This window comes from Phyllobates terribilis, unplaced genomic scaffold (genome assembly GCF_046119375.1).
Source record: "Phyllobates terribilis strain yellow unplaced genomic scaffold, ASM4611937v1 Scaffold_838__1_contigs__length_613904, whole genome shotgun sequence".
In the NCBI taxonomy this organism is placed as follows: Eukaryota; Metazoa; Chordata; class Amphibia; order Anura; family Dendrobatidae; genus Phyllobates; species Phyllobates terribilis.
Window position 1 is genome coordinate 1 of NW_027363598.1, and position 142,773 is coordinate 142,773.

At 47.3% G+C, this 142,773-nt stretch overlaps 22 non-coding genes and 3 pseudogenes across 22 annotated transcripts; all 25 read right to left on the minus strand.

The window, feature by feature from the left end:
- Window positions 1-1,059: 1,059 nt before the first annotated feature.
- On the minus strand, window positions 1,060-1,250 carry LOC141240307 (U2 spliceosomal RNA). The gene has a single exon (XR_012305562.1). It is a non-coding gene; the product is annotated as a U2 spliceosomal RNA (small nuclear RNA).
- A 1,115-nt stretch (window positions 1,251-2,365) lies between these two features.
- On the minus strand, window positions 2,366-2,556 carry LOC141240318 (U2 spliceosomal RNA). Its single transcript, XR_012305573.1, has one exon. It is a non-coding gene; the product is annotated as a U2 spliceosomal RNA (small nuclear RNA).
- A 1,112-nt stretch (window positions 2,557-3,668) lies between these two features.
- Window positions 3,669-3,859, minus strand: LOC141240330 (U2 spliceosomal RNA). Its single transcript, XR_012305581.1, has one exon. It is a non-coding gene; the product is annotated as a U2 spliceosomal RNA (small nuclear RNA).
- Window positions 3,860-5,683: 1,824 nt separating this feature from the next.
- On the minus strand, window positions 5,684-5,868 carry LOC141240322 (U2 spliceosomal RNA). Its single transcript, XR_012305577.1, has one exon. It is a non-coding gene; the product is annotated as a U2 spliceosomal RNA (small nuclear RNA).
- A 6,476-nt stretch (window positions 5,869-12,344) lies between these two features.
- On the minus strand, window positions 12,345-12,535 carry LOC141240331 (U2 spliceosomal RNA). Its single transcript, XR_012305583.1, has one exon. It is a non-coding gene; the product is annotated as a U2 spliceosomal RNA (small nuclear RNA).
- Window positions 12,536-13,656: 1,121 nt separating this feature from the next.
- On the minus strand, window positions 13,657-13,847 carry LOC141240317 (U2 spliceosomal RNA). Its single transcript, XR_012305572.1, has one exon. It is a non-coding gene; the product is annotated as a U2 spliceosomal RNA (small nuclear RNA).
- Window positions 13,848-14,968: 1,121 nt separating this feature from the next.
- LOC141240332 (U2 spliceosomal RNA) lies at window positions 14,969-15,159 on the minus strand. The gene has a single exon (XR_012305584.1). It is a non-coding gene; the product is annotated as a U2 spliceosomal RNA (small nuclear RNA).
- Window positions 15,160-25,011: 9,852 nt separating this feature from the next.
- LOC141240319 (U2 spliceosomal RNA) lies at window positions 25,012-25,196 on the minus strand. Its single transcript, XR_012305574.1, has one exon. It is a non-coding gene; the product is annotated as a U2 spliceosomal RNA (small nuclear RNA).
- A 1,121-nt stretch (window positions 25,197-26,317) lies between these two features.
- Window positions 26,318-26,508, minus strand: LOC141240308 (U2 spliceosomal RNA). Its single transcript, XR_012305563.1, has one exon. It is a non-coding gene; the product is annotated as a U2 spliceosomal RNA (small nuclear RNA).
- Window positions 26,509-32,615: 6,107 nt separating this feature from the next.
- On the minus strand, window positions 32,616-32,800 carry LOC141240320 (U2 spliceosomal RNA). The gene has a single exon (XR_012305575.1). It is a non-coding gene; the product is annotated as a U2 spliceosomal RNA (small nuclear RNA).
- Window positions 32,801-33,921: 1,121 nt separating this feature from the next.
- Window positions 33,922-34,112, minus strand: LOC141240309 (U2 spliceosomal RNA). Its single transcript, XR_012305564.1, has one exon. It is a non-coding gene; the product is annotated as a U2 spliceosomal RNA (small nuclear RNA).
- A 1,121-nt stretch (window positions 34,113-35,233) lies between these two features.
- On the minus strand, window positions 35,234-35,424 carry LOC141240310 (U2 spliceosomal RNA). The gene has a single exon (XR_012305565.1). It is a non-coding gene; the product is annotated as a U2 spliceosomal RNA (small nuclear RNA).
- Window positions 35,425-36,542: 1,118 nt separating this feature from the next.
- Window positions 36,543-36,736, minus strand: LOC141240321 (U2 spliceosomal RNA). The gene has a single exon (XR_012305576.1). It is a non-coding gene; the product is annotated as a U2 spliceosomal RNA (small nuclear RNA).
- A 5,564-nt stretch (window positions 36,737-42,300) lies between these two features.
- On the minus strand, window positions 42,301-42,378 carry LOC141240328 (U2 spliceosomal RNA; annotated as a pseudogene).
- A 1,115-nt stretch (window positions 42,379-43,493) lies between these two features.
- On the minus strand, window positions 43,494-43,684 carry LOC141240311 (U2 spliceosomal RNA). Its single transcript, XR_012305566.1, has one exon. It is a non-coding gene; the product is annotated as a U2 spliceosomal RNA (small nuclear RNA).
- A 1,118-nt stretch (window positions 43,685-44,802) lies between these two features.
- LOC141240327 (U2 spliceosomal RNA) lies at window positions 44,803-44,982 on the minus strand (annotated as a pseudogene).
- Window positions 44,983-45,776: 794 nt separating this feature from the next.
- LOC141240329 (U2 spliceosomal RNA) lies at window positions 45,777-45,868 on the minus strand (annotated as a pseudogene).
- A 1,121-nt stretch (window positions 45,869-46,989) lies between these two features.
- LOC141240312 (U2 spliceosomal RNA) lies at window positions 46,990-47,180 on the minus strand. The gene has a single exon (XR_012305567.1). It is a non-coding gene; the product is annotated as a U2 spliceosomal RNA (small nuclear RNA).
- Window positions 47,181-48,292: 1,112 nt separating this feature from the next.
- LOC141240315 (U2 spliceosomal RNA) lies at window positions 48,293-48,483 on the minus strand. Its single transcript, XR_012305570.1, has one exon. It is a non-coding gene; the product is annotated as a U2 spliceosomal RNA (small nuclear RNA).
- Window positions 48,484-49,595: 1,112 nt separating this feature from the next.
- LOC141240313 (U2 spliceosomal RNA) lies at window positions 49,596-49,786 on the minus strand. Its single transcript, XR_012305568.1, has one exon. It is a non-coding gene; the product is annotated as a U2 spliceosomal RNA (small nuclear RNA).
- A 1,118-nt stretch (window positions 49,787-50,904) lies between these two features.
- LOC141240324 (U2 spliceosomal RNA) lies at window positions 50,905-51,095 on the minus strand. The gene has a single exon (XR_012305579.1). It is a non-coding gene; the product is annotated as a U2 spliceosomal RNA (small nuclear RNA).
- Window positions 51,096-57,479: 6,384 nt separating this feature from the next.
- LOC141240325 (U2 spliceosomal RNA) lies at window positions 57,480-57,669 on the minus strand. Its single transcript, XR_012305580.1, has one exon. It is a non-coding gene; the product is annotated as a U2 spliceosomal RNA (small nuclear RNA).
- A 6,167-nt stretch (window positions 57,670-63,836) lies between these two features.
- LOC141240323 (U2 spliceosomal RNA) lies at window positions 63,837-64,025 on the minus strand. Its single transcript, XR_012305578.1, has one exon. It is a non-coding gene; the product is annotated as a U2 spliceosomal RNA (small nuclear RNA).
- Window positions 64,026-70,611: 6,586 nt separating this feature from the next.
- Window positions 70,612-70,802, minus strand: LOC141240314 (U2 spliceosomal RNA). Its single transcript, XR_012305569.1, has one exon. It is a non-coding gene; the product is annotated as a U2 spliceosomal RNA (small nuclear RNA).
- Window positions 70,803-71,911: 1,109 nt separating this feature from the next.
- Window positions 71,912-72,102, minus strand: LOC141240316 (U2 spliceosomal RNA). The gene has a single exon (XR_012305571.1). It is a non-coding gene; the product is annotated as a U2 spliceosomal RNA (small nuclear RNA).
- Between the last annotated feature and the right edge of the window lie 70,671 nt (window positions 72,103-142,773).

The following is a 142,773-nucleotide window of genomic DNA, read 5'->3' on the forward strand; positions in this document are numbered from 1 at the left end:
AGATGAGCTCCTGGACTCCCGTTAAGAAGACATGTTGTCAACCTCTAGATCCCTTATATGCCTGCACTTTTCGGCTTGCTGCTGCTGCAATCCACGCGTTTTAGATCTGCATAACTCCACCTCTTTAAACACAGCACCTTCACCCCCTGCTGTTCCCACCCGCCTCAACACCGTTGGAAGGGAGGAGAACCAATTAAGGCGGGGGGTGGGGTGGAACGAGCAGCTGTCTACCCTTAGCAGGAGGGCTGCTGATTACATACCTCTCCTGCTGCTGCTGCTGCTGCTGGCTGTCCAGCAGCAGACTGAAGGTGGCTGCTGCTGTGCACAGGTATATAAAGGCTCAGAGCCTATTATGACATGCGCAGCCAGCGTTCCATTGCCACATTCCATCTACTGCAGGCAGGATACCTGGCTGGCTGAATGTCGCTGAGAAGCTCACAGAGACCGCCATAAGCAACAGTTTAACAGAATGCCACAGACTAATCAACCAAACTTTTTGGGTTGGGTTCTCTTTTATAGTCTGCAGGCATTAAATGAAAGAAGTCAGTGTTCCAGCAGAGGGAGACAACGTTTCAGAAAAGGCATTGTAGCAAACCAAAAAAGAAATTTTAAGCGCAGCAGAGTAACCAGCGCACATACCTGTTAGCTCAGGTGAGTTTAAAAGGCTGCTGTTGATAACAAGGGCATTTGCTAAATAGATGGTGTGTGTGCAACAATATACTGAAAGGTCAATTATATTGTGCAGCTTATCTCACCACCTGTAGTTATTTAGGTGAAAGCTCCAAAATGCTTGCCTAATATGTCTGTTTATCCAAAAGGAAGTAAAAAGGGAGAGCTAGAAAGATAGCATTTCATTACATTACATGGCAATGCAATGCACAGTTGCTGAAGTTGAACCAAAATGAGCTTGTAATCTGGCTTCTGCAACTTTGAACATGAAAAATCCAATGAGGAGAAGAAAAGCAAAGCCAAAGAGTCCATCCCAAAATCCGACAAACAAGCAAAATGAACAAAAAACATTGAATTCAATTCTTTCTGATTTTAGAAACTGCATTAAAGAAGGGGTGCACCGGTCCTGGAGATACTGCAATACCAGGTCAATGCGTGGAGTGGACAGAGCAAGCTCTTTTTCCATCTCCCTGTTCTAAAAATCCATTTAATATATGGTCCCCAGATAGGGGACGTATCAGATATTAAACTGATAAGAACAGATACTACACTTGATCTTAGCCAAAAGGCCGAGAAGCGATAACCAGAATTGGTTTCAAACTACGGAGCCACCCAAGGATCCTGAAAAGTCCATTTGTGGAGATGAGCTCCTGGACTCCCGTTAAGAAGACATGTTGTCAACCTCTAGATCCCTTACATGCCTGCACTTTTCGGCTTGCTGCTGCTGCAATCCACGCGTTTTAGATCTGCATAACTCCACCTCTTTAAACACAGCACCTTCACCCCCTGCTGTTCCCACCCGCCTCAACACCGTTGGAAGGGAGGAGAACCAATTAAGGCGGGGGGTGGGGTGGAACGAGCAGCTGTCTACCCTTAGCAGGAGGGCTGCTGATTACATACCTCTCCTGCTGCTGCTGCTGCTGGCTGTCCAGCAGCAGACTGAAGGTGGCTGCTGCTGTGCACAGGTATATAAAGGCTCAGAGCCTATTATGACACGCGCAGCCAGCGTTCCATTGCCACATTCCATCTACTGCAGGCAGGATACCTGGCTGGCTGAATGTCGCTGAGAAGCTCACAGAGACCGCCATAAGCAACAGTTTAACAGAATGCCACAGACTAATCAACCAAACTTTTTGGGTTGGGTTCTCTTTTATAGTCTGCAGGCATTAAATGAAAGAAGTCAGTGTTCCAGCAGAGGGAGACAACGTTTCAGAAAAGGCATTGTAGCAAACCAAAAAAGAAATTTTAAGCGCAGCAGAGTAACCAGCGCACATACCTGTTAGCTCAGGTGAGTTTAAAAGGCTGCTGTTGATAACAAGGGCATTTGCTAAATAGATGGTGTGTGTGCAACAATATACTGAAAGGTCAATTATATTGTGCAGCTTATCTCACCACCTGTAGTTATTTAGGTGAAAGCTCCAAAATGCTTGCCTAATATGTCTGTTTATCCAAAAGGAAGTAAAAAGGGAGAGCTAGAAAGATAGCATTTCATTACATTATATGGCAATGCAATGCACAGTTGCTGAAGTTGAACCAAAATGAGCTTGTAATCTGGCTTCTGCAACTTTGAACATGAAAAATCCAATGAGGAGAAGAAAAGCAAAGCCAAAGAGTCCATCCCAAAATCCGACAAACAAGCAAAATGAACAAAAAACATTGAATTCAATTCTTTCTGATTTTAGAAACTGCATTAAAGAAGGGGTGCACCGGTCCTGGAGATACTGCAATACCAGGTCAATGCGTGGAGTGGACAGAGCAAGCTCTTTTTCCATCTCCCTGTTCTAAAAATCCATTTAATATATGGTCCCCAGATAGGGGACGTATCAGATATTAAACTGATAAGAACAGATACTACACTTGATCTTAGCCAAAAGGCCGAGAAGCGATAACCAGAATTGGTTTCAAACTACGGAGCCACCCAAGGATCCTGAAAAGTCCATTTGTGGAGATGAGCTCCTGGACTCCCGTTAAGAAGACATGTTGTCAACCTCTAGATCCCTTACATGCCTGCACTTTTCGGCTTGCTGCTGCTGCAATCCACGCGTTTTAGATCTGCATAACTCCACCTCTTTAAACACAGCACCTTCACCCCCTGCTGTTCCCACCCGCCTCAACACCGTTGGAAGGGAGGAGAACCAATTAAGGCGGGGGGTGGGGTGGAACGAGCAGCTGTCTACCCTTAGCAGGAGGGCTGCTGATTACATACCTCTCCTGCTGCTGCTGCTGGCTGTCCAGCAGCAGACTGAAGGTGGCTGCTGCTGTGCACAGGTATATAAAGGCTCAGAGCCTATTATGACACGCGCAGCCAGCGTTCCATTGCCACATTCCATCTACTGCAGGCAGGATACCTGGCTGGCTGAATGTCGCTGAGAAGCTCACAGAGACCGCCATAAGCAACAGTTTAACAGAATGCCACAGACTAATCAACCAAACTTTTTGGGTTGGGTTCTCTTTTATAGTCTGCAGGCATTAAATGAAAGAAGTCAGTGTTCCAGCAGAGGGAGACAACGTTTCAGAAAAGGCATTGTAGCAAACCAAAAAAGAAATTTTAAGCGCAGCAGAGTAACCAGCGCACATACCTGTTAGCTCAGGTGAGTTTAAAAGGCTGCTGTTGATAACAAGGGCATTTGCTAAATAGATGGTGTGTGTGCAACAATATACTGAAAGGTCAATTATATTGTGCAGCTTATCTCACCACCTGTAGTTATTTAGGTGAAAGCTCCAAAATGCTTGCCTAATATGTCTGTTTATCCAAAAGGAAGTAAAAAGGGAGAGCTAGAAAGATAGCATTTCATTACATTACATGGCAATGCAATGCACAGTTGCTGAAGTTGAACCAAAATGAGCTTGTAATCTGGCTTCTGCAACTTTGAACATGAAAAATCCAATGAGGAGAAGAAAAGCAAAGCCAAAGAGTCCATCCCAAAATCCGACAAACAAGCAAAATGAACAAAAAACATTGAATTCAATTCTTTCTGATTTTAGAAACTGCATTAAAGAAGGGGTGCACCGGTCCTGGAGATACTGCAATACCAGGTCAATGCGTGGAGTGGACAGAGCAAGCTCTTTTTCCATCTCCCTGTTCTAAAAATCCATTTAATATATGGTCCCCAGATAGGGGACGTATCAGATATTAAACTGATAAGAACAGATACTACACTTGATCTTAGCCAAAAGGCCGAGAAGCGATAACCAGAATTGGTTTCAGGCTGTGTGCCCACGTAGCGTTTTTCAAGCGTATATGCTGCGGAATTTCCGCAGCGTAAACGCTTGAAAAACGCATGTAGATCCGCACCCCATGGTCCCCAATGGCATTCCGCAATGTCAATGCCCATGCTGCGGATTTTTCCGCAGCGTATATGCTGCAGTCAAAAATCCGCAGCATGTTCATTAATTTTGCCGAAGCGCTGCGGAATCAATGTGCGGATGGTACCCAAGTCTGGAGGAGAGGAGACTCTCCTCCAGACCTGGGTACCAAAGAACCTGTAAAAAAAAGAGAAAATAAAGTTTATACTTATCTTCTGATGTTTTCCCTCCGTCGCGCTGTTGTCTGAAGGACCTGCCACGTCATTGAGTCATGTGACCCACCACATGACTCAATGACGTCACCGCAGGTCCTGCACACAACAGCGTGAGCCGCTCAAGACTCCGGACGGGGCAGAGAATGCATCAGAAGGTGAGTATAAAGTTTATTTTTTTATTTTTACCATTCTGAACAAGTTGTCAAGCACTTTTCCAAGTGATGCTTGGAGAAGTGCTTGATAACCCGCATGCGGAAATGCATGCAAAGACGCCTCACAAACGCTTCTACCTGGCGGGAAAACCGCATGTAATATCCGCATGCGATTTTCCCGCCAGGGAGAAGCGTAAAAAATATGCTTCAGGTCCGCAACGTGGGCACATAGCCTCAAACTACGGAGCCACCCAAGGATCCTGAAAAGTCCATTTGTGGAGATGAGCTCCTGGACTCCCGTTAAGAAGACATGTTGTCAACCTCTAGATCCCTTACATGCCTGCACTTTTCGGCTTGCTGCTGCTGCAATCCACGCGTTTTAGATCTGCATAACTCCACCTCTTTAAACACAGCACCTTCACCCCCTGCTGTTCCCACCCGCCTCAACACCGTTGGAAGGGAGGAGAACCAATTAAGGCGGGGGGTGGGGTGGAACGAGCAGCTGTCTACCCTTAGCAGGAGGGCTGCTGATTACATACCTCTCCTGCTGCTGCTGCTGCTGCTGCTGGCTGTCCAGCAGCAGACTGAAGGTGGCTGCTGCTGTGCACAGGTATATAAAGGCTCAGAGCCTATTATGACACGCGCAGCCAGCGTTCCATTGCCACATTCCATCTACTGCAGGCAGGATACCTGGCTGGCTGAATGTCGCTGAGAAGCTCACAGAGACCGCCATAAGCAACAGTTTAACAGAATGCCACAGACTAATCAACCAAACTTTTTGGGTTGGGTTCTCTTTTATAGTCTGCAGGCATTAAATGAAAGAAGTCAGTGTTCCAGCAGAGGGAGACAACGTTTCAGAAAAGGCATTGTAGCAAACCAAAAAAGAAATTTTAAGCGCAGCAGAGTAACCAGCGCACATACCTGTTAGCTCAGGTGAGTTTAAAAGGCTGCTGTTGATAACAAGGGCATTTGCTAAATAGATGGTGTGTGTGCAACAATATACTGAAAGGTCAATTATATTGTGCAGCTTATCTCACCACCTGTAGTTATTTAGGTGAAAGCTCCAAAATGCTTGCCTAATATGTCTGTTTATCCAAAAGGAAGTAAAAAGGGAGAGCTAGAAAGATAGCATTGCGTTACATTACATGGCAATGCAATGCACAGTTGCTGAAGTTGAACCAAAATGAGCTTGTAATCTGGCTTCTGCAACTTTGAACATGAAAAATCCAATGAGGAGAAGAAAAGCAAAGCCAAAGAGTCCATCCCAAAATCCGACAAACAAGCAAAATGAACAAAAAACATTGAATTCAATTCTTTCTGATTTTAGAAACTGCATTAAAGAAGGGGTGCACCGGTCCTGGAGATACTGCAATACCAGGTCAATGCGTGGAGTGGACAGAGCAAGCTCTTTTTCCATCTCCCTGTTCTAAAAATCCATTTAATATATGGTCCCCAGATAGGGGACGTATCAGATATTAAACTGATAAGAACAGATTTTTTTAATTTGGCTATCCCCTCACAGGGATAAAACCAGTTTTATTTAAAAATTACACAGATGTACAGAAATAAAAGCAACATTTTACATCATTACAAATTTTTATACATTGTCTCGAAACATACGAGACTTAAAAACATAAATTATTCAAATAGGATAAAAATTTGCATATATTCAAATTAATAAAATGTTACAAAAATTCAAAATGTGTTCCATACATTGACATCCCATTTTAGGGAGATATTTGGATTATTTTTTTTATCTAATAAAAAATATACATACATTTCACTTAAACAAAAACTAAAAACATCATTTAAAGACAATTCATCATGATTAAAAATTAAAATATTTCGGGCTTTCCAGAGAGCTATTTTGGCGCAATTTATTGTCTTCCATGCCATAATTTTTTGGTCTTCTGTTGGGCATTCCATAAGTCCATAAAGTATTGTGGCGTAGTTAAAGTCTTTGAGGTCTGCCACTTTTTCCATCAGAGGGAGCAATTTTCTCCAGAACGCTTTTGCAAAAGGACAAGTCCATAGTAGATGTTTCACTGATTCCTCCTCTTGACATCCGCTTCTTGGGCAAATGGCAGACCTCACGAGTCCTCTTCTATGTTGGAATGCCCGGCACGGAAGACATTGGTGTGCGCAGCTCCAAGCCAAATCTTTCTGTATATTAAAAAGATATTTTGCATTAATGACTTTCCATATATTCAATATTTGTTCATCATCATAGCGCTCAATGTTACATAACTCTTCATTTTTACAAAGACTTTTAATTAATTTCTTACTATTTTGTAGATCTCCCGCTTCTTTACCCCCTAAATTAAAATGAATCACTATTTTTTCTAAAATTAAATAATGCGTTGGCAGTTTAAAAGCATATGGAGATGATAAAACCGTTTCAAACCACCCAAACTTTCTCATAAAAAAACCAGTGTTATAACGCATAAAAAAGGACCAATAGTGATTTTTAAAAAGGGCATTAAAACAGAAGCAAAAAAATTTAATTAAAAGGAATCTACTAAAATCTGGAAAGTCTTTCCCACCTTTGAGCTTTGGTTTTGTTACAATTTCTCTTTTTAATTTCTCCATCTTAGAACTCCAGAAAAAAGTAAAACATGCTTTAGTGATCTTTTTTAAAATATTTACAGGGGGAGGGAAAACCAAACTCAAATACAATAAAAGAGGCAAAATGACCATTTTTATAATTAATACTTTACCCTCCATCGTTAATTTTCTCATATTCCACATACATATTTTCGTATTCACTTTCTGAGCTACCGCCTCCCAGTTATTTAGACCATTATTGGATTCACAGAAAGAAATACCTAAAATATTAATAGAGTCAGTTATTGGAATAAAAACATCGTGTAAAATCATCTCCCCAATATTTAAAATACTACTCTTATTAAAATTAACCTTAAAACCAGAAGCTGTACAAAAGGATTGGATCTGTTTGAGTGAGTTTTGTAGTGATGGTGCATCTCGGCAAAGGACCGCCACATCGTCCATGTAACCCACCACTTTTGCTTCTGTTCCTTTGCTTCCAGGTAGAGGGATACCACATATTTGTCTATCTCTACGGATTGCACATAAAAGTGGCTCAAGAGCACAAATAAAAAGTAGTGGGGACAGGGGGCACCCCTGTTTTACCCCTGATTTTAAAAAAACATCTTGTGTCTTAAAACCATTTACTAAAATCTTACTTGTGCAGTCCTTATAAAACGCTTTAAGAGATAATAAAAACCTTTCTGGTATGCCCATTTTTTCTAAAACCTTAAAAAGATAAAAATGAGAAATCTGATCAAAAGCTTTTTCGAAGTCAATTGATAAAATTGCCATCTTCCCTTTTCTGTTTTTAATGTCTTCAATACAGTCTTTAACAAGGTTTAGATTGTCCCAGATACTGCGCTCAGGCACACCACATACTTGGTTTGAGTGGATTATTTTTCCTATAATTTTTTTAAGGCGGTTTGCACAAATTTTTGCCATTATTTTATAGTCACAGTTTAGTAGGGTTATAGGTCTCCAGTTTTTTAAGTCTGTCTTATCACCTTTCTTATATAATAATGAGACCTCCCCTTTTTTCCAGGATTTTAATAAAACCTTATCATTAAAAACTTCAGTAAAAACATAAAACAGATCCTCTTTTAAAATATCATAAAATTTTACATAAAACTCTATAGGAATACCGTCTGATCCAGGGACTTTTCCAATTTTAAAACTTTTTATGGTTTGTAAAATTTCTTCTTCTGTTATGTTTTGTGATAAAAACTCTTGGGAGGCGGTATCTAAAACAGATGTTATTTCTTCTAGAGAATTTTGCATTATATTTTCATCTATTCTTTTATCATTAAAAAGATTAAAATAGTAACCATGTACCTTTTCCAAAATTTTTCCCATATTTTTCTCTCCATCTATATCTTCAATTACTGTTTTTTTCTCTCTAATTTTTTTAAAAAAATATCTAGAACATTTTTCGTCTTCCTCCACGTGTTTTATTCTGGAGCGGAAAATGAGCTCTTTCCCTTTTTGTTCTAGTGATTTTGTTATTTCTTCTTTCAGTATTTTAATATCTTTTTCTACTTCTAGACCATTTTCTCTAAGTTTATATAAGGTCTGTAACCGGGTATTTAAATTATTATATAATTCTAGCTTTTCTTTTGCTTTATATATGCTTTTCTTAATAAAAAAATCTTTTATTTTTTTTTTCATTTTATCCCACCAGGCACTTATAGGGACATTTACATCTTTCTTCCTCCTGCAGTTTTTATAAAATTCAATAAAATCCGATAAAATCTTAGAATCATTTAAAAGGGATACATTCATTTTCCAAGTTTTTTTCCCACATTTTTTATTAGCATTAATTTTTACACTAAAAGATAAAAATTTATGATCTGAGAAGATATTATCGTGGGTTTCGCATTTATCAGGTAAAATTTGTTCTGAACCGAATATAAAATCTATTCTTGAACTGCAATTTAAATTGCTCCAGGTAAAGCCGGCCTCTACTGAAGTAGTCTTGTTGCATTCTTTATAAATATCAACAAGTCTAAAATCACTTAAAATATTACTTAACATACCGGAAGTTTTATCATAGTTTCTACTTACGGCTGTAGAGCGCCGACTTTCACCCTTTAAAATACAATTAAAATCACCTGCCAAGATAAAAGGTTCAGAGGTATTAATAAATAATGGTAAAATCTCTAACATGTCAGCTCTTTCATTTTTATCTGGGGACCCATAAAAATTTAAAAATTGCCATTTTACACCATTAATAAAAGCTTTAACTAATAACATACGACCTGGTAAAATCTCTTGGATAAAATCAATTTGAACGTTTCCCTTAAAAAGTATAGCTATCCCTGCTGATCCGGTAACATTTGACCCGGACCACACTGATGGGCCACATTTCCAATCCTCTTTGTATTTTTTGTAGGATACTGTGTGCGGGATATTGCATTCCTGTAAAAAGAATACGGAAGCCGTAAGACAAGTTAAAAAATTAAATAATGTTACTCTTCTGGTTTTTGATTTTAGACCCCTCACATTGAGGGAAATGCCCTTAAGTTCTGCCATTGGAGGAAAGTAAAAAAATTATATAAAACAGAAATACGGAACTTACTTCCTATCCGCTGAACCGGCCAGACCACTTACGCTCGAGCTACTTCCCTCGTCCGAATTTATCGTAAGTAAGGACTCCATGGAGGAGGAACTTGACTCACCAAGACAATGACCCAACGCTACATGTGAGTAGCTTGGGAGACAACTAAGCGGAACAGCACCCTGGGTCTCCATGGGCTGGCCATTCAGATCCTTATCAGGTGGGTCCCCAGGTGGCTCCCCTGCACCCAGGGGAGGCCGACACACAGGGGAAGGTTGTGCACAAGGCAATGTACCCAAGCTCACGGAGCTGGCAAGGCCCGGCTCCCCACCGGGGTCAGCAGGGTCCGGGACCTTTGGGGGACCAACGTCCACCTCCCCACCAGGAGATGTGTCCATCTGATCCCCATCAGCCGCTCCATTCAAACCATCTTTCTTCCCTCTTTTCTTTTTATGGGGACCCACCGTAGTCCAGTTAGCCTCAGACTCAGGCCCAGGAAACCCAGTTTTTGCCTCGGGCTCGGTGTCAACCTTCTGCCGGTCTCTTTTGGTTTTACCGATCATGCCCTTTTGTTCCTTTTCTGCCTTTCTTTTAGCCTCCCTGTTGTCTTGGTGCCAACTTTTCCTCACTGCTTGGGAGTTACCCTTCATTACCTCTGAGCTTTCCTCATCACTCGAATCGCCCTCTTTGCTCGCTGAGGCTCCAGGTTGTTGTTCCTCCTCCTGAGGGGTGGTCTGACCTGTTGGTTCATTTTCGGATGTCCTGGCCTTTTCCTTCCGTCTCTGTTCGGCCTCCCAAAACCTATGTGGGCATGAAAAATAAAAATGACCAGGTTTTTGGCAGAAATTACATTTTTTATCATGAGGACATTCTTTGGTGTCATGTTCTGTACTAGCACAGTTTCTACAGGTTGCCTCACAGTCATCCTTAAAATGGCCATATTTTCCACAGTTTCTACAAAAGGGTGGCATACCAGAAAAAAAGAAGTCTCCATTTGAGGAACCTATTTTAAAACGTGCAGGAGGGAGTTTCACACCGCCTGGGAAATTAGGGTCTCTTTCACATGTTACTAGAAATTTCCATTTGGACGTCCATATGTGAAACTCATTAAGTACTTTCCCTATACATTTTACACTTTTAAAGTACATTGCAAGAAAACATGTTAGTTCCACTGAAGTAACGAAAGGAGAAAATACTTTAAGGATTACCATTTTTACCTCATCCAGGACGTGCTCGATAACTTGTATCCCTTTTAGAATAGGATTGTTTTTTGCCTTTCTGGCTCTTACCAGGACATCCTGAAAAATGCCTTCCCCGGTGAAGGTGATGTCATAATCGCCACGCCTCGGATAATCCTGGATAGAGAGAATCTCATTCTTCTGCACATGAAAGAACCCTTCAAGCACGTCCTGGACTACATACCGCAATTTCCTTTCATCACTTCCGCCCTCTGTGAAATGAATACGGATAGTGTTTTTAAGCCTCGCATAGTGAGGCACGAGGTTGGGGTCAACCTCCATGGTAGCGCAACAAGAAAAAGCAAATCGCAAACCGCTTGCAATCTGCGCCTTTCAGAGTTCTGTAAACAAAAACACCTGAGAGGCTGGGGGGGATCGCAACCCGTTACCCTGGGACTAAGCCCTCTCCCAATAGCAGCAGGCAGGGGAGCCCACCGAAGTGGGTCACCCTGCAAGGCCGAGGAGAGGGGTACCCGAGTACCTTCTGGACCACAGTCGCCTGTACAAGACACTTGACCGCAGCCAAAAGGCCGAGAAGCGATGACCAGAATTGGTTTCAAACTACGGAGCCACCCAAGGATCCTGAAAAGTCCATTTGTGGAGATGAGCTCCTGGACTCCCGTTAAGAAGACATGTTGTCAACCTCTAGATCCCTTACATGCCTGCACTTTTCGGCTTGCTGCTGCTGCAATCCACGCGTTTTAGATCTGCATAACTCCACCTCTTTAAACACAGCACCTTCACCCCCTGCTGTTCCCACCCGCCTCAACACCGTTGGAAGGGAGGAGAACCAATTAAGGCGGGGGGTGGGGTGGAACGAGCAGCTGTCTACCCTTAGCAGGAGGGCTGCTGATTACATACCTCTCCTGCTGCTGCTGCTGCTGCTGCTGGCTGTCCAGCAGCAGACTGAAGGTGGCTGCTGCTGTGCACAGGTATATAAAGGCTCAGAGCCTATTATGACACGCGCAGCCAGCGTTCCATTGCCACATTCCATCTACTGCAGGCAGGATACCTGGCTGGCTGAATGTCGCTGAGAAGCTCACAGAGACCGCCATAAGCAACAGTTTAACAGAATGCCACAGACTAATCAACCAAACTTTTTGGGTTGGGTTCTCTTTTATAGTCTGCAGGCATTAAATGAAAGAAGTCAGTGTTCCAGCAGAGGGAGACAACGTTTCAGAAAAGGCATTGTAGCAAACCAAAAAAGAAATTTTAAGCGCAGCAGAGTAACCAGCGCACATACCTGTTAGCTCAGGTGAGTTTAAAAGGCTGCTGTTGATAACAAGGGCATTTGCTAAATAGATGGTGTGTGTGCAACAATATACTGAAAGGTCAATTATATTGTGCAGCTTATCTCACCACCTGTAGTTATTTAGGTGAAAGCTCCAAAATGCTTGCCTAATATGTCTGTTTATCCAAAAGGAAGTAAAAAGGGAGAGCTAGAAAGATAGCATTTCATTACATTACATGGCAATGCAATGCACAGTTGCTGAAGTTGAACCAAAATGAGCTTGTAATCTGGCTTCTGCAACTTTGAACATGAAAAATCCAATGAGGAGAAGAAAAGCAAAGCCAAAGAGTCCATCCCAAAATCCGACAAACAAGCAAAATGAACAAAAAACATTGAATTCAATTCTTTCTGATTTTAGAAACTGCATTAAAGAAGGGGTGCACCGGTCCTGGAGATACTGCAATACCAGGTCAATGCGTGGAGTGGACAGAGCAAGCTCTTTTTCCATCTCCCTGTTCTAAAAATCCATTTAATATATGGTCCCCAGATAGGGGACGTATCAGATATTAAACTGATAAGAACAGATACTACACTTGATCTTAGCCAAAAGGCCGAGAAGCGATAACCAGAATTGGTTTCAAACTACGGAGCCACCCAAGGATCCTGAAAAGTCCATTTGTGGAGATGAGCTCCTGGACTCCCGTTAAGAAGACATGTTGTCAACCTCTAGATCCCTTACATGCCTGCACTTTTCGGCTTGCTGCTGCTGCAATCCACGCGTTTTAGATCTGCATAACTCCACCTCTTTAAACACAGCACCTTCACCCCCTGCTGTTCCCACCCGCCTCAACACCGTTGGAAGGGAGGAGAACCAATTAAGGCGGGGGGTGGGGTGGAACGAGCAGCTGTCTACCCTTAGCAGGAGGGCTGCTGATTACATACCTCTCCTGCTGCTGCTGCTGCTGCTGCTGGCTGTCCAGCAGCAGACTGAAGGTGGCTGCTGCTGTGCACAGGTATATAAAGGCTCAGAACCTATTATGACACGCGCAGCCAGCGTTCCATTGCCACATTCCATCTACTGCAGGCAGGATACCTGGCTGGCTGAATGTCGCTGAGAAGCTCACAGAGACCGCCATAAGCAACAGTTTAACAGAATGCCACAGACTAATCAACCAAACTTTTTGGGTTGGGTTCTCTTTTATAGTCTGCAGGCATTAAATGAAAGAAGTCAGTGTTCCAGCAGAAGGAGACAACGTTTCAGAAAAGGCATTGTAGCAAACCAAAAAAGAAATTTTAAGCGCAGCAGAGTAACCAGCGCACATACCTGTTAGCTCAGGTGAGTTTAAAAGGCTGCTGTTGATAACAAGGGCATTTGCTAAATAGATGGTGTGTGTGCAACAATATACTGAAAGGTCAATTATATTGTGCAGCTTATCTTACCACCTGTAGTTATTTAGGTGAAAGCTCCAAAATGCTTGCCTAATATGTCTGTTTATCCAAAAGGAAGTAAAAAGGGAGAGCTAGAAAGATAGCATTTCATTTCATTACATGGCAATGCAATGCACAGTTGCTGAAGTTGAACCAAAATGAGCTTGTAATCTGGCTTCTGCAACTTTGAACATGAAAAATCCAATGAGGAGAAGAATAGCAAAGCCAAAGAGTCCATCCCAAAATCCGACAAACAAGCAAAATGAACAAAAAACATTGAATTCAATTCTTTCTGATTTTAGAAACTGCATTAAAGAAGGGGTGCACCGGTCCTGGAGATACTGCAATACCAGGTCAATGCGTGGAGTGGACAGAGCAAGCTCTTTTTCCATCTCCCTGTTCTAAAAATCCATTTAATATATGGTCCCCAGATAGGGGACGTATCAGATATTAAACTGATAAGAACAGGTACTACACCTGATCTTAGCCAAAAGGCCGAGAAGCGATAACCAGAATTGGTTTCAAACTACGGAGCCACCCAAGGATCCTGAAAAGTCCATTTGTGGAGATGAGCTCCTGGACTCCCGTTAAGAAGACATGTTGTCAACCTCTAGATCCCTTACATGCCTGCACTTTTCGGCTTGCTGCTGCTGCAATCCACGCGGTTTAGATCTGCATAACTCTACCTCTTTAAACACAGCACCTTCACCCCCTGCTGTTCCCACCCGCCTCAACACCGTTGGAAGGGAGGAGAACCAATTAAGGCGGGGGGTGGGGTGGAACGAGCAGCTGTCTACCCTTAGCAGGAGGGCTGCTGATTACATACCTCTCCTGCTGCTGCTGCTGCTGCTGCTGGCTGTCCAGCAGCAGACTGAAGGTGGCTGCTGCTGTGCACAGGTATATAAAGGCTCAGAGCCTATTATGACACGCGCAGCCAGCGTTCCATTGCCACATTCCATCTACTGCAGGCAGGATACCTGGCTGGCTGAATGTCGCTGAGAAGCTCACAGAGACCGCCATAAGCAACAGTTTAACAGAATGCCACAGACTAATCAACCAAACTTTTTGGGTTGGGTTCTCTTTTATAGTCTGCAGGCATTAAATGAAAGAAGTCAGTGTTCCAGCAGAGGGAGACAACGTTTCAGAAAAGGCATTGTAGCAAACCAAAAAAGAAATTTTAAGCGCAGCAGAGTAACCAGCGCACATACCTGTTAGCTCAGGTGAGTTTAAAAGGCTGCTGTTGATAACAAGGGCATTTGCTAAATAGATGGTGTGTGTGCAACAATATACTGAAAGGTCAATTATATTGTGCAGCTTATCTCACCACCTGTAGTTATTTAGGTGAAAGCTCCAAAATGCTTGCCTAATATGTCTGTTTATCCAAAAGGAAGTAAAAAGGGAGAGCTAGAAAGATAGCATTTCATTACATTACATGGCAATGCAATGCACAGTTGCTGAAGTTGAACCAAAATGAGCTTGTAATCTGGCTTCTGCAACTTTGAACATGAAAAATCCAATGAGGAGAAGAAAAGCAAAGCCAAAGAGTCCATCCCAAAATCCGACAAACAAGCAAAATGAACAAAAAACATTGAATTCAATTCTTTCTGATTTTAGAAACTGCATTAAAGAAGGGGTGCACCGGTCCTGGAGATACTGCAATACCAGGTCAATGCGTGGAGTGGACAGAGCAAGCTCTTTTTCCATCTCCCTGTTCTAAAAATCCATTTAATATATGGTCCCCAGATAGGGGACGTATCAGATATTAAACTGATAAGAACAGATACTACACTTGATCTTAGCCAAAAGGCCGAGAAGCGATAACCAGAATTGGTTTCAAACTACGGAGCCACCCAAGGATCCTGAAAAGTCCATTTGTGGAGATGAGCTCCTGGACTCCCGTTAAGCAGACATGTTGTCAACCTCTAGATCCCTTACATGCCTGCACTTTTCGGCTTGCTGCTGCTGCAATCCACGCGTTTTAGATCTGCATAACTCCACCTCTTTAAACACAGCACCTTCACCCCCTGCTGTTCCCACCCGCCTCAACACCGTTGGAAGGGAGGAGAACCAATTAAGGCGGGGGGTGGGGTGGAACGAGCAGCTGTCTACCCTTAGCAGGAGGGCTGCTGATTACATACCTCTCCTGCTGCTGCTGCTGCTGCTGCTGGCTGTCCAGCAGCAGACTGAAGGTGGCTGCTGCTGTGCACAGGTATATAAAGGCTCAGAGCCTATTATGACACGCGCAGCCAGCGTTCCATTGCCACATTCCATCTACTGCAGGCAGGATACCTGGCTGGCTGAATGTCGCTGAGAAGCTCACAGAGACCGCCATAAGCAACAGTTTAACAGAATGCCACAGACTAATCAACCAAACTTTTTGGGTTGGGTTCTCTTTTATAGTCTGCAGGCATTAAATGAAAGAAGTCAGTGTTCCAGCAGAGGGAGACAACGTTTCAGAAAAGGCATTGTAGCAAACCAAAAAAGAAATTTTAAGCGCAGCAGAGTAACCAGCGCACATACCTGTTAGCTCAGGTGAGTTTAAAAGGCTGCTGTTGATAACAAGGGCATTTGCTAAATAGATGGTGTGTGTGCAACAATATACTGAAAGGTCAATTATATTGTGCAGCTTATCTCACCACCTGTAGTTATTTAGGTGAAAGCTCCAAAATGCTTGCCTAATATGTCTGTTTATCCAAAAGGAAGTAAAAAGGGAGAGCTAGAAAGATAGCATTTCATTACATTACATGGCAATGCAATGCACAGTTGCTGAAGTTGAACCAAAATGAGCTTGTAATCTGGCTTCTGCAACTTTGAACATGAAAAATCCAATGAGGAGAAGAAAAGCAAAGCCAAAGAGTCCATCCCAAAATCCGACAAACAAGCAAAATGAACAAAAAACATTGAATTCAATTCTTTCTGATTTTAGAAACTGCATTAAAGAAGGGGTGCACCGGTCCTGGAGATGACGCGCCCCCTGGGACATATTCCTTTTTGAGGGGAATACCCGGCACCGGATCAGATGGGGGGGTTTGTAGTCTCCGAGCGGCTGTGACCCGGCCCGTGCCCAGGGCGTCAAGCTCAGTGTTATGTGGCAGTCCTACAGATGTTATTAAGAGTTCTTTTGTGTCGACTACGCCACCCGTTGTGATGCGGTCACTGTGGCCGCCGCTGCAGCAGGGTCCGCTGAGGCTGATGGTGGGTGCGCAGCTTGGTGGGATAACCCCCAACGGGAGGGGTATAGCCTCAGAGGGGACAGGCGCAGAGGATGGGGGTTGTGGTGGTGTAGTGCAGACGGCAGTGAAGACAGAGTCGGGTTGTGCAGTTAAGGGTGTTTACTTACTGCAGATGTTGTACTGGTCACTCCAGCTGCTAGTGACCACCCGAGCCGTGCTGCGTCCACCAGGTCCTGGATCCAGCCAACCCCCAAACAAGTCCGGAGCGTGGCCCTGAGCTCTCTTTCTGTCCCGTTCTCTGGCCGTCCCCACCAGTAATCCACCTAGGTCCAGCTCCCTCGGGCCTTCTGTTGGGACACCCTTGGCCCTGGGTTCCCTGACCCTTCATGTGGTGTGCCTTCGGGGTGGATGTGATGGGTGACCGTGGCAGACGCTGCCCACGGTTTCCGGTCTCTGGCTGGGGAATGTTTTTACCCCCACCAGCTTGGGTTCCGGTACCCTGATGCCGACTCTTCACCCGGTGCTTTGAGTTGGGATCTCAGAGTCCTTCTCTTCTGTGCTCTGGGTCTCTCTCTTTTCTCCTCTCTCACTCTGGGTCTTTGTCTTTCTTCTCTCCTCTGCTCCTGACTTGTTCTCTGCAGCTGACTGACTCTCTGCATCTGATCCTCTGCATCTGACCCTGATCTTAGTTGGTGCCCACCTTATATACACCCTCTATGTGTGAGCTCAGGTGACCAGCACCCAATGAGCTCCTATCTTTACCCAGGCTGCTCCCCCTATCTGCCCCTACACTACATGGGATGTACCACCCCCCTCCCACTCCAGCCAGGAACAGACTCGGTCGTACCTGCACATTTCTAAGTGGGAGTACCGTCGGCCTGTTCCCCGGAAATGGGATGTGTGTAGTGCATGCAGCCTACCGAGCTCAGTTCCACACTCCATCCTTACCCGGGAGTGGAATATCACACCTCTGGATTGAGGTGCAATACCCCTGTAGCAGCCGAATCCTCAGGGTGCTACATTCCCCCCTGGTAAATCACAGCACGTCCTCGGGCTGTAAGACATAAATAACACCAAAACATACAAAATTTTTATAAACATATAAAACATATAAAACATTATATATATAAAACTTTTCATATAAACATTCTCGTCGTCTCTTGTTTCAGGTTCCTCCTCCGGACACTGTGCAACGTGTGTCCGGGAAAAGTGCGACAGTCTCTTAGAAAAACTGGTTTTCCTATAAAACCGGTAGGGGGCGCTTTAGGAAGCGCAACTATATACAGGGGAAGTTGGCCGCTCTCAGTCCTCGGCCAGGTAGAGGGAAGGGAATGGCTGCTCACAGTCCTCAGCCTGTGGGATTAAGGGGTAAACGGGTAAACAGTTCACTCAGCTGGTCCCAACGGGGACTATATATATATGTATCAACAGTTTCTTTGGTACCCGGTCGGGTAACTATTTACATCACTTGCTCTGCCGCACCCAACGGCGTCTTCCTCCTGCTCTTTGCTTACAGCTGGTTGTTACTTCAGACCCGTCCGGGTCCTCTTGCTCCTCCTCCTCGCACCGCAACTCCTCCTCCGTCAGGCGGTGTACGTGGATGGCATAAGGTCCCTTGGCACACTTGTGCCGGGTAAAGGTGACCTCATCTCCGATGTAGAGGTCACGACCCCTGTGCCCCTCCGGCAGATGGGACTCCACGTCTCTGCGCGTGACAAAGACGTCGCCGGGGGTGTTGTTGTCTCGAATGAAGCCCCACCCATGCTGCTGGTTGAACTTGATTACAGTCCCGGTGGTACGGGGACTGTGCGCTGCACGGGGGTCCCTCCTGGTCCGGCTCTTTTGCTCGGCGCTCCTTATTTGGGCCTGTTGTTCCCGGACCCGCCTCTCTCTCCGCTCCCTCGCAAACTCCTCGAGCTGTTGGCGGCAGCACTCCGCACGCTCTGCTGCAGCTGCCCTAGTTTCCTGAGTGAACCCCATTAGATCTTCTCCGGTGGGGTCCCACTCAAACTGTGCTTCCGCTAGCGGGGGCGAGATCCTTATTACGGGCTTCGGAGCCGGAATCAGGGGTGCACACATGGCCCCAACCCTCCTCTGGTGCTCCAGTTCGTAATACTTCTGGGGCCAGACGAAAGGCTGCCCGTCCGGCCACGTGTGCTGGGCAAACAAGTCCTCTCCCAGACGCGGCACCCTTGGTTTTACGGGTGCGGGCGCGGTGGTGGTGGCGCCCGGGTTGCCCAGGCCTTGCGGCCAGGCCTGGGGCACCTGGAAGGTGAAGGGCACCGTTAATACGGCGGCGCCCTGGGCTACCTGGCCTTGCGACCAGGCCGGAGGCTCCGCAGAGGTAGGGGGCGCTGTTGGTGTTGCGGCGCCCGGGAATTCTAGGCCCTGCGACCAGGCTGGTGGTACTTCCTGCTTGGTCACGCTCGGGGTCGAGGCGTGTGACGTCACAGGGGTCGCGGCGGCGGCTTCCGGTTGGGGCCTAGTCTGCGTCGGTGACATGGCGTTTTCGGGCACAGCAGGGGGACTTTCGGGCTCTGCGACGGGGAGCTGGGGCAGGTAAGCGGTGTCACGGCTTGGGGTATAGGCGTCCCCTTTACCTGCCTCCATGCGTTCGGCTCCCTCCTCGGCGCCGTCTCCGGCCTTGGGTCCTCCCGCGCCATCCTCAGAGGCGGTCTCCTTCCTCATCTCGGCTGGCGTGCTCCGGGTCTTGGTTTCAGCTTGCGTCTTGGTTTCAGCTTGCTGGGCCATCTCCCGGCTCCATTCCGCCAATATCTCGCGCTGTACCCGGGCCATCCTCCGTGCGAGGCCCTCCAGGGCAGTCTGCGCACACTCCCGGTCTCGGGGGAGCTGTGCAAGGACCTCCACTAGGCCTAGTGGGGTCGTGGTGTCCAGCAGGCTCCTGACCAACGGGTCGGTGCTGCTCTGCTCTTCTTCCAGCAGGCTCCTGGCCAGCGGGCCGGTGCTGCTCTGCTCTCTGGACATCTCCGGGTGAGCTTCTCTGCTACTCCTCTCCAGACTTCTTGTCTCCGGGTGCGCTCGCTCCAGACTGCTCCAGGCGGCACCCATCTTTGTTCTTTTCTCTCGTCTCCTCCCACTTCGAGGGCGGTCCCGGGGCAACTCGGTGACTGTCAGCTCCAGGGGTAGTTCTTTCACGCTGACAGACACCTCCAGCATCACAGTCTCTGTTGGTGGGGGCGGTTTCCACTTTTGGCGCCATTTTCTGTCCTGGCCCACGATGGGAGGTGGCCTCTTGCCCTCCTTTGGCACGCCCATAATGGCGTCCGCTGCTCTTCCAAGGCGGGAAATCTGCGGTTTTGGCGGGAAGCGTCGCCCAGTGGCGGGAAACTCTGCAGATGGCGGGAACAAGGTGGAAATGGCGGACAATCGGCGGAAAACGACTGGTGATGGAGTCCGATGGCGTGGACCCTCCGGAACCGGCGGGAGACTTCTTTCTGAGGTAAACTTGCACTTTTCTTCAGGCACGCAGTACCCGGGTGTTGCGGGCACGTAATCCTGCCGACTACGCCAAAGTTGACGCGCCCCCTGGGACATATTCCTTTTTGAGGGGAATACCCGGCACCGGATCAGATGGGGGGGTTTGTAGTCTCCGAGCGGCTGTGACCCGGCCCGTGCCCAGGGCGTCAAGCTCAGTGTTATGTGGCAGTCCTACAGATGTTATTAAGAGTTCTTTTGTGTCGACTACGCCACCCGTTGTGATGCGGTCACTGTGGCCGCCGCTGCAGCAGGGTCCGCTGAGGCTGATGGTGGGTGCGCAGCTTGGTGGGATAACCCCCAACGGGAGGGGTATAGCCTCAGAGGGGACAGGCGCAGAGGATGGGGGTTGTGGTGGTGTAGTGCAGACGGCAGTGAAGACAGAGTCGGGTTGTGCAGTTAAGGGTGTTTACTTACTGCAGATGTTGTACTGGTCACTCCAGCTGCTAGTGACCACCCGAGCCGTGCTGCGTCCACCAGGTCCTGGATCCAGCCAACCCCCAAACAAGTCCGGAGCGTGGCCCTGAGCTCTCTTTCTGTCCCGTTCTCTGGCCGTCCCCACCAGTAATCCACCTAGGTCCAGCTCCCTCGGGCCTTCTGTTGGGACACCCTTGGCCCTGGGTTCCCTGACCCTTCATGTGGTGTGCCTTCGGGGTGGATGTGATGGGTGACCGTGGCAGACGCTGCCCACGGTCTCCGGTCTCTGGCTGGGGAATGTTTTTACCCCCACCAGCTTGGGTTCCGGTACCCTGATGCCGACTCTTCACCCGGTGCTTTGAGTTGGGATCTCAGAGTCCTTCTCTTCTGTGCTCTGGGTCTCTCTCTTTTCTCCTCTCTCACTCTGGGTCTTTGTCTTTCTTCTCTCCTCTGCTCCTGACTTGTTCTCTGCAGCTGACTGACTCTCTGCATCTGATCCTCTGCATCTGACCCTGATCTTAGTTGGTGCCCACCTTATATACACCCTCTATGTGTGAGCTCAGGTGACCAGCACCCAATGAGCTCCTATCTTTACCCAGGCTGCTCCCCCTATCTGCCCCTACACTACATGGGATGTACCACCCCCCTCCCACTCCAGCCAGGAACAGACTCGGTCGTACCTGCACATTTCTAAGTGGGAGTACCGTCGGCCTGTTCCCCGGAAATGGGATGTGTGTAGTGCATGCAGCCTACCGAGCTCAGTTCCACACTCCATCCTTACCCGGGAGTGGAATATCACACCTCTGGATTGAGGTGCAATACCCCTGTAGCAGCCGAATCCTCAGGGTGCTACATTCCCCCCTGGTAAATCACAGCACGTCCTCGGGCTGTAAGACATAAATAACACCAAAACATACAAAATTTTTATAAACATATAAAACATATAAAACATTATATATATAAAACTTTTCATATAAACATTCTCGTCGTCTCTTGTTTCAGGTTCCTCCTCCGGACACTGTGCAACGTGTGTCCGGGAAAAGTGCGACAGTCTCTTAGAAAAACTGGTTTTCCTATAAAACCGGTAGGGGGCGCTTTAGGAAGCGCAACTATATACAGGGGAAGTTGGCCGCTCTCAGTCCTCGGCCAGGTAGAGGGAAGGGAATGGCTGCTCACAGTCCTCAGCCTGTGGGATTAAGGGGTAAACGGGTAAACAGTTCACTCAGCTGGTCCCAACGGGGACTATATATATATGTATCAACAGTTTCTTTGGTACCCGGTCGGGTAACTATTTACATCACTTGCTCTGCCGCACCCAACGGCGTCTTCCTCCTGCTCTTTGCTTACAGCTGGTTGTTACTTCAGACCCGTCCGGGTCCTCTTGCTCCTCCTCCTCGCACCGCAACTCCTCCTCCGTCAGGCGGTGTACGTGGAGGGCATAAGGTCCCTTGGCACACTTGTGCCGGGTAAAGGTGACCTCATCTCCGATGTAGAGGTCACGACCCCTGTGCCCCTCCGGCAGATGGGACTCCACGTCTCTGCGCGTGACAAAGACGTCGCCGGGGGTGTTGTTGTCTCGAATGAAGCCCCACCCATGCTGCTGGTTGAACTTGATTACAGTCCCGGTGGTACGGGGACTGTGCGCTGCACGGGGGTCCCTCCTGGTCCGGCTCTTTTGCTCGGCGCTCCTTATTTGGGCCTGTTGTTCCCGGACCCGCCTCTCTCTCCGCTCCCTCGCAAACTCCTCGAGCTGTTGGCGGCAGCACTCCGCACGCTCTGCTGCAGCTGCCCTAGTTTCCTGAGTGAACCCCATTAGATCTTCTCCGGTGGGGTCCCACTCAAACTGTGCTTCCGCTAGCGGGGGCGAGATCCTTATTACGGGCTTCGGAGCCGGAATCAGGGGTGCACACATGGCCCCAACCCTCCTCTGGTGCTCCAGTTCGTAATACTTCTGGGGCCAGACGAAAGGCTGCCCGTCCGGCCACGTGTGCTGGGCAAACAAGTCCTCTCCCAGACGCGGCACCCTTGGTTTTACGGGTGCGGGCGCGGTGGTGGTGGCGCCCGGGTTGCCCAGGCCTTGCGGCCAGGCCTGGGGCACCTGGAAGGTGAAGGGCACCGTTAATACGGCGGCGCCCTGGGCTACCTGGCCTTGCGACCAGGCCGGAGGCTCCGCAGAGGTAGGGGGCGCTGTTGGTGTTGCGGCGCCCGGGAATTCTAGGCCCTGCGACCAGGCTGGTGGTACTTCCTGCTTGGTCACGCTCGGGGTCGAGGCGTGTGACGTCACAGGGGTCGCGGCGGCGGCTTCCGGTTGGGGCCTAGTCTGCGTCGGTGACATGGCGTTTTCGGGCACAGCAGGGGGACTTTCGGGCTCTGCGACGGGGAGCTGGGGCAGGTAAGCGGTGTCACGGCTTGGGGTATAGGCGTCCCCTTTACCTGCCTCCATGCGTTCGGCTCCCTCCTCGGCGCCGTCTCCGGCCTTGGGTCCTCCCGCGCCATCCTCAGAGGCGGTCTCCTTCCTCATCTCGGCTGGCGTGCTCCGGGTCTTGGTTTCAGCTTGCGTCTTGGTTTCAGCTTGCTGGGCCATCTCCCGGCTCCATTCCGCCAATATCTCGCGCTGTACCCGGGCCATCCTCCGTGCGAGGCCCTCCAGGGCAGTCTGCGCACACTCCCGGTCTCGGGGGAGCTGTGCAAGGACCTCCACTAGGCCTAGTGGGGTCGTGGTGTCCAGCAGGCTCCTGACCAACGGGTCGGTGCTGCTCTGCTCTTCTTCCAGCAGGCTCCTGGCCAGCGGGCCGGTGCTGCTCTGCTCTCTGGACATCTCCGGGTGAGCTTCTCTGCTACTCCTCTCCAGACTTCTTGTCTCCGGGTGCGCTCGCTCCAGACTGCTCCAGGCGGCACCCATCTTTGTTCTTTTCTCTCGTCTCCTCCCACTTCGAGGGCGGTCCCGGGGCAACTCGGTGACTGTCAGCTCCAGGGGTAGTTCTTTCACGCTGACAGACACCTCCAGCATCACAGTCTCTGTTGGTGGGGGCGGTTTCCACTTTTGGCGCCATTTTCTGTCCTGGCCCACGATGGGAGGTGGCCTCTTGCCCTCCTTTGGCACGCCCATAATGGCGTCCGCTGCTCTTCCAAGGCGGGAAATCTGCGGTTTTGGCGGGAAGCGTCGCCCAGTGGCGGGAAACTCTGCAGATGGCGGGAACAAGTTGGAAATGGCGGACAATCGGCGGAAAACGACTGGTGATGGAGTCCGATGGCGTGGACCCTCCGGAACCGGCGGGAGACTTCTTTCTGAGGTAAACTTGCACTTTTCTTCAGGCACGCAGTACCCGGGTGTTGCGGGCACGTAATCCTGCCGACTACGCCAAAGTTGACGCGCCCCCTGGGACATATTCCTTTTTGAGGGGAATACCCGGCACCGGATCAGATGGGGGGGTTTGTAGTCTCCGAGCGGCTGTGACCCGGCCCGTGCCCAGGGCGTCAAGCTCAGTGTTATGTGGCAGTCCTACAGATGTTATTAAGAGTTCTTTTGTGTCGACTACGCCACCCGTTGTGATGCGGTCACTGTGGCCGCCGCTGCAGCAGGGTCCGCTGAGGCTGATGGTGGGTGCGCAGCTTGGTGGGATAACCCCCAACGGGAGGGGTATAGCCTCAGAGGGGACAGGCGCAGAGGATGGGGGTTGTGGTGGTGTAGTGCAGACGGCAGTGAAGACAGAGTCGGGTTGTGCAGTTAAGGGTGTTTACTTACTGCAGATGTTGTACTGGTCACTCCAGCTGCTAGTGACCACCCGAGCCGTGCTGCGTCCACCAGGTCCTGGATCCAGCCAACCCCCAAACAAGTCCGGAGCGTGGCCCTGAGCTCTCTTTCTGTCCCGTTCTCTGGCCGTCCCCACCAGTAATCCACCTAGGTCCAGCTCCCTCGGGCCTTCTGTTGGGACACCCTTGGCCCTGGGTTCCCTGACCCTTCATGTGGTGTGCCTTCGGGGTGGATGTGATGGGTGACCGTGGCAGACGCTGCCCACGGTCTCCGGTCTCTGGCTGGGGAATGTTTTTACCCCCACCAGCTTGGGTTCCGGTACCCTGATGCCGACTCTTCACCCGGTGCTTTGAGTTGGGATCTCAGAGTCCTTCTCTTCTGTGCTCTGGGTCTCTCTCTTTTCTCCTCTCTCACTCTGGGTCTTTGTCTTTCTTCTCTCCTCTGCTCCTGACTTGTTCTCTGCAGCTGACTGACTCTCTGCATCTGATCCTCTGCATCTGACCCTGATCTTAGTTGGTGCCCACCTTATATACACCCTCTATGTGTGAGCTCAGGTGACCAGCACCCAATGAGCTCCTATCTTTACCCAGGCTGCTCCCCCTATCTGCCCCTACACTACATGGGATGTACCACCCCCTTCCCACTCCAGCCAGGAACAGACTCGGTCGTACCTGCACATTTCTAAGTGGGAGTACCGTCGGCCTGTTCCCCGGAAATGGGATGTGTGTAGTGCATGCAGCCTACCGAGCTCAGTTCCACACTCCATCCTTACCCGGGAGTGGAATATCACACCTCTGGATTGAGGTGCAATACCCCTGTAGCAGCCGAATCCTCAGGGTGCTACAGAGATACTGCAATACCAGGTCAATGCGTGGAGTGGACAGAGCAAGCTCTTTTTCCATCTCCCTGTTCTAAAAATCCATTTAATATATGGTCCCCAGATAGGGGACGTATCAGATATTAAACTGATAAGAACAGATACTACACTTGATCTTAGCCAAAAGGCCGAGAAGCGATAACCAGAATTGGTTTCAAACTACGGAGCCACCCAAGGATCCTGAAAAGTCCATTTGTGGAGATGAGCTCCTGGACTCCCGTTAAGAAGACATGTTGTCAACCTCTAGATCCCTTACATGCCTGCACTTTTCGGCTTGCTGCTGCTGCAATCCACGCGTTTTAGATCTGCATAACTCCACCTCTTTAAACACAGCACCTTCACCCCCTGCTGTTCCCACCCGCCTCAACACCGTTGGAAGGGAGGAGAACCAATTAAGGCGGGGGGTGGGGTGGAACGAGCAGCTGTCTACCCTTAGCAGGAGGGCTGCTGATTACATACCTCTCCTGCTGCTGCTGCTGCTGCTGCTGGCTGTCCAGCAGCAGACTGAAGGTGGCTGCTGCTGTGCACAGGTATATAAAGGCTCAGAGCCTATTATGACACGCGCAGCCAGCGTTCCATTGCCACATTCCATCTACTGCAGGCAGGATACCTGGCTGGCTGAATGTCGCTGAGAAGCTCACAGAGACCGCCATAAGCAACAGTTTAACAGAATGCCACAGACTAATCAACCAAACTTTTTGGGTTGGGTTCTCTTTTATAGTCTGCAGGCATTAAATGAAAGAAGTCAGTGTTCCAGCAGAGGGAGACAACGTTTCAGAAAAGGCATTGTAGCAAACCAAAAAAGAAATTTTAAGCGCAGCAGAGTAACCAGCGCACATACCTGTTAGCTCAGGTGAGTTTAAAAGGCTGCTGTTGATAACAAGGGCATTTGCTAAATAGATGGTGTGTGTGCAACAATATACTGAAAGGTCAATTATATTGTGCAGCTTATCTCACCACCTGTAGTTATTTAGGTGAAAGCTCCAAAATGCTTGCCTAATATGTCTGTTTATCCAAAAGGAAGTAAAAAGGGAGAGCTAGAAAGATAGCATTTCATTACATTACATGGCAATGCAATGCACAGTTGCTGAAGTTGAACCAAAATGAGCTTGTAATCTGGCTTCTGCAACTTTGAACATGAAAAATCCAATGAGGAGAAGAAAAGCAAAGCCAAAGAGTCCATCCCAAAATCCGACAAACAAGCAAAATGAACAAAAAACATTGAATTCAATTCTTTCTGATTTTAGAAACTGCATTAAAGAAGGGGTGCACCGGTCCTGGAGATACTGCAATACCAGGTCAATGCGTGGAGTGGACAGAGCAAGCTCTTTTTCCATCTCCCTGTTCTAAAAATCCATTTAATATATGGTCCCCAGATAGGGGACGTATCAGATATTAAACTGATAAGAACAGATACTACACTTGATCTTAGCCAAAAGGCCGAGAAGCGATAACCAGAATTGGTTTCAAACTACGGAGCCACCCAAGGATCCTGAAAAGTCCATTTGTGGAGATGAGCTCCTGGACTCCCGTTAAGAAGACATGTTGTCAACCTTTAGATCCCTTACATGCCTGCACTTTTCGGCTTGCTGCTGCTGCAATCCACGCGTTTTAGATCTGCATAACTCCACCTCTTTAAACACAGCACCTTCACCCCCTGCTGTTCCCACCCGCCTCAACACCGTTGGAAGGGAGGAGAACCAATTAAGGCGGGGGGTGGGGTGGAACGAGCAGCTGTCTACCCTTAGCAGGAGGGCTGCTGATTACATACCTCTCCTGCTGCTGCTGCTGCTGCTGCTGGCTGTCCAGCAGCAGACTGAAGGTGGCTGCTGCTGTGCACAGGTATATAAAGGCTCAGAGCCTATTATGACACGCGCAGCCAGCGTTCCATTGCCACATTCCATCTACTGCAGGCAGGATACCTGGCTGGCTGAATGTCGCTGAGAAGCTCACAGAGACCGCCATAAGCAACAGTTTAACAGAATGCCACAGACTAATCAACCAAACTTTTTGGGTTGGGTTCTCTTTTATAGTCTGCAGGCATTAAATGAAAGAAGTCAGTGTTCCAGCAGAGGGAGACAACGTTTCAGAAAAGGCATTGTAGCAAACCAAAAAAGAAATTTTAAGCGCAGCAGAGTAACCAGCGCACATACCTGTTAGCTCAGGTGAGTTTAAAAGGCTGCTGTTGATAACAAGGGCATTTGCTAAATAGATGGTGTGTGTGCAACAATATACTGAAAGGTCAATTATATTGTGCAGCTTATCTCACCACCTGTAGTTATTTAGGTGAAAGCTCCAAAATGCTTGCCTAATATGTCTGTTTATCCAAAAGGAAGTAAAAAGGGAGAGCTAGAAAGATAGCATTTCATTACATTACATGGCAATGCAATGCACAGTTGCTGAAGTTGAACCAAAATGAGCTTGTAATCTGGCTTCTGCAACTTTGAACATGAAATATCCAATGAGGAGAAGAAAAGCAAAGCCAAAGAGTCCATCCCAAAATCCGACAAACAAGCAAAATGAACAAAAAACATTGAATTCAATTCTTTCTGATTTTAGAAACTGCATTAAAGAAGGGGTGCACCGGTCCTGGAGATGACGCGCCCCCTGGGACATATTCCTTTTTGAGGGGAATACCCGGCACCGGATCAGATGGGGGGGTTTGTAGTCTCCGAGCGGCTGTGACCCGGCCCGTGCCCAGGGCGTCAAGCTCAGTGTTATGTGGCAGTCCTACAGATGTTATTAAGAGTTCTTTTGTGTCGACTACGCCACCCGTTGTGATGCGGTCACTGTGGCCGCCGCTGCAGCAGGGTCCGCTGAGGCTGATGGTGGGTGCGCAGCTTGGTGGGATAACCCCCAACGGGAGGGGTATAGCCTCAGAGGGGACAGGCGCAGAGGATGGGGGTTGTGGTGGTGTAGTGCAGACGGCAGTGAAGACAGAGTCGGGTTGTGCAGTTAAGGGTGTTTACTTACTGCAGATGTTGTACTGGTCACTCCAGCTGCTAGTGACCACCCGAGCCGTGCTGCGTCCACCAGGTCCTGGATCCAGCCAACCCCCAAACAAGTCCGGAGCGTGGCCCTGAGCTCTCTTTCTGTCCCGTTCTCTGGCCGTCCCCACCAGTAATCCACCTAGGTCCAGCTCCCTCGGGCCTTCTGTTGGGACACCCTTGGCCCTGGGTTCCCTGACCCTTCATGTGGTGTGCCTTCGGGGTGGATGTGATGGGTGACCGTGGCAGACGCTGCCCACGGTTTCCGGTCTCTGGCTGGGGAATGTTTTTACCCCCACCAGCTTGGGTTCCGGTACCCTGATGCCGACTCTTCACCCGGTGCTTTGAGTTGGGATCTCAGAGTCCTTCTCTTCTGTGCTCTGGGTCTCTCTCTTTTCTCCTCTCTCACTCTGGGTCTTTGTCTTTCTTCTCTCCTCTGCTCCTGACTTGTTCTCTGCAGCTGACTGACTCTCTGCATCTGATCCTCTGCATCTGACCCTGATCTTAGTTGGTGCCCACCTTATATACACCCTCTATGTGTGAGCTCAGGTGACCAGCACCCAATGAGCTCCTATCTTTACCCAGGCTGCTCCCCCTATCTGCCCCTACACTACATGGGATGTACCACCCCCCTCCCACTCCAGCCAGGAACAGACTCGGTCGTACCTGCACATTTCTAAGTGGGAGTACCGTCGGCCTGTTCCCCGGAAATGGGATGTGTGTAGTGCATGCAGCCTACCGAGCTCAGTTCCACACTCCATCCTTACCCGGGAGTGGAATATCACACCTCTGGATTGAGGTGCAATACCCCTGTAGCAGCCGAATCCTCAGGGTGCTACATTCCCCCCTGGTAAATCACAGCACGTCCTCGGGCTGTAAGACATAAATAACACCAAAACATACAAAATTTTTATAAACATATAAAACATATAAAACATTATATATATAAAACTTTTCATATAAACATTCTCGTCGTCTCTTGTTTCAGGTTCCTCCTCCGGACACTGTGCAACGTGTGTCCGGGAAAAGTGCGACAGTCTCTTAGAAAAACTGGTTTTCCTATAAAACCGGTAGGGGGCGCTTTAGGAAGCGCAACTATATACAGGGGAAGTTGGCCGCTCTCAGTCCTCGGCCAGGTAGAGGGAAGGGAATGGCTGCTCACAGTCCTCAGCCTGTGGGATTAAGGGGTAAACGGGTAAACAGTTCACTCAGCTGGTCCCAACGGGGACTATATATATATGTATCAACAGTTTCTTTGGTACCCGGTCGGGTAACTATTTACATCACTTGCTCTGCCGCACCCAACGGCGTCTTCCTCCTGCTCTTTGCTTACAGCTGGTTGTTACTTCAGACCCGTCCGGGTCCTCTTGCTCCTCCTCCTCGCACCGCAACTCCTCCTCCGTCAGGCGGTGTACGTGGAGGGCATAAGGTCCCTTGGCACACTTGTGCCGGGTAAAGGTGACCTCATCTCCGATGTAGAGGTCACGACCCCTGTGCCCCTCCGGCAGATGGGACTCCACGTCTCTGCGCGTGACAAAGACGTCGCCGGGGGTGTTGTTGTCTCGAATGAAGCCCCACCCATGCTGCTGGTTGAACTTGATTACAGTCCCGGTGGTACGGGGACTGTGCGCTGCACGGGGGTCCCTCCTGGTCCGGCTCTTTTGCTCGGCGCTCCTTATTTGGGCCTGTTGTTCCCGGACCCGCCTCTCTCTCCGCTCCCTCGCAAACTCCTCGAGCTGTTGGCGGCAGCACTCCGCACGCTCTGCTGCAGCTGCCCTAGTTTCCTGAGTGAACCCCATTAGATCTTCTCCGGTGGGGTCCCACTCAAACTGTGCTTCCGCTAGCGGGGGCGAGATCCTTATTACGGGCTTCGGAGCCGGAATCAGGGGTGCACACATGGCCCCAACCCTCCTCTGGTGCTCCAGTTCGTAATACTTCTGGGGCCAGACGAAAGGCTGCCCGTCCGGCCACGTGTGCTGGGCAAACAAGTCCTCTCCCAGACGCGGCACCCTTGGTTTTACGGGTGCGGGCGCGGTGGTGGTGGCGCCCGGGTTGCCCAGGCCTTGCGGCCAGGCCTGGGGCACCTGGAAGGTGAAGGGCACCGTTAATACGGCGGCGCCCTGGGCTACCTGGCCTTGCGACCAGGCCGGAGGCTCCGCAGAGGTAGGGGGCGCTGTTGGTGTTGCGGCGCCCGGGAATTCTAGGCCCTGCGACCAGGCTGGTGGTACTTCCTGCTTGGTCACGCTCGGGGTCGAGGCGTGTGACGTCACAGGGGTCGCGGCGGCGGCTTCCGGTTGGGGCCTAGTCTGCGTCGGTGACATGGCGTTTTCGGGCACAGCAGGGGGACTTTCGGGCTCTGCGACGGGGAGCTGGGGCAGGTAAGCGGTGTCACGGCTTGGGGTATAGGCGTCCCCTTTACCTGCCTCCATGCGTTCGGCTCCCTCCTCGGCGCCGTCTCCGGCCTTGGGTCCTCCCGCGCCATCCTCAGAGGCGGTCTCCTTCCTCATCTCGGCTGGCGTGCTCCGGGTCTTGGTTTCAGCTTGCGTCTTGGTTTCAGCTTGCTGGGCCATCTCCCGGCTCCATTCCGCCAATATCTCGCGCTGTACCCGGGCCATCCTCCGTGCGAGGCCCTCCAGGGCAGTCTGCGCACACTCCCGGTCTCGGGGGAGCTGTGCAAGGACCTCCACTAGGCCTAGTGGGGTCGTGGTGTCCAGCAGGCTCCTGACCAACGGGTCGGTGCTGCTCTGCTCTTCTTCCAGCAGGCTCCTGGCCAGCGGGCCGGTGCTGCTCTGCTCTCTGGACATCTCCGGGTGAGCTTCTCTGCTACTCCTCTCCAGACTTCTTGTCTCCGGGTGCGCTCGCTCCAGACTGCTCCAGGCGGCACCCATCTTTGTTCTTTTCTCTCGTCTCCTCCCACTTCGAGGGCGGTCCCGGGGCAACTCGGTGACTGTCAGCTCCAGGGGTAGTTCTTTCACGCTGACAGACACCTCCAGCATCACAGTCTCTGTTGGTGGGGGCGGTTTCCACTTTTGGCGCCATTTTCTGTCCTGGCCCACGATGGGAGGTGGCCTCTTGCCCTCCTTTGGCACGCCCATAATGGCGTCCGCTGCTCTTCCAAGGCGGGAAATCTGCGGTTTTGGCGGGAAGCGTCGCCCAGTGGCGGGAAACTCTGCAGATGGCGGGAACAAGTTGGAAATGGCGGACAATCGGCGGGAAACGACTGGTGATGGAGTCCGATGGCGTGGACCCTCCGGAACCGGCGGGAGACTTCTTTCTGAGGTAAACTTGCACTTTTCTTCAGGCACGCAGTACCCGGGTGTTGCGGGCACGTAATCCTGCCGACTACGCCAAAGTTGACGCGCCCCCTGGGACATATTCCTTTTTGAGGGGAATACCCGGCACCGGATCAGATGGGGGGGTTTGTAGTCTCCGAGCGGCTGTGACCCGGCCCGTGCCCAGGGCGTCAAGCTCAGTGTTATGTGGCAGTCCTACAGATGTTATTAAGAGTTCTTTTGTGTCGACTACGCCACCCGTTGTGATGCGGTCACTGTGGCCGCCGCTGCAGCAGGGTCCGCTGAGGCTGATGGTGGGTGCGCAGCTTGGTGGGATAACCCCCAACGGGAGGGGTATAGCCTCAGAGGGGACAGGCGCAGAGGATGGGGGTTGTGGTGGTGTAGTGCAGACGGCAGTGAAGACAGAGTCGGGTTGTGCAGTTAAGGGTGTTTACTTACTGCAGATGTTGTACTGGTCACTCCAGCTGCTAGTGACCACCCGAGCCGTGCTGCGTCCACCAGGTCCTGGATCCAGCCAACCCCCAAACAAGTCCGGAGCGTGGCCCTGAGCTCTCTTTCTGTCCCGTTCTCTGGCCGTCCCCACCAGTAATCCACCTAGGTCCAGCTCCCTCGGGCCTTCTGTTGGGACACCCTTGGCCCTGGGTTCCCTGACCCTTCATGTGGTGTGCCTTCGGGGTGGATGTGATGGGTGACCGTGGCAGACGCTGCCCACGGTCTCCGGTCTCTGGCTGGGGAATGTTTTTACCCCCACCAGCTTGGGTTCCGGTACCCTGATGCCGACTCTTCACCCGGTGCTTTGAGTTGGGATCTCAGAGTCCTTCTCTTCTGTGCTCTGGGTCTCTCTCTTTTCTCCTCTCTCACTCTGGGTCTTTGTCTTTCTTCTCTCCTCTGCTCCTGACTTGTTCTCTGCAGCTGACTGACTCTCTGCATCTGATCCTCTGCATCTGACCCTGATCTTAGTTGGTGCCCACCTTATATACACCCTCTATGTGTGAGCTCAGGTGACCAGCACCCAATGAGCTCCTATCTTTACCCAGGCTGCTCCCCCTATCTGCCCCTACACTACATGGGATGTACCACCCCCCTCCCACTCCAGCCAGGAACAGACTCGGTCGTACCTGCACATTTCTAAGTGGGAGTACCGTCGGCCTGTTCCCCGGAAATGGGATGTGTGTAGTGCATGCAGCCTACCGAGCTCAGTTCCACACTCCATCCTTACCCGGGAGTGGAATATCACACCTCTGGATTGAGGTGCAATACCCCTGTAGCAGCCGAATCCTCAGGGTGCTACAGAGATACTGCAATACCAGGTCAATGCGTGGAGTGGACAGAGCAAGCTCTTTTTCCATCTCCCTGTTCTAAAAATCCATTTAATATATGGTCCCCAGATAGGGGACGTATCAGATATTAAACTGATAAGAACAGATACTACACTTGATCTTAGCCAAAAGGCCGAGAAGCGATAACCAGAATTGGTTTCAAACTACTGAGCCACCCAAGGATCCTGAAAAGTCCATTTGTGGAGATGAGCTCCTGGACTCCCGTTAAGAAGACATGTTGTCAACCTCTAGATCCCTTACATGCCTGCACTTTTCGGCTTGCTGCTGCTGCAATCCACGCGTTTTAGATCTGCATAACTCCACCTCTTTAAACACAGCACCTTCACCCCCTGCTGTTCCCACCCGCCTCAACACCGTTGGAAGGGAGGAGAACCAATTAAGGCGGGGGGTGGGGTGGAACGAGCAGCTGTCTACCCTTAGCAGGAGGGCTGCTGATTACATACCTCTCCTGCTGCTGCTGCTGCTGCTGCTGGCTGTCCAGCAGCAGACTGAAGGTGGCTGCTGCTGTGCACAGGTATATAAAGGCTCAGAGCCTATTATGACACGCGCAGCCAGCGTTCCATTGCCACATTCCATCTACTGCAGGCAGGATACCTGGCTGGCTGAATGTCGCTGAGAAGCTCACAGAGACCGCCATAAGCAACAGTTTAACAGAATGCCACAGACTAATCAACCAAACTTTTTGGGTTGGGTTCTCTTTTATAGTCTGCAGGCATTAAATGAAAGAAGTCAGTGTTCCAGCAGAGGGAGACAACGTTTCAGAAAAGGCATTGTAGCAAACCAAAAAAGAAATTTTAAGCGCAGCAGAGTAACCAGCGCACATACCTGTTAGCTCAGGTGAGTTTAAAAGGCTGCTGTTGATAACAAGGGCATTTGCTAAATAGATGGTGTGTGTGCAACAATATACTGAAAGGTCAATTATATTGTGCAGCTTATCTCACCACCTGTAGTTATTTAGGTGAAAGCTCCAAAATGCTTGCCTAATATGTCTGTTTATCCAAAAGGAAGTAAAAAGGGAGAGCTAGAAAGATAGCATTTCATTACATTACATGGCAATGCAATGCACAGTTGCTGAAGTTGAACCAAAATGAGCTTGTAATCTGGCTTCTGCAACTTTGAACATGAAAAATCCAATGAGGAGAAGAAAAGCAAAGCCAAAGAGTCCATCCCAAAATCCGACAAACAAGCAAAATGAACAAAAAACATTGAATTCAATTCTTTCTGATTTTAGAAACTGCATTAAAGAAGGGGTGCACCGGTCCTGGAGATACTGCAATACCAGGTCAATGCGTGGAGTGGACAGAGCAAGCTCTTTTTCCATCTCCCTGTTCTAAAAATCCATTTAATATATGGTCCCCAGATAGGGGACGTATCAGATATTAAACTGATAAGAACAGATACTACACTTGATCTTAGCCAAAAGGCCGAGAAGCGATAACCAGAATTGGTTTCAAACTACGGAGCCACCCAAGGATCCTGAAAAGTCCATTTGTGGAGATGAGCTCCTGGACTCCCGTTAAGAAGACATGTTGTCAACCTCTAGATCCCTTACATGCCTGCACTTTTCGGCTTGCTGCTGCTGCAATCCACGCGTTTTAGATCTGCATAACTCCACCTCTTTAAACACAGCACCTTCACCCCCTGCTGTTCCCACCCGCCTCAACACCGTTGGAAGGGAGGAGAACCAATTAAGGCGGGGGGTGGGGTGGAACGAGCAGCTGTCTACCCTTAGCAGGAGGGCTGCTGATTACATACCTCTCCTGCTGCTGCTGCTGCTGCTGCTGGCTGTCCAGCAGCAGACTGAAGGTGGCTGCTGCTGTGCACAGGTATATAAAGGCTCAGAGCCTATTATGACACGCGCAGCCAGCGTTCCATTGCCACATTCCATCTACTGCAGGCAGGATACCTGGCTGGCTGAATGTCGCTGAGAAGCTCACAGAGACCGCCATAAGCAACAGTTTAACAGAATGCCACAGACTAATCAACCAAACTTTTTGGGTTGGGTTCTCTTTTATAGTCTGCAGGCATTAAATGAAAGAAGTCAGTGTTCCAGCAGAGGGAGACAACGTTTCAGAAAAGGCATTGTAGCAAACCAAAAAAGAAATTTTAAGCGCAGCAGAGTAACCAGCGCACATACCTGTTAGCTCAGGTGAGTTTAAAAGGCTGCTGTTGATAACAAGGGCATTTGCTAAATAGATGGTGTGTGTGCAACAATATACTGAAAGGTCAATTATATTGTGCAGCTTATCTCACCACCTGTAGTTATTTAGGTGAAAGCTCCAAAATGCTTGCCTAATATGTCTGTTTATCCAAAAGGAAGTAAAAAGGGAGAGCTAGAAAGATAGCATTTCATTACATTACATGGCAATGCAATGCACAGTTGCTGAAGTTGAACCAAAATGAGCTTGTAATCTGGCTTCTGCAACTTTGAACATGAAAAATCCAATGAGGAGAAGAAAAGCAAAGCCAAAGAGTCCATCCCAAAATCCGACAAACAAGCAAAATGAACAAAAAACATTGAATTCAATTCTTTCTGATTTTAGAAACTGCATTAAAGAAGGGGTGCACCGGTCCTGGAGATACTGCAATACCAGGTCAATGCGTGGAGTGGACAGAGCAAGCTCTTTTTCCATCTCCCTGTTCTAAAAATCCATTTAATATATGGTCCCCAGATAGGGGACGTATCAGATATTAAACTGATAAGAACAGATACTACACTTGATCTTAGCCAAAAGGCCGAGAAGCGATAACCAGAATTGGTTTCAAACTACGGAGCCACCCAAGGATCCTGAAAAGTCCATTTGTGGAGATGAGCTCCTGGACTCCCGTTAAGAAGACATGTTGTCAACCTCTAGATCCCTTACATGCCTGCACTTTTCGGCTTGCTGCTGCTGCAATCCACGCGTTTTAGATCTGCATAACTCCACCTCTTTAAACACATCACCTTCACCCCCTGCTGTTCCCACCCGCCTCAACACCGTTGGAAGGGAGGAGAACCAATTAAGGCGGGGGGTGGGGTGGAACGAGCAGCTGTCTACCCTTAGCAGGAGGGCTGCTGATTACATACCTCTCCTGCTGCTGCTGCTGCTGCTGGCTGTCCAGCAGCAGACTGAAGGTGGCTGCTGCTGTGCACAGGTATATAAAGGCTCAGAGCCTATTATGACACGCGCAGCCAGCGTTCCATTGCCACATTCCATCTACTGCAGGCAGGATACCTGGCTGGCTGAATGTCGCTGAGAAGCTCACAGAGACCGCCATAAGCAACAGTTTAACAGAATGCCACAGACTAATCAACCAAACTTTTTGGGTTGGGTTCTCTTTTATAGTCTGCAGGCATTAAATGAAAGAAGTCAGTGTTCCAGCAGAGGGAGACAACGTTTCAGAAAAGGCATTGTAGCAAACCAAAAAAGAAATTTTAAGCGCAGCAGAGTAACCAGCGCACATACCTGTTAGCTCAGGTGAGTTTAAAAGGCTGCTGTTGATAACAAGGGCATTTGCTAAATAGATGGTGTGTGTGCAACAATATACTGAAAGGTCAATTATATTGTGCAGCTTATCTCACCACCTGTAGTTATTTAGGTGAAAGCTCCAAAATGCTTGCCTAATATGTCTGTTTATCCAAAAGGAAGTAAAAAGGGAGAGCTAGAAAGATAGCATTTCATTACATTACATGGCAATGCAATGCACAGTTGCTGAAGTTGAACCAAAATGAGCTTGTAATCTGGCTTCTGCAACTTTGAACATGAAAAATCCAATGAGGAGAAGAAAAGCAAAGCCAAAGAGTCCATCCCAAAATCCGACAAACAAGCAAAATGAACAAAAAACATTGAATTCAATTCTTTCTGATTTTAGAAACTGCATTAAAGAAGGGGTGCACCGGTCCTGGAGATACTGCAATACCAGGTCAATGCGTGGAGTGGACAGAGCAAGCTCTTTTTCCATCTCCCTGTTCTAAAAATCCATTTAATATATGGTCCCCAGATAGGGGACGTATCAGATATTAAACTGATAAGAACAGATTTTTTTGATTGAATATATCTTTTATTAGCACAAAAAATAAGTTAACAGACAGTGTACAGTGCCGCAGCCCAGTACACACAGAATTCTACATCATATTTACATAGCATGAGGATACGACGCACTAACTAGACACATCACACCCCTATGCTACACAAAACACTCAATCTGAAAGAAAAAGCATATCAATCAATACAGTACAACGAACCGTGATAAGGGATGGGGATTGGGAAAAAGGGGATGGGGAGGGGAAAATCACAGGCCCGAAGCTTTATTGAAAGACAAGACACATAAGGGGAGAGGGGGAGGAGGGATTTAGTCCTCGTCCTCGTCCTCCGGACCGTCCATGATGGAATAGTCTCTGAGCAGGCTGTGGATCAGCCTGCGGCAGTCCTGGATGGACATCCTCTCCCTCCTCAAGATGAGCCGGTTCCTGGCGACCCAAACGGCATCCTTGAAGCAGTTCATAAGGCGCCAAGCCTCCTGGATGGCTCCGACGGTATGAACCCCAGGGAAGAGTCCGTAAAGCACAGAATGGTGCGATAGGCTCGCCCTGGGGACAGAGTTCCTCAGGTCGTCCTCAAGTGCAGTCAATAGGCGCTGTGCAAATCCGCAGTCCCAAAAAGTGTGCAAAGATGTTTCCTCCACGAAGGGGCACTTTGGGCAGTACCGGGTCTTGCACAGGTTCCGGGCATGCATGAATGACCGGACGGGCAGTCCGCCCTGAATCGCCATCCACGACAAGTCCTTGTGCCCGTTGGTCAGCCTGTCAGACGACACATTTGTCCACACAGTCTCCAGCGTGTCCTGGTGAAGTCCTGTGATGTTCTCCACGTCATCCTTGGCTCTGATTAGCTTGTGGATAGTTTTGGGCTTCCACAAGTCGGGCTTGAGTCCCTCCAGTTGATGCTCCCCCACAAATCGAACGACGTCTCCGTAGAACCATGGCGTCGTCCAGTTGTAGGGGAAGGAGCTGTCCCACTTGTCCCAGCCGAGTCGCCTCCAAAGAGGAAGCAGGAAGAAGCGAGACATGGACCTGCCCGCGGAGCCATTCTTGACTTGCAAAGTCCGGCGGACACAATCACACACAAAAGAGGATCGCAGGAGGGTGGGGATATCTGGAACGCCCTTCCCACCCTTGCGAGGCTCCTTGTACATGACGGCCCGCCTGACTCTGTCCATCTTGGATCCCCAGACAAAGTGAAACACTGTCCTGGTAATGGCCCTGCACACAGTGACGTGTGGGGGCCAGGCCTGCGCCGTGTACTGCAAGACGGGCAGGACCTCATTACGCAGGACGAGTGCCTTACCCTCACAAGTGAGGTGTCTGAGGCTCCAGAGTCCGATCCGTTGCTTCACCTTGGCCAAGCGTTCTTGCCAGGACTTGAGGGCCGCTCCTTCCTTCCCGAACCAGACTCCCAGCACCTTGAGGAAATCCGGTTGAATGTTGAAGGGGAAGGGGGCGGAGGAGGCCGGCTGCCAATCCCCGAAGAGCATGGCTTCCGACTTCCTGCAGTTGACTTTGGCCCCTGAAGCCCGGCCGAACCTCTCACACGTCTGGACGAGGGCGTCGACTGAACCACGATCAGCGCAGAAGACGGTGACGTCGTCCATGTAGAGCGAGCACTTGACCTCGTGTCGTCCCGGACCCGGTGCGGTGATCCCTCTGATCTCTCCATTCTGCCGGATAGCCTCTGCGAAGAGTTCTATAACACAAACAAAAAGAAGAGGTGATAGAGGGCAGCCTTGTCTGACCCCAGAGAGGACAGGGAAGGGGTCAGTCTTCCAGCCGTTCACCAACACCGAGCTGTGGATATCAAAATACATCAGACGGACATACGAACAAAACATGTTACCCAAACCTAACCGGTGCAGAGCTCGGCCCATGAACTCGTGGGAAACCCGGTCGAAGGCCTTCTCCTGATCCAAGGAGACCAGGGCCGCGTGTGCGCGGCGGACCTTGATGTACTCGACCGTGTCCCGCACGAGAGCGAGGCTGTCTGCGATGCGACGTCCAGGGATGCCGCAGGTCTGGTCCGGGTGGATGATCCGTCCGATGACCGTCTTAAGTCGTGTCGCCATCGTCTTGGCCAGGATCTTGTAGTCCACGTTGAGCAGAGTGATGGGACGCCAATTCCTCAGGTCGCACCTCTCTCCCTTCCGCTTGTACAGGATCGTGACCATTCCTTCCCTCAAAGATGGAGGCATTCTACCCTCCACCACCATCTCCTCGTACAGGTCCAACAGGTCCGGACAGATGAGGTCTCCCAGCGCTACATAGAGCTCCGCTGGAAGACCATCACTGCCCGGGGTCCTGCCGGTCCTAAAGGATTTAGCGGCAGAGAGCAATTCGCCCACCATCAGAGGTTTGTCCAAGGCTGCCGTGCCTGCAGGATCAAGATGGTTAGTGATACCTGACAGGAACTTATCAGCAGCGTCGGGGTCGGTAGTCTTGTGGGAGTAGAGTTCGCTGTAGAAGTCGCTGACGACCCTCATCACGTCCTCCTTCCCACGTCGCATGTTTCCGCTCTCGTCTCGCAGCTCGTTCAGGGGCGTGTGACCGGCATGAAGTTTCCTGAAAAAGAATGAGTTACATTTCTCACCCTTCTCCAGATTCTCCACTTTGGAACGGAAGATGATTCGCTTGGACTCCTCCTCAAAGTGCCTTTTCAGGCTCTTCTTGGTCTCCTCCAGCTCCTCCCTCACGTCCCAGCCGCAGTGAAGAAGGTCCTGCAGCGACCGCAGCTCGCGCTGCAGCCCTCTGAAGTCCCTCCTCTTCTCACACTCCTGTTGTCGACCCTTGGCCTGAAAGAAACAGCGAAACTCAAGTTTAACATATTCCCACCAATCAGAGACTGTTTGGAAGCTACCCTTGTAGGACTGCCACATTGCGTAGGCTGCTCTCAGCTCCTCCACGACTTCATCCTGAGCCAGCAGAGCACAATTCAGCTTCCAGGAGCCGGGGCCGGACGGAAAACCGTCGCCGAGGACACCTTGTAAGTGAATGGCTCTGTGGTCGGAGAAGAAGCAGGAGACCATCGAGTGCCTACTCTGCCTGACTGCCCGAGAGGTGAACACAAAGTCAATCCTGGAGCGGAGTGAGCCATCAGGTCGGCTCCACGAATAGTTCGTGGAGCCTCTCCCCATGGAGCCCACCACGTCCTGAAGAGAGGCCTCGGTTACCATCTCGATGAGCAGCTTGGACGTGATGTCCAACTTGGCAGATGTGCCAGAACTACGACCGTCCTCCTCGATGGGGCAGTTGAAATCCCCGGCCATCACTAAGGTCCTGGTGGTGGCAAGCTGAAGCCGCAGGGTCTGGAAAAGCTCCAAACGCTCATTCTTCAGTGGGGACGCATACACGTTGATGAACCTGACAGGTTCTCCCGCCCAGTTGCCATCTACAACAAGAGCCCTGCCGCAGATGAGCTCCTGGACGGACTCAAGCGTGAATGCGCCCCCCCTGATCAGAATTGCGACCCCCGCAGACTTGCAGTCACCCCCACCGGACCAGTAGGATGGACCGTGGGACCACTCCCTGGCCAGATGTTTGAAGGACCTAGAGGAGGGAAGGGAACATTCCTGCAACATATAAACATCACACAACTGGGAAGTAAGGAAGGCATAAATAGTCTGACGTCTGAACTTGTCCTTGATGCTCCTGACATTAATGGAAAATAAGTTAATATTAGCCATCATGTAGGGAAAAAAGAAAAAGTTAGCGCAGGCAATACACCTTAGTTACCACTCCGGTCGGGTGGTCCCTCGTCGGTGTTGACTGCTGGTGACGGGATCACCAGCAGGCCCTCTTCCTCCATCTGGTCAAGCAGCGCGGCCTCAATTTCGGCGACCACCAGTTCCTCCTCTTCTGGCTCGGCCACCAGGGTCTCAACCATGTGCTCCATCTCTTCTGGCTCAGGGAGGGTATCTTCCTTTTCGCCTACGAAATCCAGAATCTTCTTTTTGGAGGATTCAGTAGCAGGGCTGTCCTCCACCTTCCTCTTTCCCCGGGTTGGAACTGGGGAGACAAGAAGGGGAAAATCCTCCTCGGAATAGATAGCGGCGGGTGGAGGAAAGGTTAATTCCACCGCTACCATGGTCTGGGGAGGGAGAGTGGCTGCCGGGGCAGGGGAAAGGACACCTGCTGAGGAGTAGGGGAAGGAGGAAGAGGAAGTGGAATCCTCAGCAGGGGTGGCCGGGGTGGGGGGGGATTGGACGGGGGTGGCAGGGGGAGGGATCGAGAGAGGGGTGACAGAACTCTTACCCTCCTTTGACTTTTTCTTCTGCTTCGGAGCTGCTGGGACCATCGCTGGGGCTTTGGCCACCGACTCCTTGACCGCTTTGGCCTTGGTCGTCTCGGCCTTGGCCGCTGGGGCCTTGGTCGTCGCGTCCTTGACCTTCACAGGCCTGGTCGTCGGGGCCTTGTCCTTCGTAGCTGGGGTCGTCGCAACCACCGATGCCCAGGATCTCTCACGCCTGGGGCAATCCTTGTACAGATGAGCCGCCAGCCCACACAGGTTGCAGGACGTCTTCTTCGGGCAGTCCTTCGAGCTGTGTCCCGTCACTCGACAAATCCTGCAGGCATCCTCCTTGCAGTCCTTCATCTCGTGGCCGTTCTTGCCGCATCTCCTGCAGTTCCGCGGCATGTCCGGGTAATAGATGAGGCCGTAGGAGTTGCCCAGGGAGAATGTCGGGGGCAGGTGCCGAAGTCCGTCTGAGTACGCCAGGTCCCTGTGAAGTCTAACGGTCACCGACCACTTACCTGTCCAGAAGCCGAGTCCATTCAGGATGTGAGAGGGTTCCTTCACAACCAAACAGAAGCGTCTCAGGAAGGTACAGATGTCTTGGCCTGGGGTGTGCGGGTTGCGCATGGAGACCGTGATCCTCCTTTCATCCCTCTGGATAGGGCAGCTACCTGTAAAGGCAGAGAAAGAATTATCCGGTCCTTTTGCGCTTACCATTTCCCAGAACCTCCTGCAGGTGTTCACAGTGGCGAAGGTGACGAAGAAGATCCCCGTCAAGAAGGTCTGGATGCTGAGGGTGTCCGACCTGGAGAAGCCTCGATCCAGCAGCATCTTCTGGCAGAACACGTCCGAGGACATGTCCGGCACCCTCCCATCCACTTCCTTCAGCTTCAGGGCCACCGTCTGCCGCATCCATGGCTCCAGGGCTGGAGCTTCGTGGCGGGGCTTCTGGGGTCCCTTCTGCTGGCCAGTCGTGGAGGCAGAGTCCTTGGGGTCAGAATCGGCTCCTGGCTGGGCCCTCCTGGCTGTCCCCAGCTCCAGGCTCTTCTTTTCGGCCTTCCTCGCAGCGCTTGCCATGGCTTTCCTCCTGCAGTTACTTCTTGGAGCTGGATCTGGAACTCTTCCCGGAATGGGTGGAGCTATGCAGATTCTTCTCCCGTCGTGTTCTGGACAAATTCCCCGAAAGGTCTTTGTCTCTATGATTTTCTTCCTCGAAGATTCCACAGGACAGCCCGATTCTTCTCCGAGTCTTCGTCTTCTTCTGGATTCTTTAGAGCTTCTTCCTCCCACCGATATCCGCCTTCGTTCTCTGATGTCAGCTGGGCTCCGAAGCTCTTCTCCTTCCGAGTTCGATCGCTCTCGTCAAGTGTAGATCGTAGCTCTTGTGTTCTTAAAAGAACAGATACTACACTTGATCTTAGCCAAAAGGCCGAGAAGCGATAACCAGAATTGGTTTCAAACTACGGAGCCACCCAAGGATCCTGAAAAGTCCATTTGTGGAGATGAGCTCCTGGACTCCCGTTAAGAAGACATGTTGTCAACCTCTAGATCCCTTACATGCCTGCACTTTTCGGCTTGCTGCTGCTGCAATCCACGCGTTTTAGATCTGCATAACTCCACCTCTTTAAACACAGCACCTTCACCCCCTGCTGTTCCCACCCGCCTCAACACCATTGGAAGGGAGGAGAACCAATTAAGGCGGGGGGTGGGGTGGAACGAGCAGCTGTCTACCCTTAGCAGGAGGGCTGCTGATTACATACCTCTCCTGCTGCTGCTGCTGCTGGCTGTCCAGCAGCAGACTGAAGGTGGCTGCTGCTGTGCACAGGTATATAAAGGCTCAGAGCCTATTATGACACGCGCAGCCAGCGTTCCATTGCCACATTCCATCTACTGCAGGCAGGATACCTGGCTGGCTGAATGTCGCTGAGAAGCTCACAGAGACCGCCATAAGCAACAGTTTAACAGAATGCCACAGACTAATCAACCAAACTTTTTGGGTTGGGTTCTCTTTTATAGTCTGCAGGCATTAAATGAAAGAAGTCAGTGTTCCAGCAGAGGGAGACAACGTTTCAGAAAAGGCATTGTAGCAAACCAAAAAAGAAATTTTAAGCGCAGCAGAGTAACCAGCGCACATACCTGTTAGCTCAGGTGAGTTTAAAAGGCTGCTGTTGATAACAAGGGCATTTGCTAAATAGATGGTGTGTGTGCAACAATATACTGAAAGGTCAATTATATTGTGCAGCTTATCTCACCACCTGTAGTTATTTAGGTGAAAGCTCCAAAATGCTTGCCTAATATGTCTGTTTATCCAAAAGGAAGTAAAAAGGGAGAGCTAGAAAGATAGCATTTCATTACATTACATGGCAATGCAATGCACAGTTGCTGAAGTTGAACCAAAATGAGCTTGTAATCTGGCTTCTGCAACTTTGAACATGAAAAATCCAATGAGGAGAAGAAAAGCAAAGCCAAAGAGTCCATCCCAAAATCCGACAAACAAGCAAAATGAACAAAAAACATTGAATTCAATTCTTTCTGATTTTAGAAACTGCATTAAAGAAGGGGTGCACCGGTCCTGGAGATACTGCAATACCAGGTCAATGCGTGGAGTGGACAGAGCAAGCTCTTTTTCCATCTCCCTGTTCTAAAAATCCATTTAATATATGGTCCCCAGATAGGGGACGTATCAGATATTAAACTGATAAGAACAGATACTACACTTGATCTTAGCCAAAAGGCCGAGAAGCGATAACCAGAATTGGTTTCAAACTACGGAGCCACCCAAGGATCCTGAAAAGTCCATTTGTGGAGATGAGCTCCTGGACTCCCGTTAAGAAGACATGTTGTCAACCTCTAGATCCCTTACATGCCTGCACTTTTCGGCTTGCTGCTGCTGCAATCCACGCGTTTTAGATCTGCATAACTCCACCTCTTTAAACACAGCACCTTCACCCCCTGCTGTTCCCACCCGCCTCAACACCGTTGGAAGGGAGGAGAACCAATTAAGGCGGGGGGTGGGGTGGAACGAGCAGCTGTCTACCCTTAGCAGGAGGGCTGCTGATTACATACCTCTCCTGCTGCTGCTGCTGCTGCTGGCTGTCCAGCAGCAGACTGAAGGTGGCTGCTGCTGTGCACAGGTATATAAAGGCTCAGAGCCTATTATGACACGCGCAGCCAGCGTTCCATTGCCACATTCCATCTACTGCAGGCAGGATACCTGGCTGGCTGAATGTCGCTGAGAAGCTCACAGAGACCGCCATAAGCAACAGTTTAACAGAATGCCACAGAATAATCAACCAAACTTTTTGGGTTGGGTTCTCTTTTATAGTCTGCAGGCATTAAATGAAAGAAGTCAGTGTTCCAGCAGAGGGAGACAACGTTTCAGAAAAGGCATTGTAGCAAACCAAAAAAGAAATTTTAAGCGCAGCAGAGTAACCAGCGCACATACCTGTTAGCTCAGGTGAGTTTAAAAGGCTGCTGTTGATAACAAGGGCATTTGCTAAATAGATGGTGTGTGTGCAACAATATACTGAAAGGTCAATTATATTGTGCAGCTTATCTCACCACCTGTAGTTATTTAGGTGAAAGCTCCAAAATGCTTGCCTAATATGTCTGTTTATCCAAAAGGAAGTAAAAAGGGAGAGCTAGAAAGATAGCATTTCATTACATTACATGGCAATGCAATGCACAGTTGCTGAAGTTGAACCAAAATGAGCTTGTAATCTGGCTTCTGCAACTTTGAACATGAAAAATCCAATGAGGAGAAGAAAAGCAAAGCCAAAGAGTCCATCCCAAAATCCGACAAACAAGCAAAATGAACAAAAAACATTGAATTCAATTCTTTCTGATTTTAGAAACTGCATTAAAGAAGGGGTGCACCGGTCCTGGAGATACTGCAATACCAGGTCAATGCGTGGAGTGGACAGAGCAAGCTTTTTTTCCATCTCCCTGTTCTAAAAATCCATTTAATATATGGTCCCCAGATAGGGGACGTATCAGATATTAAACTGATAAGAACAGATTTTTATTTTTTTTTCGAAAGCCCGAATTCGTGTACAAAACCCGAGTGCGCTTAAAAAAGTGACAAGTGCCACAAAAAAAGTGCACTAGGATGCTGGTCTTCTTGGAACCCTCTCCAAAAGGAGAAGGGTCCCCCCAACCATTCCCCGTCCCTCCGAGCCAAAAGGCCACAGCGAGGAACAGGGACAAAAAGCCACCTCCAGCCGAAGCCAGAGGCGACCCAATCTTACCCCCAGCACCTGCCCGAGTTCTCACCTGAGCAAGACACTGGGAGCCAAAGACTGTGCTCCCCTCCCGGAAGAGGGGAGCCAACAACGCTCTCCTCCCGAAAGAGGAGAGCCAGGGGGGTTCAGGGGGGAGCGGAACCTGATGGCCACACACTCCCCCCCTAGACCTGCCAAGAGAGGAACCCGTAAGGGAACCGCATCCCGACAAAATCCTAGTAGGACGTGACACACGTGAATAAGTGGACACACAGTGACAAAGAAATTAAATAAATAGTGAAGGTTTCACAGTATAATACTGCCCGGACCTTCGACCGGCAATTGAAAAATTCTCCATCCTAAGGCCAGAAGGCCCGGAATAAGGGTGTGTGCGAAGAAAGAAAATTTGAAGTGCTTGTGCAAATGTGCCATAAACTCAAGTGGGGTTCCCAATCCCAGTGAGTTAAGGCACCCCAGGGTCACCACTCCTGGGGCACTTAACACTTCGGGCTTTCGATCTTCCCCGGCCCAATGGCGTCGATCCTGGGGGGCCATGCTTTCCACCAGATGACTATATTTGCCACCTGGCGTACTAACAAGCGCCTAAACCCCAGTGTGCATAATGTATCAATCTACTAGGGCGGCCAACATCCAAAACCGCCTTTTCGAAAGATACTACACTTGATCTTAGCCAAAAGGCCGAGAAGCGATAACCAGAATTGGTTTCAAACTACGGAGCCACCCAAGGATCCTGAAAAGTCCATTTGTGGAGATGAGCTCCTGGACTCCCGTTAAGAAGACATGTTGTCAACCTCTAGATCCCTTACATGCCTGCACTTTTCGGCTTGCTGCTGCTGCAATCCACGCGTTTTAGATCTGCATAACTCCACCTCTTTAAACAAAGCACCTTCACCCCCTGCTGTTCCCACCCGCCTCAACACCGTTGGAAGGGAGGAGAACCAATTAAGGCGGGGGGTGGGGTGGAACGAGCAGCTGTCTACCCTTAGCAGGAGGGCTGCTGATTACATACCTCTCCTGCTGCTGCTGCTGCTGCTGCTGGCTGTCCAGCAGCAGACTGAAGGTGGCTGCTGCTGTGCACAGGTATATAAAGGCTCAGAGCCTATTATGACACGCGCAGCCAGCGTTCCATTGCCACATTCCATCTACTGCAGGCAGGATACCTGGCTGGCTGAATGTCGCTGAGAAGCTCACAGAGACCGCCATAAGCAACAGTTTAACAGAATGCCACAGACTAATCAACCAAACTTTTTGGGTTGGGTTCTCTTTTATAGTCTGCAGGCATTAAATGAAAGAAGTCAGTGTTCCAGCAGAGGGAGACAACGTTTCAGAAAAGGCATTGTAGCAAACCAAAAAAGAAATTTTAAGCGCAGCAGAGTAACCAGCGCACATACCTGTTAGCTCAGGTGAGTTTAAAAGGCTGCTGTTGATAACAAGGGCATTTGCTAAATAGATGGTGTGTGTGCAACAATATACTGAAAGGTCAATTATATTGTGCAGCTTATCTCACCACCTGTAGTTATTTAGGTGAAAGCTCCAAAATGCTTGCCTAATATGTCTGTTTATCCAAAAGGAAGTAAAAAGGGAGAGCTAGAAAGATAGCATTTCATTACATTACATGGCAATGCAATGCACAGTTGCTGAAGTTGAACCAAAATGAGCTTGTAATCTGGCTTCTGCAACTTTGAACATGAAAAATCCAATGAGGAGAAGAAAAGCAAAGCCAAAGAGTCCATCCCAAAATCCGACAAACAAGCAAAATGAACAAAAAACATTGAATTCAATTCTTTCTGATTTTAGAAACTGCATTAAAGAAGGGGTGCACCGGTCCTGGAGATACTGCAATACCAGGTCAATGCGTGGAGTGGACAGAGCAAGCTCTTTTTCCATCTCCCTGTTCTAAAAATCCATTTAATATATGGTCCCCAGATAGGGGACGTATCAGATATTAAACTGATAAGAACAGATACTACACTTGATCTTAGCCAAAAGGCCGAGAAGCGATAACCAGAATTGGTTTCAAACTACGGAGCCACCCAAGGATCCTGAAAAGTCCATTTGTGGAGATGAGCTCCTGGACTCCCGTTAAGAAGACATGTTGTCAACCTCTAGATCCCTTACATGCCTGCACTTTTCGGCTTGCTGCTGCTGCAATCCACGCGTTTTAGATCTGCATAACTCCACCTCTTTAAACACAGCACCTTCACCCCCTGCTGTTCCCACCCGCCTCAACACCATTGGAAGGGAGGAGAACCAATTAAGGCGGGGGGTGGGGTGGAACGAGCAGCTGTCTACCCTTAGCAGGAGGGCTGCTGATTACATACCTCTCCTGCTGCTGCTGCTGGCTGTCCAGCAGCAGACTGAAGGTGGCTGCTGCTGTGCACAGGTATATAAAGGCTCAGAGCCTATTATGACACGCGCAGCCAGCGTTCCATTGCCACATTCCATCTACTGCAGGCAGGATACCTGGCTGGCTGAATGTCGCTGAGAAGCTCACAGAGACCGCCATAAGCAACAGTTTAACAGAATGCCACAGACTAATCAACCAAACTTTTTGGGTTGGGTTCTCTTTTATAGTCTGCAGGCATTAAATGAAAGAAGTCAGTGTTCCAGCAGAGGGAGACAACGTTTCAGAAAAGGCATTGTAGCAAACCAAAAAAGAAATTTTAAGCGCAGCAGAGTAACCAGCGCACATACCTGTTAGCTCAGGTGAGTTTAAAAGGCTGCTGTTGATAACAAGGGCATTTGCTAAATAGATGGTGTGTGTGCAACAATATACTGAAAGGTCAATTATATTGTGCAGCTTATCTCACCACCTGTAGTTATTTAGGTGAAAGCTCCAAAATGCTTGCATAATATGTCTGTTTATCCAAAAGGAAGTAAAAAGGGAGAGCTAGAAAGATAGCATTTCATTACATTACATGGCAATGCAATGCACAGTTGCTGAAGTTGAACCAAAATGAGCTTGTAATCTGGCTTCTGCAACTTTGAACATGAAAAATCCAATGAGGAGAAGAAAAGCAAAGCCAAAGAGTCCATCCCAAAATCCGACAAACAAGCAAAATGAGCAAAAAACATTGAATTCAATTCTTTCTGATTTTAGAAACTGCATTAAAGAAGGGGTGCACCGGTCCTGGAGATACTGCAATACCAGGTCAATGCATGGAGTGGACAGAGCAAGCTCTTTTTCCATCTCCCTGTTCTAAAAATCCATTTAATATATGGTCCCCAGATAGGGGACGTATCAGATATTAAACTGATAAGAACAGATACTACACTTGATCTTAGCCAAAAGGCCGAGAAGCGATAACCAGAATTGGTTTCAAACTACGGAGCCACCCAAGGATCCTGAAAAGTCCATTTGTGGAGATGAGCTCCTGGACTCCCGTTAAGAAGACATGTTGTCAACCTCTAGATCCCTTACATGCCTGCACTTTTCGGCTTGCTGCTGCTGCAATCCACGCGTTTTAGATCTGCATAACTCCACCTCTTTAAACACAGCACCTTCACCCCCTGCTGTTCCCACCCGCCTCAACACCGTTGGAAGGGAGGAGAACCAATTAAGGCGGGGGGTGGGGTGGAACGAGCAGCTGTCTACCCTTAGCAGGAGGGCTGCTGATTACATACCTCTCCTGCTGCTGCTGCTGGCTGTCCAGCAGCAGACTGAAGGTGGCTGCTGCTGTGCACAGGTATATAAAGGCTCAGAGCCTATTATGACACGCGCAGCCAGCGTTCCATTGCCACATTCCATCTACTGCAGGCAGGATACCTGGCTGGCTGAATGTCGCTGAGAAGCTCACAGAGACCGCCATAAGCAACAGTTTAACAGAATGCCACAGACTAATCAACCAAACTTTTTGGGTTGGGTTCTCTTTTATAGTCTGCAGGCATTAAATGAAAGAAGTCAGTGTTCCAGCAGAGGGAGACAACGTTTCAGAAAAGGCATTGTAGCAAACCAAAAAAGAAATTTTAAGCGCAGCAGAGTAACCAGCGCACATACCTGTTAGCTCAGGTGAGTTTAAAAGGCTGCTGTTGATAACAAGGGCATTTGCTAAATAGATGGTGTGTGTGCAACAATATACTGAAAGGTCAATTATATTGTGCAGCTTATCTCACCACCTGTAGTTATTTAGGTGAAAGCTCCAAAATGCTTGCCTAATATGTCTGTTTATCCAAAAGGAAGTAAAAAGGGAGAGCTAGAAAGATAGCATTTCATTACATTACATGGCAATGCAATGCACAGTTGCTGAAGTTGAACCAAAATGAGCTTGTAATCTGGCTTCTGCAACTTTGAACATGAAAAATCCAATGAGGAGAAGAAAAGCAAAGCCAAAGAGTCCATCCCAAAATCCGACAAACAAGCAAAATGAACAAAAAACATTGAATTCAATTCTTTCTGATTTTAGAAACTGCATTAAAGAAGGGGTGCACCGGTCCTGGAGATACTGCAATACCAGGTCAATGCGTGGAGTGGACAGAGCAAGCTCTTTTTCCATCTCCCTGTTCTAAAAATCCATTTAATATATGGTCCCCAGATAGGGGACGTATCAGATATTAAACTGATAAGAACAGATACTACACTTGATCTTAGCCAAAAGGCCGAGAAGCGATAACCAGAATTGGTTTCAAACTACGGAGCCACCCAAGGATCCTGAAAAGTCCATTTGTGGAGATGAGCTCCTGGACTCCCGTTAAGAAGACATGTTGTCAACCTCTAGATCCCTTACATGCCTGCACTTTTCGGCTTGCTGCTGCTGCAATCCACGCGTTTTAGATCTGCATAACTCCACCTCTTTAAACACAGCACCTTCACCCCCTGCTGTTCCCACCCGCCTCAACACCGTTGGAAGGGAGGAGAACCAATTAAGGCGGGGGGTGGGGTGGAACGAGCAGCTGTCTACCCTTAGCAGGAGGGCTGCTGATTACATACCTCTCCTGCTGCTGCTGCTGCTGCTGGCTGTCCAGCAGCAGACTGAAGGTGGCTGCTGCTGTGCACAGGTATATAAAGGCTCAGAGCCTATTATGACACGCGCAGCCAGCGTTCCATTGCCACATTCCATCTACTGCAGGCAGGATACCTGGCTGGCTGAATGTCGCTGAGAAGCTCACAGAGACCGCCATAAGCAACAGTTTAACAGAATGCCACAGACTAATCAACCAAACTTTTTGGGTTGGGTTCTCTTTTATAGTCTGCAGGCATTAAATGAAAGAAGTCAGTGTTCCAGCAGAGGGAGACAACGTTTCAGAAAAGGCATTGTAGCAAACCAAAAAAGAAATTTTAAGCGCAGCAGAGTAACCAGCGCACATACCTGTTAGCTCAGGTGAGTTTAAAAGGCTGCTGTTGATAACAAGGGCATTTGCTAAATAGATGGTGTGTGTGCAACAATATACTGAAAGGTCAATAATATTGTGCAGCTTATCTCACCACCTGGAGTTATTTAGGTGAAAGCTCCAAAATGCTTGCCTAATATGTCTGTTTATCCAAAAGGAAGTAAAAAGGGAGAGCTAGAAAGATAGCATTTCATTACATTACATGGCAATGCAATGCACAGTTGCTGAAGTTGAACCAAAATGAGCTTGTAATCTGGCTTCTGCAACTTTGAACATGAAAAATCCAATGAGGAGAAGAAAAGCAAAGCCAAAGAGTCCATCCCAAAATCCGACAAACAAGCAAAATGAACAAAAAACATTGAATTCAATTCTTTCTGATTTTAGAAACTGCATTAAAGAAGGGGTGCACCGGTCCTGGAGATACTGCAATACCAGGTCAATGCGTGGAGTGGACAGAGCAAGCTCTTTTTCCATCTCCCTGTTCTAAAAATCCATTTAATATATGGTCCCCAGATAGGGGACGTATCAGATATTAAACTGATAAGAACAGATTTTTTTTTTTTAATTTGGCTATCCCCTGCAGAGGGATAAAACCGTTTATTAAAACTTTACCAAATTACAAGCATAATTACACAAATACCTAACGTTAAAAGACAAATGAAATTTACAAAACAAAAAAATACAAAGATTTTAAATAATTAGGTTCCATTGGTCAACAAGCCATTTTTTGGAAATATGTACATTCTTCTTTTTGTCAATTAAATAATAAGTATACATTTCACATAAACATAAACTTAAAACATCATTCACTGATAAAACATCTTGTTTAAAAATAGCAATGTTGCGCGCTTTCCAGAGAGATGACTTGGCGCAGTTCACTGTCTTCCAAGCCATTGTGTACTGGTCCATTGTGGGGCATTCCATAAGTCCGTATAGCACAGTTTTATATGTAAAGTCCTTGAGGTCTGCCACCCTTTCCAGTAGGGGGAGCAGTCTTCTCCAGAAATCCTTTGCAAAATTACATGTCCATAATAGATGTTCCACCGTTTCCTCGTCTTGGCATCCGGCTCTTGGGCAGATGGCAGACCTCACAAATCCTCTTCTGTATTGGAATGCCCGGCAAGGAAGACAGCGGTGCATGCAACTCCAAGCCAGATCTCTCTGTTCATTAAAAAGATAAAAAACGTTAATCATTTTCCAGATAGACATAGATTTGTCATCATCATATCTGTCAACATTACATATTTCCTCACTTTTACGTATTTCTTTAATTAGTTTCTTACTATTTCTTAATTCCTCTATTTTCTTAGTCCCTAAATTAAAATCGGACACTATTTTCCTTAAAATCTCATAATGCGTCGACAAATTAAAAGCATGGGGCACAGATATATTAACTTCATACCATCCAAACTTTCTCATAAAAAATCCTGTATTAAAACGCATAAAAAAGGACCAATAGTGATTCTTAAAAAGGGCATTAAAACAGTAAACGAACAGATGGATTAAAAGAAACCTATTAAAATCTGGAAAATCTTTACCACCTTTTACTTTTGATTTCATCACGATTTCTCTTTTCAGCTTTTCCATTTTTGAGTTCCAAAAGAAGGTAAAACAGGTTTTGGTTATCTTTTTTAAAACATTAACAGGCGGGGGGAAAACCATGCTAAGATACAATAAAAGAGGTAAAATCACCATCTTTAAAACCAATACTTTACCCTCCATTGTAAGTCTCCTCATGTTCCACATACATATTTTCATATTTACTTTCTGTGTAACTGTTTCCCAACTATTATAACCATCATTATTTTCAGTGAATGATATACCTAAAATGGAAATGGATTCGGAGACATTAATTGGTACATCACGTAAAATCATCTCCCCAACACTTAAAATGTTACACTTATTAAAATTGATTTTAAAACCAGAAGCTAGACAAAAGGATTGCACTTGATGGAGAGTGGCCGTAAGTGATGGTGCATCTGTACACAAGACCGCCACGTCATCCATGTAGCCTACAACCTTGGCCTCCAAACCACCGCTTCCAGGCAGAGGGACACCGCATATCTGTTTATTTTGGCGTATTGCACATAACATTGGTTCCAGTGCACAGATAAACAGTAGGGGGGACAGAGGGCATCCCTGTTTCACCCCTGACCGTAAAAATACCTCTTGTGTCTTAAAACCATTCACTAAAATCTTACTTGTACAATCCTTGTAAAATGCTTTAAGCGATAGTAAAAACCCTTCTGGTATGCCCATTTTCTCTAAAACTTTAAAAAGATAAAAGTGTGAGACACGGTCAAATGCTTTTTCAAAATCAATAGATAAAATCGCCATTTTCCCCTTTCTGTCTTTCACATCCTCAATACAGTCTTTCACTAAATTCAGATTGTCCCATATACTGCGCCCCGGCACCCCACACACTTGATTAGAATGAATAACTTTGCTGATGACTTCTTTTAGACGATTTGCACAAATTTTAGCCATTATTTTATAGTCACAATTTAAAAGTGTTATTGGTCTCCAGTTTTCTAATTTTGATTTATCGCCTTTTTTGTATAGGAGGGAGACTTCACCTTTCTTCCAGGAATTTAATAAAACCTTATTATTAAAAACCTCAGTAAACAAATAAAACAAATCATCTTTTAAAATATCATAAAAACATACATAAAATTCTGTTGGGATGCCATCAGGACCAGGGACCTTTCCAGTTTTAAAACTTTTAATAGTTTTTAACACTTCTTGTTCCGTTAAAACTTGGGATAAAAACTCTTGGGATGCGGGATCTAAAACAGCTGTTAGTCCTTGCAGCGAATCATCCATTAATTTATTATCTATATTTTTTCCATTAAAAAGATTAGAAAAAAAAACCTCAACTTTACCCAGCATATTTTTTATATTATTCTCACCATCTATATGGTCAATTATCACTTTTTCTTTTTTATTTTTCCTAAAAAAATATCTGGAACACTTTTCATTTTCTTCTATATGTTGTACTCTAGAACGAAAAATTATCTCTTTTCCTTTTTGTTCTAGCCATTTTGAAATCTCTTCTTTTAAGTTTGAAATATCAAGTTGTACATCTATCCCATTGTCTCTGAGCTTAAATAATGTTTGTAGGCGGGTATTTAAAATTCTATATTCTTCATATTTTTCTTTGGCTCTACATATACTCTTTTTAATAAAAAAGTCTTTTATTTTTACTTTCATTCTATCCCACCATACACTCATAGTCTCATTTGTTTTTTTCCCTTTTCTACATTTCCTATAAAACTCAATAAAATCTGATAAAATCTGCGGGTCGGTTAAAAGGGATACGTTCATTTTCCAGCTTTTCTTACCACATTTTTTGTTGTCATTTACTTTTATGGTAAAGGATAAAAGTTTATGGTCTGAAAATATATTAGTTAAAACTTCACATTTGGCAGGTATTGTTTTATCTGAACCAAAAATAAAATCAATCCTAGAGCTACAATTAGCATTGCTCCAAGTGAAACCGGCGTCCTCTGGGCTGTCACTATGACACTCTTTATATATGTCTATCAATTTAGCATCTTTGACTATATCATGTAGCATACCTGAGGTTTTATCGTAGTTCCTGCTTACAGAGCTGGAGCGCCGGTTTTCACCTTTTAAAACACAATTAAAATCCCCTGCTAAGATAAAAGGTTCAGAGTTATTAATAAATAATGGTAAAAGATCAAGCATTTCGGCTCTTTCATTTTTCTCTGGGGATCCATAAAAATTTAAAAACTGCCATCTAATACCATCAATAAAAGCTTTCACTAATAAAATACGACCTGGTAAAATTTCCTGAATAAAATCAATTAAAACGTTCCCTTTAAAAAGTATGGCTACACCCGCTGATCCTGCAGCATTCGATCCGGACCAGACAGATGGCCCACACTTCCACTCATCTTTATATTTTTGATATGACATTTCATGTGGGATATTACATTCTTGCAGAAAAAATACAGATGCAGTAAAACACGTAAAAAAATTAAAAAGAGCAGTTCTTCTCGTGTTAGATTTTATGCCTCTCACGTTGAGGGAAATACCTTTGAGTTCAGCCATCATTAGAAAATGTAGAAATTTTACTTAGGTAACTAAGAGCAACGCATTTACCTGTCCGATGAACCTGATCAGACCACTGGGCTTGCGCCTCCCTCCTCATCTGATAGTATCGTCACGAGAGTCTCCGTGGAGGAGGAAAGATTACCACATTTATATAAACCCGACGCTACACTGGCATAGCTCGGAGGGCTGGCTGGCAGAACCCGCTGGGTCTCCATTGGCTGGCCATGCAGTTCCTCATCAGGTGGGTCCCCGAGGGGTTCCGCCGCCCCTGTTTGACCTGTAGAAGGTCGTCCTAAAGGAGGAGGTTGCGCACAAGGCAGAGCCTCTGACTCTTCAGAGGCAGCAAGATCCCGGTCCCCACCTGTAGCAGCGGAGACCGAAACCCCTGAGGGTCCAGCATCCACGTCCCCTTCTGGAGAAGTGTCCATCTGTTCACCTCCTGCTGCCTCCTCCGAACCACCCTTTTTCTTTTTCTTAGGACCCACCTTTATCCACTCAGCGCCCTCAGCACTAGGAGACCCAGACTGGGCATGGGCTTCTGTGTCAGCCTTTTGCCGGTCCCTTTTGACCTTACCAGTAGTGCCCTTCTGCTCCTTCTCAGCCCTCCTTTTGGACTCCCGCAGGTCCTGCAGCCAGGTTTTGGGATTTGGTATTTTACCTGTCATAGACTCTGGAGACACTTCACTATTTGGTACGCCCTTATTGTCTCCAGAGGCTCCAGGTTGTTGTTCCTCCTCCTGAGGGGTGGTCTGATCTTTTGGTCCTTGGTCGGACGTCTTGGACTTCCCCTTTTGCTCATCTTCCCGAAATCTGTGAGGGCAAGAAAAATAAAAGTGACCTGGAGTCTGGCAAAAACTGCATTTCTTTTCCTTAGGGCATTCTTTTGTCTCATGTTCTTCACTAGCACAATTTCTACATGATACATGACAGTTTTCTTTTGAATGACCATAGCGCCCACAATTTCTGCAATATACTGGCATCCCAGAAAAGAAGAAATCCCCATTTGTTTGCCCAATTTTGAAACGGGCAGGGGGGAGCCGTATACCACCTGGTGTATTTGGATCTCTTGTACACTTCACAAGGAATTTCCACTTAGATGTCCATATGTTATATTCGTTTAATATCTTCCCAATACATTTAACACTTTTAAAATAAATTGCTAGAAATGACATTACTTCTGGAGCAGAAACAAAGGGCGAAAATATTTTTACAATAACCAGTCTTACCTCATCCAGGACGTGCTCAACAATTTGTATCCCTTTCAAAACAGGACTATTTTCAACTTTTTTTAACTTTTCTAGTACATCTCTAAAAATACCTTCTCCGGTGAATGTGATGTCATAGTCACCTCTTCTGGGATAATCCTGGATGGAGAGAATTTCATTCCTTTGTACGCCAAGAAGGTTCCTGAGCACGTCCTGGACTACATACCCTAATTTCCTCATATCCGAGCCACCCGCCGTGAAGTGAACTCGGATAGAGTTTTTTAGCCTCGCATAAAGAGGCACGAGGTTAGGGTCAACCTCCATGGAAAAAGGCAACAAGGTTGCAAATTGCAGCCGCTTGCAATCTGCGCTCCCAGTGTTCTTGCAGCGAAAAACACCTGGAAGCTGGGGGATCGCAACTCGTTACCCTGGGACTAAGCCCTCTCCCTAATAGCAGCAAGCAGGTTAAGTCCACCAAAGTGGACGATCCTGCCAGGCCAAGGAGAGGGGTACCCGAGTGCCCTTCAACCACAATCTCCTGCAATAAAGCACTTGATCGTAGCCAAAAGGCCGAGAAGCGATAACCAGAATTGGTTTCGAACTACGGAGCCACCCAAGGATCCTGAAGAGTCCATTTGTGGAGATGAGCTCCTGGACTCCCGTTAAAAAGACATGTTGTCAACCTCTAGATCCCTTACATGCCTGCACTTTTCGGCTTGCTGCTGCTGCAATCCACGCGTTTTAGATCTGCATAACTCCACCTCTTTAAACACAGCACCCTCACCCCCTGCTGTTCCCACCCGCCTCAACACCGTTGGAAGGGAGGAGAACCAATTAAGGCCGGGGGTGGGGTGGAACGAGCAGCTGTCTACCCTTAGCAGGAGGGCTGCTGATTACTTACCTCTCCTGCTGCTGCTGGCTGTCCAGCAGCAGACTGAAGGTGGCTGCTGCTGTGCGCAGGTATATAAAGGCTCAGAGCCTATTATGACACGCGCAGCCAGCGTTCCATTGCCACATTCCATCTACTGCAGGCAGGATACCTGGCTGGCTGAATGTCGCCGAGAAGCTCACAGAGACCGCCATAAGCAACAGTTTAACAGAATGCCACAGACTAATCAACCAAACTTTTTGGGTTGGGTTCTCTTTTATAGTCTGCAGGCATTAATTGAAAGAAGTCAGTGTTCCAGCAGAGGGAGACAACGTTTCAGAAAAGGCATTGTAGCAAACCAAAAAAGAAATTTTAAGCGCAGCAGAGTAACCAGCGCACATACCTGTTAGCTCAGGTGAGTTTAAAAGGCTGCTGTTGATAACAAGGGCATTTGCTAAATAGATGGTGTGTGTGCAACAATATACTGAAAGGTCAATTATATTGTGCAGCTTATCTCACCACCTGTAGTTATTTAGGTGAAAGCTCCAAAATGCTTGCCTAATATGTCTGTTTATCCAAAAGGAAGTAATGAGGGAGAGCTAGAAAGATAGCATTGCGTTACATTACATGGCAATGCAATGCACAGTTGCTGAAGTTGAACCAAAATGAGCTTGTCATCTGGCTTCTGCAACTTTGAACATGAAAAATCCAATGAGGAGAAGAAAAGCAAAGCCAAAGAGTCCATCCCAAAATCCGACAAACAAGCAAAATGAACAAGAAACATTGAATTCAATACTTTCTGATTTTAGAAACTGCATTAAAGAAGGGGTGCACCGGTCCTGGAGATACTGCAATACCAGGTCAATGCGTGGAGTGGACAGAGCAAGCTCTTTTTCAATCTCCCTGTTCTAAAAATCCATTTAATATATGGTCCCCAGATAGGGGACGTATCAGATATTAAACTGATAAGAACAGATCAGGTTTCAACATATTTCATTATGTGCGTAAAAGATGGTTTACAATCAAAAAACAGCAACACAAATACATTAATAAAACACAGAATTCCACCCATAAAAACCCCATATACGATTAGCATCCCTCCTCCCAATACATTTGACATCCCTCAAGTAATAAATATACATCTGACTAAAAGCAATTTTAAGACAATCCTTCACAGAAATAGCATCACGTTTAAAAAGTAAAATATTGCGTGCCTTCCAAAGGGCGTCTTTAAAACAGTTAATCATACACCAACATATACAATACTGTTGAGGGGTCGGACATTTAAAAAGGCCATATAAAACATATTCATGGTTAAAATCTCTTAAACCGCAAGTCCATTTTAAAAGAATCCCAACTTTGTGCCAAAGTTCCTGTGCAAACGGGCAATTCCACATAAGGTGCAAGGTGGTTTCGTCATTAACACATGAGTCTCTGGGGCATTTGGCTCTGGCAACCAGGCCTCTCCTGTGTTGAAACTCTCTGGTGGGGAGGCACTGGTGGACCACCATCCATGCGATGTCCTTATGTCCATTTGCTAAAAATTTTCCGAAGACATTCTTCCAAACTTGCTTCGACCTCTCTTCTGAGAAATTTACTATGGGGGTCACATCTTCATTCCTCCTCAGAAAAGATAAAAGCTTCTTGCGGTCTTTAAAAATGTCCATTTTAAAATCACCAAGGCTATAAAATCGAACAGTCTTTTCTAAGATTGCTTGGTGTTTGGGGGGGCATAGTAAAACAGGGGAATTCAACGACAACTTAAACCATCTTTTAAAAATCATCCCACAGGTATATTTTAAAAAATAACTTAGCGCACTATTACCATTAAAATGTTTGAAACAAAAGCAGAAATAATTTAAATACAAATAAATATGTAAGTCGGGGACATCCCTTCCGCCGTTCATTTTATTCTTCCTCATTATTTCTCGCCTTAATTTTTCCATTTTGGAGTTCCATAAAAACATAAAGATCATCCTAGTCATTTTTTTAATTAAAACATCAGAGGGGAGGTACACCATAGCTATATACAGTATGAGGGGTAACAACACTGATTTTATAATTAAAATTTTCCCCTCCATTGTTAGGGACCTCAAACCCCAAAATGATATTTTCTTTGACATTTTTTCTATGACATTCTCCCAGCTTTGAGTTCCCACATTCTCCTCGTTAAAAACAACTCCAAGAATTTTTACATTGTCTCGTTTTATAGTGAGCTGCGGGAGTTGGGCGGTGTCCCAGGATCCCAAAGTCAGACATTCAGATTTATTTAAATTAAGTTTAAACCCAGATGCCTGGGAAAAAAATTCAATGCGCAACACCGCCCTCCGGAGGGAAGCAGGGTCCACGCACACAACCGTCACGTCATCCATGTAGCCAAAGACTCTCACATCACTGCCACCTCCGCCAGGAACAGGAACCCCTCTAATCACTTTGTCTTTCCTTATTGCGCTCAGCAGGGGCTCCATGGCGCAGATGAACAGGATGGGCGACAAGGGGCATCCCTGCTTCACTCCGGACTCAAGGGGAACTCCATCTGTTAAAAAGCCATTAAGAGAAATTTGACTAAAACAATTTTTATATAAAATCTTAATACAATTTAAAAGCATATTAGGGATACCCATTCTTTTTAAAACTCTAAAAAGAAATCTATGAGAGACTCTATCGAAAGCTTTTTCAAAATCTAGGGCTAAAAGAGCTACATTTTGACCCCGGTCTCTGGAATACCAAATTACATCCCTTAATACGTTTAAAACCTCTGAAATACTTCTGCCTGGTACACTACAAACCTGCTCAGGCTGGATTAGTTTGGCAATGACATTCCTGAGCCGGTTTGCAACCACCTTAGCAAGTACCTTGTAATCGACGTTTAGGAGAGTTATGGGTCTCCAATTCGCTAGAGTACTGCGATCACCTTTTTTATATATCAAAGACACCACTCCTCTCCTCCACGAAAATGGCAACTGTTCACAAATAAAAACTTCTTTAAAAAGCATAAAAAGGTCCTCTTTTAAAATGTCCCAAAAAGTAAGATAAAACTCTACAGGTAGTCCATCACACCCAGGTGCTTTGCCCTTAGAGAAACTTTTAAAAACATAAAATAATTCCTCTAAAACAATATCGCGTTCTAAAAACTCCTGGTCTGTAAAATTTAACTTAAAATCGAGATCATTAAGAGCATCAGATAAAAAGGACTCATCTATACACTTTTTACTAAAAAGATGCTTATAAAAGTTAAAAGTAGCATTCAACATTCCCTGCATAGATGTTTCACCCTCTAGATTTGTGATCACTTCTCTTTTATCCATGACTTTTTTGAAGAAGAAGCGAGAGCACTTCTCCCCCTCCTCCAAGTGCTGCACTCTAGAGTTAAAAATAATCTCTTTCCCCTTTGTGTCTATGCAGTTCTGAATTTCAGTTTTTAGGCCAGCAATATCATCTCCCACCTCCACCCCTAGCTCTTTGAATTTAAAAAGTGTTTGTAGTTTGGTGTTAAGATCACTAAAACATCTTTTTTTCTCTCTAGCTTTACGTCTCCCTGCTTTTATAAAAAACATTCTGACTTTTTTTTTCAAATTTTCCCACCAGGTTACCATAGGGGCATCAGAAGGTTTTTGTCGCCGCCAGGCTTGATAGGCTTTACAAAAGTCTTGTCGAATCAGAGGGTCCTCCAGCAGGTAAGTACTTAGACGCCAGAGGCCCCTGTTGACCCTCTGTTCATCCCGGTATTCTAGGTGCACCTCCAAGCCCTTATGGTCAGAAAATATATTTGATGTTAAAACACATTTTACAGGGTTAAAATCATCTGATAGGAAAATAAAATCGATCCTGGAGGACACCCCTCTTCCGGACCACGTATAACCAGGGTCCGTCGGCAGGAGTGACCTCCACGCATCGCATAATTTAAAATCAGTTATAAAATCTTTCAATAGATGACATGACTTATCCAATTTGCGTAAAGGGTCACCCCCCGCTCGTTGTTCACTAGCACAAAGACAATTAAAATCACCCCCTACGATCAGGGGAGATGACCCAGTACAGTACAATGGCAATATCCCAAATAAATTAATTCTCTCTTGCTTATCAGGGGAAGCATAAACATTCATTACACGTAGGGTAAAACCATTAAATTTAAAATGCACTAAAACCACTCTGCCTGGTACTATTTCTGTGACAGTATTTATAGCAATATTTCTCCCACGACAGAGGAAGCCCACCCCCGCTGACTTGTTGTCATTGGAGCCAGACCAGATGGAGGGCCCCAGTCTCCAATCTGTCTTGATGTCATTATAATTTAGTGCATGTTGTATCCCGCATTCCTGTAATAAACATATGTCAAAGTCAGTGGTTTCTAAGTACTTAAATAGAGCAGCCCTACGAACTGGGCTCTTTAATGACCTCACATTCAGTGAGACAAGTCTTAATGTGGGCATTCATAGGTCAGGGTGGTGGATCTTCCATGAGGACACCTGACTCAAAGCCCTGTATGCCAAATTTCTCCAGGACATCCGGGCTAGAGGACCCAAATGACTCGATATTCTGTGAGCCGGCGGTTGCCCCCTCGTAGGTCACGGTTCCCAGCCACATTCCAGGAGACGCTGGGGCTTCGACATTCCGTCTCTTTTTCGGGGCAGACTCCACTAGGTCACTGGTGCAGTCCTCCTCTTCCTCCACCTCCTCCAGGGGGAGAGACTGGTCCATCAGGATAAGATCACCAACACAGATTCCCTGATGTTCGCCACCTAGAAGCAAAGCCCCCTCATCTGGCTGGCTAATCGCCCTGGAAGATCCTGAGGCCATCGCTGCGTGGTCCCCTGTAGCCAACCGCACAGGGGCACCACCCTCCAGCCCAACAGGATCGGTATCGGGAACCATCGACACGGAGGATACCCTCCCAGAAGGAGGACCCCTCCGCTCCGGTCCATGCGAGGTCCGCCCATCGTTAAGGGACTTCGATGCAGGGGCCGCCCCAGAGGGGCCTCCGGCTCCCTGCTCCATCCCAGCCTTCTCGCCCTTCGAACCGCCCTCCGACGCCGGCCCGCCAGTGAAGACCGGCGGGCGCATCGGCTCAGCTGCAGAAGATGCAGCTTCTGCGTAAGTCCTGGTCCTGGTCCTGTTGGGGCATCCTCGGAACATGTGCCCCGCCTCACCACAAAGATTGCATTTCCTCCCAGCGGGACAGTCCTTCATTAAATGTCCGTAACAGCTGCAATTATTGCAGCGGTCTACTTTCCTGCCCGTGCAGGACGTTTGGGTATGACCCATTTGTCCACAGTTCCTGCAACATACCGGCATTCCAGGGTAAAATAAGTAGCCTCTGCTCTTACCGATCACAAATGTTGAGGGAGGGTGTAGCATTCCTCCCACTCCGCTTGGGTCCCTCTTTAGACGGGCCATGTACCTCCTCTTGCCGCACCAGAAGCCTACCGCGTTCTTCACAGTGCCCAGGTATCTCAGATCATCACAATAACGGATAAGGTAGGTCGAGATGTCTGCAGCCTCCACAAAGGGGTTCGGGAAATGCACCACGATAGGGATCTCGTCATAGGCATACAAGAGACAAAAGGTTAGTCCATCCAATTCATCTAAGTAGTTTTTCTCATTTACCTTTTGTACGAGTTGGTGACAGCATCCCTGGCTCTTGAAGGTGATGGTGTAAGTCCCCTTGTACTCATTGTCCTGGAAGCAGAATATGTCTTCCCGCCGAAACTCCAGAACTCCAAGCAGAATCCTATGGCAGATGTAGTCCAAGTTCTTCTCCGTCCTCGATCCTGCTCCAACTTCAATCCTCACGGTGTTCCGCATCCGGGCATCACCCGATGAATATGTGAGCGTTGCCGGCATCCTTCACTCAGGAACGTACCGACTCTTCTCTCTGAAAGGCGCAAGCCTTCATGGGATCCCTTCCCGTTGCTCCCGGACTAATCCTTCCTCCCAATAGCAGCAGGGGGGTTAAGTCCCTCCGAAGAGGAACGATCCCCCCAGGCCGAGAGAAAGGGTACCAAGAGCACCTCACAGGCAAGACCACACAGGTAAACCTGATAGATCGTGCAAAAAGGCCGAGAAGCGATAACCAGAATTGGTTTCGAACTACGGAGCCACCCAAGGATCCTGAAGAGTCCATTTGTGGAGATGAGCTCCTGGACTCCCGTTAAGAAGACATGTTGTCAACCTCTAGATCCCTTACATGCCTGCACTTTTCGGCTTGCTGCTGCTGCAATCCACGCGTTTTAGATCTGCATAACTCCACCTCTTTAAACACAGCACCCTCACCCCCTGCTGTTCCCACCCGCCTCAACACCGTTGGAAGGGAGGAGAACCAATTAAGGCGGGGGGTGGGGTGGAACGAGCAGCTGTCTACCCTTAGCAGGAGGGCTGCTGATTACTTACCTCTCCTGCTGCTGCTGGCTGTCCAGCAGCAGACTGAAGGTGGCTGCTGCTGTGCGCAGGTATATAAAGGCTCAGAGCCTATTATGACACGCGCAGCCAGCGTTCCATTGCCACATTCCATCTACTGCAGGCAGGATACCTGGCTGGCTGAATGTCGCTGAGAAGCTCACAGAGACCGCCATAAGCAACAGTTTAACAGAATGCCACAGACTAATCAACCAAACTTTTTGGGTTGGGTTCTCTTTTATAGTCTGCAGGCATTAATTGAAAGAAGTCAGTGTTCCAGCAGAGGGAGACAACGTTTCAGAAAAGGCATTGTAGCAAACCAAAAAAGAAATTTTAAGCGCAGCAGAGTAACCAGCGCACATACCTGTTAGCTCAGGTGAGTTTAAAAGGCTGCTGTTGATAACAAGGGCATTTGCTAAATAGATGGTGTGTGTGCAACAATATACTGAAAGGTCAATTATATTGTGCAGCTTATCTCACCACCTGTAGTTATTTAGGTGAAAGCTCCAAAATGCTTGCCTAATATGTCTGTTTATCCAAAAGGAAGTAAAGAGGGAGAGCTAGAAAGATAGCATTGCGTTACATTACATGGCAATGCAATGCACAGTTGCTGAAGTTGAACCAAAATGAGCTTGTCATCTGGCTTCTGCAACTTTGAACATGAAAAATCCAATGAGGAGAAGAAAAGCAAAGCCAAAGAGTCCATCCCAAAATCCGACAAACAAGCAAAATGAACAAAAAACATTGAATTCAATACTTTCTGATTTTAGAAACTGCATTAAAGAAGGGGTGCACCGGTCCTGGAGATACTGCAATACCAGGTCAATGCGTGGAGTGGACAGAGCAAGCTCTTTTTCCATCTCCCTGTTCTAAAAATCCATTTAATATATGGTCCCCAGATAGGGGACGTATCAGATATTAAACTGATAAGAACAGATAAGGTTTCAACGCAATTTTATTGATTCAAAAGTATATTTACAAAGGTTTTAAAAAAGAACATTTATAACATTACAATAAAATGATAAAACATGATAATAATCAATTCAAGTTTTTTGTAAAAACAATTTACCATCATAAAACCATTGTAACAATTAAGAAAATCATAATTACAGATGTACTTGGGTTTATTTAATTACCACTAATTGTGTTCCATAATTGTACACACCACATAGATGCCGCTTCTTTTGCTCCATACAGTTTTTTATCTCTGAGATAGTAAATATACATTTCACTTAAAGCAATTTTTATACAGTCTGTTGAATCAATATGATCATGTTTGAAGAGTAAAATATTTCTAACTTTCCACATGGCATTTTTAAAACAATTAATAATAATCCAGGCAACTCGGAATTGTTTAAAATTTGGACACTTAAAAAGACCATAAAAGACATAAAATCTTTCAGGCCACATGCCCATTTTAAAAGTGGGCCTACCTTTCTCCAAACCTCCTGTGCAAAATGACAGTTCCAAAAGAGATGCAATACAGACTCACTTTCCCCGCATATATCTCTTGGACATTTGGCTCTCGCCACCAGCCCCCGCCTATGTTGAAACTCACGGGTAGGGAGGCACTGGTGGACGATAGCCCAGGCAAGGTCCTTGTGTACATTTGCAAGATATTTCCCGTACACATTTCGCCACACCGTTTTGGACCTTGCCTGTGAAAAATTGGAGACAGGAATTGTGTCCTCAGAGTGTCTGCAAGCAATAGATACCTTCCTTTGGTCCCCCAATATATCGGGCTCCAATTCCTGGAGACCTAAAAGTCTGACCGTTTTCTCAAGTATCACATACTGTTTAGGTGGGCACAGGAGCACAGGAGAACTTAAAGGTAGGCTAAACCACCTTTTAAAAATCATTCCTGCTGCATATTTTAAAAAATAACTAAAAATGCCATCAGATTTAAAAACCTTAAAACAGAAGCAGAAATACTTTATATGGAAAAAGGTAAAAAAATTGGGTACATCTTTACCTCCATCAGATTTACATTTGTACATCAGATCTCTTTTTAACTTTTCCATTTTTGAACCCCATAAAAACATAAAAACAATTCTTGTTACTTTCTTGATTTGTAAATTGGAAGGGGGAAACACCATTGCAACATACAACATAATGGGAATTAAAACGGCTTTAATAATTAAAATTTTACCTTCCATACTAAGGTTCCTTAAATTCCACAATGAGATCTTTTTTTCTATTTTATCCATTGCAGAGTCCCAGTTAGGGTCTCCCTCATTGGCTTGGTTAAAAATAATTCCTAAAATTTTTATGTGATTTTTCTGTATCACTATCCCAGGGGTCAAAGAGGAGTCCCATCCCCCCACATTAAAACAGTCACATTTATCTATATTTAATTTAAAACCTGAGGCTTCACAGAAAAATTGTGTGTTTCTCAATACCCTCCTCAGAGATGTGGAATCTGGACAAAGTATGGTAACATCATCCATGTAACTTAGGGCTTTAAGTTGCATACCCCTACTCCCGGGAATAGGTACCCCTTTAATTACTTTATCTTTTCTCAGTATGGTTAATAGTGGTTCCATAACACAGATAAAGAGCAGTGGTGAGAGAGGGCACCCTTGTTTCACCCCTGATAATAGAGGAACCCCCTTCGTTAAAAACCCATTTACAGAAATTTGACTAAAACAAGAATGATATAAAAGCATAATGCGGGTTAAAATTTTCTCTGGAAACGCCATTTTTTAAGAACCATAAAAAGAAATTCATGCGATACCCTGTCAAAAGCTTTTTCAAAGTCTAAGGATAAAATAGCAAGGTTTTGACTTCTCTCTTTTGAATACCATATGGTATCCCTAATTATGTTGAGGGACTCAGCTATGGTTCTTCTGGGAACACCACATACCTGGTTAGGGTGAATTAATTTGGCTATAAAGGGTTTTAAACGGACTGCAATAAGTTTAGCTAAAATTGTATAATCAAGGTTTAAAAGCGTAATAGGCCGCCAGTTTTTAAGTTGGCTCCTATCCCCTTTTTTATATATTAAAGATACCAGACCTCTCCTCCAAGATGGGGGTAATTTATTAGTATTAAAAGCTTCTTTAAACAATAAAAACATATCGTTCTTTAAAATTCCCCAAAAAGTCAGATAAAACTCAATCGGTAGACCGTCTTCCCCAGGGGCTTTCCCACTGGAGAAACTTTTAAAAATCTGTAAAAGTTCCTCACTGGTGAGATCCCTAGATAAAATACCCTGGTCTAAAATATCTAACTTAAAATCAAGGGAATTAATAGCATACTCTAAAAAGGATGGATCTATAACTTTAGTGTTAAAAAGAAGTTGATAAAAATTAAAAGCTTTTCCTAACATACCCTTAATATCATTTTCACCTTCAAGATTTAGGATTGCGTCCCTCCTCCCCATTACCTTTTTGAAGAAGAATCGGGAGCATTTCTCTCCTTCCTCCAGGTGCTGTACATGGGAGTTAAAAATTATTTGTTTTCCTTTTTCATTAAGAGCATTTTTTATTTCAGACTTAAGATTTGCAATATCATCATCCACATCAATACCAACTTCTTTTAGTTTAAAGAGTACTTGTAATCTCATATTAAAAACATAAAACCATTGCTTTTTCTTTTTTGCTTTCATTTTCCCTGCCTTAATAAAAAATAATTTAATCTTAGGTTTAATGCTCTCCCACCAATCCAGCATCGTGGCGCGGGGGTCTCTCTTTGATTGCCAGCACTGGTAGGCCTGCACAAACCTCTTTTGAATATCAATATCCTCTAGGAGAGTTGTATTTAATCTCCATGGGCCTCTTGAGGTATTTTGTTCCCCTGCTAACTCTAAAAACACAGATAAAACTTTATGATCAGAGAATAAATTAGATAAAAGAAAACATTTACAAGGTTTAAAGGCAGTAGAAGCAAATATGAAATCAATTCTAGAAGAAACTCTTCCATTGGACCATGTAACACCTGGATCCGCCGGCAAGAGTTCCTTCCAGCAGTCCTGTAATCTAAAATCATCAATTAAACTTTTCAACAAATAGGAGGTACGGTCTTTACGATTCACATCCCCACCCTGCCGGGATTCCCCATCACGTAAACAATTAAAATCTCCTCCCACTAGCAGGGGGGTTGACCCAACACAAAATAATGGCAATATTTCAAGTAAATCCGCCCTTTCCTGCTTCCCAGGGGGAGCGTACACATTTAATAAACGTAAAGAAAGTCCATTAAAAACAAGATGTATTAAAATAGCTCTGCCAGGTATAATTTCAGTCACAGATTGAATGATGGTAGAATGTCCACGGCAAAGTAGTCCAACTCCGGCAGCACGACAGTCATTAGCACCGGACCACACAGAAGCGCCCAGTTTCCAGTCTTCTTTTAAGTTCTTATAATTTAAATTACTCTGTATACCACATTCTTGTAGAAAGCAGAAATCAAAGTCCAATGTCTCTAAATAAGAAAATAAAGCAGCCCTACGTGTAGGGCTCTTTAGGGACCTCACATTTAGTGAGGAGATTTTAAGAGGAACAGACATTAAGAAGAATCAGGATCTGAAGATGGGAAGAAGTCAATACACGGCACCTCCTCCTCCGCATCTCCAGGGGTCAGGATTTGTTTAATATTACCGGGATCTGAAGCAGGCAAAAAGGCATCATCCACTTTTGGCTCCTCATCTGGACCTCGACATCCGTGTTTTCTTTGGATATCAGGTTGCTTTACGTCCTCCCGTTGCCTTTTCAGAGGCTGGGAGCTGTCCATCTTTTCCAAGTCCTGTGCATCTGCAGTCCTCATGGCGGTCTGGTCTATGGAACGGGTGTCATCCCTCTGGGTCGTCTTGTCCTCTGGTCTGGTCACGGAACTACTGCGACTTCTGGTTCGAGGACCAGGGCTCGACTGGGTCTTAGCCGGGTCCTTTTTACTTCGCGCCCTAGAGGTCTCTCTTTCCGACACACTGGTTGATCGATTAAGGAGCGTACCCTTTTTGCCCTTACCCAAGATCACTGATGATGGTGTGGCGAATCTGGGTGCTTGCTTAATCGGGGTACTAGAGGTCTCCTCAGTTCCACATAATGCCGGTGGTGCATTCATGCTGGATGAGGACCCTTCCTCTTGACTCTGAGATACGGCAACATCTAGAGCCAGAACATCGATCAATTCCACAGAGAGCGAACCCTCGGTTAATCTTATGGAACCCCTACGACCGTCCTTCTGTGGAACTACCAGCGGGCCCTCTGGCGGAGCCGTTGAAGGATTTGGTCCGGACCCGTCAGCGTGCGCCAACCCAGGTCCAGGGGCAGGTGTAGTAATACTCCCTCCGAAGTATTCTTGGATAGTCAGTTGACCTGACTTAAACATGTCATATGTTTTTGACTTTTTGCTCGGACAATTCCTGAAGGCGTGACCTGCCTTCCCACATAGGTTACATACGATCTCAGAGTCACACGTAGCGGAGGTGTGCCCACTCTTACCGCACTTGTTGCAAAAGACTACATGAGCCCTTGTACAATTTTCTCGTGTATGCCCATATTCATGACAATTCCGGCATTGAAGGGGCATTCCTGGGTAGCGTAGGAATCCCCTGACATTACCAATGGCAAAATTAGCAGGCGGGTGGTGAAGACCACCAATGCCGCTCTGATCTGGATGGAACTTCACCAGGTATTTCCTATTCCCATTCCAGAAGCACTGGGAGTTGAGGATATCATGTGAGAAGCGCACTGACTTGCAGTAACGCTTCAAAAAGGTTTCGATATCGCCCTCAGAGACGAATGGGCTGTACATGAAGATCACCAAGGGTACTTCCTCTTCACCGTACAGGAAGTCAAAGCTCAGCCCGTTCAGTCTCTCATCGTCCTTGTCCGCAACCATCAGTGCTGCATGGATATTATCACAGCATGATTTAGCCATAAAGGAAATGGTATATCGCCCACGGAATTCCTGATCGTAAAGACACAGGATCTTATCTCGCTCCAGGTGGAAGAACCCAAAAAGAATCTCATGCACGATGTACTGCAGATTCTTCTCATGGCGCTGGCATTCATCCACCATGATTCTAATGGACTGTCGCAGTGGAGTCTCCCCCACCGCAAATCCAAAAGAAAAAGGCATTTTCGGCCCTCAGGGACTAAGCCCTCCCCCAATAGTAACAAGGGAATGAATCCCACAAAAGCAGGAACAAACCCAAGACCGAGGGAGGGGTACCCCAAGAACTTACACAGCCCACTAAGCGATAAAGCTCAGCAAAGGAAAACGCCCTTATTTCCTCGGGTCGCCCCGAAGACAAGACGCGATCGCTCCCCGTTGTCCGGGGACTAAGCCGACCTGCCAATAGCTGCAAGGGGGTGAAGCTCCCTCCGTTAAGAGAGAGCGATCCCCCAAGGCCAACAAGTCAGGTACCCCAGGCACCTCCTAGCCGAGACCAAGGCAGCAACCGTTAGATCACTGCACCTGATCCTAGCCAAAAGGCCGAGAAGCGATAACCAGAATTGGTTTCGAACTACGGAGCCACCCAAGGATCCTGAAGAGTCCATTTGTGGAGATGAGCTCCTGGACTCCCGTTAAGAAGACATGTTGTCAACCTCTAGATCCCTTACATGCCTGCACTTTTCGGCTTGCTGCTGCTGCAATCCACGCGTTTTAGATCTGCATAACTCCACCTCTTTAAACACAGCACCCTCACCCCCTGCTGTTCCCACCCGCCTCAACACCGTTGGAAGGGAGGAGAACCAATTAAGGCGGGGGGTGGGGTGGAACGAGCAGCTGTCTACCCTTAGCAGGAGGGCTGCTGATTACTTACCTCTCCTGCTGCTGCTGGCTGTCCAGCAGCAGACTGAAGGTGGCTGCTGCTGTGCGCAGGTATATAAAGGCTCAGAGCCTATTATGACACGCGCAGCCAGCGTTCCATTGCCACATTCCATCTACTGCAGGCAGGATACCTGGCTGGCTGAATGTCGCTGAGAAGCTCACAGAGACCGCCATAAGCAACAGTTTAACAGAATGCCACAGACTAATCAACCAAACTTTTTGGGTTGGGTTCTCTTTTATAGTCTGCAGGCATTAATTGAAAGAAGTCAGTGTTCCAGCAGAGGGAGACAACGTTTCAGAAAAGGCATTGTAGCAAACCAAAAAAGAAATTTTAAGCGCAGCAGAGTAACCAGCGCACATACCTGTTAGCTCAGGTGAGTTTAAAAGGCTGCTGTTGATAACAAGGGCATTTGCTAAATAGATGGTGTGTGTGCAACAATATACTGAAAGGTCAATTATATTGTGCAGCTTATCTCACCACCTGTAGTTATTTAGGTGAAAGCTCCAAAATGCTTGCCTAATATGTCTGTTTATCCAAAAGGAAGTAAAGAGGGAGAGCTAGAAAGATAGCATTGCGTTACATTACATGGCAATGCAATGCACAGTTGCTGAAGTTGAACCAAAATGAGCTTGTCATCTGGCTTCTGCAACTTTGAACATGAAAAATCCAATGAGGAGAAGAAAAGCAAAGCCAAAGAGTCCATCCCAAAATCCGACAAACAAGCAAAATGAACAAAAAACATTGAATTCAATACTTTCTGATTTTAGAAACTGCATTAAAGAAGGGGTGCACCGGTCCTGGAGATACTGCAATACCAGGTCAATGCGTGGAGTGGACAGAGCAAGCTCTTTTTCCATCTCCCTGTTCTAAAAATCCATTTAATATATGGTCCCCAGATAGGGGACGTATCAGATATTAAACTGATAAGAACAGATACTACACTTGATCTTAGCCAAAAGGCCGAGAAGCGATAACCAGAATTGGTTTCGAACTACGGAGCCACCCAAGGATCCTGAAGAGTCCATTTGTGGAGATGAGCTCCTGGACTCCCGTTAAGAAGACATGTTGTCAACCTCTAGATCCCTTACATGCCTGCACTTTTCGGCTTGCTGCTGCTGCAATCCACGCGTTTTAGATCTGCATAACTCCACCTCTTTAAACACAGCCCCCTCACCCCCTGCTGTTCCCACCCGCCTCAACACCGTTGGAAGGGAGGAGAACCAATTAAGGCGGGGGGTGGGGTGGAACGAGCAGCTGTCTACCCTTAGCAGGAGGGCTGCTGATTACTTACCTCTCCTGCTGCTGCTGGCTGTCCAGCAGCAGACTGAAGGTGGCTGCTGCTGTGCGCAGGTATATAAAGGCTCAGAGCCTATTATGACACGCGCAGCCAGCGTTCCATTGCCACATTCCATCTACTGCAGGCAGGATACCTGGCTGGCTGAATGTCGCTGAGAAGCTCACAGAGACCGCCATAAGCAACAGTTTAACAGAATGCCACAGACTAATCAACCAAACTTTTTGGGTTGGGTTCTCTTTTATAGTCTGCAGGCATTAATTGAAAGAAGTCAGTGTTCCAGCAGAGGGAGACAACGTTTCAGAAAAGGCATTGTAGCAAACCAAAAAAGAAATTTTAAGCGCAGCAGAGTAACCAGCGCACATACCTGTTAGCTCAGGTGAGTTTAAAAGGCTGCTGTTGATAACAAGGGCATTTGCTAAATAGATGGTGTGTGTGCAACAATATACTGAAAGGTCAATTATATTGTGCAGCTTATCTCACCACCTGTAGTTATTTAGGTGAAAGCTCCAAAATGCTTGCCTAATATGTCTGTTTATCCAAAAGGAAGTAAAGAGGGAGAGCTAGAAAGATAGCATTGCGTTACATTACATGGCAATGCAATGCACAGTTGCTGAAGTTGAACCAAAATGAGCTTGTCATCTGGCTTCTGCAACTTTGAACATGAAAAATCCAATGAGGAGAAGAAAAGCAAAGCCAAAGAGTCCATCCCAAAATCCGACAAACAAGCAAAATGAACAAAAAACATTGAATTCAATACTTTCTGATTTTAGAAACTGCATTAAAGAAGGGGTGCACCGGTCCTGGAGATACTGCAATACCAGGTCAATGCGTGGAGTGGACAGAGCAAGCTCTTTTTCCATCTCCCTGTTCTAAAAATCCATTTAATATATGGTCCCCAGATAGGGGACGTATCAGATATTAAACTGATAAGAACAGATACTACACTTGATCTTAGCCAAAAGGCCGAGAAACGATAACCAGAATTGGTTTCGAACTACGGAGCCACCCAAGGATCCTGAAGAGTCCATTTGTGGAGATGAGCTCCTGGACTCCCGTTAAGAAGACATGTTGTCAACCTCTAGATCCCTTACATGCCTGCACTTTTCGGCTTGCTGCTGCTGCAATCCACGCGTTTTAGATCTGCATAACTCCACCTCTTTAAACACAGCACCCTCACCCCCTGCTGTTCCCACCCGCCTCAACACCGTTGGAAGGGAGGAGAACCAATTAAGGCGGGGGGTGGGGTGGAACGAGCAGCTGTCTACCCTTAGCAGGAGGGCTGCTGATTACTTACCTCTCCTGCTGCTGCTGGCTGTCCAGCAGCAGACTGAAGGTGGCTGCTGCTGTGCGCAGGTATATAAAGGCTCAGAGCCTATTATGACACGCGCAGCCAGCGTTCCATTGCCACATTCCATCTACTGCAGGCAGGATACCTGGCTGGCTGAATGTCGCTGAGAAGCTCACAGAGACCGCCATAAGCAAGAGAGAAGCACAAGAGGGGGGCTCCGAGGGGGCTCCTACCGGCCGGGCCCCATACTGGAGTCAGGGCAGTCATGCCCTGATGGCGGCCCTGCTGGAGGCTGGAGGGGCCCCCTCTCCCCGCGGACCGGCTGAAAAACCCCAACGGCCCGGTCCTGGTCCGCGGACCGGCGGTTGGGGACCTCTGAACTAATTGACAACTCTGGAGTTGTTTGCACAAAAAACAATGAATGGGAACCGAGCAGAGCTGAGTGGCCAAACTGTGGTATTAGCCCAAAAGTATTGACTGGGTTAGATGCAGAAAAAAATTATTTTGAATTTGCAACCTGGTGGAGGTTAGTATAGATGGACTAATAGAACAAGTCCCACACACTGCTACAAGCCGAAGCCAAACATTTTTTTCAGAGCTAGATGCAGATAAAAATTATTTTGAATTTCCAACCTGGTGTAGGTAAGTATAGATGGACTAATAGAATGATGCTATGCCCAAAAGGTTTTCCTTCACTAAGTGCAGTAAAAAAATTTGCATTCTATACACAGGTGGTGTAGCTTGCAACACAGATAGGCTACTCCACTGACTAACACACACTGCAAGAGGCCAAAAAGGATTTGCTTTGCTAGATTTAGCCAAATGCTGTGAAAAAAACTTGCACAGCACTAGTACAGACCTGCCTGGCAAAAAGTGATAGGAACTGATGTAACCTAGTCCTCAAAAGGACTGCAATCACAACTATTCCCTACTCCCAAGCTATCTGTAGATTTGTGCGAAAATTGGCTTGAAATTAACACAAAGTATAGCGCACACAGCAACAGCAGTGCCGTCTAACACGCAGCTGCAGCAGTGAGAAAATGGTGGTGACGGGGAAAATGGCTGGGTCTTATAGGGCAAGGACATGTGACATACACTGCCAATGACACATGCCCTTGCTTGTGTGAAAAAAAGCAGTTCGCTCCGTGTGTGCGCTGCTGATAGGCTGACAGATTGCACCTCCCTACTGTAAATGCGGGAAAGAGAAAAAAAAATGGAGATCTTCATTATTTATGCAGAGATCCATCCCCTGCCCCTCCCCCCACCCCACTGTACACTCAAACTGCGTATTTACATTAATTTTCAGCATTACTGAGAAAAAATCCAGTTATGATTTTGGTGCACGAACAGTTATCGAACATAACCTCGAACAGCCGAATTTTTCTCAAATTGTTCGTGTTCGCCGAACGGCTCGAACACCGCCCAAAACAGCTCGAAGTTGAGATTGGCGAACAGTTCGAGTCGAACACCGCTCCTCTCTACTGAAAAGGAGTCAGCCAAGTCCTTGTGGCATAGCTGTGGCCTGGCCATACACTATTTGGCTAGCAGCCATCTCTCCCAACATACAGATGAGTTCTCATGTGTTCTGTGGGGAGGAGGGTAATCGCCTGCCTCTAAGCAATTTGTGCCTAGAGAACAAGGAGCGGGTATTTGAACTGAACATTTGTTAGGGCAGCTAGATTAGCCAGATATTAGCCCACTTTAATCAAACAGAAAACAATGGGACTTGTAATAGTGGTGCCCCTGATGGTTCAGTCACCACAGAGATAGTGCACCTCACCCAGAGGTGTGGAGTCTCCTTCTCTCAGGTGAGGAGTGTTAGAACCTTGCTCTTAGGTTTTTTCCTTTGCTGGTCACATGACCTTGTTGGCCTATATTATCCTGCTCCGCCCTTCTGGCTTTGCTGGACTTCATTGTATAACTACTTTCTAGCTAGCCTGTGCTCTGTATCTAACTCTGTTAGTTTGCTTGGTCTACGGACCTCTATGTTCTATATATTTTGTTTGTTCGTCTGTCTGCTACTATTTCTGTTAGGAGGTGTCCCATTTTCCTCCCAGTCCTTAGTACTTGTAGGGATTCCTTCCCCACATCTATAGGTCTCCGTACAGACTAGCTTAGGACTTTAGCAGGTCTGATCGCAGGATCAGGTTCCCTGTTACATCGTAGGGATTCAGCTGAGTTCTATCGTAGGGACAGATCTCCTCTCTTTCCTTAGCTCTGGTAGCAGAACATAACAAGGAGGGAGTGCTGCCCAGAACCCCAACACCCGCATTCAACACTACACTGCTCCAGGCCGGCTGGAGGGGCAACATGCATGAGCGCAACTGCTGAGCCCTGTCCCAGGCTGGAGTAGGGGGAACCCAGAGGTAGGGGGAACCAGTAGTGGGTGTGGGTGGAGGAAGTAGTTTAAGGGAGCACTATAGTAGTAGGTATATAAAGGGGAGCCATTTTAGGGTGGCAGGAGAGTTCGGTAGAGGAGTCAGTGGAGAACAGTCAGGGATCAGAGTCTCTTTAGGAGCTCTGCTCCACAAGCAGGGCCCAGTGCTAGAGGCCCAGGAGGGGAGCAGAGGAGTAGGCTCCGATCTAAGGAAGGGATCCTAGGGGGTACGGCGAGTGCAGGACGGCACCCGTATGCCCCGCATCTGTCAGAAGACAGGGATCGTAAGCCGCAGGAAGGGGACGGACCCCTGGTCCAGCCGTGTAACTCCAGGTCTTAGCTGGGAGGCTTCTGGCTTATATAGTCATTTGCTGAAGCCTCATTCTAATCCCCGTGAGGGACAAGCAGGTCCGGGAACTCCAACGTACAGGAGGGGCTTCAGAGCACCCAAATGGGATTGAGAGTGGGAAGCACAGGGCAGGAGGGAGACAGACCCAGTGTGAAGACTGTCTAGCTAGGAACACAGAAAGTGGAGTTCTGTCAGGTGCTCCTAATCTACCTGAGGAAGTGCTGAACCCCTGCCTGGTGAACGCAGCGCGACGTGGGGAGGCTGACAACTGTACAGTGCACCAATGGAACTGTCATAAGAACTGTGAGAAAAGACTCGGATGACTGCATCACACTGCCTCCGTCCATTCTTTATCTGCGCCATCTTTCCCTCCCTGCACTACAACGCCCAGTGCAACTTTCACCGCCTTACACTGCCCAGGAGCAAGCTCTACCTGTGGAGAGCCACACCATCCCTGCTGCCGTAACATCAGCTCCAGAGGACTGCTCCGCAGCGGCAGCTCCCTTTGGCTGCATTCCACAGGTGGCGTCACAAACACTTTCCCCAGATCCTCCAATATCTTCCCCTTTTTACTGACCGCCCTGGGTCACGGACCGGGCCAGCCACGGTGATATCCCCTATACCGGCATCCATAGGCCCAGCTGCCAGGGGGCGCGTTAGCTCTGGAGTCATGAACAAGATAAGTGACCAACCCGTTATCGGTGAGTGAAGTGTGCCTAAAGAACTGTGTAATGATACTGAATGTGGTGCCCGCCCCAGAAGAACGGGCGCCATTATGTGCGTGATCAAAGACAACAGTATGGAACCTCCCATCGTGGGCCAGGTCCCAGAATGGCGCCAAAAGCATACCCTGCCCCTTGCAACTGTGACTGTCCGCATAGATGTGTCCGTCAAGGCAGGGAGGCCGTCACAAGGAGTGACCGACAGCAGATTGCCATGGGACCGCCCCCGAAAGAGGAGGAGGAGGAGGAAAGAAGGAATGGAGACAGGGTGTGGTCTTAACCAGTCTAGACAGACCGCACCCGGCAGACAACATGGACGGAAGTCAGGATCAAGCCTCCGCCTCTGGCCTGCTGCCGTGGCAAGCGACCCCCCTCACCCTGGAGGGAGAAGCCAGTAAGTTATCCCCGGAGGACGCGGAGTTCCTCCAGAGTGAGATTCTGGAGCTGAGCCAACAAGTGGACCGGGCCCAGCAAGCAGCAGTTACCAAGTGGAGGAGCGAGCTGTTGGAGAAGTTTGCAGCACGGTGTAGAGCAGCACAGGATGCCAGCAGCGGCAACCCAGCGGAACCCGCTGAATACCAGGAGGCCGTGTGCAGCACAGGAGCAGGTGGGAAGAAATCCCCTGTCTCGGGCGCTGCAAGCGCCGACCTGCTCCTGGGCTTCCTACACCAACACTCTCCGTACCCCGCCATGCCCTCCCTGGAGCAGCTGCTCAGCCCGGAACCTCCACCCCCGGGCACTGACTGAGGACCTTCCACTTGTTGCCCTCCCGGAACCTCCACTCCCGGGCACTGAAGTCAGGAACCTTCTGCTGGGTTCCCTCGCGGAGCCTCCACCTCCGGCACCTGAGTGGGTGTACGGCGCGCCAGGCTTCGATTGGTCCACCCGGTTTGAGGACCAGCAGCCGTGCACGCTAGTGTTGATCGAGCACTAAAATGCTCGGGTGCTCAAATCTCGGGCCGAGCTCGCCGTGATACTCGGGTGCTCGACCCGAGCAACGAGCCCAATGTTAGTCTATGGGAGACCTGAGCATTTTTGGCGCGGCACTGACGGCAGTCTTTTAAAACATTCAAAAATGAAACTGAAACTGCTTTACTGTGAAATATGTTAAGGAACTTCCTTTCCAGGGTAAAGACTTGTGTATAAGGTAAAATAAATAACCCCCCCCAAAAAATACTCCTCCACACCTTGGGCTATGTTAACAAGTAGCATTTTTTAGACGTTTTTGCACTTTTGTATTGCTTTCAACCGTGACAAATGCATTCACCGGAAATGTCATTTTAACATTTTACAACCTTATCTGACCATGTGCTGTGTGACACATGCATACAGTGCTGAAAATACATGGGAACAGCATGGGGAATACCCCTGGAAGCATCTCGGACACCCAGGTCACTGCCTAAAAGTGTGCCCATCAGAAATGATCCTTGCCGCGTCAGAAGATGCAGACTAGCAACTATCCCCGTGCAAGTTCTTGTCCCAGGGTATTGTTCAATTGTACCTCCCCCATTCCTTGCAATGCAAGCGCAAGTATGCAGCCTGCCACCCACCCACCCCCAGGCTGCAATACCATACTGCTTGCTTGATTTCACTTGAAATTGGGCCTTTTAGGCATATGGAGGCGAAATCTGGCCACCACGTCATGGCTGCGTTGGCGGCCTGGAATCCATACTCAGTCCCCAGCCGCCAGGTAGCCGGGCATCCACACTGGGTCCCCAGCCGCCCCGCAGCCGGGTGTCCACACACGGTCCCCAGCCGCCTGGGGGCAGCCGGGTGTCCATAAACGTTCCCCAGCCGCCCCTATTTCTCCTGTCAACTTCCCCCCACACACTTTTCTTAGCCCAGCCTGCTTTAGGGCAGCATTGGACTAGACCACCAGAGAACCAGACTCCTCTGGTAGGCCCTGGCTTCTCCATCAGGGGAGTTGAGAGTGCCAAGGTGAGGAGCAGGATGATGATGAAAGTTAGCATCTGCTTTGTTTTCTTGGAATGCAAGCATAAGTGTGCAGCCTGCCACCCACCCACCCCCAGGCTGCAATGCCATACTGCTAGCTTGCACTTGAAATGGGGCCTTTTAGTTTGGAGGAGGCCGAAGCTGGCCACTACCTCATGGCTGCTTCGGCAGCGAGGTATTCAAACTCAGTCCCCAGCCGCCCCTATTTTTCCCTCTGTGCCTTATACATAAGATTAAGCGCGTATACCAAAACATTACCTGTGCCCTCCCCAGTGCATTTAGTGGGAAGGACAGCCTATTCCGCTGTAGTGTGTGCATGCCAAACCCCTGTTCATGGTACATGCGAAGATGCCTCCCACCCTGCACCTGTCGTTGCAGACTTGCAACTATACCCGTTCAAGTCCTTGTCCCAGGGCAGTGTTCAATTGTACCTCTCCCATTCCTTGCAATGCAAGCGCAAGTATGCAACCTGCCACCCACCCACCCCCAGGCTGCAATACCATACTGCTTGCTTGCATAAACGGTCCCCAGCCGCCCCTATTTCTCCTGTCAACTTCCCCCCACACACTTTTCTTAGCCCGGCCTGCTTTAGGGCAGCATTGGACGAGACCACCAGAGAACCAGACTCCTCTGGTGGGCCCTGGCTTCTCCATCAGGGGAGTTGAGAGTGCCAAGGTGAGGACCATGATGATGATGATACAAGTTAGCATCTGCTTTGTTTTCTTGGAATGCAAGCGCATGTATGTAGTAGCGGCTAGGCCTGAGGTGGTCAGCGTTTTGGCGCATATCCTACCTCCTCCGAGGATTTCTGGATGTTTTCCTGCTACTATCACAGTTCTATGACTCCCATTAAAACAAAGCTTCAGGTGATAAATGATGGATGAGGTAGTGGCAAAGGAGAAGGAGCAGGAGGAACAGGGACTATTCACATCAATATCAGGCCAGTCAACCACATATGTCTTGTAGGATATGTTTCTGTAACAAAAAGGAGCAGTTCGGCTACACAGTTATAGGGCATACAGTGAGTGCAATGCCTACCAAAAATTTTGAGGCACTCCAATGCCCCTTGGAAATGACATGGAGGTCAGAGGGCCTTAACTAAACAGTTTTTTCCATTTATACCAACTGGGTCTCCTGTACACTGTTAGCCTAAGCAGTGAATGGAAGGCTTTCCAAAAATTATGAGGAACTTGCAATGCCCCTTACAAGAGCCATGCAGCACAGCATATTACAAACATAAGTCCCATTATTGGGGAGTGGGTCTCCCATAGTATTTGCTTATGCCTTCCAAGCAAAAGCTTCAAAAAATTAGGAGGAAATGCAGAGCCCGTTCAAAGACTCGTGGAGGTCCCAGTAGCTTAACCAGACGGTTTTAATGCCCCTTACAAGAGACGTGGAGGTCAGAGTGGTATAACAAGACGCTGTTAATGCCCCTCAGAAGAGACGTGGAGGTTAGAGTGGTATAACAAGATGCTTTTAATGCCCCTTACAAGAGCCAGACAGTACAGCATCTTAAAAATAGTATTCCCATTATTGGGGAGTGGGTCTCCCACAGTCTTTGCTTATGCCTTCCAAGCAAAAGCTGACAAAAATAAGGACGGAGGAACTTTCAATAATGGCAACACGGACCACGGTCACCCTGGTGGTATAGTGGTGGTGGAGGCTGAGGATAAGGAGAACATAAAACAGCCGAAATGAGGAAGCGTATACCCATGTGTGGGTGTGAAGTGGTGCATGGGAATACACCTCCCGAAATAACACCATGGATTTGACTTTATGTTACTCTGCTGTCATTTGGTGGTGATGAGAAGTCTGGCCCAATCTTGTTCATTTTGATAAGGGTCAGCTTGTCAGCATTGTTAGTTGACAGGAGAGTGTGCTCAGTTATAATTCCCCCAGCGGCACTAAAAACAAGCTCCAATAACATGCTAGCGGCAGGGCAGGCCAGTACCTCCAAGGCGTACAGAGCGAGTTCATTCCAAGTGTCCAGCTTGGATACCCAATAATTAAAAGGCACGAAGGACGCTGGTACGGTCGGCAAGGTACTCCCTCACCATCTTTTGAAACTTTCCACTCCTTGTGAGAGTACCCCACGCCTCAGGGTCTGAGAAAACTGTCCCAGAACGTTGACAGTGTTCCCCTGCCTCTACTAGATTGGAGTTGCCTCTCTCTTGCTTGTACGCTTTGGTTGGTCAACGAACTGTGACCTCTGCCGCTAGCGTGTTCAGATGGGAATTTTTTTTTTTTTTAACAGTTCTGCAGCAAGGGCCTTCTGGTACAGGCCCATTTTTGTAGACCTCTCCACCTCAGAAATAAGACAGTGAAAGTTCTCCTTGTAGCGGGGGTCTACAAGTGTCACCAACCAGTAATGACTGTCACCCAACATTTTGACAACGCGAGGGTCACAGTTAAGGCAGCGCAACATAAAGTCAGCCATGCGTGCTAGACTGGTAATGGGCAAGATTTCCTTGTCCTCACCAAGATGACGACGGACCATGCTCTCCTCCTCCCCCCTGTCCTCAGGCCACCCACGCTAAACCAACGGTATAACACTTGTACAGGTACTACCATCTACAGCGCTTGATAGCAGCTCCTGTTCCTCCTCTCCCTCTGTCCCCCAATGCACGTTGGGATGAGATGAGGCTGGGCTGTGTGTAATCGCCCACTACGGCTTCTTGATCCATCTCATCATACTCTGGCTGCAATGCCTCCTCTTTAATTCTCTGCAGAGAGCGTTGCAAAAGACAGACAAGTGGGATGCTGACACTAATGATGGCGTCATCGCCACTCACCATCTTGGTGGCCTCCTCAAAGTTTGTCAGGATGGTACATATGTCAGACATCCAGGTCCACTCCTGAGGTCTTATGTGTGGAGTCTGACCTGAACATCGACGGCCTTGTTGTATCTGGTACACCACAACTGCTCTCTTCTGCTCACAAATCCTTTGCAACATGTGGAGGGTAGAGTTCCAACGTGTGGGGACATCACACACCAGTCGGTGTGCTGGAAGCTGCAAACGCTGCTGCAACACAGCAAGGGCGGCGGAAGCTGTAGCAGACTTGCGAAAATGAGCTGACAGGCGGCGTACTTTCACGAGCAGATCTGGCAACTCGGGGTATGATTTAAGAAACCGCTGAACCACGAGGTTAAGCACATGAGCCAGGCATGGTACGTGTGTGATCTCACCTCAGAGCCGCCACCAGGTTACGGCCATTGTCACACACGACCATGCCGGGATGTAGGTTCAGCAGTCTCAGCCACAGATCTGCCTGCTCTTTCACAGCTGTCCACAACTCACAAGCAGTGTGAGGTTTATCACCTGAGCTTATGAGTTTCAGCACAGCCTGTTGCCACTTGGCGGAGGCAGTACTGCAGTGCTTCCAGCTTGTAACTGATGTGGTGATATCTGAGATGGAGATGGAGGCTGAACAGAAGGAGGAGATGGAGATGGAGATGGAGGCTGAACAGGAGAAGGAGATGGAGATGGAGACTGAACAGGAGGAGGAGATGGAGATGGAGGCTGAACAGGAGGAGGAGATGGAGATGGAGGCTGAACAGGAGGAGGAGATGGAGATGGAGGCTGAACAGGAGGAGGAGATGGAGGCTGAACAGGAGGAGGAGGAGGAGGAGAAGGAGGAGGAGGCGGAGATGGAGGAGGAGGCTGAACAGGAGGAGGAGATGGAGATGGAGGAGGAGGCTGAACAGGAGGAGGAGATGGAGGAGGAGATGGAGGAGGAGGCTGAACAGGAGGAGGAGATGGAGGAGGAGGCTGAACAGGAGGAGGAGATGGAGGAGGAGGAGATGGAGGAGGAGGCTGAACAGGAGGAGGAGATGGAGATGGAGGAGGAGGCTGAACAGGAGGAGGAGATGGAGATGGAGGAGGAGGCTGAACAGGAGGAGGAGATGGAGATGGAGGAGGAGATGGAGGCGGAGATGGAGGAGGAGATGGAGGCGGAGGAGGAGCTATACACTATGGGGGCAACTATGACTGACATAGGGCCCGCAATCCTCGGTGTGGGGAGGATGTGTTCCGTCCCAAGGTCCGACTGGGTCCCAGCTTCCACTATGTTTACCCAGTGTGCCGTCAGAGAGATGTACTGTCCCTGGCCACAAGCACTTGTTCATGTGTCTGTTGTCAGGTGGACTCTCCCAGTAACTGCGTTGTTGAGGGCACGGCAGATGCTTTGGGACACGCGCTTGTGTAGTGCGGGGATGGCACACCGGGCAAAATAGTGTCGGCTGGGGACCGAGTACCGAGGGACGGCCACCGCCATAAGATTGCGGAAGGATTCCGTCTCCACCAGCCTAAAAGGCAGCATTTCCAACGCAAGCAGTCGTGAAATGTGCGAATTTAGGACTGTGGCCTGTGGGGCGTTAGCTGCGAATTTCCGCTTTCGTTCAAAGGTCTGGGATATGGACAACTGAACGGTGCGGTGGGACGTGGACGTGGATGCTGTTTCTTGAGAAACTGCCATAACAAGTGAAGACTGAGAGGAGGGGGAATCTTTACATGCAGTATGGACAAGGGATTGCCTTGCACACACAACAGTAGAAGAAGCAGTGGTGACACCCGCTGACACTGGTCGTGGACCCTGGGTTTCGCCCCACAAAGTCGGGTGCTTTGCTGCCATGTGCCTGATCATGCTGGTGGTGGTCAGGCTGGTAGTTTTGTCACCCCTGCTGATGCTGGCATGGCAGGTGGAACATATGACCTTTTTGGGGCTATCAGCAGAGTCTTTAAAAAAATTCCAGACTCTGGAAGACCTACCGCTTGTACTGGCAACGTCCCTCGTGTTGGTGTTACGGGGAACGGTTGCCTGCCTTCTGTCTGCGGCCACCACACTGCTTCTTCCTGCCTGTTGAGGTACTCTGCCTCCCTCCTCCTGTGTGCTGCTGGCCTCACTCTGCATGTCCTCCTGCCACGTTGGGTCAGTTACTAGATCATCCACCACCTCCTCCTCTTCCACTTGCGCACCACAATGCTCCTCCTCACTTCCTGGCAATTGTGTCTCGCCATCGTCCACCTCTTGTGACAAATTGGCAGCGTCGACTTCCTCTGGCCGTGGCTGTTCAAATATTTGGGCATCGCTACATGGGATCTCCTCTTCCACCACAAGCGTATCAGGTGAGGGGCACAAATATGGAAATGGACCAGTGAACAGCTCTTCAGAGTGTCCAAGTGTGGGATCAATTGCTGTCTGACGACACTCAGCATGGTGGGAGGAAGGAGCATCAGGGTGAGGAGGAGTATGCGGTCGAGACTCACGGCTACTAAGAGCTGACCGTGTGGAAGACAGAGCGGAGGTGGTGGTGCCCATGTAACTGGAAGTATTATCTGCTATCCAATTAATAACCTGTGCACACTGATCAGTTCTCAATACTGGTGTTGTTCTGTGCTTCATTAATAATTCGGTCAAGAAGTGGGAGCGAGAAGATGTGGCGTTGGTTGTGGCACGTTTTCACCTTGGCCACGGCCCCGTCCTCTGCACGAACCATCACCAGAATGTCCAGTTCCACGTCCCTTGCCACGCGCCTTGCCCATTGTAAAGGAAGTAAAATAGCTTACACTCACACTATCAATGGAAAAAGGGTAATAAAAAGTAGATTAGATCCGTGGAAGAGGAAAACCACAGTTCTATTTCTCTGGCCTACACCCAACTCTTTTAAACAATCTGAACAATCAGGGAGAAACTATTACTGTTTTTCTTTACGTAAAAACTACTAAAACCTGAATAATAGAGATTTTTTACCGTGGGATGGCAAAACCACAGTTATTGTTTACTGGGGTATACCAGACTTTTTTAAATAGATATAATTGCGGCTGAACAGTGAGCGACACACTCAAACCATGTTTTTTTTTTAGATACAAATGGGCCAAAGTGGATAATACAGAGGTTTGAACCGTGGAAGTGCAAAACACCACTTCTGTTTCTCTAGCCTACACCTGACTATTTTCAACAGATATATTTGTGTCTGAAAAATCAGACACGCTTTTTTTTTGGGGGGGGGGGGGGGAACAAAAGGTTAATAAGATGGGTATTTGTACAGTGTGAAGGAGGAAAAAAAAAAAAGTATTTTTCCTGTCCCCTGAGACCTGGAGCTAAGTCCAGCAATTTCAGCAACAGGAGCACACAGGACTGTAATGCAGCGTTTGCTGGTATAACCACTGTGTCTCCTATACAGCCTGCCTGCCTGGTATCTGGGATGGATATTAGTCCTGAGAAGGACTGTTTGTTTGCTTTTGCAGGCTTTACAGACCCTACACTAACTATTTCGCAGTTTATATCTCTCCCTAAATCAGCAGCGCTGTCTCTACACTGTCTGATCCGGAGCGACTGTGTCCAAGATGGCGGCGCCCGGTTTTAAATACTCGAGGTGACGCTGTGCGGCCAACCAATCACTGTAATGCCCACAAACAACATGGCTGCGGCATTACAGTGACTGGCTGGCAATCCCTGCATGTTCATTGGCTCTGTAAAGAGCGCCAAACATACAGGGCGGAGACCCGAGCTCCCGCCCGAGTAACCCGGAAATGCTCGGTGCTCGCCGAACATCCCGAGTAGTGAGATGCTCGGGCGAGTACTGAGCAGTGTCGAGCATGCTCGCTCAACACTAAAAATGACCTCTTGAACAAATTGAAGTTCAATAACAATAGGACAAATTTCATCAGAATTTCTTCCTTTGTTTTTATATTATAAAATACTCATCTGAAGACTTAATAATACAGATACATCGATACAATCAGACACTGATACAATCAGAATAAAAGTCATCCCAATGTCTATTATTATGGACATATTGATACGATCAAATGAAATGAACTTTGAGGAAATAGACGTCCGCAAGCGTTTGCTGGTGCGGAAGCAGTGACATAGCCAGATGGCATTTGTCACGATGAAAGGAAGTTCTGCATCGATCTAAGTGTAGGTGGGACGAGGTAGTACATGAAACAGGCAGATCTGTCTGTAAACCAAACAAATGACAAACTACGAACAAACACTATTAACAACTCATATCGCAACAAACTCGTAGAGACGACATTATAAGATGCAATGCAATATACCAGTCTCCTTCCCTAGATATAAAAGACATATTAATACTGTGAGATCGCAGTGCAGCCAAGACATCTCTGTGAGAAAAAGATCCTACTGGAAGAATGAGACGAGTCCCTGCATGATTATATGATCGCAACATGATACGCCTGAAACGCACCCGAGTCACTCGATTGGATGACAGAAGGGGGGGCGCACAAGAGGGGGCACCAACTTTCCTATAAAGTCACGCTGGTTTAGCCGCCAGACGCTGCCGGCAACCCTGCCGATAGTTTTGTAATAAACTTATCGTACTATCAAACCAAAAAAAGATCATAGACTGTGAGCCCCTGATGACCATGAGAGTCTCATATAAGAATGATGAAACGCGTAGGGCTGAGCATTTCTATAGAAAGTCCTACAAGAGATGATTAGCCAGGCTACCTCAATATAAAGCTCCTAGATCAGGAGAAACAAGCACCGCACCGGTATATGACGGCAGCACTATAAAGCCGTTCTGAAGAGAATAGCACAGGACATGGTAAAATGAATATTATTAATGCCATTATCAGACTGCAGACTCACAATGCGGAGAAATGAGATGGCATGATTTCTAATAGCCAGAGGCCAAATTGAAAAGGGAGTTATACATATAAATAAAGAGATACCCCTAGGAATTTTGACTAATCCCTGGCCTCCCAACAAGACAATATATATAAATGGTTAGCCGGTGAGATAAATTAAAACCATTCACAATAGTCCTATGTTTAGGATAATTTTAGGAAATTTGTGACGGATTTTGGACACTTAAAATCTTTTTAAAATATTGAATAAAGGTTATTTTTTATATTTTACTCCCATTGGATTTGACTGTGAAATACTGCAGAATTATCTTGGAGCATATTTATACTACACTGCTCAAAAAAATAAAGGAGACACTCAAATAACACCTCCTAGATCTGAATGAATGAAATATTCTCATTGAATACTTAGTTCTGTACAAAGTTGAATGTGCTGACAACAAAATCACACAAAATTCATCAATGGAAATCAAATTTATTAACCAATAGAGGCCTGGATATGGAGTCACCCCCAAAATTAAAGTGGAAAAACACACTACAGGCTGATCCAACTTTGATGTAATGTCCTTAAAACAAGTCAAAATGAGGCTCAGTATTGTGTGTGGCCTCCACGTGCCTGTATGACCTCCCTACAACGCCTGGGCATGCTACTGATGAGGTTGCGGATGGTCTCCTGTGGGATCTCCTCCCAGACCTGGACTAAAGCATCCTCCAACTCCTGGACAGTCTGTGGTGCAACGTGACGTTGGTGGATGGAGCCAGACATGATGTCCCAGATGTGCTCAATCTGATTCCGGTCTGGGGAATGAGCGGGCCAGTCCATAGCTTCAATGCCTTCATCTTGCAGGAACTGCTGACACTCCAGCCACATGAGGTCTGGCATTGTCCTGCATTAGGTTTCACCCAGGGCACCAGCATAAGGTCTCACAAGGGGTCTGAGGATCTCATCTCGGTACCTAATGGCGGTCAGGCTACCTCTGGCGAGCACATGGAGAGCTGGTAGGTCCTTTCACAAGCATTTTGGTCGTACTATCACTTCTGGTTGGCCTGGGCTCGCGTCATTGTCGTGCACCAGCTGTGCCAAGGCCTGCATTTTGTCATGGAAGCGTAAGACATTCAATGACTGACACTCCAGGGGAGGCCAAGTCCCCTTCCCAGACCTCCTTCACCAGAGCCAGGCGCCCCGCGCACGCCAGTCGTACAGGAGCTCAAAAGGGAGAACCCCGTTGAGGCCCGTGGAACCTCCCGGTAGGCAAGGAGCAGGTGTGGGAGGTACCGCGCCCAGTCGTGCCCCTAGGAGTCAACCAACATCTTAATCATCTGCTTCAGAGTGCCAGTTCGCACAGGCCATTGGTCTGTGGGTGCTATGGGCTGGTCACCAGATTTTGCACCTGTATTTGCTTACAGAGGGTCTCCATCAGCTGCGACATGAACTGGGTTCCCCGGTCGGTGAGCATTTCCTGGGGAAAACACACTCGGGAGAACATCTTCAGTAAGGCGATAGCCACCTTGTCTGCCCGAATGGATGACAAGGCTACCGCTTCCGGGTACCGGGTGGCATAGTCTACTACCATCAGTATGAAGCGTTTCCTTGAGCTGCTGGGAGTGGCCATCGGGCCAGCCAAATCCACAGCCACCCTCCTGAAAGGCTCTTCGATGATGGGCAGAGTTACCAGTGGGGCTTTGGGCCACCGCCCCACCTTCCCCACCCTCTGACAGGTGTAACACGAACGGCAGTAGACAGTTACCTCAGCCCCCAACCTTGGCCATTAGAAATGCTGGGCTAGCCTGGCCTTGGTCTTATGGATCCCTAGATGTCCAGCCATCGGAATTTCGTGTGCCATCTGCAACAAACTCCACCCTGAACGGATAGGGTACCACTAACTGTCGATCCCTGGGCCACGCCTCCGGTGAGCCTCGCTGGACTGCTACCCGGTATAGCCATCCTTGGTCCCAGACCACCCACTGGAGGACCGAGTTCGAGGGAGGCTGTGCCGCCCGCTCCTCACGAGGCTTCAGGCTGTCAGTCTCTAGCGCCACCTGAAACCCCTGACTGGACATGGCCAGAATAGACAAACCTGCCACGTCTCCTGGCCTCCGTCTGACCCGGCAGCCACTTGGTCGGAAGGGGAGAAGCAGTCGGACTCCCGAGGGGCCACTAGGGCCCGGGTGCCGCCACTGCAAGCAACAGTGGCTACGGCCGCTGAGACCGCGGGTAGCGCCCGTTTCTCCTCTGCTTCTGACCAAGCATCTGGTCTAAAAGGACTACCCTGGCCCTCTAACATCCTGGTTGTGGAGGAACCCTACCATGCGGCCTTACCTGGGAGCCCTATCTCTCCTGGAACTGCCCCGCCCTCCATGGCATGCTCCCCCTCTGCAGCTGTTTGCCCCTTGTCTGCCCCCTCTGCAACAACCTCACAGGACAAATTTCTCCAGCCTGCCGTATGGCCACATTCTGAGGCCTCATCACAGCTGACTTGATTGATCTCGTCCCCCATGGGGAGAGAGGTGTTAGGGGCTCAGGGTGGTAGTTGTGGTGAGGGGCTGCTGTGTTCCCACACTCTGGCTCCCTGATAAAGACACATGTCCCAATTCTCCTGTGCTCTGTATGTGGTGTGTAACACTCACGTTTTGGTCGCAGATCTCTGCTGTCTTCGGTTCTTCCACCTCAGGAACCACCGCACACACATTAGGGAACTTCCACTCCATTTTATAAAAAAGAACTTTACTTGAACGTTTGAATACAACTTCATACAGCATTGATCACATACACCTTGGCGATGGACAGCGCCGGCTTGATGCCTCCAATCCCGGAGCCGGCAAAAGTTTTATCAGGTATCAAATCCTAGGGTGACAACAGTTCGGGCCGCACAAGGGTCATCTCAGCACCAGTGTCTCACAGTCCCATTGCTCTGGCGTGGCCTATGGTAACAGTCTGAAAGTTGTCAAGGGACCTCCCACCACCCCCACTCACACACAAAACAGTGGACAGATTCTGGGACGAGGATCAACTGCTCTCATTAGGGCCCACATGTGATCGACCCAGCAGTCTGCAGGACACCACTGCATACTCTGGAGCTTCTTCCGGTATGACTCAGGAGTCAAGTTGTACTGCCAGACCAGAGCCTGCTTGAAGTCCTCATAGCTCAGGGTGGTCTCACTGTGCAAGTACCCAAAGATTTCCAGGGCCTTACCCCTAAGCTGAGGGGTTAGGAACCGGACCCACTGTTCCTCAGGCAGATGGTACTGATGGCAGTTTTTTTCAAATGCCAGCAAGAAAGTGTCCAAGCCCCCTCCTTTGTGCAGAAGGGAGAAGTCATTCGTCCATAGCTTCGGGACTCGGATCTCAGGGGACTTGTGACTGGCTGGGGCCTGCAGTTGGAGCTGGAACACATCTTTCTGGTGCTCGTGCTCCCGCTGACGTTCTGCCATGAGGGTCTCATAGGTGGCCCTGTCTCCAACCTGGAGACTCGCTAGGGAAACTTGTATGAGGGGGTCAGGTGGTGGGTAGCCCACTGCGGGACCGACCACTGGTGAATCTCTCTCTGGGGGGCCTAAGTTGGACTCCCCTTCTCTTAGAGTAACATGGTCTTCCACCTCCTCAACACCATATGGTGCATTGGCCATCTCCTTGGTTTTGGCCCTGGTGCCACTGGCCATCCTTGCACTCTATGGTCAGTGACACCGAACTGCCACCTGATGCACCCACACACACCTTACAGTATTTGCACTCGGACTGTCTAGTGCTGAGCTGATCTTAAGTGTCTGAGTAGGCGTTACACACACACACACTATTATCTTGATCCCACCGCTTGCCACCAATGCAAAGAAATTGGCAGCAGGAGGGACCCCGCAGAATCCTACCACTGCCGGAACTGATGAATCCACACCCCACCACCTGCCTGACGTCACAATTACGTGAGACGGAGCACGTGGTACGGATCTGTCATTTGCACCATCGTGACATTCCGCACCCCCTCGAGGACGTGTAAGGTCAGATTGGTACAGTTCTACACAGACAATGGGACCTCTGCTTATAAAATATATAATTCCCGGCATGACTATATTCTCAACTACAGCTGGAACTTTTATGCTGAAAGGGGCCCTGCCCACACATTCCCCTGTCATGACTTCACTGTGGGCTTGGCACCACTTCATGGTTTTATTAAGATCTCTAACTTCCACAATAACTCCTCGCTGGTTGATCGCAGAAGTTTCCATGTAATATCACATTTCTTATTACAAATTTACCTTTCTTTAGAGACTAGACATGACATATCTTCGGTTGGTCATTCCTGCCTTCTTGCATCATAGCGCACCCGTACTGTTCTCAGATAAGGAAAAATATGTATATTGTTCCTTAGCTAACCCTGCCACTAAAAATATGTATCCTATCACAATCAGTGTTATAGAAACTCTGATATTCCATATTTCATTTCAGTGCCTACCAGACTGCAGCTTGAATACATGTGCAAATGTAGATGAGCTAAGCTTCCAAGGAATTCTAGGAGCTGTATCCTTTTCACCCAGGTGTCAATTCATCACTCCTGTCTCCATTTTATATGGTGATTAGCCTGAACACTTGGTGGATCCCGTTATTTGCATATGGGCAATTGGGAAGAGTGTAAGCTCTTGCTCCTTTGACAAATGGTAGATAGGGGAGGAGGGAAGAGTGAGTGGGATTTCGGAGGGGGAGAAAGAGATTCTCAATATTTCTATGACCGTGACATTTCCCATTCTCTTGGGATCTCGAAAATCTAGATTATGAATAACTAGGACATGCTATAATTCAATACCGAGTTATGGGAATACTGTATCTGACACAAAGGGCATGCTGCATGGCTGGGGTCCAAAGGGGGTCTTGCTGTGGCAGCTTCTTGGCTGAGAGCTGCTGTGAGACATTTGTCACTCGCTGCCTCTCTGCCCCCTCCCTTCTTAGCTGCAGAAGTGTCCAGTTACAACTGTATGCTGTAGACCTCTATAATCCCACCAAACAGGGCACAATGATTGACATGGGGTTAAATTTTCAATATTCTTCTCAAGGCAAAATCACATTAAAAAAAGATGGCATCACTTGCTAACTTCTGTGATCAACCAGTGAGAAGTTATTGCAGAAATTATAGATTTCATAAAACCATGATGGACAGAGATGAGCCCACGTGAGGTCATCACAGGGGAGTGTGTGGGCAGGGCCACCCCTTCAGCATAAAAGATCCAGCTGAATATGGGTCTATACTCATGCCGTGAGATACATATTTGTAAGCACAGGTCCTGCTCCATAACAGTCCATTGGAGCACCTCTCCTCCAGGTAAATTGAATAGTCTCTGATCTGTCTAGTAAGTTCTTCCATTAATACCTTTTATTTTGTGTAACTGTATATGTATTGTACTGTCCCTCTTTGTAAAATCCTTTGTATATTTTTTCATAAACCCTGCCTCCTTTTGGATTAAATATAAAATGTATTAGTCCTGTTTCTTCTGTTCTGTAATCGTTCCTCCCCCGAAGCCATATGCTACCAGAAAGCAGGAGTCCGATCAGGCCTGTATTTAGAACTGATCGGTGGTGGCAGTGAATACTATTAATTGGGTTATCGTGAAGCTGGCAATGATCGTATGGGGGCATATACACATTCAATGCGTTGAAATTCGGAGGCGTGTACGCCATACGCTCATGGCTTGCTTGCCGGTAACTACATAGTGAGTAATCAGGATAGTCTGTGTGTGCAAATCCCTGACAAATTGGTGGCAGCGGTGGGATATTGTAAGATCTCGCCGATGCCTTCCCCCATAGTTCACTATCCAGCTACATCTAATTTTCCTACTTGTCAACTGGGCATTCTGCATATGGGCTGCTTAGATTGCCCTCTTTTGTCCTATTGCAGAAGAGGAGGTGAGAGGGGTGAAGGAATGCTCCTTTACTAGTGGCTTCAGAAATTGCAATATTTTCTATGACACGGTGCAATACCACATTATTATGCTATATAGTGAAAATACCAGTTTCCTTCAAAGCTCTGATTCAGATCAGTTCAAATATAGTCGAGACAGGGACCTTCAGCATGCCACCAGCTTTCATTTTAACTCATCGGCCTCATCCCAGAGCGCCAATGGGAGCCAGCGGCATTTAAATGGTTAAGAGCTGCGGCCGAAACGAAGCTCTGACTGCGACTGTTAGAGATAAAATGTCAGCTATATAGAAAGGGTTGTCCACTACTCAAACAGCTCTCAATCACAATATTTCCTACATATAAAACAGCTATAATCACCTTTTGTGCTGTTGCTGTTCTACCCAAGTCTGCGCTTAGTCTCCCAGGACTCGAGTGACCTCATATCACGCAGTCAGTAGCCATTTCACTCTCACTTCCTTCAGACGAAAGGGACACCCTAAAGAAGTGTAATCTGCTGCTGCTCTCTGGCTGTCAGTTCTGTTCAAAGGATGAGAGAGTGATGCAGTTGTAGCGCCCAGAGGGTTCGGTCGCTACAGGGGTATTGCACCTTAACCAGAGGTGTGATATTCCACTCCCAGGTAAGGATGGAGTATGGACCAAGGCTCAGTTAGCTGCATACACACACTCCTCATTTCCGGGGGACAGTTCGCAGATGCTCCCATTTATTGCGGGCACAACTGACCATGTCCCTGGCTGGAGTGGGGAGGGGGGAGAGAACCCGGTGATGCAGGAGCAGAAGGGGACGGTTTCTGGAGCATAGGAAGGAGCTCATTGGTTGCAGGTCACCTGAGCTCAGACACAGTGAAGCAGATAAAAGGTGGGGGCCATCTTAGGAGAGTGTTCAGTCGGTTAGTTCAGAGAGGGAAGAAGTTCAGCCAGAGAGGGCTGACAGGGAGCTGAGGCTCAGCTTGGGCTCAGCTCCACGAGGCAGGCCTAGAGAAGAGGCCGGGGCCAGGAAGGAGAAGAGGAGAAGGAGAAGGAAGGTGGAGAGAAAGAGGAGTAGAAAGGCTCCAGAAACAAGAAGGCAGAAGGGACCCTGAGAGAGAGAACTACATAACCGGACACTGGGATCCGAGGCTGTCAGGGTTGCAAGCCCGGCAGCAGATAACCTACCTGCGAGGGATTTTAGATCCCTGGGCCTGAGAAGCCTGGAGGCTCCGCCACACAGAGGGACTGGTACAGCACAGAGAAGCAACAGGTACCTAAGGCCCAAGTTGCAAGCCATACAGGCGTAGTACACGGCCAGCTCAGGGACGTGGGCTATCACACCACTAAAGGGGGAGATAGTCAGCAAGGGCAGAGAGAACGGTAGGCCTACCCACTCACCCTGACCAGTGGGGCTCGCCTGAATGTTCTCAGACACCCAGGCCCATTCCTACCCTGTACTCCTGTTGGGTCATAAGTACCACCTACAATAAAGACCCTGGACTGTTTGAAGTAGACTCTGGACCTTTATTATTGCGGCCTGCACCATCACCCCCAGCATCCTATTACCTGCTCTGAGGCTACACTCTTCCCGTGGGGAGTTATCCTATCCCTGTGCTGCATATCTACATCAGCCTCAGCGGTCTGCCTTGCAGCGGCGGTCCTCCCTGACCGCAATCCACAGGTGGCGTAGTCTGACATTCAAAACCCTACAAATAGATTGTCACAACATTTGGTCTGACCACCCTGAGCCACGGGATCAGGTTGCCACTACTACCCCCATCATCACACTGAAGCCCGGTTCCAAGTGCCCCACGGCCCAGGGGGTGAGTCACAGTCACTGATTGGCTGCAGGGATCCTATGATTAGTCATGCATGTGACTCGCCCCCTGAGCCGTGGGGTACCCGGAACTAGGCCTTCTAGTGTACGGTGCTGATGGGGGTAGTAGTGGCAACCCGATCCCGTGGCTCAGGGTGGTCAGACCAAATGCTGTGGCAGTCTATTTATAGTTTTGTGAATGTCCAACTACGCCACCCGTGGATTGCGGTCAGAGATAACCGCCGCTGCGAGGCAGACCGCTGAGGCTGGTATTAGTGTGCAGCACAGGGATAGGATAACTCCCCATGGGAAAAGTGTAGCCTCAGGGCAGTGAAAGTGAATGCTGGGGGTGATGGTGCAGGCGCAGCATAAATCACACAGAGTCCAATGATTCAGTCCAGGGTGTTTTACTCACAGTTGATATCCAAGTCACTTCTGTCAGCAAGGACTGCCCGAGCCGTGCTGTGTCCACCAGGTGAGGAGCTCGGTCAACCCCCAGGCAATTCAGGAGTATGGCACAGGACCCCCTTCTGTCCTTTCTCTGGCCTCTCGTGCCCCACCAGTGTCCTGACTTCTGTCCGGCTACCGCGGACCGTGTCGGGTAAGCATTGGCCTTCACTTCCCGCTATCCTATATGGTGCCTCCCTAGCAGGTTTAGCGGGGGGTCACACCAATAAATGGTCACAACCTCCGGTTCTTGGCTGAGGGTAGATTCGCCTCCACCAACTTAGGGATCCGGTACCTTTCCACGGCCTGACCCTTTCACCCGGTATAATGGGGTTTGCAATGGTTGCTGGCCGTTCTGCACTCTTAGGATCCCTCCTGCCTTCTTGTTTCTGGAGCCCTTCCACTCCTCTGTCTCTTCTCCTTCCTTCCTTCTTCTCTTCTTCTCTCTGGCCCCGGCCTTCTCTCTAGGCCTGCCTCATGGAGCTGAGCTCAGGCTGAGCTGCTGCTCCCTGTCAGCTCTCTCTCTTACTACTCCTACTATTCTCCTAGACTTGAGATGGCTCCCACCTTATATCTGCTTCTCTGTGCTGAGCTCAGGTGACCTGCACCCAATGCGCTCCTTCCTATGCTCCAGAAACCGTCCCCTTCTGCTCCTACACCACTGGGTTCTCTACCCCCTCCCCACTCCAGCCAGGGACATGGTCAGTTGTGCCTGCAAAAATGGGAGCACCATCGAGCTTTCCCCCGGAAATGGGGAGTGTGTGCGTGTGCAGCTAACTGAGCCCTGGTCCACACTCCATCCTTACCTGGGAGTGGAATATCACACCTCTGGTTGAGGTGCAATACCCCTGTAGCAACCGAACCCTCGGGGTGCTACACATGCCCCAGGAGACCAGACACAGACATCACTGGAATGGCGTTGGCTGCAGGGTTCCCGTGATATGTCATGCATGCTCCAGGAGACCAGACGCCGACATCACTGGAATGGCGCCCGCACCAGAGGAGAGCATAGCTGCTATTTCACATGATTGAAACCGTAATTAAGAAGGGGTTGTCTGAGTAATGGACAACCCCTTTATTTCAGTCTGCATCAGACACGTGTGGAAGGAGTTCAGCTCCTGAGCCGCCTCCACATGCAGTCACCTCAGCGCGGACGTACAGTTACGCCCATATATGCAAAGGGGTCAAATTCATATAAAACATTAAATGTTATTCTGAATTTATCTGCCTTTCATTCATTTCTAACAGTAAATCCTCATAGTAGTTGGTGCTCAGTTTTTCAGATTCAGAGCTCCAAATTTTCATAAGCAAAATTAAAGGGGAGGCATCATAAAAAAAGTTTTGTTTAAATGCATTCAAAAAAGTTGGCAATATTTTCCCATATCAAAATTTATATTTAAAATTAGAAATCTTAGAATTTTTTACACTGACCACTGAGGCTATTCTATGTTCATATGTCCTGTTCTTTCAGGAAATCTACATTAACAGCAATAAACTCACTTAGACACTATGGGCCTCATTCAAAGCCAGAATACTAGTGTAAAAAGCTTTGAAAAGTCACAAAGTTTTAGCGCAACTCGAAGCTGGGCTGAAATTGTGACTTTTTAGCGTTCACACTCCATTTTCACCCAGCCCTGATAAAGTGGGCACCAGCAAAATTTTATAAGCTGTGGCATTCTCTGTGCGACATATCTTACTCCAGTCACTGACTGGAGTAAGATTATTGGCAAGGCACACATGGAGACACACAAGGCGCTCGCTAGTTCTCGGATAGTCCTGATTCATTGACCTCTGCATGACTCTAGCACACCGACCTCATCAAGATTAGCATGAACACCACCGGTCTGAAGTCAGGGCCTCTGTTTTGCATTGAAGCGTCCAATGAGCTTGTACAAAGATCATTGGGTGAAGGGGAGTAAGGTCAGGTGTGACATCAACTGTGATTGGTGGAACCTGCGTTATCAGCTGTATGTTACCGGTCATTGTAATCCGGCCTCTGATAAAAAGCTTTGCTGAAAATTCTTCCAGAAAGGACAGAAGTAAATGTCTAAAATAGCCCTGGTGGCCAGTGTGAGAACTGCAAGATTGTGAGAAGAAAGTATGAAAACATTAAAAAAACACACGGAAAACAAACTAATTTAAACATTTTCTGATGACTAGATCTGAGCGAATCGATTCAACGGGAATCAAATTCATGTTGAATTTTTGTGCCTAAAATGAATGTCACCTTTTGAGACATTGCAGAAGATTGCATCAGTCAGAGAAGACGGGCTTTCCCAGAATGCCTTGCTGCCATCATATTAGGTCTCATCTGCAATGCACGCACGAGTTGTAGCAGTTTTAATGGATAGAACGTGTACTCAATGTATGGTGCTATTCACACACCAGTGTTTTTACACACCCCTTGTTTCCATACAGAACACACAGAGCCATGTCCATTTTTTTTCCGGCAGCACAGATGACACGGAGGTCCAATAGTGGTCTATGGGTCTGTCAGTGTGCCATCAGTGTCCTGTACAAGTTTAACATTGTATAGGAGAAGCTTTGTAATTTCTTTATCCATCGGTGAAAAACACTGATCGAAAGCTGAGGACACCGGTACCATTTTTTCACGTACATGTTTAAACCCTGCACATGTGAATGAGGCCTAACATAGTATAGCTCAGACAATTAAGAAGGACTATTATAGCAAGTATAAAAGCAGAAGCAGGAAAGGAAGCAGCCATTTTGTGGTGAACCTGGATAGAGAAAAGTACATCACAGCTCACAGCCTAGCCATAGAAATAGGGAGAGAAAGCCATGAAACATGATAGAAAACAGACAGAGAGAGAGGGCGACATCAATGCAGTGAAGGGGATTAGTGTGTTAAGGAAAAGAGGGAATGGCGTCATACATGTTTTTCAGGGCAAGTAGAGGCTTTGGAAGACATTTGCAGAGAATGGAATTTCCTGGGAAAACTCTGCAAATGTAAGTTTCAAAAGTCTTGCTCATCTTTACTGATCGGTCATTATCCATTGGTGGCAGTTTTACCTATAGTACGTTCCCCTCCATACAGGGCAGTAACTCCCCTGTGGGCCTCATTGTTCCAGTTACCTTACACATCTTCCTTCCGTGTAGTGCACATTCCCATCATCTTCATGCTTTCCCATCCTGCACAGCCGGCTGCAGCGGAGGAGGATCAGGACAAATTCCTATCCTCCTCCTTGAGGGATAAGAGGGAATGTGGAGCCATCACCCTGCTCCATGCTGCTCTGCTCCTCCAAGCTAATTACTCTAAAGGCAAACCTGTGACTGAGCTTTATATTAACTCTTCTCCTCCCGCCTTCTGGATGCTACATAGCTAATCTGTTGGGTTAACCCTGTAGTGTGTAAAGTGCTGAATTATACAACAGTGATATGTCTTCTACTCACAAAAATGGTGTAAGTGTGATGAGTGTTTTTGATCAGTTTCATCACAGTTTGGTCAGGGTTCATTAGCTTTTCTCAGCTGAAAATAAAACTGATGAATGTTTCTCCCCCTTCTCATAACCAACAGTCCATTTCATGACTGGCACACAGATGACATCCAAATGCTGTCCACATTTTTTGCGGCCTAATAGACTTGCATTGGTGATACTGTATATAATTTTGTGTGGACCACTTAGGCCTCATTCAGACATCAGGTTTTTTCATGTACGAGAAAAATGGAGCGAGTTTAATCAGTGATTTTTACCTTAGGTTGGTCAGAATTACATCAGTACTTTTCCCATCGGTCAGTCAAAAACGGACAAACTTCATCCGAGTTCTGGCCCATCTTTTAACAGACCCGGACACTTTCATTGATGAATTTGATCTGACACTTGAATCAATATAAAACATATCTCAATGAAAAATCATGGACATGTGAGCATCCCCATAGACTGTCATAGGTACACATGCTACCTGTGAAAAAAATAAAAAATAGCACAGAAACTAACAGATGAATGAGCCCCAAGACTGAAAATACACTGGCATGGAAACAGGCCCATAGACATGGGTGTACATAGAAATCATGGGATCCCATAGCAGAAGTGCTAGTTGCCCCCCACCCAACAAAAAAAATAACATTCGACGGGGTCACAGAAGAGCATATCTCACAACTTTCCAGCCTTTAGAAAGTAATTTTCCTCCTACTGAAGCCCCAGATTCCTCTTTCATTGCATGTTTAAAGTATGATACCAACAAAAGTGCCCAACAAACACAGTATGTGAATTCTTTCACAGTACCCTGGACATGCACATAATGATGACCCTACTGTACTCGACTTCAACTCCCCCGGCAAAGTATGGTGACCGTGACACAGTGTGATCCCCCAGCTTTGGCCCCCACACAGCCCTCTATAAAGTATAATAGGTCATCATACAGTATAATGGCCCCACACCTCGCCATGCTGTATAATGGCCCCCACTAGCTCTCCAAACAGTACAACCAAACAGTGCAATGACCCCCACGGCCCTCCACATGGTATGATGGTCCCCACTCAAACCTTCACACTGTATAATTGCTTGCATACAGTATATTGGCCCTCACATAGCCCTCCACAAAGTATAAAGGCTCCCACATAGCCCTCGAAATATTATAATAGCCCCCACATAGCCCTCTATATACTATAATGGGCCCCATATTCCTCCATATTGTATAATGCAAAATCATAATCTTTTATATAGTGTGCTGAACCCTATAGTCCTCCATATAGTATCATGCACTCCCCATAGTCTTCCATATAGTATAATGCACTCCCCATAGTCCTGCATATAGTATAATGCAATCCACACAGTCCTCCATACAGTATAATGCACCCCATATTCCTCCATATACTATAATGCACTTCCCATAATCCTCCATATAGTATAATGCACTCCCCATTGTTCTCCATATAGCATAATGCACTCTCCATAGTCCTCCATATAGCATAATGCACTCCTCCATATAGTAAAATGCACTCCTCATAGTGCTCCATACAGTAAGATGCACTCCTCATAGTCCTCCATATAGTATAATACACTCCCCATAGTCCTCCATACAGTATATGGCACTGCCGATAGTCCTCCATGTAGTATAATGCACTTCCCATAATCCGCCATATAGTATAATGCACTCCCATAGTCCTCCATATAGTATAACACACTCCCCATAGTCCTCCATATAGTATAATGCACTCCCCATGGTCCTATATAGTCCATACAGTATAATGCACTCCTCATAGTCCTCTATACAGTACTATGACCACCACAATGTGTTCATTGATTTAAAAAAAAAATACTCACCTCTCCTCCATGTTCTCCGCTGCTCAGGTCTATGCAGCAAGCATTCTGAAGTGCTTGCACATCTCAGGGCAGTGGATGCCATGTAATGATGTCATAGGGCCCGCTGTACTGAGACGTCAGATGCTGAGGAAGAATGACGAAGTAGGAAGTCACAGGCCCCATAGTACTCGCGTGGCCTATGTTCCAACAATGAGCTTTTGGTTTGCTTTTGACACTAATTATTTTCTGTGGCAAAAACTGAGTGTTTTACAATTCAAGCAAAGTGGATGGAATTTATAGAAACCTCATGGCCACTGTGCTTTAATTTTATTCAGCGTAAACTGAGCTGCGGTGTGTGTATCAAATCCACATCATGTCAATTTCTCTTGTGAGTATGCTGAGTTTTATGTGTGGATTTTCCCCATAGATTTTCATTAGATGCCGAAAATCTGCAGGTAAAAACGCACATACATAGTCCTGCATATAGTATAGTGCAATCCACATAGTCCTCCATACTGTATAATGCACTCCACATAGACCTCTATATAGTATAATGCACCCCATATTCCGCCATATAGTATAATGCACTCCCCATAGTCCTCCACATAGTATAATGCACTCCCATAGTCCTCCACGTAGTGTAATGCACTCCCCATAGTCCTCAATGTAGTATAATGCACTTCCATAGTCCTCCATATTGTATAATGCACTACCCATAGCCCTCCATACAGTATAATGCACTACCCATAGTCCTCCATATAGTATAATACACTCCCCATAGTCCTCCATATAGTATAATGCACCTCCATCGTCCTCCATACAGTATAATGAATTCCCCATGGTCCTCTATACATTACTATGACTACCAAAATGTGCTCATTGATTTAAAAAAAAAAAAATACTCACCTCTCCTCCTTGTTCCCCGCTGCTCCGGTCTATGCAGCATGCATTCTGAAGCGCCTGCACATCTCAGGGCAGTGGGTGCCATGTAGTGATGTCATCAGGCCCGCTGTGCTGAGACGTCAGACGCTGAGGAAGAATGATAGAGGAGGAAGTCACAGGCCCCATAGTACTCTTGGGGGTTATGTTCCCACAATGAGCTTTCGGTTTGTTTTTGACAATATTTATTTGCTGTGGCAAAAACAGAGTGTTTTGCAGTTCAAGCAAAGTGGATGGGATTTTATAGAAACCTCATGGCCACTGTGCTTTAAAGGGGTTGTCCACTACTTTCACATTGATGCCCTATCCATAGGATAGGGCATCAATTTATGTTTGCCCGGGGTCCCGCACACAGCACCCCCGCCATCAGCTGTTATCGGTGCCGGCGGTGGCCGCCGGCCGGAAGTGCTTACCTTCCGGTGACTGGTCGCCATGTTGTAGTGGTCGGCACTTGTTAGTGCACATCAAACTGCCATTCAATTGAATGGGAGGCGGATGTGCAGTACCCCGCGGCGGCCACTACAGATGGATGGCCAAACACCGCAGGCAAGTACTTCCGGCCGGTGGCCGCCGCCGCCAGCACCGATAACTTCTGATCGGCAGGGGTGCTGCGTGCAGGACCCCGGCCGATCATACATTGATGCCCTATCTTATGGATATGACTCGCCCCCTGGGCCGTGGGTTACCCGGGACCGGGCAATAGGGCAATAGGGCAATAATGGTGGTAGTAGTGGCAACCCGGTCCATGGCTCAGGGTGGTCATACCAAATGTTGTGGCAGTCTATTTGTAGGGTTTTAAATGTCCGACTACGCCACCCGTGGATTGCGGTCAGGGTTAACCGCCGCTGCAGTGCAGACCGCTGGGGCAGATGTAGGTGTGCAGCACTAAGTAGTATAACTCCCCACGGGAGGAGTGTGGCCCCAGGGCAGTATATAGATGGATGATGGAGGGGATGATTCTGACCGCAATAGCCAGGAAACGGAGGCCTCTTAAACAGTTCAGGGTCTTTATTAGAACAGGTGAGACGACCCAAAAACAGTCCCGGCTAGGAGGGGGCCTGGATGTCTGAGAACAAGTGGGAAGCTGGCCCTGGTCAGGGTGAGGGTGAAGGCCTACCATGCTCTCTGCGCTCTTTCTGGCTATTTCCCTCCTTGTGGTGTAACAGCCCACGTTCCTGAGCTCACCGTGTCTTCTCGCCCGTATGGCTTGCAACTTGGGTCCCTTTCTACTCTTGGCCTGGTGCAGCTTTGCTGGTCCCTTCTGCTGTGGCGGAACCTCCGGGCTTCTTAGGCCAAGGAACATACAGTCCCCTGCGGGCTGGTTATTTGCTGTAGGACTTGGATTCCTAACAGCCTCGGACACCAAGTCCGGTAGATCAGTTTCTCTCTCAGCCAGGACAGGCTCTCCTCGCCTTCCGTCCCTGGCTCGTGGCTCCTCTACTGCCACACGACCTCCTCAGCTTCAGCTGAACTGGCTCTCCCTTCTCTGGGACACCTCTCACTCCAGAGACAGGTCGTCCAGAACTCTCTAACCCTGCCCCCAGTTCCAGCTTTTATAGGGTCAGCCTGCTCCCCCTACTGACTTGGGACAGGAGGTGCTGCATGCTAATGGTCCCTGACCAGAGAACCTCCCCCTTGCTCTCAGACACAGCTTTATTATACATTTGTGGCATCCAGGCCAGGGTGACACATTCCCCCCTAGTAAAACTTAGTACTCCGGGACTAACAGGAAACACAAATATAGGTTATAAACAACAACATAACATATGTACAAGTGCATTTTGTCCTTAAGGAAACGGCGCTTCCGCGACCGGGTGTCCATTTCACCCAACAAGGCGAAGTCTTTGAGCGATGTGGGGACCTGTCCAAAGCAAACCCCAAACGTTGGGCGTGGCTGCAAGGCAAAACTACCTACTTTGGACCACACGGGGCCACGCCAGACAGGTTTTTCTTCCGTGGCCGTCTTCGCAAGAGGCACCAACTGCAACTATCTACATGATAGTTCCGGTTATTCATCGTCCATAACCTGTCAGTCCATGAGCTAGAAAAACTAGAAAAACATAATTAATAACCAGGGTACAACATAACACATTAAATACATACATTATCCACTTAGATCTTCCAGCGAGCTGGCATTTGCCCCTTAGTGCTTCGGGTTGACCTACGTAACCCACTGTCTGGTGGTGGTCTAACCTGGTTTTTCTCACTAGCGCTCGCGGTGCAGTCACTGGCTAAACTTACAGGCAGGGCAGGCAGCTGTCTGCGGGTCCTCTGGCTTACCGCAGGCATGGCAGGCTCACTGTCAGCAGAGGGTTGACTCTCCTGGGCTGCTGGTACAGGCCCTTCTGCCTCTGGAACTGCTTGTTCTTCTCCACCTTCCTGCTCTGGTGTAGGTTGTTGCTGAGCCGGTTGCAGGAAATGCAGGACGGGTACCACTATGGCACCGTTTATTCGAGTCCAGGACTGAGGGAATTCTCCGAGAATGGTGCTGATCATTTCTTCCTTGTCCTCTGCGGGTTCAAGGTCACTTTGATCCTCTTCTGCACTACGGAGTTGCTCGGGGCACATTTTTAGGTGGTCTCTGGAGACGGTACTAGTGGTTTCTCCTCCATCCTTAGTGACCACGCACACCTTCGGGTTGTCGTGATCAGACTGCAGTACTGTGTAGGGTTCCCTTTCCCACTGGTCATCCAGCTTGTGTAGCCTTCTCTTTCGCTTCAGAACCTGCTCACCAGGTTCCAGGGGACAAGCAGGGACGTGTTGGTTGAAGAGCCTCTCTTGCTTTTGTCTCGCCTGGGCCAGGCTCTTCTCCACACTCTCCTGTACCTTCTTGTACTGCAGTCGCCTTTCCGTATCCCAGTCCGCATCTGGGGAGGTGTCCTTGGGTGTTAGGACTCCCATCTCCAGGTCTATGGGCAGCTTACCTGGTCTGGCTCTCATCAGGTAAGCCGGGGTGCAGTTTGTAGCATTCACCGGGATATGGTTGTATAAGTCTATCAGGTCCGGCAGTTTTTCTGGCCACAGGCTGCATTCCTCCAGGGGCAACGTCTTCATGAGATCAATGACTATATTGTTCATTTTCTCACACATCCTGTTGGTTTGTGGGTGGTAAGGCGTTGTCCGAATCTTCTTACAGCCATAGAGGTTGCAGAACTCTTGGAAGATTTTGGCCTCGAATGCAGGACCTTGGTCTGTTAGGACCTGTTCTGGATACCCGTGTGGGTGGCAGAAGGTTTGCTGGAAGGCTCTGGCCGCCGTTTGAGCTGTCAAGTCTTTTACCGGGACCACCACTAGAAATCGGGAATAGTGGTCCATGATTGTCAGGGCATAAACGTATCCTGACCGGCTTGGAGCCAATTTGACGTGGTCCAGAGCTACCAGCTCAAGAGGCTGCTTGGTGACGATGGGCCTCAAGGGTGTCTTCTGGCTGGTGCGGTCCTTCCTCCTTAGATTACAAAGGCCACAGTCTCTGCACCACTTCTCTACAGCCCCTCTCATGCTGATCCAGAAGAACCGTCCTCTTAGCAGGAACTCCAGTTTCTTCCAGCCGAAGTGCCCCGCTCTGTCATGGTAAGCCTCCAGGACCATAGCTGCATCTCGCCTTGGGACGACTTGCCAGGTCAGCTCGTGCGTCCGGTGGTTGACGAGTCTTCTGCACAGCTTACCTTCATAGAGGAACAGCCTGCTCTTCTCTTTCCATAGCTGCTTGGCTTCCTCTGGGGCATCCGGATCTAGACGGACGTCTTCTCGGGTCAGCAGGTCTTTCACCATGCGGACTGCAGGGTCACTATCTTGGGTCTTGGCCCAGCTGTGGTGAGGTAGGGGATTGATCATGATGGTTGTTAAGTCTTCCTCCTTCACGCGGTGGGAATATTGAGTGGCCCCATACCGGTGGAATGCAGGGAGCTGTTATGAACTGCTACAAACACTAAGGAAAGAAAGGAAAACTGTCCCTACCATAGGACTAAGCTGATTCCCTACGATGCAGCGGGGGACCTGTTCCTTGTGAACAGACCCGCCTAAGTCCTCGGCTAGTCCGAACGCTGACCTATAGATATAAGGGAGGGGTCCCTACAAGAACTAAGGACTGGGATATAGTTGGACACCTCCTAGCAGAAATTGTAGCAGAGCAAAGACAAACAAACAAACAGAAGTACTAGTGGTCAAAAGACCAAGCAAACTACAGAGTAAGGTACAAGGCACCTGGCTAGCTTAAGAGTAAATGTAACACTGAAGTCCTGCAAGGCCAGGAGGGCGGAGCTGGATTATATAGGCAAAAAGTCATGTGACCAGCAAAATAGAAAAAACTAACAGGAGGGTTCTAACAGTACCCCCTCTTCAATGAGGATCCTCCGGATCCTCCAGGCCCAGGTCTATCACCTCCTGTGAAACGCTCCGACAAGTCTAGGAGCAGAGACATCATCCGCCCTTACCCAGGAGTTATCCTCGGGACCGAAACCCTTCCAAGCGACGAGATACTGCAATCTCCCTCTATGCCATCTAGAATTAAGAATGCGAGAAATTTCATATTCACCTTCTTCCTCCACCGGAGGAACAGAGACAGTGGCGTCCCTATCAGAAACATCAGCTTTTTTCAATAAGTAAACATGAAACACCGGATTAATCTTCCAGGAGGTAGGAACCTCCAACCTAACAGCAGATTGGTTAACTACCTGAAGCACCTTAAACGGACCTACAAACTTCGGGCCCAATTTCTTAGAAGGAATCCTCAACCGCAGATTCCTAGAGGACAACCAAACCATGTCACCAACAGTAAACAAAACCTCTTGACGTTTCCTGTCAAAGTACCTCTTGGATTTTTTGTTGGCCTCTTGAAGGTTACGACGTACATCAGTCCAAACTCTCTCCAAATCATCGGAAAAATTCTCCTCCTCCGGCACAGCCGATACCAATTTGGAGAATGACCCAAACGACGGATGTCTCCCAGTACAACAAAAAAAAGGAGAACACCCAGCAGAAGAGGATGTATGGTTGTTAAGAGCAAATTCAGCCAGTGGCAGAAACTCAGACCACCCCTCTTGATTGTCAGCCACAAAACAACGCAAAAACTGTTCAACATCCTGGTTCTTTCTTTCTGTCTGTCCATTAGACTCAGGATGATAACCAGACGAAAATGACAAATGGACTCCCAACCTGTCACAAAAGGCACGCCAAAAACGAGCCACGAACTGAGGTCCCCTATCGGAAACAATGTCGGAAGGAACGCCATGGAGCCTGACAATTTCTTTAACAAAAGCCTTAGCGAGTGTCCTGGCGAAGGGCAGTTTGATGAAGGGAACCAAGTGACACATCTTGCTAAAACGGTCCACGACCACCCAGATAACAGTGAAACCCTCAGAGGCAGGAAGGTCAGTAATAAAATCCATAGCAAGATGCGTCCAAGGAGCACTAGGAACCTCCAGAGGGCAAAGCAACCCCGCAGCAGGAGCATGTGAAGACTTAGATCTAGCACACACAGTACATTGACGCACCCACTTAATGACTTCCTTCTGCCACCCAGGCCACCAAAAACTGCGACCTACAAGTCTCTTAGTCTCCGAAATTCCTGGATGACCTGCCAACCGAGACTTATGACACTCCACAAACAAATCTCTCATAAAGTTCCTAGGCACAAACAACCTTCCATGGGGAGTGTTAGATGGGGCATACTCCTGGGCTTTCAGAATCCCATCTTCCAAAACGGAGTCCAATGCTGCTATCACAACATCTTCCTGTAAAATGCTCTCCTCCTCCTCGGTACCAACCATGGGAGAAAAACTGCGAGATAAAGCATCAGCTTTTACATTCTTGGTACACGGGATGTAAGTAACAGAAAAATTAAACCGCGAAAAAAAAAGTGCCCACCTAGCTTGACGGGCATTCAAGCGCTTGGCAGCATCAAGATAGATCAGATTCTTACGATTAGTAAAAACCTGAATGGTAAATTTAGCACCTTCCAAGAGATGACGCCAATGTTCAAATGCGAGTTTAATCGCCAGCAATTCCCGATTACCGACATCGTAATTAAGTTCGGTCTCAGAAAATTTTTTTGAAAAAAAAAGCACAGGGATGTACTCCATCCTTGTTTTCCTGAGACAAAACAGCACCGACCCCCACCGAAGAAGCATCAACCTCGACCAAAAAAGGCTTGGTCTCATCAGGCTGCATAAGGATGGGGGCAGAACTGAACCTCTCCTTGAGATACACAAAAGCTTCAATGGCCTCAGTAGTCCACTGAACCGTATTCGCACCTTTCCTGGTGAGATCGGTCAGCGGCTTAACAATTATAGAAAAATTCTTAATGAATTTTCTGCAATAATTGGCGAAACCCAAAAATCTCTGTATAGGCCTAGGCCATTCCTGCACCGCCTGAACCTTCACCGGATCCATCTCAAAGCCCTCACTGGAGATAATGTAGCCCAAAAAACTAATTCTCTGCACAGCGAACTCACATTTCTCCAGCTTAGCAAAAAGTGAATTGTCGCTTAACAACTGCAATACCTCACGTGCGCTCTGCCAATGAGACTCCAGATCCGGCGCAAAAATCAAAATGTCATCCAAATACAACACCACATTCTTACCGATCAACGGTCTTAGGATGTCATTAATAAGGTTCTGAAAAAAAGCTGGTGCGTTGGTAAGACCAAAGGGCATAACCAGATTCTCAAAATGACCCACTGGAGTGTTAAAAGCAGTTTTCCACTCATCACCTTCCTTCATACGTAACAAATTGTATGCCCCCCGGAGATCAATCTTAGAGAACCACTTGGCCCCCACTAACTGGTTGAACAAGTCAGGAATTAATGGCAGTGGGTAGGAATTGCGTACTGTAATTTTATTAATTTCGCGAAAGTCCAGACATGGACGTAAACCGCCGTCCTTTTTTTTTCCAAAAAAAAATCCAACAACCACAGGTGACTTAGAAGGTCTAATGTGACCGGCGGCCAAGCTTGTCTGTATGTATTCCTCCAAGGCCTTTCTCTCAGGGATAGTAAGATTAAATAAGCGACTCTTGGGAAGAGTTGCTCCAGGGACAAACTCAATAGTACAATCATAGTCCCTATGAGGAGGCAAAACTTGCAACTCCTCCTCTGAAAAAACCTTCCAAAAATCCTGAATAGGTACAGGTAATTCCCCTCTTTCCACAGCAGCAATGCGACCGTTACAACATCTATCATAACACTTAGGACTCCAAGACTTAATTTCATTGGTAGACCAGTCCAGTACAGGATTGTGCAATTTTAACCAAGGTAACCCCAAAACCACTGGAGCAGGCAAATTATTTAACCGGTTCCCGACCGCCCACTGTAGATAAACGTCGGCGCTTGCTGGGCTCTGTGCAGCGCCGACGTTTAAAAACGGTGGGTGGTCTCGCAGCGCTCAGGACCCCCAGGGTCCTGCAAGCGCTGCGATTCCGGTGCAGAGCGTTAGCTCTGACAGGGGACATCATCGGGACCTGATTGGATCAGGTCCCAGTGATGTTAACCCTTTGCTATGTTCTATATGCCGCGATCTATAGTGATCGCGGCATATAGAAGATAGACAGAGGAGAGGGGGTCGTCTTACTTACCTCTCCGACGACCCCTGATACCTTCCAGGACCTGGGGTAGCTATGGCAGCTGGAGGTCACATGACCACCTCCAGATTTGCCATATATGGTGTCCTGCCTGGCTCAGCCTGCAGCTGAAGCCTGGCAGGAGACACGGTGTGAAACAGTCAGCAAAGATCTCATGTAATGTAATACATGTCTATTACATTACATGAGATCAGTGATCAGAAAAATAAAAATTAATGTCCCATACAGGGACTAAGTAAAAATGTAAAAAAAAGTTTAAAAAAAGTTTTTAAACTGTTAAAAAAAAATCACAAAATAAATAAAAAATAAATAAAATATTAAACCAATAAATCCGTATATTTTTACAAAACCAAAAAAAGTACACATATTTGGTATCACCGCGTCCGAAACAACCCAAGCTATAAAAGTGTCACACTAATTAACTCCTTCTGTGCACACCGTAAAAAAAATAAATAAAAAACGGGGCAAAAAAATATGCTTTTTCATCATATCGCCAAACAAAAAGTGGAAAAAAATGCGATCAAAAAGCAAAATAGAAATAAAAATGGTACCGCTGAAAACGTCATCTTGTTCCGCAAAAAAAAAGCCGCCATACAGCTCCATCAGCCGAAAAATAAAAAAGTTATAGCGCTCAGAATAAAGCATAAAATTGTTTTATTGTGTAAAAGCGCCAAAAAATAAAAAAAATACAGTAAGTGTAGCATCGCTGTAAATGTACTGACCCGAAGAATAACGCTGCCTGATCACTTTTACCACACGCAGAACGGCATAAAAAAAAACCCTCAAAAAACAATTCCTGAATTGTTGGTTTTTGTTAATTTTACCTCCCAAAAAACGGAATAGAAAGCGATCAAAAAATGTCACGTACCCAAAAATGGTACCAATAAAAATGTCAACTCGTCCCGCAAAAAACAAGCCATCACATGACTCTGTCAGCCAAAATATGGAAAAATTATAGCTCTCAAAATATGGTGATGCAAAAACTAGATTTTGCAAAAAAAAGCGTCTTTTAGTCTGTGACAGCTGTCAATCATAAAAACCCGATATGATTCTGGTATCGCTGTAATCACACCGACCCGAAGAATAAAGTAATCTAATCAGTTATATCACACGAGGAAAGGAGTAAAAAATAAATAAAACCAATTCTTCACCGGCTACTGATTTGTTTATTATGTCTCCCAAAGATCGCAGTAAGGCTCTGCCCACATTTATCCTGCGCTCTGCGCTGAGCGCTTACACAAGAGTTTCCGTGTAAATCTCTGAAATACGTGATTCAGACAAAACCCATGACGGAAGATTCCCTCTAATGAGGCAGATATAGGCCACTGTGGATGCCGTCTGGCCTGGGATCCCACGGTGTCATTTGTTTTAGGCGTGCATAAAAGTGCGGTTGGCCACAGTTTTGTGCACTTCTGAAAAAAAGGACACCGCTAAACAGAGGCCAGACGGAGTCCAGAGTAACTCTGCTGCCTCATTATAGTGAATGGATCCCGCAGGGGTTTCATCTGAATTACATCACTTGGAAATTTAGATGGAAACCCCGATGTAAGTGCTCAGCCTAGAGCGCCGGATAAATGTTACGTAAAATGTTCCCAATAAAAGCTTCAACTCAGTCCTCAAAAAAAGCTAGTCCCCACTCAGGTCCGTCATCTGTTAAAAATATAAGGGACTTCCAAGTTACTGGTAGCAGAAAGGCTCTGGAAAAGCGAAATGGCCCTTGCCCCCCAAAAGAAATTCAGAAAATGTTGTGCTCCCAAATTCAAATGCCTATTCTACAATAATTTGTTCTCCAATTGTCAAATAGCACTCCGTCCCCCCAGATCTCGCCGTATGGCTGAGCGGTACAATACAGCCACATATGGGGTATTGCCACTTTTAGTAGAAATTGTGTGACACATTTCGGCACCATTTTTACCCATTGCCCTGTGTGAAAATGTAAAATCTGAGGGTAAAACATTTTTTTGTGGTAAAAATATAATTATGCTTTTTTCACTGCCCAATGGTATAAATTTAAAAATTAAAAAATACTCACTACTTCCCTAGATGAATTCCTTGAGAGATGTAGTTTACAAAATGGGGTCACTTGTGGGGGTTTCTGCTGTTTTGGCATGTCAGCGACTCTTCAAATGTGACATGGTGTCTGCCACCTATCCCAGCCAACATAGCGCTCCTTTCTCTTCCGAACCCTGCCGTACACCAAAGCAGTGCTTTTCCCCCACATATGGGGTATCGGCGTACTCAGTGCAATTTATCCTGTTACCCTTATGATAATGCAAAATTAGGGAATGAAAAACATTTTTTGTGGGAAAAATGTGAAAATTGTATTTTTACGGCTCAATATTATAAACTTCTGTGAAGCACTTGGGGTGCAAGGTGCTCACCACACATCTAGATAAGTTTCCTAAGGGGTCTAGTTTCCAAAATGGTGGCACTTGTGGGGGGTTTCCACTGTTTAGGCACATTAGGGGCCCCCCAAATGCGACATGGCGTCTGCTAATTATTCAAACAAATTTTCCATTCAAAAAGTCAAATGGCGCTCCTTCCCTTTCAAACCCTGCCATGCGCCCAAACAGTAATTTGCCTCCACATATGGGGTATCGGCGTGTTCAGGAGAAACTGCACAATAAATTTCATGGTGCAATTTATCCTATTACCCTTATGATAATGCAAAATTAAGGGATGAAAAACGGTTTTGTGGGAAAAATGTGAAAATTTTATTTTTACAGCTCAATATTATAAACTTCTGTGAAGCACCTTGGGGTTCAAGGTGCTCACCACACATCTAGATAAGTTCCCTAAGGGGTCTAGTATCCAAAATGGTGTCACTTGTGGGGGGTTTCCACTGTTTAGGCACATCAGGGGCTCCCCAAATGCAACATGGCGTCGGCTAATTATTCAAACAAATTTTACATTCAAAAAGTCAAATGGAGCTCCTTCCCTTTCAAACCCTGCCGTGCGCCCAAACAGTGGTTTGCCTCCACATATGGGGTATCGGCGTGTTCAGGAGAAACTGCACAATAAATTTCATGGTGCAATTTATCCTATTACCCTTATGATAATGCAAAATTAAGGGATATAAAACGTTTTTGTGGGAAAAATGTGAAAATTTTATTTTTACAGCTCAATATTATAAACTTCTGTGAAGCACCTTGGGGTTCAAGGTGCTCACCTCACATCTAGATATGTTCCCTAAGGGGTCTAGTTTCCAAAATGGTGTCACTTGTGGGAGGTTTCCACTGTTTAGGAACATCAGGGGCTCTCCAAACGCAACATGGCGTCTGCTAATTATTCAGACAAATTTTACATTCAAAAAGTCTAATGGCGCTCCTTCCCTTCCGAGCCCTGCAGTGCGCCCAAACAGTGGTTTTCCCTCACATATGGGGTATCAGCGCGCTCAAGAGAAATTGCACAAAAAATTTTGGGGTCCATTTTTTCCTGTTACCCCTGTGAAAATAAAAAAAATTAGGTCTAAAGTAACATTTTTGTGAAAAAAGTTAAATGTTAATTTTTTTCTTCCACATTCCAAAAATTCCTGTGAAGCACCTGAAGGGTTAATAAAGTTCTTGAATGTGGTTTTGAGCACCTTGAGGGGTGCAGTTTTTAGAATGGTGTCACTTTTGGGTATTTTCTGTCATAAAGACCCCTCAAAGTGACTTCAAATATGATATGGTCCCTAAAAAAATGTTTTTGTAAATTTTGTTGGAAAAATGAGAAATCGCTGGTCAACTTTTAACCCTTATTGCTCCCTAACAAAAAAAAAATTTTGGTTCCAAAATTGTGCTGATGTAAAGTAGACATGTGGGAAATGTTATTTATTAACTATTTTGTGTGACATATCTCTCTGATTTAAGGGCATGAAAATTCAAAGTTTGAAAATTGCAAAATTTTCAAAATTTTTGCCAAATTTCCGATTTTTTCACAAATAAACACAAGTGATATCAAAGAAATTTTACCACTATCATGAAGTACAATATGTCACGAAAAAACAATCTCAGAATCAGGGGAATCCGTTGAAGCGTTCCAGAGTAATTACTTCATAAAGTGACAGTGGTCAGAATTGAAAAAATTGGCCCGGTCACGAAGGCAAAAACAGGCTCTGGAGCGAAGTGGTTAAAACATTATCTTTCTTATTATTCTAACATTTGGCAAATATTAAAAATTATGGTAATCCTAATTGACCTAAAACGGGAAAGGTTTATTCTTATTTCATGTCAGATTTTGAGAAAAACATGCATATGTGTCTTTTTATATAGTGTATGTAAACTTCTGGTTTCAGCTGTATATATGTATATATGTGCACATCTCATTGCTATAGCAAATCAGTGGGAGTCATCAACAGTGATAAAATAATAGAAAAAAAGGAAGAAAATTGAATCCTTAGAGGAAAAGTAAGATGATTTGTCTAAAAAATGCCAGTGTAAGGAGGCTCGTAAGCTCCCCGGGGAGCCATTGCATGGTTTATAAGCCTCCTTACTCTGGCATTTCACTCTCCTCACTAGGATCTAAGGGGTAAAGTTTTTCCTTCTGAAGTCTCTCACACAGCTAAATCAGATCTCATGCTTTGCACTGCTGAGGGGCAACACCCCGAAACACCATGGCTGCAAATTGAGATTCTAGTTTCCCATTTATCCTAAATCATGTGGAAAGGCTTGTTAAAAGGTTGATATTGACTTTTAGGATTGCTACTTCCAATAGGTGGCACTGGAAGAGACAGTTTGCAAGTTTTGGGTAGAATTTCTCTTCAATAAAAATACTTTTTGATTACACCAGTGATTTTTTTCCTTTCTTACAGACTGGACCAGTCATTGGGGAAGCCCTCGCTGTTTCTTTCTGGATAGATTCCACTTCCTACCACTATGAAATGGAATAAATGCTATGTTTTAGAGAAATTAACAATAGTAATGGTAATAATCTGACACCATATGATGGCAAATCCAAGCAACATGCCGTCATTTGTAACAATGGGAAAGCCTTTTTTTAAGAGGTTGTCCAGAATAAGGATGCCATATTTCATCGCTTTGTGGAAGAATAGGTAAATCGTTTCTCATGTTATATTCTCTGAACTGTAAATCGTAAACGGCTTCACAAATTTGGTTGAATGCCAGTGGACCCAAAAAATGCTAATTTCTAATAGTAAATTTAAAAATGACTTTTTTTTACTTTTATTTATTTCCAGATAAAGTGAAAGATCGAGGCTCTAATACAATTGGGTCAAGATTGAACCGTGTCGAGGACAAGGTAAGAAAATAAGATAAAACCATATATATTTATATTATGCACAGCTACTACTTACACATACACACATGGAGTACAGGATATACAGACAATTACCACATACTACATACAGAATATTCCTCACTCTCTGAAAAAGTGTAAAATACATAATGGTGCATCCAGACACCAATTCTACAGCGCTGCTCATACACTGCAAAGAGTCTAAATACCTGTGGTCATCTGTGACTTGCACACACAAGTTAAGGTGGCCACACACAATAACTGAAAGTTGATTGCTGGTTCGGCCGTCCACTACCTCTCCCAACTCTCATACACGAGAAGGTTTGGCTTGGTTAAATGTTCATGTGTTTTCAAAGTGGAGAACTGTGAAAATCACTGCCAAACGGCTCTGGCAGCAGCTTATCACCTGAATAACAAAAGGGTCGGGCATTAAGGGTCAGGCAGTTTGAATTTTACCTCCTCTGACCTCATCTGTCAGGGAAGAGTCTGGATGTCCCCTTAGACTATTAGCTTAGTCTATTGTGTATGGAGGCTTAAAGGGGTTTTCCATTACTCAGACAACTCCTTCTCAATCCATATGTGTGTCCCCCAGTAAAATAATAACACCTATACTCACCTCCAGTGCCAGCACTATTCCAGCGGTGTCTGCACTGGCTCTCCTGGGGATTGCGTGTGTCATGGGTGTGTCAGAAGTGACAGACAGTCATCCTGCAGTTGGTTGCAGGAGATCTCTTCATTTGGCCTTACAGACAACTTCTTAGAATATGTATCTCTAGGACCCAGGGGCTAGCTTCCTCGGGCTAATTAACACCCTGGCCTGGATGTATAAATACCTGTTGTGAGCCAGAGGGAGGTGCCAGCGATATTCATTGCCCCTTGTGAAGGCTTGAGCAAGAGCAGTACTTCTATCTCTCTGGTGCTAGAGAACGTGTGCGCATTTGTCTGGAGTCGAGTAAAGCTAAGCGATTTTCCCTTGTTTGTCCCCCCTTGTTGTCTTTAGTGTTCAGTGGGGATCAACTAGTGCTCATCCTTTCTGTTCCCTAGACTGAGCCTAATGCCAGGGATAGACAGGCTGAGGTATGCGTGCGGCGATTGGTGAAGAACCAATAAAGGGACATTAGTGGAGACAGGGTGACACTAGATCAGCCTAGGAGTTCTCCACTCCCCACTTTCCCTAGTCTGGGTTCCCTTTCCGTTTTCCCTTTGTGTTGCACTTAGTCTTTCCCACACCTTGCGTGACAGCATGACATTATGTCTCATGATTCCTAGGGGCAATCAGTGCTGACTTTACTCTCCCCGCCTTTGGCCAACTTGCATACATCCAGAGGAAGTGAGAGATGTTGCTGCTCTTACTTCCTCCGGATGTATAGGTATGTGCTATAACTGGAGGCAGGAAGAGTGAAGCCAGCGCTGATTGGCAGCAGGGATCACTTGACATAACAATGTCACGTGATCCCAAGGAGAGCCAATGCCGACACGGCTGGAACACTGGAAGGGAGTATAGGTGTTATTATTTTACTGAAGGCAAAAATATATATATGGAGAAGGAGATGTCCGAGTAGTAGAAAACCCCTTTAAGTGTTGGCTACTACTTTCATGGATGTGGACAGAAAGCTCTTTCTGAGTTCATTAAGTAGTTCAATCTGACAAAGGTTTCCAATAGAGTTGGTGCGAGTCAATTCGCAGGACCCAGTCCATCAGCCACATCCATAATCTGTGACGGCTGCATCGGAGCCCTGAGAACCACCTCCTACATCCCGGCATCCACAGCTGTTCTACTGATTAGCCGGCCTGATGCAATGTCACATATGCATCATGCTGTAACCATAAAGATGCAGCTAATCAGAAGAGAAGCAGGGATCTTGGAAGGTAGAAGGCAGGTCTTGAGGCTCCTGTCCAGCATCCAAAGATTACTGACGTGGCTGATGGACCCAGTGCTGCGAAACGAATCGCACCAACTATAGTTTTCAATTAAAACAACAATGTCTAAATGGCTAACCAATATTGCATTAAAGGATCAATCTACTTTATTTCTCCCCAAAACTGTGCCTCTCTTGTCCATGGGGTGTGTCTGGTATTGCAACTCAGTGCCCCATTGATTTGGTTAGGGATAAGCTACAATATCAGGCAGCGCTCATGGGTAGTGTGAAATGTGTATGGAGTGTGGTCTGTATCTATGCTATTTTCTTTGTTTGAATTTTTTTTTATATATTTGTAGGTAACTCAAATGGATCATAAACTCAATCTCATAACCGATATGATTCACCACCTGATAGCAAACCAACAAAGCGGTCAGTCTACCAACAGAACACCGCACCGGAGCAACTCTCTGAACGACGGGAGCAACCTCTCCAGTACTCTGCCTACCTACCAACAGTTAACAGTGCCAAGACGAAACCAAGATAATGCATCTTGATGAACAAACACAAACTCGTTCTTCTACTGTCCTCAATGCAGATATTCATTATTTTAATGAATGCATTTATAAGCAGAAAGTAAAATGAATGATGAAATTAGACTGAGTATGGAGTAAGTGTGTAACACTGTAAAGGACGTCTTGTCTATTCTCTGTAGATCCTATCAGGGTTCATTGAAGGTTTCTTAGAGGAAGGGACATGGAACATATGTGTATTGCTCCATGTAGAAACATGCAAGAAAGCATCTGATACATTGATGAATCCTTTCTCAGGAAGATTGTAGCTCATCGGACTGTGGGATCGTAAATCGCTACGGGTCGTGCTGTAAAACTGGCAATACAACTGAACAATTACCCTGATTTTTTTTATTGTATTAAAATACACTTTTTACATTGATTTTCAATTTTTGGGGGGCCTAAAATGACAATTCATTTGAGAAAAATAGAAATAAATATTGTACTGTAGAAAATTACACTTCTTTTTTTTTACAATGTATTTTTGGTAAAAATGGTATTAAAGAGTTAATTTTTCTTTATGATTTCTGATCACAATTTTTTTTTTCTGGAATATTTTTTGACATCTGATCAAATGTATTGTATTTTCTCAAAAATGTTGATATTTGCACATTGATTGGTTTAAAGCAGTGATGGCGAATCTTTTAGAGACCGAGTGCCCAAACTGCAATCCAAAACCCACTTATTTATCGCCAAGTGCCAACACGGCAATTTATCCTAAATATTGAGGTTTTACTGATACAAACAACTGATACAAAGAGCAGGCGAGGGCAGCATAGAGCAACCACAGACAGGAGCAGGGGTAAGAGACTGCAGAAATAAAGAATGTGCTCGCCCACATCCTGGTATATATGCTGGCCCTCCCCTCAATCCTGGTATATATGCTGGCCCTCCCCTCAATCCTGGTATATGTGCTGGCCCTCCCCTCAATCCTGGTATATATGCTGGCCCTCCCCTCAATCCTGGTATATGTGCTGGCCCCCCCCTCAATCCTGGTATATATGCTGGCCCTCCCCTCAATCCTGGTATATATGCTGGCCCTCCCCTCAATCCTGATATATATGTTGGCCCCCCCTCAATCCTGGTATATATGCTGCCCCCCCCCCTCAATCCTGGTATATGTGCTGGCCCTCCCCTCAATCCTGGTATATATGCTGGCCCTCCCGTCAATCCTGGTATATATGCAGGCCCTCCCCTCAATCCTGGTATATATGCCGGCCCTCCCCTCAATCCTGGTATATATGCTGGCCCTTCCCTGAATCCTGGTATATATGCTGGCCCTCCCTTCAATCCTGGTATATATGCTGGCCCTCCCCTCAATCCTGGTATATATGCTGGCCCTCCCTTCAATCCTGGTATATATACTGGCCCTCTCTTCAATCCTGGTATATATGCTGGCCCTCTCCTCAATCCTGGTATATATGCTGCCCCTCCCCTCAATTCTGGTATATATGCTGCCCCCCCTCAATCCTGGTATATATGCTGGCCCTCCCCTCAATCCTGGTATATATGGTGGGCCTCCCCTCAATCCTGGTATATATGCTGGCCCTCCCTTCAATCCTGGTATATATGCTGGCCCTCCCCTCAATCCTGGTATATATGCTGGCCCTCCCTTCAATCCTGGTATATATGCTGGCCCTCCCCTCAATCCTGGTATATATGCTGGCCCTCCCTTTAATCCTGGTATATATGCTGGCCCTCTCTTCAATCCTGGTATATATGCTGGCCCTCTCCTCAATCCTGGTATATATGCTGGCCCTCCCCTCAATCCTGGTATATATGCTGGCCCTCCCCTCAATCCTGGTATAAATGCTGGCCCTCCCCTCAATCCTGGTATATATGCTGCCCTCCCCTCAATCCTGGTATATATGCTGGCCCTCCCCTCAATACTGGTATATATGCTGGCCCTCCCCTCAATCCTGGTATATATGCTGCCCTCCCCTCAATCCTGGTATATATGCTGGCCCTCCCCTCAATCCTGGTGTATATGCTGGCCCTCCCTTCAATCCTGGTATATATGCTGGCCCTCTCTTCAATCCTGGTATATATGCTGGCCCTCTCCTCAATCCTGGTATATATGCTGGCCCTCCCCTCAATCCTGGTATATATGCTGGCCCTCCCCTCAATCCTGGTATAAATGCTGGCCCTCCCCTCAATCCTGGTATATATGCTGGCCCTCCCCTCAATCCTGGTATATATGCTGGCCCTCCCCTCAATCCTGGTATATATGCTGGACCTCCCCTCAATCCTGGTATATATGCTGCCCTCCCCTCAATCCTGGTATATATGCTGGCCCTCCCCTCAATCCTGGTGTATATGCTGGCCCTCCCCTCAATCCTGGTATATATGCTGGCCCTCCCCTCAATCCTGGTATATATGCTGGCCCTCCCCTCAATCCTGGTATATATGCTGGCCCTCCCTTCAATCCTGGTGTATATGCTGGCCCTCCCCTCAATACTGGTATATATGCTGGCCCTCCCCTCAATCCTGGTATATATGCTGGCCCTCCCCTCAATCCTGGTATATATGCTGGCCCTCCCTTCAATCCTGGTATATATGCTGGCCCTCTCCTCAATCCTGGTATATATGCTGGCCCTCCCCTCAATCCTGGTATATATGCTGGCCCTCCCCTCAATCCTGGTATATATGCTGGCCCTCCCCTCAATCCTGGTATAAATGCTGGCCCTCCCCTCAATCCTGGTATATATGCTGCCCTCCCCTCAATCCTGGTATATATGCTGGCCCTCCCATCAATCCTGGTATATATGCTGGCCCTCCCCTCAATCCTGGTGTATATGCTGGCCCTCCCCTCAATACTGGTATATATGCTGGCCCTCCCCTCAATCCTCGTATATATGCTGGCCCTCCCCTCAATCCTGGTATATATGCTGGCCCTCCCCTCAATCCTGGTATATATGCTGGCCCTCTCTTCAATCCTGGTATATATGCTGGCCCTCTCCTCAATCCTGGTATATATGCTGGCCCTCCCCTCAATCCTGGTATATATGCTGGCCCTCCCCTCAATCCTGGTATATATGCTGGCCCTCCCCTCAATCCTGGTATATATGCTGCCCTCCCCTCAATCCTGGTATATATGCTGGCCCTCCCCTCAATCCTGGTATATATGCTGGCCCTCCCCTCAATCCTGGTATATATGCTGCCCTCCCCTCAATCCTGGTATATATGCTGGCCCTCCCCTCAATCCTGGTGTATATGCTGGCCCTCCCCTCAATCCTGGTATATATGCTGGCCCTCCCCTCAATCCTGGTATATATGCTGGCCCTCCCCTCAATCCTGGTATATATGCTGGCCCTCCCTTCAATCCTGGTATATATGCTGGCCCTCTCCTCAATCCTGGTATATATGCTGGCCCTCCCCTCAATTCTGGTATATATGCTGGCCCTCCCCTCAATCCTGGTATATATGCTGGCCCTCCCCTCAATCCTGGTATAAATGCTGGCCCTCCCCTCAATCCTGGTATATATGCTGCCCTCCCCTCAATCCTGGTATATATGCTGGCCCTCCCCTCAATCCTGGTATATATGCTGGCCCTCCCCTCAATCCTGGTGTATATGCTGGCCCTCCCCTCAATACTGGTATATATGCTGGCCCTCCCCTCAATCCTCGTATATATGCTGGCCCTCCCCTCAATCCTCGTATATATGCTGGCCCTCCCCTCAATCCTGGTATATATGCTGGCCCTCCCCTTAATCCTGGTATATATGCTGGCCCTCCCCTCAATCCTGGTATATATGCTGGCCCTCCTCTCAATCCTCGTATATATGCTGGCCCTCCCCTCAATCCTCGTATATATGCTGGCCCTCCCTTCAATCCTGGTATATATGCTGTCCCTCTCCTCAATCCTGGTATATATGCTGGCCCTCCCCTCAATCCTGGTATATATGCTGGCCCTCCCCTCAATCCTGGTATATATGCTGGCCCTCCCCTCAATCCTGGTATAAATGCTGGCCCTCCCCTCAATCCTGGTATATATGCTGCCCTCCCCTCAATCCTGGTATATATGCTGGCCCTCCCCTCAATCCTGGTATATATGCTGGCCCTCCCCTCAATCCTGGTGTATATGCTGGCCCTCCCCTCAATACTGGTATATATGCTGGCCCTCCCCTCAATCCTCGTATATATGCTGGCCCTCCCCTCAATCCTGGTATATATGCTGGCCCTCCCCTCAATCCTGGTATATATGCTGGCCCTCCCCTCAGTCCTGGTATACATGCTCCCTCTCCCCCCCAGCCATTGTGCATCCCATATTAAAAAAAAAAAAAAAACACATAATAAACCCTCCTCCTCACCTTCCTTCTTCTCCCGCGCAGCATCCTCTCCTGTAGTCGGCACATCTAGCTGAAGTGTATTGCAGCGCACGTACTAGCCAGGTCCGTGCGCGCTGCAGTACACGCTGCCGGCCAATCAGAGGCCAGCGACCGCTGGCCTCTGATTGGCCAGCCGACGTCATGCTGGCCTCTGATTTGCCGGCAGCCGCTTCTGATTGTCCGGAAGTCGCTAGCCTCTGATTGGCCGGCCAACGTCATGCTGGTCTCTGATTGGCCAGAAGCCGCAGGCCTCTGATTGGCCGTCCGAATTCATGTTGGCCTCTGATTGGAAGGAAGCCGCTGGCCTCTGATTGACCGGCCGACGTCATGCTGGCCTCTGATTGGCCGGCAGCCGCTGGCCTCTGATTGGCCGGCAGCGTGTATTGCAGCGTACGGGCCTGGCTAGTTCGTGCGCTGCAATACACTTCAGCTCGATGTGTTTCCGTCCGAGAGAGATCGCACATCTAGCTGCAGTGGCGGAGCTGGTGCCGGCACTCGGCGGCTCAGAGTTCTCCCCGCCGGCCCGATCCAGTAGCGCTAGTGCTGCGGCCATGGTGCCCCCCAGGAGGGCTCTGCTGCCCCCTCTGCACGCTGCCATAGGTTCCCAGCACTGGTGTAAAGCATTTCTTCTTTTACAGCTGACGACCCAAAATTGGTGATTTTCTGAAAAAAAAAATAAAATGGCCAGTATGCATTATATATGGTGGAAGTGAGAATGTATCATCTGGATAAGGGGGTGGTCTTCACAGAGGGGTCTATGGAGAGATGTCTCTTTATAAGGAGCACATAGCATGGAATACCGGGGGGAAGCCTTCTGGCTCCTTATGTTGCTCCAGTCCGGAATGCTCCACTATGGTCCATCCTTCTATAGTTCTTCTCTTACACTTTCTGCTGGTCGGTATATGGACGTATTCGCTCTATGCTGACAGGCGCTCCCTTAGTATAGCCCATGTAATGCACGGCACCACAATGTTGTAGGTTCTGACTACTGTGTAAAAAAACACCACCCAGAGACCGGCCATAATCTTATAGTCTGGGTGTGAATACGCTGTAGGTAGAGCTACACTTTTGTTGTGGAAATTTTGGTCATTTTATTTACCTTTTTGCATTTAGGCTATGTGCCCACGATGCAGAAATGAAGCAGAAAATTTCTGCAGCATTTCTGCATCTCCCTGGCAGAAAAAACGCATGCAGATTGACAAGCGCTTTCCAGGCGATTTTAGCATCACTTGGAAAGTGCTTGACAACTAGGTCACACTGTATAAATTCATGGAAACAGCATGGATTTATATAGTGTGAACCGTAAAAATGAAAACAAATAAAGCTATACTCACCCCTGATGCCCGACGTGGCTGCAGCGCTGCTTCCTGTCTGGTTCCTGGATGCCGGCATATCGCGAGACAGAGCGGTGAAGGGCCTGCGGTCACATGACTGTGACGTCACCGCAGGTCCTCAAGCGATGGCGGCATTCAGAGAGAAGCCGCCGGACAGGTGAATATAAACTTTATTTGTTTTTTTATTCTTTTTTTACAGGTACAATGGTACCCAGGTCTGGATGAGAGTCTCCTCTCCTCCAGAACTGGGTACCATCCGCACATAGAGACGCATAGAAGCCGCTTGTAAAAATGTACAGTCGCGGTTTCTATGCGTCTCAATGCAAGTCAATGGCGGGAGTTCCGCTGCGCTTCTGCAAAATTAAATGACATGCTGCGGATTTTTGTACGCAGCATAAACGCTGCGGAAAAATCCGAAACATGTGCATAGAACATGCGGAATCCCCTTGGGGACCATGGGGTGCGGATTACCTAGCGTTTCACAAGCGTTTATGCTGCGGAAATTCCGCAGCATAAACGCTTGAAAAACGCTACGTGGGCACCCAGCCTTACCCGAATGAGGCTTGTGAGAAATCCTTAAATATGCTGCAGATTTCTCCTGTATGATGCTGACCAATCATAAGCAAGCAGCAACACTCAAAGAAAAGAAGAACACGCCCCCACCATAGCTCAAAGCGGGTTTCTTAGGGTATAAAGCTACGTTCTCACTATGAGTTTTTAGTGAGTTTTTACGCTGCATATTTTAGAAATAATGCAAGTAACCTATCTTAATGGGTGCAGAAATTCTGCAACATCAAAAACTCACCAAAAGCTCATCGTGGGAACCTAGCCTAAGATGTGTAATGATGGAGAGTCCTGATCTCCTGGTCTAACCTTCTGCATGATTAGAAAGCAGAGGTAACAGCTCTTAGACAAGGAAGGAGCCGCACAGCTGAGTTTCTCTGTGTCACATTACAAACCCTTTTATTGACTCTCCTGATTATGGAGTGTGCCAGTATCACACTTATGTCTTCTGTGCTCAAGCAACTTGTATTCTTTCTGCAGTGATATTAGGCTGTTATTACACCTCACACAGGAGCAGTGTGTTCTGGGTTACTTCTATGGTGAAATGCAATGACAGTCTGCTCTAATCTCACTGCAGAATGAGTACAAGTTGAGCACAACGGATGTAAGTGTGATACTGACACTGTGCTCTCATTTCTGGACAGGCAGTTTGGGATAGGTGCAGAACAGCAGAGGTGAGAGTGCCATAAGAGGAGGAAAGCTGTTAGAAAGGTTTGTAATGTTGCACAACTAAACTCTCTTGTGCTGCCCCTTCACCCACAGAGACCTTAACTGAAAGGTATTAGTCAGTTGTGTGCTCTAATCATGCAGGAGGTTAGCCCAGGAGACCAGGTCTGTATCCTTACATCTTAGACACTGAGAAATCTGCTCTAAGCTATGGTGGGGATGTGATCATCTTTCTTTTCAGTGTTGTCGTCTGCTTATAATTGGTCAGCATCATGCAGGGAGAAGAATTTCGCACCCCCAGTGAAAACTCTGATAACATCTACTTGGACTTAATTTTTTTTAACTCATTAGGCGCCAAATACTGTCATTGCTAATATCTCTGCAAATGAAAGATAAAATAGAAAGAGCATGGATGAGATACCAGGACACTGTGTGTGGCACTTTATTATTATTATTTATTATTCTAGCTCCATTTATTCCATGGTGCTTTACATGTGAAAAAGGGGGTATACATAGCAAACACAATTGCAAAAATCTTGAACAAAAACGCAATGGCAAACTGGTACTGGAGGAGAGAGAACCCTACCTGCGATGTCTCACAATCTTCAAGGGATGGGTGAGGATACAGTAGGTGAGGGTAGAGCTGGTCATGCAGCGGTGTGGTGGAGCAATGATTACTGCAGGTTGTAGGCTTTTCGGAAGAGGTGGGTTTTCAGGTTCCTTTAGAAGGTTTCCACGGTAGACGAGAGTCTGATGTTTTGGGGTAGAGAGTTGTAGAGTAGGGGGGATGCACGGGAGAAATCTTGTATGCAATTGTGAGAAGAAACGATAAGAGGGGAGTAGAGAAGGAGATCTTGTGAGGATCGTAGGTTGCGTGTAGGTGTGTACCGGGAGACTAGGTCACAGATGTATGGAGGAGACAGGTAGTGGACGGCTTGGTATGCCACGGTTAGGGTTTTGAACTGGAGTCTCTGGGCAATGAGGAGTCAGTGAAGCATTTGACAGAGAGGAGAGGCGGGGAGTAGGCGGAAGGCAGGTGGATTAGTCGGGCAGCAGAGTTTAGGATAGATTGGAGGGGTACGGGAGTGTTAGCGGGGAGGCCACAGAGCAGGAGGTTGTAGTAGTCGAGGCGGGAGATGATGAGGGCGTGCACTAGTGTTTTTGCAGATTCATGGTTGAGGAATATGCGGATCCATGTTTTTGAGTTGGAGTCGGCAGGAGGAGGAAAGGGCTTTGATATGTGGCTTGAAGGAGAGGTTAGAGTCCAGGGTTACTCTGATGCAGCGAGCTTGTGGGACTGGGGAAAGTGGACAGCCATTGATTTTGATGGATAGGTCAGATGGGGAGGCTGAGTGAAATGGGGGAAAGATGATGAATTCTGTTTTATCCATGTTAAGTTTTAGAAATCTAGCAGAGAAGAAGGATGAGATAGCGAACAGACATTTTGGGGTTCTGGTTAGTAAGGAGGTGATATCAGGTCCAGAGAGGTAAATCTGTGTGTCGTTAGCATAGAGATGATACTGAAAGCCGTGGGACTCTATGAGCTGTCCCAGGCCGAAGGTGTAGATGGAGAAGAGCAGGGGTCCTATGACTTAACCTTGGGGAACACTGACAGATAGGATGCGAGATGAGGAGGTGGTGTGTGAGTGAGAAACACTGAAGGTTCTGTCTGTTAAGTATGAGTAGATCCAAGATTATTATGATCTGCAACATAAACTAGGGAAAGAAGGGGAGAGCTGTCCCCACAGTAAGACTAAGCTGAGTCCCTACGTTGTAGCAGGCAACCTGTTCCTTGTGAACAGACCCGCCTTCGTCCTCGGCTAGTCTGAACGGAGACCTATAGAGAAAGGAAGGGGTCCCTAAAAGAACTAAGGACTGGGACAAAAATGGGACACCTCCTAACAGAAGTTGTTGCAGAGCAAAAGAAAAACTGACAAAAGTACTAGAGGTCCAGAGGACCAAGCAAACTAGAGATAGATAGGCACAAAAGCACCTGGCTAGAAAGACAGTCTAAACAACACTGAAGTCTAGCAAGGCCAGAAGGGTGGAGCTGGAATAAATAGGAAGATGGTCACGTGACCGCAAAACACAAGATAGAAACAAAAACAAACAGGAGGGTTCTAACAGTATCCCCTCTTTTATGAGGATCCTCCGGATCCTCCAGGCCCAGGCCTATCTGGAAATCTCCTGTGGAAAGCTCTGACAAGTCTAGGGGCAGAGACATCATCCGCCTTAACCCAGGAGTTATTCCTCGGGACCGAAACCTTTCCAAGCAACGAGGTACTGCAATCTCCCTCTATGCTCTCTGGAATTCAGGATACGAGAAATTTCATATTCGCCGTCTTCCACTACCGGAGGAACTGTGACAGTGGCCTCCCTATCCGATACATCAGCCTTTTTCAACAAGGAAACATGAAACACAGGATTAATCTTCCAGGAGGAGGGAACCTCCAACCTAACAGCAGACTGGTTAACCACCTGAAGCACCTTAAAAGGCCCCACAAACTTCGGACCCAATTTTTTAGAGGAAATCCTCAATCGCAGATTCTTTGAGGACAACCAAACCATGTCACCCACAGTAAACAAAACCTCTTTACATTTCCTGTTAAAATACTTCTTGGACTTTTTGTTAGCCTCTTGAAGGTTACAACGTACATTAGTCCAAACTCTCTCCAAGTCACCGGAAAAATTCTACTCCTCCGGCACCGCCGACCGCAATTTGGAGAACGAACCAAAAGACGGATGTCTCCCAGTACAACAAAAAAAGAACACCCAGCAGAGGAGGATGTATGGTTGTTAAGAGCAAATTCTGCGAGTGGCAGAAACTCAGACCACCCCTCTTGATTGTCTGCCACAAATCAACGCAAAAACTGTTCCACATCCTGGTTCTTTCTTTCAGTCTGTCCATTAGACTCAGGATGATAACCAGACGAAAATGACAAATGGACTCCCAACCTGTCACAAAAAGCACGCCAAAAGCGAGCCACAAACTGAGGTCTCCTATCAGAAACAATGTTGGTGGGAACGCCATGGTGCCTGACAATTTCCTTAACAAACGCCTTAGCGAGTGTCTTAGCGCAGGGTAGCTTAATGAATGGAACCAAATGACACATCTTGCTAAAACGGTCCACGACCACCCAGATGTCAGTGAAACCCTCGGACACAGGAAGGTCAGTAATAAAATCCATTGCCAAATGCGTCCAAGGCGCACTAGGAACCTCCAGAGGTCAAAGCAACCCCGCAGCAGGGGTATGGGAAGCCTTTGACCTAGCACACACCGTACACTGACGCACCCACTTGATGACTTCCTTCTGCCACCCGGGCCACCAAAAACTGCGACTGATAAGTCTCTTAGTCCCAGAAATTCCTGGATGACCTGCCAACCAAGACTCATGATACCCCACAAACAAATCTCTCCTAGAGGTTCTAGGCACAAACAATCTCCCATGAGGAGTGTTAGATGGGGCATCCTCTTGGGCTTTCAGAATCCCTTCTTCCAAAACAGAGTCTAATGCTGCTACCACAACTCCTTCCTGTAAAATGCTCTCCTCCTCCTCGGTACCAACCATGGGGGAAAAGCTGCGAGATAAAGCATCGGCTTTAACATTCCTAGTACCAGGGATATAGGTAACAGAAAAATTAGACCGTGAAAAAAAAAGTGCCCACCTAGCTTGACGGGCATTCAAGCGTTTGGCAGCATCCAGATAGATCAAATTCTTATGATCTGTGAACAGGAAATTTAGCACTTTCCAAGAAATGATGCCAATGTTCAAACGCAAGTTTAATAGCCAACAATTCCCGATTACCAACATCGTAATTAAGTTCGGTTTCTGAAAATTTTTTTGAAAAAAAATCACAGGGATGTACTCCATCCTTGTTCTCCTGAGACAAAACTGCACCGACCCCCACCGAAGAAGCATCAACCTCGACCAAAAAAGGCTTGGTCTCATCAGGCTGCATAAGGATGGGTGCAGAACTGAACCTCTCCTTGAGATACACAAAAGCTTCAATGGCCTCAGTAGTCCACTGGACCGTATTCGCACCTTTCCTGGTGAGATCAGTCAGTGGCTTAACAATTATAGAAAAATTCTTAATGAATTTCCTGTAATAATTGGCGAAACCCAAAAATCTCTGTATCGATTTCAAACCAATAGGCCTAGGCCATTCCTGCACAGCCTGAACTTTCACCGGGTCCATCTCAAAGCCCTCGCTGGAGATAATGTAGCCCAAAAAACTAATTCTCTGCACAGCGAACTCACATTTCTCCAGCTTAGCAAAAAGCGAATTATCACTCAATAACTGCAACACCTCACGTACGCTCTGCCAATGGGAATCCAGATCTGGTGAATAAATCAGAATGTCATCCAAATACACAACCACATTCTTGCCAATCAAAGGTCTCAGGATGTCATTAATAAGGTTCTGAAAAAACGCGGGTGCATTGGTAAGACCGAAGGGCATCACCAGATTCACAAAATGACCTACCGGAGTGTTAAAAGCAGTTTTCCATTCATCACCCTCCTTCATTCGTAACAAATTGTATGCCCCCCGGAGATCAATTTTATAGAACCACTTGGTCCCCACTAACTGGTTAAACAAGTCTGGAATTAACGGCAATGGGTAGGAATTGCGTACGGTTATCTTATTAATTTCACGAAAGTCCAGACATGGACGTAAACCACCGTCTTTTTTTTTAACAAAGAAAAATCCAACGGCCACAGGCGACTTAGAAGGTCTAATGTGACCAGCAGCCAAGCTCGTCTGTATGTATTCCTCCAAGGCCTTTCTTTCAGGGATAGTCAGATTTAATAAGCGACTCTTGGGAAGAGTAGCTCCAGAAACAAACTCAATGGTGCAATCATAGTCCCTATGAGGAGGTAAAACTTGCGACTCCTCCTCTGAAAAAACCTTCCAAAAATCCTGAATAGGTACAGGTAATTCCCCTTTTTCCACAGCCGCAATGCGACCATTACAACATTTATCATAGCACTTAGGACTCCAAGACTTAATCTCATTAGTAGACCAGTCCAGTAAAGGATTGTGCAGTTTTAACCAAGGCAAACCTGCACATGCGGATTTCAATTGGGGAACATTGCTGCCCTTCTACCATGCGTTTTTCATGCGTTTCCGCGGCGTTTACGCAACTGCAAATACGCCGCGGAAACGCATGAAAAACGCATCATGTGAACTCAGCCTCAGGCTATGTGCCCACGTTGCAGAAATGAAGCAGAAAATTTCTGCTTCATTTCTGCAAGTCCTCTCCCGGAAAAACGCATGCGGAATTCCGCACGCGTTTATCGCGCGTTTTTCATGCGTTTATCTCGCGTTTTCCACATGCGGAATTGCCTTGCGTTTTTAATGCATTGCACAAGGCAATTCCGCTTGCGGAAACGCAAAATTAATTGACATGCTGCGGATTTTTGAACGCAGCATAAAAGCTGCGGAAAAATCCGCAGCATGTGCATAGAACTTGCGGAATCCCCTTGGGGACCATGGGGTGCGGATTACCATGCGTTTTACAAGCATTTCCGCTGCGGAAATTCCGCATCAAAAACGCTTGTAATCCGCAACGTGGGCACGCAGCCTAAAAGCAAAAGTATAAATACTAATTATTTATCAAAGCTGGACAAAATCTAGAAACCATATAATAAAACTGGCATAAAATATAGTGCTGAACAAGAGTTTAGGGAGAGATGTACAACTGGCACTGGCCTTTAAAAGGGATTGTGTAATCGCACAAAACTAGCAAAAATGTAAAGTGCCTGTAAAACAAGGAACGTGCAATTTACCTCTTAGTAAAAATCCTATTCTTTCTCAAGAACGGGAGGAATTTTAATTTCATGATTTTTTTTTAATCAAATAATTTTTATTGAAAAACTCCAAATACAAATTTTCCATCTTTCAAATAACATACATGACATAGTAATTCCATAGTATAAAACATGAACAAAGTATCTGAACTTCAATTCCCTAACCCACCCTAAACCCAAATCCCAACACTCTAGAGAGAACCATTTTCAGAGCAGTTCTAGAATAACGGACTACAGCATTCGTAGAAGGGGGAAGAAGATAAAAAAGTGACTAACAAAGGGATAGCAGCGTTTTAATTTTATCATTTACTGCTTGATGCCTGAGCCGGGAAGTGCACGCTTGAAAACTGTTGCAGGCTGCTGTAATCACAGGACACAAGCAAACAGCATGGCATTTCCTATCAGCAGGGAGGAAGTAAAGGGAACAGTAATGAAAGTCTCCTCCTACTCCGCTCCATAATGAAATGAACAGTGTGCATCCTACAAATGCGATGCATACAGCAAACAATTCATTTTCCATACACAGGTTGTGAGTTGACCACTGGATATATACATGTGTATAACTAATTACCAGAACTGGAAATCGAAAAAAAAGACGAGCAAGTTTGGGGTGAATCCTGCCTTCATTACTGCACAGCCGCTCATAGAGGGATCGGTGCTAGGAACAGCAGGAGTGCCGGCGATGTTCACAGATTTACCTGCTGCGGGACTGAAGGAGTCTGATAGTGCTCGGCTCTAAGCTTTTTACCTTGTTTACGACAGGAATAATTGAAAGCTGTGCTTCAAAGGCGAGGAAGAAGTTGGTCACTGTCTGCGCTTGAATACCCTTAAGAGGGGAAAAAAATATATATACATATATACAAATACTGAAACATCTAAATGCATTAGAACATCAAACCTGGTGAAGCGGTAAATGACTTGTCCTCCAGGGATACAGGCTACTGTCATTCAGTAATTATTTAATAGGAATTTTACATTTTATGTGATCACCACGCTAGAATGTAAATGATGAAAACACAACACAACTCCTCACCATATGAAGATATTTTGTGTTTTAGGCTATGTGCCCACGATGCAGAAATGAAGCAGAAAATTTCTGCAGCATTTCTGCATCTCCCTGGCAGAAAAAAACGCATGCAGATTGTGCATGCGTTTTTCCTGCAGAATACATGCGGATCCACATGCGGATTCACATGCATTTCCGCATGCAGATTGACAAGCACTTTCCAGGCGATTAGCATCACTTGGAAAGTGCTTGACAACTAGGTCACACTGTATAAATCCATGGAAACAGCATGGATTTATACAGTGTGAACCGCAAAAATTAAAACAAATAAAGCTATACTCACCCCCGAGGCCCCGGCGTGGCTGCAGCGCTGCTTCCTGGCTGGTTCCCGGCTGCCGGCATATCGCGAGACAGAGCGGTGAAGGACCTGCGGTCACATGACTGTGACATCACCGAAGGTCCTTCAGCGCTGCTGGCATTCAGAGAGAAGACGCCGGACAGGTGAATATAAACTTTATTTGTTATTTTATTCTTTTTTTTTCAGGTACAATGGTACCCAGGTCTGGATCAGAGTCTCCTCTCCTCCAGAACTGGGTACCATCCGCACTTAGAGACGCATAGAAGCCGCTTGTAAAAATGTACAGTCGCGGTTTCTGTGCGTCTCAATGCAAGTCAATGGCGGGAATTCCGCTGCACTTCCGCAAAATTAAATGACATGCTGCGGATTTTTGTACGCAGCATAAACGCTGCGGAAAAATCCGCAGCATGTGCATAGAACATGCGGAATCCCCTTGGGGACCATGGGGGGCGGATTACCTAGCGTTTTACAAGCGTTTCCGCTGCGGAAATTCCGCAGCATAAATGCTTGAAAAACACTACGTGGGCACACAGCCTTATAGAACAGCATTTCTGTGGAATAACACGACTGATTTACTGTGTATGCACCATAGCCTTCATTTGATGTCACTTACTGTCACCTGTCACCTTGCCCCAACTCTGCAATCCCCAATATCAGTCCATGACCTCAATGGGGTCACTATAAAATTCTAAAGAGGACTGGTCATGTCTCTATTAGAAAATAGATAAACTTAGGATAGAAACAATATTAGCATATACCCTGCTATAAGTAAGTAAAAAGCAATAGTGAATATATATAATATAGGGTACTTAGTAAACATGGTTTTTGATTTAAAAAAAGCCATCCCACCCACACCAAGGTGTACCCAGTCAGTTATGTGAAATATATAATAAAATACACTTTAGTACAATATTAGTGTTTTGTCCCTTTAAATCTGCTGCTACTTCTGTCACCATGGTAACTGCATTCATACTCAGCCAATAGGATTGCTCGGTTTGAATTTGGAAAAAAAAAAAAAAAGTCCTATATCGTCAGTTTGTTCCTTCTCATCTGAGTGTGAAGACAGACACCTGCGATCAGCGAGAGATTATAGGTATAAGACGTGATATAATATAACGGACGGAGCCACATCCCATCACACGCACTCAGCGACCACAACTCACAGGAATCAGCACATTTACCAGACAATAAGTTATTATTCCCCAACACATAATACGCTGAGACACCAGTGGGGGGCGCCGCACTCGTTACATCTCCCATCTGGATGGATCCAGCGACGAGATCCTGATATTTCCCCCAGCCCCGCTCCTCCATAGGGAATGGCCCAGATGCACGCAGAACGGACCGAAGTGTAATACTGCTAGAACTCTGCATGATATCACATCCTCCATATATACCACATAATAAAGGGGTGCTCCCACTGGGACAGGTCATCACCTATCCAGAGATCAGTGATAACTTGTTCCAACTAGACATCCCCTTTAATGGAAGAGATCACATCTCTAACAGTCAATACGCTATTCATTCCCAATCTTCCCTGGCCCCAGTAATGCCCCTGAGTATATCGCCAATATGAGCCAATCATCAAACCCTCTGCTGACTGTTCCCGATGTTTTATAGAGTTTGGAGACGTTGCTACAAGAGAAGATATCAGCGGACACCATGGGGGTGGAGTATTCTGCCAGCGATGGAGCAGGTAGTATCCACCAGTCTGTGATATCTGACCTTCCTCCATATTCTGCTCTTACATGCGTTTCTTCAGCTTTACCCCTTCCCAACATAACCAATTTATGTTTTTTTTCTGTTTTTTCCTCCGCTTTTTCCAACTTTTCTAACTTTTTGATATCTGTCCACATAGTGTGAGGTCTTGTTATTTTGTAGGATGAGCTGTCCTTATAAATGACACCATTCATTTACCACATAGTGCTAGAAAACGGGAAAAACATTTCAAGTGCAGTAAAAGTGCGAAAAAAAAAGCCTGACATTGTTTTTCTGGGAACGGTTTTAACGGCGCACATTGTGTGGTAAAAATGACCTGGTAATAGGATCCTACTCCTCAGTGTGATTACAGCAAGACCAAACTTCTCCAATAGTTTTGGCAAAAGAAAAGAACTTTTTTTTGATGCTGTCACCATTTTTTCTGAGACCCGAAACATTTTCAGTTTCCGGGTTGATGGAGCTGAGTGGGGACTTATTTTTTGAAGGGCAAGAGGACTTTATTGATAACATTTTGGGACACATATGTCATGGTCATCGCTTCTTACAGGATTTTCTGCAGTATTGAGGCGAACGAAAAAATGCAATTTTGTCTTTTTTAATTTTTTTCTGTGTTCACTGATCGTTTTTTTTTTTTATATTTTGATAGATTGTATTTCTCTGAAAGAGACCAAACCACAAAATGTGTATATTTTTATTATCTTTATTTTTAGTGGGAGGTGAGTTGAACGTGTGGGGTTTTAATAAATATATATATACTTTTTTTCACTGTATTTGTATACATCATCTGATTGCTTGTGCTATATACAGCGATACCACAGTAATGCTCCATATAGCAAAACCACGGTCTTCTTTACAGCCCAAATGAAGCTTTATGATGACAGGCACGGAGGCTTCAGCAGACCCCCGGATGTCATAGCAGTCCATCGGCGCCCTATGATCGCGTCACAGGAGCGCCGGTGGGCGTATGGAACGACGCGTCCCAATGCTGGCGCACTGTTAATGCTGCTGTTAGAGATTGACAGCAGCACTGAACAGGTTAACAGTGGTGGGCAGATCTTCGCTCCACTCGCAGCTGTTAGAGGCAGGTCCTGGTTGTTTGTCACAGCCATTATCTGCCATGTACGGGGCGAGCTGACCCTGCTCCATACACACGCTACTGACTTATACCATACATGTACGGCAGATGTTGGTAAGGAGTTAAAGCGGTTGTCCAGCTTTGGGGCCATTTTTTTTACTTTAATGCAAGTATTTGAGGCTAAAATCGATTTCTGTAATTGAGTTTCATTAAAAATGTTGCCTTCTGTAGCATCTGTGCTGCACTGTCTATTGCTGGCTGCAAAATTAGCTAACTGAGAATCTATCAGTGAGCTCCTTAGTCTTAAGGGAGAGTTTGTAGATCTTTAATCTGTTTTTTTTCCTGAGTGCCTATTAGCTGATCTATGCCCAAAGAAAACACAAAACTTGAATGTGCAGGGAAACAATAAGTCTGTAATAGTCGGTGTAAAACACTTAATGAAACCTAAATGTAAAAAATTACTTTTAGTAGTAAATACATGACATGAGAAAATATACACTGCTCAAAAAAATAAAGGGAACACTTAAACAACAGAATATAACTCCAAGTAAATCAAACTTCTGTGAAATCAAACTGTCCACTTAGGAAGCACACTGATTGACAATCAATTTCACATGCTGTTGTGCAAATGGAAGACAATAGATGGAAATTATTGGCAATTATCAAGACACACTCAATAAAGGAGTGGTTCTGCAGGTGGAGACCACAGACCACATCTCAGTACCAATTCTTTCTGGCTGATGTTTTGGTCACTTTTGAATGTTGGTTGTGCTTTCACACTCGTGGTAGCATGAGACGGACTCTACAACCCACAGAAGTTGCTCAGGTAGTGCAGCTCATCCAGGATGGCACATCATTGCGAGCTGTGGCAAGAAGGTTTGCTGCGTCTGTCAGCGTAGTGTCCAGAGGCTGGAGGCGCTACCAGGAGACAGGCCAGTACACCAGGAGACGTGGAGGGGGCCATAGCAGGGCAACAACCCAGCAGCAGGACCCCTACCTCTGCCTTTGTGCAAGGAGGAACAGGAGGAGCACTTCCAGAGCCATGCAAAATGACCTCCAGCAGGCCACAAATGTGCATGTGTCTGCATAAACGGTTAGAAACCGACTCCATGAGAGTGGGATGAGGGCCAGACGTCCACAGATGGGGGTTGTGCCCAATGCCAGACCTCATGTGGCTGGAGTATGTCAGCAGTTCCTGCAAGATGAAGGCATTGAAGCTATGGACTAGCCCGCCCGTTCCCCAGACCTGAATCCCATTGAGCACATCTGGGACATCATGTCTCACTCCATCCACCAACGTCACGTAGCACCACAGACTGTCCAGGTGTTGGTGGATGCTTTAGTCCAGGTCTGGGAGGAGATCCCACAGGAGACCATCCGCAACCTCATCAGGAGCATGTCCAGGCGTTGTAGGGAGGTTATACAGGCACGTGGAGGCCACACACAATACTGAGCCTCATTTTGACTTGTTTTAAGGACATTACATCAAAGTTGGATCAGCCTGTAGTGTGTTTTTCCACTTTAATTTTGGGGGTGACTCCGAATCCAGGCCTCCATTGGTTAATAAATTTGATTTCCATTGATGATTTTTGTGTGATTTTGTTGTCAACACATTCAACTTTGTACAGAACAAAGTATTCAATGAGAATATTTCATTCATTCAGATCTAGGATGTGTTATTTGAGTGTTCCCTTTATTTTTTTGAGCAGTGTGTATATATAATATAAATAATTACTGCAGCTTTAATGCTATTTATTACGTCTCAGGAGGAGGACGGAAGAGGAAGAGGACGGAAGAGGCGGAGGACGGAAGAGATGGAGGACGGAAGAGGCGGAGGACGGAAGAGGAGGAGGACAGAAGAGGAGGAGGACGAAAAAGGAGGAGGACGGAAGAGGAGGAGGATGGAAGAGAAGGAGGACGGAAGAGGCGGAGGACGGAAGAGGCGAAGGATGGAAGAGGCAGAGGACAGAAGAGGCGGAGGACGGAAGAGGCGGAGGACGGAAGAGAAGGAGGACGGAAGAGGAGGAGGACGGAAGATGAGGAGGACCGAAGAGGAGGAGGACGTAAGAGGAAGAGGACGGAAGAGGAAGAGGACGAAAGAGGCGGAGGACAGAAAAGGCGGAGGACGGAAGAGGCGGAGGACAGAAGAGGCGGAGGACGGAAGAGGCGGAGGACAGAAGAGGAGGAGGACGGAAGAGAAGGAGGACGGAAGAGGAGGAGGACAGAAGAGGAGGAGGACAGAAGAGGAGGAGGACGGAAGAGGAAGAGGACGGAAGAGGAGGAGGACGAAAGTGGAGGAGGATGGAAGAGGAGGAGGACAGAATAGGAGGAGGAGGACAGAACTGCACCTTAAGATCCCTAGGGGGAAAGGGATGGTAGTAATATAGTGGTAGTATATCCGTATTAGTGTAATATGAGTAATAATACTAGTGATAATAGTAAGAAAGTAATAAAATAACAGTAGTAATAGTAGTAGGTAGAATAGCAGTGTGATCCAGGGTCCTAGGACTGATCGCCTTTTCTCGGGGTCAAGAAGGAATTTTTCCCCTGTGACACAAATTGGCTGAAGGTGTCCTGGGGTTTTTGCCTTCTTCTGGATCAACACTGTAGGTATAGGGCAGTATTAGTAGTGATAGGAAAGAAGAATAATACTGTAATAAGATAGCACAATGTAATAATAACCATATCAAATAGATTTATAAAAACAAATTAAAATAACTCCAGTAGTACAATAATTAGTGTAATATTATATAACTTGTAATAACATTAATAGGTTTGATCCAGGGTCCTAGGACTGATCGCCTTTTCCCGGGGTCAAGAAGGAATTTTTCCCCTGTGACACAAATTGGCTGAAGGTGTCCTGGGGTTTTTGCCTTCTTCTGGATCAACACTGTAGGTATAGGGCAGTATTAGTAGTGAAAGGAAAGAAGAATAATACTGTAATAAGATAGCACAATGTAATAATAACCATATCAAATAGATTTATAAAAACAAATTAAAATAACTCCAGTAGTACAATAATTAGTGTAATATTATATAACTTGTAATAACATTATTAGGTTTGATCCAGGGTCCTAGGACTGATCGCCTTTTCCCGGGGTCAAGAAGGAATTTTTCCCCTGTGACACAAATTGGCTGAAGGTGTCCTGGGGTTTTTGCCTTCTTCTGGATCAACAGCTTTAGGCATAGGGATTTTAGTAATACCATTATTAGAATCACAAGATTAATAAAAAAAAATTAGAATTACATTTTTTTAATTCGTTTTATAACAGTTACAATTAATTGCATTAATGCAATAATAATAAATAGTAAAAATGGTGGTAATAATAATAATACAAAAAACTAGTCCCAGTTAGTAAGTTAGTGTAATGTTAGTGTAGGGACCCATCTGAAGAGGTCGCCTTGACGTTGGCAGATGGGCTCGCACAATTTGCTCAAAATGTGCGCTAAGAACCTCATATTTCTATGTACAGGAGATCTAGCAGTAATACCATTCAGGAGATATCTGTGTACACATATTTTGTTATATACTTTTGTGCAGCACACAGGGCAGGTATACAGGTACAGGGCGAGAGTGTTACAGTGATATTATAACTCGGCCTTAAGGATAAAATGCTGATAACTACAGATCCTGGAAACACATTCGAAACTAGACCTTGTAAGTAACTGGTTCCCAGCTAGTGGTAAATATGTACAGGGCAGTCCGGTACCAAGACCTGCTCTATAGGACACATTATCATCAGGCAGGTCCTTACAAGATCTGCGGCAGAAGTGTGGCTGTGTAACACAGTCCTGCTCCTGCCTCAGCTGCCCACAGTGGAGCCAACCTTGATCCTGGCAGCTTAATCCATTGTATGACACAGTAGGGGGCTTCCACAGCATTTAGGCACTTTAGACAGGAGAGGGAGGCATGATCATGGTGCCAATGAGTTTCTATGGCAGCTGAGATCTAACAATGGACCCCATGACGGCCATTTTACTGCTCCTATTAGACCCCGGCTGAGGAAAGGTCTATGAGGACACCGGTCAGACTTATGTCGCCTGCTCTGCACATATTAGAAATACCTAGGGCTGATTAGTTTGCCATTTGTAAATCTGATCCAGCAGCGTTGGGCTACCACTGATGTGATCAGGGCTATTGAGCTCCTAGATTGGGCAGAGGAGCTCAGTATTCAGCAGGAGCTGGCCGAGGAGAGCAGAGCAACTTGCATGGGGCTGCTGCACAAGAAGCAACTCACAAGGTGGAGATTTACCCGGAGACGCTGTGCTCGGGCTGTGATCTGCTGTGCAGGCTGCATAGTAGATGCCTCGAAGGACCCGAACTTCACCCCTAACAGGCACAGCAGAGCTCGGACGGCTGCAAGTGAACAGAGAGCGGCTGATTAGTAACTGCTGCGTCTCCTGCAGCTCAGATAAGAGCCGCACAGAGCGGGGGTTCAGTAATGATGAATATGGGAAGTGTCCGCCCCTCACATGCCCTAAATGCGGCCTCCAGAGGTAAAGTTTCCCCTGTAACCAGCGCCTCCTCCCACCTTCTCTGCTGGCATGCTCCATTACTTAAAGGGGATGTCTGTAGAAAACAAGTTATCACTTATCCACAGGCTCGGTGATCACTTACTGATCGTGGGGTCTGACCGCTGCGAGCCATCGTCTGATCGGGAAGGAGTGGAAAGTCAGGGATCAACTGCTGCTCCATTCATTCTCTATGGGGCTCCGGAAAAGCCGAGCTCAGCGCTTGAATGCCACATAGGGAATGAATGGAGCGGATCCTGGAGTAATAACATGCCCTCCTCTCCTCAGCTTTCTGTCTGTGTAAGTGGCTCAGCCCTTGTCTCCCCTTCTGCTCCGGCTTCTGTGCTGGTCCTTGTGAGGAAGAGGAAACCCTCTGCCCTTCTGCTCCGGCTTCTGTGCTGGTCCCTGTGAGGAAGAGGAAACCCTCTGCCCTTCTGCTCTCAGTCCTCTGCGACTTTTCACAATCGCTCAGTGCACCCATTATATGTAATAAGGATCATTCTTCATCCCTTGTCCAGCTTTCATCCCCCCCAGTCTGACCAGCGGACAAGATAATAAACATGTGAGTGGAAGGTTCACAATTATTAGATGTGTTGTGAAAAGTCTCCACAGCATTATCCGGAGAAAACTGCAGGGTGACCGCTTGTGAAACCAGCACAAAATCCAGCGGACAGCGCTTCCCTGTCCCCCGCCGGTCTCCGTATCCTGGCATTCAGCTATTCCATTTGGTGCTTATTCTGGAAGGAAAACAAAAATGTGATGTTCTTACACAGACGCCTGAAGACGCAGCTTTTCATCATCCATGTTGGGCTGTTGTATGACGTGTGGATTACTCTGCTTGCTGGATTCTTGCATTACCACAAACACTGCCTTTATTTTGTGATTTCTGTGCCGCTTCCCACTTCTATTGGCACTGTGATATATCAGCACGTGAGGGCTGCCACAATCATGTGTCAATAGGTTATTGCTGGAGCCTGTGATATAGAGACCATCCTGGACCAGGGAAGACTTGGTACAGAAGCACCTAGAGAGGGGGGTACAGGGGCTTCATTTCAATTTTAAACTTAGCTGGATTGTGTTTAGCTACAAGAATGGAGAGTAAAATAATAAAATCTTAATTTTTTTTTTCTATTTGGCAAAATCGTCCATCAGAGGTTTGGCCACTACCAAAAAGTTTTTGATGAACTTACAGTAGTAACTGGCGAAACCCAAAAAACTTTGTAATGCCTTTAAGTCTTGAATATAATACCAATCCAGTACCGTCCGGACTTTGGCCAGATCCATGCAAAAACGGTGAATGATAAGAACTAACCCTGAATGGAGAACATACATTTCTCTGGTTTGACAAATAATTTATTATCTTTGAGTATCTGTAAGACCTGCCTGATATGTACCTGATGTGACTGGAGGTAAGTAAATTAATATGTCATCAAGATTGGTTTGTTGTGATCTACCTGCCAGATGACTAAAAATGTCACTAACAGTGTTGAAAGAAAGCGGGAGCATTAGTCAACCCAAATGCCATCACAAGCTTTTCATAGTGCCCCTCAGGAGTATTGAAGGCCATCTTCCACTCATCTCCTCAATGTGAATGAGATTATAAGCCCCCCTGAGGTCTAGTTTAATCAAATCGTAGGAGCCAAATTTTTTTCTAAAGAGGTCGGGGATGAGAGGGAGAGGATATGCATCCCAGACCGTGATCCGATTAAACTCGCGAAAATCAAGGCGGGGGCGCAACCCCCAGTCTTTTTTTTTGACAAATAAAAACCCCACTGCAACGGGAGATGAAGAACGTCTTATAGGGCCCAATGGTAGACTGACTGACCATTCTGTTCTGAACTGCCACCCTAAGATGGCTTCCCATTATATACCTACTGTATAAGTGCTCCCTCTAACGGCTTCCTCCACCCACACCCACTACTGGTTCCCCCTACCTTTGGGTTCCCCCCACTCCAGCCAGGGACAGGGCTCAGCAGCTGCACGCTGCATGTTGGATGCAGGTGATTTGGGGGGTTCTGTGCAGCACTCCCATCTTACCTGAGTGAAGGGAGACACCACACCTCTGGGTGAGGTGCAGTACCACTGTGGCGACTGAACACTCAGGGGCGCCACATTCCCCCCCCCCTGTAAAACGCAGCACGTCCGCGGGCTGGAACAGAGCAAAACCAGGCATAACTGACATGCAAAATTTTTAAGATGCATCAGCATATTTGACCATAAAACAACATTTCTTCCCTTTATGGGAGGCACATTTCTTTTAACGTTACTGGTTAGATTATAAAACATCATAAGAGTATTGTCATATAAAACAATTTTCAAGACAGTTCCAGCACCAGGGTGCAACAGTAGCAGCATGAGGGACCCGTCCACAAACCCTCAACGTAGGCCCTGGGCATGGCTGCAGGGCATAGACGATCCAATCCTGGACCTCGTCTTCCGCCACGCCAAACGGGTTTTTGTTCTGAGGTATATTTGTAATTATAAAACCAATAGGATGCACTTTAAGAAGTGCTAAACTATGTACAATGTCAACGTCCGGCTTCTCACAGTCCTCAGCCTGTCAGTCTCTGTACCCTGACGGGTAACTGGGTAGCAAACATGAAGTCAACTGCACCCTTCCGGGCAACTTATGTACAGTCCAGTTAACTAAAACAGTTTAACAGTGGGGCCCCCTCCGGGGGAACCCCTGGTTTCTGCAGGCTGACCCAGCCTGGTCATCAGCCTCAGGCTGCAGGGGGACCAGGGATGGAGCAGCGCCAGCCGCATTTGGGACAGGGACATCACTCCGACCTGCTCCCGCGACTGCATCAGCTCGGCCTGACACCTCCCGGTCTTTACGCAGCTTCTCTCCACCGCCTCTCCTCTTTCGGGGGCGGTCCCATGGCACTTTGCTGTCGGTCACTCCCTGTGTCGGCCTCCCCGCTTTGACGGACACATCTATGCGGACAGTCACTGTTGCAAGGGGCAGGGCCTGCTTTTGGAGCCATTCTGGGACCCGGCCCACGACGGGAGGTTCCATTCTGTTGTTCTTTAGCACGCACATAATGGCGCCCGTTCTTCTGGGGCGGGCGCCACATTCAAGGCAGAAAACACTTCTTTAGGCGCACATTACCCGCAGATGGCAGGCTGGTCACGTATCCTGTTCGTGACGCCAAGTGGTGACTCGCTGCCCCCTGGGCCGCGGGGCACACGGCAGCCGGGCCGTATGGCTGCTTTGGGGAATATCACGGTGGCTGGCCCGGGGCGGTCAGTGCAAAAGGGATTATTTATAGGATTTGTCGTGAAGCCACCTGTGGTGTCTGGTGAGGATCACCAGCGCTGCAACAGTCCTCTGAGGCAGATGTTAGGGCAGCTAGAGATGGAACGGCTCCCCACAGGTGGAGCGGGCCTCAGGGCAGTGTAAATAGATGGAGGGTGCGCTGGGCGTTGTAGTGCAGGGAGGGAAATGGCACCAGTGAAGGAATAGACGGAGGCAACTCAGTGCAGTCGTCCAAGATTTTAATACACAGTTCTTCAGGAAACACAAAAGTGCAAGTTACAGGTGAAGGCCTCCCACGTTGCGCCGTGTTCACCCTGGCAGGGGTTCAATCCTTCCTCAGGAAGTTTAGGAATGCTTGGCAGAACCCCACTTTCTCGTGTTCCTACTTTGACCGTCTTCACACTAGGTCCTTCTCCCTGCTGCCCTGCGCTGCCCACTCTCAATCCCGCTCGGGTATGCTGAAGTCCTTCCTGTACGTCAGATCCGGGACCAACCTGACCCCCTGGAGATTAGAATGGGGCAACCGATCCCTCTGTCTTCTGACAGATGCGGGGCGTATGGGTGCTGTCCTGCACGCGCCGTACCCCTGGGATCCCTTCTTAGAATGGAGCCTACTCCCTTCTCCCCTCCGGGGCCTCTATCCCGGGCCCTTCTTGTGGAGCAGAGCTCCTGCTGAGCCTCTGCTCCCAGACAGTCCTCACTGACCGTCTGTACTGTACTGACTGACCATTCTGTTCTGAACTGCCACCCTAAGATTGCTTCCCATTATATACCTACTGTGTGCTCCTTCTAACTGCTTCCTCCACCCACACCCACTACTGGTTCCCCCTACCTTTGGGTTTCCCCCACTCCAGCCAGGGACAGGGCTCAGCAGCTGCGCTCTGCATGTTGCCCTTCCAGCCGGTCTGAAGCAGTGTAATGTTGGATGCAGGTGTTTTGGGGGGTTCTCTGCAGCACTCCCATCTTACCTGAGTGAAGGGAGACACCACACCTCTGGGTGAGGTGCAGTACCTCTGTGGCGACTGAACCCTCAGGGGCGCCACATGCCCACGATGCAGAAATGCTCCGGATTTTTCCTGAGTGTTTCTGCATCTCCCTGGCAGAAAAAACGCATGCAGATTTTACATGCGTTTTTCCTGCCAGGGACAAACGTAAGTGAAGCATTTTTCACATGCATGTCCGCATGCGGGTTGTCAACCGCTTTCCAAGCGATTTTAGCATCACTTGGAAAGTGCTTGACAACTTGGTCACACTATATAAATCCTTGCAACCGGCATGTATTTATATAGTGTGAACAAGTTAATAGTAGAAAAAAAGAATAAAAATGGTAAAAAAAAAAAAATAGAATTAGACTTACCGGTAATTCTGTTTCTAAGACCCCCCACGACAGCACACCTGGAGGTAGCCTCCCCATCCTAATTAGGGACAGGAAAACAAGATGTTAAATAGCCCCTCCCTGCTACAATCCCCAGTGTTTTCAAAGGACCACACAGTATGAATGCTCTAAATATTTATTAACACTAAGGATTTTTCCAATCAAAGAAATGGAGGGAACTACCCATGCTGTTGTGGAGGGTCTTAGAAACCGAATTACTGGTAAGTCTAATTCTATTTTCTCCAATCCCCTCCATGACAGCACACCTGGAGTAATACCAAAGAATGAATTTTAGGGAGCGACAACAGCCTGAAGGACTTTCCTTCCAAATGCTAAGTCTCTATTAGATATTACATCTAGTCTATAATGTTTAGCAAAGGTATGGACAGACGACCATGTAGCTGCCCTGCAAATCTGCTCAATGGATGCACTAGCTTTTTCCGCCCAGGAGACCCACATAGCTCTAGTAGAAAGAGCTTTCAAAGATTTCAGAGGAGGCAAATCTTGAACTATGTATGTTTCACAAATTGCTTTCTTAATCCAATTTGCTAGCATATTTTTGCAATTTTCTTTCCTTTATTGGGCCTTCCATATTGGACAAATAGGTTCTGATCCTTCCTCCAGGTTTCAGTCTGCCTCAAATAGCGGATTATAGTCCTTCTTACATCCAACGCGTGGAATTCTTCTTCCTTGCTATTTGATGGATTTTGACAGAATGACGGAAGAATTATTGGCTGAGACATATGAAAATTAGACGACACTTTAGGTAGAAAAGAAGGATCCAACTGGAGGATGATCCTGTCCTCCAAAATACGACAATAAGTCTCTCTGATAGACAGGGCTTGGATTTCACTCACTCTTCTGGCTGTAGTCAGAGCTATAAGCAATGCCGCTTTCCAAGACAATTTGTCTATGTGTGCCTCGGCTATTGGCTCGAAAGGATGCATAGTTAGGCCTCTAAGAACTACGTTGAGATCCCAAGGTGGAACTATTTTAGCCCTTGTTGGATTAATCCAAGAAGCAGCTATCATGAACCTCTTAATCCATCTGTTTTGGGCCAAATCAGCATCAAAATAGGAACTTAAAGGCGAGACTTGGACCTTCAGCGTGCTTGGTCTTAATCCTTTAGACAGACCGTTCTGTAGGAAATCCAAGATTCTGGCCACGTCAAGCCGAAAGGGATCTAATGGACGAGGCTCATACCATAGCTTGAAAGCTTTCTAGATTTTTCCATAGATGGAAATTGTGACTGGTTTTCTGCTTTTCTGCAGTGTATGTGACTCGCCCCCAGGGGTGTCGCGGGGCACCCGGCAGCCGGGCCTAAGACTGCCTGCGGGGATTATCGCGGTGGCTGGCCCAGGGCGGTAAGTGCCAAAAGGAATTATTTGTAGGGAATTTGTTGTGACGCCACCTGTGGTGTCTGGTGAGGATCACCAGCGCTGCAACAGTCCTCTGAGGCAGATGTCAGGACAGCTTGAGATGGAACGGCTCCCCACAGGTGGAGCAGGCCTCAGGGCAGTATAAATGATGCAGGTTGCGCTGAGCATTGTGGTGCAGGGAAAGCGATGGCACAGCAGGAGTAACGGACAGAGACAGGGGATTTGCTTCATTTCCTTTACTGGTACAGCTGTTAGGTACGGTCCAGGGTACTCCAGATGAAGGGCGCACTTTTGGACTTCTCCCCAGTGAGCAGGTATAGGGCCTCCTGATCCGTGTCTGTCCCTATGTATGCTCCTGGCCAGCCTGCAACTGGGCCT